The 141,535-nt window shown below is 47.9% G+C and overlaps 3 protein-coding genes across 12 annotated transcripts; 2 read left to right on the top strand and 1 right to left on the bottom strand.

Moving 5' to 3' along the window:
- The first annotated feature begins 29,581 nt into the window (after window positions 1-29,581).
- On the top strand, window positions 29,582-43,636 carry MFGE8 (milk fat globule EGF and factor V/VIII domain containing). Of its 4 annotated transcripts, XM_079127511.1 has the most exons (10): window positions 29,582-29,743; window positions 32,876-33,001; window positions 33,329-33,460; window positions 35,744-35,925; window positions 36,339-36,494; window positions 37,384-37,528; window positions 40,162-40,239; window positions 41,534-41,718; window positions 42,532-42,687; window positions 42,785-43,636. In XM_079127511.1, the coding sequence occupies exons 1-10, from the start codon at window positions 29,671-29,673 to the stop codon at window positions 42,926-42,928; spliced, it is 1,377 nt and encodes a 458-aa protein (XP_078983637.1). In that variant the 5' UTR covers window positions 29,582-29,670; the 3' UTR covers window positions 42,929-43,636. The 4 variants fall into 4 exon arrangements, with proteins under 4 accessions (XP_078983637.1, XP_078983639.1, XP_078983640.1 ...); XM_079127513.1 differs by lacking the exon at window positions 32,876-33,001; XM_079127512.1 differs by lacking the exon at window positions 40,162-40,239 and having other exon boundaries at window positions 29,584-29,743.
- Window positions 43,637-43,782: 146 nt separating this feature from the next.
- On the top strand, window positions 43,783-62,417 carry HAPLN3 (hyaluronan and proteoglycan link protein 3). 7 transcript variants are annotated; one of them, XM_079127518.1, is made up of 6 exons: window positions 43,783-47,056; window positions 53,827-53,918; window positions 55,605-55,786; window positions 56,948-57,316; window positions 60,571-60,873; window positions 61,559-62,417. In XM_079127518.1, the coding sequence occupies exons 3-6, from the start codon at window positions 55,624-55,626 to the stop codon at window positions 61,843-61,845; spliced, it is 1,122 nt and encodes a 373-aa protein (XP_078983644.1). In that variant the 5' UTR covers window positions 43,783-47,056; window positions 53,827-53,918; window positions 55,605-55,623; the 3' UTR covers window positions 61,846-62,417. The 7 variants fall into 7 exon arrangements, with proteins under 7 accessions (XP_078983644.1, XP_078983647.1, XP_078983642.1 ...); XM_079127521.1 differs by having other exon boundaries at window positions 53,799-53,918; window positions 55,613-55,786; XM_079127516.1 differs by having other exon boundaries at window positions 53,799-53,918.
- Window positions 62,418-65,832: 3,415 nt separating this feature from the next.
- On the bottom strand, window positions 65,833-132,965 carry ACAN (aggrecan). Its single transcript, XM_079127529.1, has 19 exons — window positions 132,917-132,965; window positions 102,541-102,617; window positions 99,890-100,273; window positions 98,661-98,835; window positions 97,322-97,449; window positions 95,344-95,637; window positions 93,437-93,841; window positions 92,280-92,454; window positions 91,492-91,619; window positions 89,918-90,211; window positions 87,402-87,617; window positions 81,112-85,032; window positions 80,176-80,289; window positions 72,626-72,739; window positions 69,512-69,670; window positions 68,877-68,959; window positions 68,143-68,287; window positions 67,141-67,323; window positions 65,833-66,714 (listed from the first exon to the last, which is right to left on the bottom strand). Exons 2-19 carry the CDS (start codon window positions 102,608-102,610, stop codon window positions 66,638-66,640), a joined length of 7,065 nt encoding a protein of 2,354 aa, XP_078983655.1. The 5' UTR covers window positions 102,611-102,617; window positions 132,917-132,965; the 3' UTR covers window positions 65,833-66,637.
- Between the last annotated feature and the right edge of the window lie 8,570 nt (window positions 132,966-141,535).

Genomic DNA, 141,535 nt, shown 5'->3' with positions numbered 1-141,535 from the left:
TCTTATTTTACTTAGAGTCCCATTCTTAGGGATGCACGTGGTGGTGGGATTCACTGTGTTGTTTTCACACATGGGATAACTATGTCAGATTCATTCCACTGTTTTTCCTTTGCGTATCCACCCTCCCTTCCCTTACTGTATATTTCTGAGATAGGTGGAAGAAAGAGAAAGAGAGAGGAAGGTTAGACTTGGGTCAGCAGAATTTCCCAAACTTTTTCAACCAAACAGCCCCATTTGTTTTCTTTGAAGCATTTTATGAGCCCGGAAATCTGAGACCTTTCTTTGCAAGGCAGATCTCCCATCCTCTGGGAGGGTGCTCACCCAGCTGAGTTTGTGCCACCAGAGAGCTGCCTCTGGTGCTTGTCCTTTGGGTCTCAGGAAGGGTGGTCAGTGAGGAGCTCACAAGCACCCCAGGCACTGTCCAGCCAGGCCCCCCGGGTGGGGGATGGGGTGACCTCTGAGCAGCAGCCCAGGAGTTGCAGACAGACTCAAGGTGGGGGGAAGGGAATGGGTGGATCCAGCATTTCCAGGTCACTGCAGACCACAGAAGGGGAATGTGCCAAGTCAGGCTGGGACTTGACATTCCCCACGTTTGTGAGCATTAATCTTTGCTACATACCTTTCCATTTACCAAAGAGTTTCCCACATGGCAACTCATTTCATGTTCACAGTCACGGGAGTGGGATGGGCGTCCTGGGCATCACTCCCCGCACTTTACAAAGCCTAAGAATTTACAGGACCTGACAAGGTCACATAGGGAGGGCGCGGGCCAGCGCCCTTTCCACTCTGTCTCCCAGAATCACCCTGCATCATGCGGGCAAAAGGAGTGGTGGAATCCTGACTTTTGGGGGATCCCTTTGGTTTGGAAAGTGTGCATGTGGTCTGAGGTCACATGGGCATGTTGGAAAGAGGGCAAAAAGCAGCAGGCAGACAAAGCCAGGTGTGAAATGTCCCCGGGCAGGAGAGGTGGCTCCTCATGGTGTTGCAAGGTTGGGAGGTGGGTACAGGGAGGTCAGGCTGAAGGCTGAGGAGGGGTCAAAACAGATCCACCCGCCAGGCACGTCCGGGTCTGCGTCCTGCTGGGGCCTGGCTGGGTGGAGAGGTCCAGAACTCTGCCGCCCAGCTGCGCCCCCGCCCACCACCCGCCACCGACACCCGCCACCGACACCCGCCACCCCGGCCGCCCCTTTCCTAGGTCTCCACCTCCCATTGGCCATCAGCCGCTGTCTCTTTTACTGTTGTTTACTCTCGCCTTTATTTAAGATTCTTGAACCTCCTCATTATTGTCTCACCTTATCACCCAGGATTTTACCAGGAGACACCTACCTACCTTCATTGTTTCTTTGTCTCACACCTTTTTTTCTTTTTAAAGAAAAAATGATGGTTACAAAAAAAAAATGAGGTGGACTCCTGTCATCCAGGCTTAGAAAGCTGCGATCACCAGTTACGTTCCTGAGTGGGAGGAGCAGAATTATGATTTTTGGTTTGATTTTTTTTCTGATTATGGTAAACTATGCATAACATAAAATTCACTATTTTAATCATTTTCAGACTGCATTTAGTCATTCACAATTTTGTGCAACCATCACCACTATATAGGTCTAGAACATTCCATCAGTTCACATGGAGTTCAAACCCTCCTATTGAGCAGGCACTCCTCACTCTCTCTCCCCTGGCCTTTGGCAGCCACCAGGCTTTCCTTTTTGTTTTTCCATTTGGTGCTGGGGATTGAACCCAGGGTCTCACTCATGCTAAACCTGCATTCTATCACCAAGCTCCACTTTTGCCAAGCCCCACCGACCTGTTTTCTGCCTTTGTGGATTTGCCTTGTTTGGGTATTTCATAAATGGAATACATCATGTGTTGCCTTCTCTGTCCTCTTTCACTTGACATGTTTCTTAGCATCGTTCATGTTGTAACTCCTAATACTTCATGTCTGAGGATTAGACCCAGTGCCTTGGGCACATGCTAGACAAGCACTCAACCCCTGAGCCACACCCCCAGCCCGAATTCTTGCCTTTTTATGGCTGAATAATCTTCCTTCCATTCATTGACTGGTGAATATTTGGGTTGTTTCCACTTTTTAGCTACTGTGAATAATGCTCCCAGAAGCACATTTTGGTTTGAACACCTGTTTTCAATTAATTTGGGAATATCTAGAAGTGGAATTGCTGGGTCACATTGTTAATTCTGCTATGTAACAACTGAGGGACAGTGGTTTTGGTTTTGGTCCTGGAACGTGCTAGACGGGCATTCTACCACATTACCAGCCCCTTGGTTTGATTTTTTTTTTTTTTATGCACAATTTGGATCCTAATTTTAATGTCTCTATGCCTCAGTTTTCCCAGGTAGAGTGCCGCCAAGCCATTTTTTTGAAGCAGGCAGAGGTACCAGGTCAGACTGGTGCCAGAGCCTGCCAGGCCAGGACCACAGCAGGGGTGGAGAGACCGTCTGCATCCTGTCTGCTCTTCCCTTCCCGCCTCTTGGCTCCTGAGGATGTAGACAACAGCACCTAACACACGGTGCTCAGTGCTCACCGTGTTCCAGACACGGTGCGAGTGAAGTGGTGCTCTTCCTTTTGCCCTTCCTTAAGACCACCCTCGTTGTCCATTCTAATGTTATTTCAGCTGTTCCATAAAAACGCCTAGATATGTATGGAGCGGTGATATTCTTTGACAAGTTTGGCTTCTTGTGTCCCACTCTCCCTTGGTCACTGAGGGAGGAGTCACGTGTCTGGGACCCTAGACCTGAGGAGATGGGCTGTATGTTATAGGGAATGCACCACCTGTCTGTGTGACCTGAGTCAACCCCCTTGACTGCCTGAGTTCCATTTATTTATTTATTTTATTTATTTATTTACTTATTTTGGTACTGGGATTAAGCCGGGGATGCTTAACCACTGAGCAAATCCTCAAATCTTTTTTATATTTTATTTAGAGACAGGGTTTCACTAAGTTGCTTAGGGCCTTGCTAAGTTATTGAGGTTGGCTTTGAACCCATGATCCTCCTACCTCAGCCTCCGGAACTTCTGGGATTACAGGTGTGAAAACGAGCACTTTCTCATAGGCATTAGGAAGAACTTGACGTGGGCAACAACATTTTGAAACATATCTTCCATCTTAGAAGACTCACTTCATGGTCATTAACCTCAAGCAATACTCCATCATCACACAAAGAAAGGAAATTGTCACGTGGGACTGAAATCCCAAAAAGCATCTGTGTGGACATGGAACAGTGACCACTTCAAAGAGTAGAGGTGACAACCACAAGGACCCTTTCCTCATAACCCCCTAGCAATGGCCTAACTGCAAAAATTCCTGCCCTCCCTCATGCCCCTATAACTACCTGAGGCTGTGAGCAGAAGATGGGTCTCAGTCTATGCTGGGCCCCCTCTGCAGGTTTGTCCCCAAAAAACCTGAGTTACTATTGAGCTGACTCTCCTCTCTTATTTCCTTCATTCAGTTCTCTCCTTACAGTAGGTTGTGGAAAGGGGAACATGGAACACGTACATGTACCATATATATCCATGTTCTAACCCACAGAATCTCTGGCTGTGATCTTATTTGGACAAGCATCTTTGCAGATATAATTAAGGCTCTTGAGATGAAGAGATCATCCTGGATTGCCCAGGTGGGCTATAAGTCTAAGGATAATAACAGAGGCCAAAGAGAAGACACACAGGGAGGTGGAGGAGGTCGAGGAGGAGGAAGAGGAAGAGAAGGTCCTGTGAAAATAGGAACAGAGCTTGGGGTGATGCAGCCACAAGCCTGGGACACCTGAAGCCATCAAGAGCTGGAAGGGGCAAGGAAGGAGTCTCCTCTTGAGCCTTCGGAGGGAACTTGGTCCATCCAGGTACCTTGATTTTGCCTTCTAGATTTAGAACTCTGAAAAAACAAATTGCTGTCGTTAGAAACCTCTGGGGTTGTGGCGATTTATTGAGCAGCTACTGGAAGCTAACATGGCCCCCAAAGCGGGGTTCTTCCTCAGTGTGTGCTCTGAGAGTTAGCTACCATGAAGGTGTCACAGGAAAACAGGGAGCTGAAACTCTAAACCTTAGTTCTTGTGTTCTGAAGAAGGAAAATTTAAAGTCAGACACCAAAAGCCAAGCGAGAGAACTTTATTATAAGTGAAAGTGAGGTGCTTGTAAAAGTAAAAGCAAAAAGAGGCTCAACCAGGGAGCATTCTCAAGAGAGAGTGGGCCATCTCCCAGCAGAGGGAAAAAGGAGATAGTGCTGACTTATTACTGTTTGATGCTTTTCAGGAGAACTGGAGACCACCTTCTGTAGTCTTTGCCAGTCAGGTGTTCAACTCCTCCTTCACGTGGGGTGGTGCAGTTTTTGACCTCAGTTGATCTTCTCCGGAACTGTCATGGTGGCCATTCTATTCAGGGGGGCTTCATATGCGGTCAGTTCAATGGTATCGTGACCCCAGCACTGGGGTCAGTAGCTGGTCAGAAGTCGCCTTAGAGAGTCTGCGCTACTAAAGGAATCTTCCTTCCCAGACAGATGGAGACACCAATAGCATAATTCCTAGCTTTACAACAACCTCAATGGACCCTGTCAAGAGTTAGTCCCATTAATCCATTTCTTTTGACGTATTTTCCAATTAACTCCTTTGGTTCTGTTTATTTTCTACAAATTAACTGCCATCCTTTGCTTTCTCAGCCACTTTGAGGGTAGTTTAAAGAAGACCCTGAAGTCATTTAAAGAACCCTTGTGACCCTGCCATGCATTTCATTGCTCATTGCTAGCTACTACCTAACAAAGGGACATCCCCAACCTGCTTCCCTGGGGGTGAACTGGGCCCAGAGTGTGCCGGGCCATAGACAGTTCTGGATCTTATGCTGGAACTAAGGGCTCTGGACTCTCTGCAGCTTTCCAAAGGATGTGGTCACCCAGGCTTTCATTCCCAGTGGACACTCCCTCCACAGGGAACTGGAGATTGACCCAGGATTTCAGGAGACTTCTGGACTCAGGCCAGGTCCTCTAGCTTCATGGAACATCCGGTACAGAGCCCTCCTGGGAGCTGTCCTAGCAGGAGCTGGGAATGGACGGAAGCCTCACTGTCAAGAACCAGTGGAGATATCCATCCTACATGCTTGAGACCACAGTGTACAATTCTGGCCATTGTGCTCTGGCCCCTAGACTCAGCACCTGGAAGCCATTGGATTCAGGGCCCTCACCCTTCCCAAAGGCCACCTCCTTTCCTTGCCAGCCAGGAGGCTGAGGCAGGAAATGCTGTCTCCAGCTGTGTTGTGATGTGTTGCAGGCTTCTGTTGAGGATAAGGCAGAAATTCTAGGAATTTCCAAATGAAAGGATTGGCTTGAGATAAACTGAAAGGAATGCGAGGCCCAGGACTCAGTCTAGCTGGGAAGGTGGAGCCCTCTGCTATCCAGGGTGCTTCTGGCACCAGGGATGGAATCCAGGGCCTCATACATGGTAGGCAAGTGCCCTATCACTGAACAACACTCCAGCCCCAGTCAATCTTTCTTCCCCCTTTTCTTTCTTATTTTTTCTGTACTGGGATTGAATCTAGTGGTCCTCCACCATTGAGATATATCACCAGCCATTTTTCAAATTTTATTTTGAGTCAGGGTCTCTCTAAATTGCTCAGGCTGGCCTTAAACTTGTGATCTTCCTGCCTCAGCCTTCCAGGTAGCTGGAATTACAGGAGTGTGCCACAGTGCCAGACCAGTGAGTCATTTTATAACTAGAGTTATCAACCACTGGTTCATCTTCTCTTCCAAAATTTCGGTTTTTGTAAATTGCATTCCCTGATGTGGTTGTCCATATAAAGAAAGAAAAGGAGGAAAGTAATTGCTACTCTTACATGTTCCAAAGAAGTAGCTATTATATATTATGTAGGGTTTTCTGCATGCTAGATACTAATCTAAGTCATTAAATATATCATCTTGTTTTATTTTTTATAACTACCCACTGTGATGTGCACTATTATTTTATCCCTCTTATTAAGGATGGATCCAGGATTTATGACACCTTGAACCTTATAAAATTGAGGAGTGTGTTCCTCTTTAAAAAGGTTAAATTGCAGCCAGGTGCGATGGCACACACCTGGAAGCCAGGCAATTTGAGAGGCCAAGGCAGGAGGATTGCAAGTTTGAAGCCACTCTGGGCAATTTAGAGAGAACCTGTCTCAAAACAAGATGAAAAGTTGTTTTGTTGGGAATGTAGCTCAGTAGTAGAGCCTTTGCCTAGCACCCTGGATTCAATCCCCAGTACTGAAAAAAATAAATGAATGCAATTATATACATTATAAGTACAAAATGAGGTGCAGAGCCTTTGCCAGTAATGGGTCCTGAAGCTCAAGCTTCATCTGCTTCATGACCTGGTTTGCAGCTGCAAAAAAGGAGTTTCTTGAGAGCCTAGGTTCAAAGTCACAGAGTTCATAGTCAACAGAGGGGGAGTTTATAACCAGGTCTGTCTAACCCTTCATTATCACACTACCCTTTTCTGAGAATGAGAATAACATCTATAGCATTGACAAGTACAGCCACTCTTTTAAGCACTTTATATATGGTAAATCATTTAATTCTCACAACAACCCTAGGATGTGGGCATTATTTGCATTATTCCTCACTTTTATATATGAGGACATTGAAGCACAGAGGGTTTAAGTAACTTGCCCAAGGTCACACAGCTGGAAGATGTGGAATCCTAAGGAACAGTGAGGGAAACTGGTTTGCCAAGGCATTCCGTTTGACTTTGGGGTGAACAGAACCTAGATGGTGCTCAGTCGGCCTCCTTTAGTACCGAAATGCTCTGGAAAGAAACTTAAGTCTGTGCCCAGTTTTACGCCTTCTCTAAATTCTTAACTTCTTTTTTTGGGACTGAGGACTTAGCCCTGGGGTGCTTAACCACTGAGCCACATCTGCAGCCCTTTTTATTTTTCATTTTGAGACAGGGTCTCGCTAAGTTGATTAAGACCTTGCTAAATTGCTAAGACTGGCCTTGAATTTGTAACCCTCTTGCCTCAGCCTACCAAGTCACTGAGACTACAGGTGTGCACCACCACGCCAGCTAAAATCTTAACTTCTAATATAGCCAAATCCTTGGCTGTTAGCCTGTTTGTACAGAAGTTCTGTCAAGTAATCTGGTTCACAGAATTAACATTTGAAAGAGGATAGCTGAGTGTGGCAGCATACACCTATAATTCCAGTGAATTGGGAGGCTGAGGCAGGAGGATTGCAAGTTCAAAGCCAGCCTCTGAAATTTAGCAAGATCCTGTCTCAAAACAAAAAATAAAAAAGTTGGGATTGGGTGGGGTGAAGGGGGCTAGGGATGTGACTCAGTGGTTAAGTGTCCCTGGGTTCAATCCCTAGTATAATAATAATAATAATAATAATAACAACAACAACAACAACAACAACAAATAAATAAAAGAGGACAAATTGCTGGGTGTAGAAATGCAAGCTTATAATCCCAGTGACTTGAGCGGCTGAGGATCACAAGTTTGAGGCTAGTCTCAGCAATTTAGCAAGACCCTATCTCAAAACTAAATTAAAAAATGACTTGAAATTTAAAATAGGGTCAGGGAAGCTAGGGGCATAGCTCAATGGTAGAGCACTTGCCCAGCATGCATGAGGTCTGGGGTCCATCCCTAGTACCTCTCCAAAATAAATGTATATGAGAGGAGGTGCATAGTTTGTATGCAAATAGTATACCATTCACATAAGGGACTTGAGCATTCTCAGATTTGGGTATTTGAGGGGTCCTGGAATCAATCCCTGTGGATGCTGAGGGATGACTGTACACAAAAGATTTAGCTATTGTGGTTGTTTACCTTATCGCTCCACATTACAGATGAGAAAACGGAGGCTCACTTGAACTAAGACTGTACTTTGAAAAGTCTTGCTCCTCCCCTGTTCCTTGGCTGCCCAATTTCTTCTCCTGGAGGGAATCCAAACAGGCCTTCTTTTGTTTCTTCTTCCAGAGACCCTTCATGCACACACAAGCAAGCGTGTATAAATAATGCCCTCCACCTCTTTGAATGGCGGCCTAGCCATTTTTACTAACATGCCCTCTCCCTAGAGTTAAGGGGTCCCCATGGGTTGCAGCCTTAAAGAGTGGGGGTGGGAAGTCCAGGGCTCTCTGAATGCAAAGCCCGTGCCTCACTCTCTGGGGGCAGGCTCTGGCGGGCCTCCTGGATGTGCCCATTCAGGGCCTTTCCTCAATGAGCCCTGGGCAGTTCTGATTGCCACACCTCCTGGCGCCAAGGGAGCTGGGAAAGAACCAATCAATGGCGCAGCCTGGCAGAGGGCTCGAGGACCTAGAGAGAAAAGGGTTTTGTTCTCCGCCCCCTGAAGACTGGCAGGAGTTGGCCCATAAGGCCACACTGCCTTTCTCTCTACCCTCTCTCAGAGCAAAAAGTTTTCTCTTCCTGCCAAGACCTGATGGCAGCCTGGCGGGTCCCATGGTGGCCCCCTGAGGGTCCGGCTCCCACGCCTCACCACCTTTTGATGGCCTTGCTGGAGATGGGCAGCTGTGGGGGTCCCTGCCAAGCCCGTGGGACCTGGTCTCCCTGGGAATGTGCATCTGCTCCGTTTCAGGATGCTGCTGTTGTCGCTGCCTGAGCAGGAACGCTTCGAGCCCACGCTCTGTGCCAGCCGGCCTGGTGTGGACTAGCTTGGGGGCCAGGAGCAGGGATGGCTGCCCAGCCAGGGCCAATGAGCAAGTGTCATTGGTAGTTAAATGCTTTCCCCTACAAAGAGTCCCATTTGTGGCCTCCCTGTCACACGCTCTCCTCTTCTTAAAAACAGCTCCATCTGAAAGCTCCGTGGGAGGCTCTCACAGCTTCCGGTGCTTGCCTGGGTGCTTGCCCGGGCGGGGCCCCTGTCCGCTGCCCCAGGCTTGTGGGCTGAGGGAGGTGCTGGGAGCTGCCCACTGTGACAGCGCTGGGGGGTTCTCTCCAGGGGAGCTGGTACCTCCAGCTAGACTCTACTTTTTGCCCTCAGAGCCTGTGGAAGCCTCTGTGCTTCTTCCTCCCAACTGTGAAATGGGCACAAGAAGATTTGATGAAGGCGAGGGTGCTCAGTGCGCAGGGGGAGGGACAGGCTGCAGCCAAAGTTGTATGGGAAGGAGTTTTGCTAAAAGAGCAGAAATAGAGGGACTTAGTGGGAAGTGGGGAGAGGAGAGTGGAGTCCATACTCCATCCCCTGGGAGGGGGCCCAACAACCTGGTACTGGGGAGTCATGGCTCAGGACATCACCAATGGATGGCCTGTCCTTTAGGAGATGGCCAAGGAGGGAAGTGTCCCACGTTTAGGATATGGGGCTTGTGTCATGAGAAATGAGCAGCGCGGTGCCCTTGAATGTGGCTGTTGGTCAGGGCACAGTGGGGCACACCTGTAATCCCAGATTGGGAGACTGAGGCAGGAGGATCACTTCGAGGCCAGCCTTGGGCAATTGAGCTACATCTTGTTTCAAAAAATAAGGACTGGGAATGTAGCTCAGGGGTAAAGTGCCTCTGGGTTTAGTTCCTACTACAAAACAAAAACACAAACACAAACCCAGAAAAACAAACAAACCAAAAAAATGTGGCTGCTTGTGATGGACTTGGGGAAGTAATGCAGGAAGAGATTTTGACAGATGCAGCAGGAATAAAGGATGCTTGGAGTGGGCAAGAAAGGAGTCCAGGGCAGCATTATGGAAAGTGCCCTGGGAAGTGCTGGGCAGCCAGTAGGGAACCATCCCTCCAGGAAGGCAGGTGCCCAGGGTGGATGCTAATTCTGAAGGTCAAGGGTGTTGGGAGACCCTCCAGGATTCCTCCCCCCCACTCCCACGCATGGTACTGGGGAATGAACCCAGGGGCCCTTTACCTCTCAGCTATATCCCAGTTCTTTTTATTTTATTTTAAAGCAAGGTCTCCCTGAGTTGCCCAGGCTGGCCTTGAACTTGCCATCCTCCTGCCTCAACCTCCAGAGTCACTGTGATTCTAGGCATGTGCCACTGTGCTGGGCAAAATTCTTTACTATTTCTGCATTGAATGCTCTACTAAGGAGCTATGCTCCCAAATTCTTAGTCATTTCTGAACAAAGAGACTTGCATTTTATGTAGCTGGTCCCACCACAAAAATGGCAGGGTCAGGACCCAATACTCCATGATGACTTCACGTCCTAACGTTATCTTGATCATTAGAGCATGCAAAGCCTCCAGCTTCCCTCCAGTCCCTTTCATTTTTTTTTTTTTTTTATTTGTATTTTTGGTACCAGAGATTGAACCACTGAGCCACCTCCCCAGCCCTATTTTGCACTTTTTTTTTTTTTTTTTTTTTTTTTTTTTTTTTGTGGTGCTGGGGATTGAACTATTTTGCATTTTATTTAGAGACACGGTCTCAATGAGTTGCTTAGGGCTTGGCTTTTGCTGAGGCCAGCTGTGAACTCGCCATCCTCCTGCCTCAGGCTCCGGAGCCAGTGAGATTACAAGTGTGCCACCGTGCCGGGCTCCTCCAGCCCCTTTTAATCCTTCAAGTATTTGGGGACAGAGGTTGGGGAGTGTGTCTTTGCCCCACTGAGCAGTGAAAACCCCAAGCTCTGTCTTCTCCCTGGGTCTGCCCCCAAGGAGGCAGCCCTATTTTTATGGTCTGGGCTGCTGATGACTTTCAAATCTCTCTGTATGGATCTGCTTGCTCATGGGCAGTTTATTTCCAAATTCCTGGAAGCCTCACCCGGGCTTAACTTTACATGCCCAAACACTGAACACCACAGAAGATGAACCCCTCCTGTACACCCCAGACAGTGGCAGAGGAGGAGGGCACCCTCACCCTGGGCTAAGAATGCAATTCGTGCCTTTACAGGTGGTAATTTCAGAGCTTCAGCTGTGTCTTTGTGTGGTAGCTCAGAGTAGCCTTTAAGGAGCCTGGGCTCAGCTTGGGACCCTGGCAGGTCCCAGGGTGGGACAGTGGTGTGACAAGAAGAACTAGCTTAGTATCAGAGACATATTGTAGGGTCCTTAGGGACATTTTCCTTTTCTTCTTTAAGATCAGGCAACACTCTCTCTGAGAATGGAACTTTGCCCTTTGGGAATGTGGGTGTATCTGATTTAGCAAGTGTGCACTGGGTCATTCGAAAACTGAAAACTCTTCCACAACTTGCTTTGCTTGTGAGACTTTTTTTTTTTCTCCCTGTACGTGGGGGTTGAACCAGGGGCACTCTACTACTGAGCCACATCCCCAATCCTTTTCATTTTTTATTTTGAGACAGGGTCTCACTAAGTTGCCCAGGCTGGTCTTGGACTTGCGATCCTCCTGCCTCAGCCTCCCCAGTAGTTGGGATTACAGCTGTGCACCACTGTGCCTGGCTGCTTGTGAGATTTTGAAGGGATCTGGACTTGCTATACCAAGTTTTCCCTGGCCAAAGGTCAGCACACTGTCTGGCTTTGAGACATTAGTCTAGAGTCTAGATTCTAGAGAGATAAAAAATGTAGACCTGAGAATGTGCGGAGGAAACAGATTTTGGCTCAAGGCCATGTCCCAGGTAGTTCCTTTTCTAAGGTTAGGAGACACTTAGAAAGTGAAGGTGGGAGGGGAACAAAGCTAGGAACTGGGACAACCTCCAAGGCCCAGTGAGACAGGTTTAATATCTTAGGATCAAGAGGCTGGAAGTATTAGGTGAGGGCTTAGGGGTTCTGTTGAGAACTGGAGGGTAAGATAAAGATTCAGTATAAGCTGGATGTGGTGTTACATACTTGTAATCTCAGCTACTCAGGAGACTGAGGCAGGAGGACCAAAAGTTTGAGGCCAATCTGGGCAACTTAGTGAGACCCTGTCTCAAATTAAATAAAAAGGACTGTAGCTCAGTAGTAAAGTGCCCCTGGGTTCAATCTCCAGTACCAAGGGGGCATGGGGGTGGTGGTGGTGGGAAGATTCAGTACAAACCACTAATCCACTGTTGTGAAGAAAAATCTTTTCCTCTATGCTGTTATGATTAGTCCCTAGGGATCTGAAAATTAAACTGAGAAAAGACAAATTAGCAAGAGAAAAAGAGTTTTTTCATGCATGCAACACATTCAGGAGTACTCAGTGGTAACTCAAAGAAATTGGTATATTATGTAGTTTTTATAACTATAACAAAATAACTGAGGTGGCTAACTTTATGAAGATAAAAGGTTTATTTAGCTCACAGTTTGGGAGGTTCAGAATTCAAGATTAGGTGGCCCAGGGCTCAGGTGGGGAATCAGCTGACCTTTGGTGACAGTGGCAAAATGTTGTGCATCATGATGGGAACACGTGTGTGGAAAATCACATGGACAAACAGGAAGTTAGAAAGAGGGATTGGGGTCCTGTTACAACACTACTCACTCCTACTGGCCACTTAGGTTGAGAGACAAGATGTTGAGGCAAGGAAAATGACTTTATTTGGAAAGTCCAGTTCTAGGAACAGAAAGCAGAACTTCTATACAAAGCCCTTCTTGTGTGTGTGTGTGTGTGGCGGGGGGGGGGTGGGGTACTCAAGGGTGCAAAAAGGTTTTTATAGGAAAGGGGGAAAACAGCAGGACAGGGAGGCCATGTGCTAAGTGGGGTCTTTGCTGGCTAAGCTGTCTTTTCCAGAAGTTGCAACGGACCTTGATCTCCTGGGCCAGCTCCTGCATTCTCTTTTCAGGCAGATACATTGCTCTTTTTTGAGTTTAATTCATTTGCTTCCTGACATAGAAAAAACTATTTATTATAGAACTAAAGAAAGGAGGGGGCCTCTTGGAAGGCACTGGCTGTCTGGGTTCTAAAGAAATATCACTTAGCAGGTAACATCTCAACTATTTAGGAGGCTTCTCTTTAGTACTTAGCATGCTGATGGAACATATACACAATGGAATATTACTCAGCCATAAAGAAGAATGAAATTATGGTATTTGCAGGTAAGTGGATAAAACTGGAGACTATCATTCTAACTGAAATAAACAAATCCCCCAAAACCAAAGGTTCAATGTTCTCTCTGAAATGCAGATGCTAACACACAATGGGGGTGGTGGTGGAATGGAGGCTCACAGGATTGGACAGGGGGGAGTGGGGAGAAGCGATGGGGGATGGAAATGGGAAAGACAGTAGAATGAATCAGACCCAACTTTCCTATGTTCATATATGAATTCACGACCAGGGTAACTCCACATCATGTACAACCACAATAATGGGAAGGTATACTCCATGTATGTATGATATGTCAAAATACATCCTACTGTTATGTATATCTAAAAAGGACAAATAAAAATGCTATATTAAAAAATAAAATATCCTCCAATCATATAAAAAAAAAAAGAATTGAGTATGCTGGGCAAAATGGAGGAACTTAAAGGGTCAGGCAGGTGGGGTGAAAATGCAAAAGGGGGTGGGGAGGACAATTCCAAAGGAGCCCCTGTTACAGAGCCACCATCCTCTCCCCAGTCCCTAGAACTCCCCCCCCCCACCCCCAATGAGGCTTCACCTCCCCAACTTGCCACCACCTCCTAATAGCACCACCCTGGGGACCCCACCCTTAATCACAATGCCTCTGAGGAACCATACTCAGAACACAACAGGTGGTTAGAATCTGGGGCTTAGAATTTGGGGCTTATATAATGCTATGGTTTGAATGCTTCCCCCATCCCCATTTTGGAAACTTAATCCCTAATGCAACCAAGTTGGGAGGTGGCGTGTAATGGAGGGTTTCAGGTCATCAGGACTCCACTTGCATAAATGGATTATAAATAAATGCTGATTATAAAAGGGCTGTGGATTCAAACTCTTGCTTTCTCTTCTCCTCCTGAATGTGAACTCCATTCTCTACTTCTCTCTCCCTCCCTCCCCCACCACCCCCACCACCTCCACCGCCCTCTCCCTGCCCCCACCGCCCCCACCGCCTTCAGTCTTCTGCTCTTCAGTCTTCTGTCTTCTGCCGTGGGATGATGCAACAAGATGTGGGCCCCTTGATTGGAATCCAGATCGGTAGGAAATCCATCTGTGGTTTTTTTTTTTTTTTTTTTTTTTTGCAGTGCTGGGGGATTGAACCCAAGGCAAGCTCTCTACCAACTGAGCTATCTTCCCATCCCTCCATCTCTATTCTTTACAAGGTCTCCAGTCTCAGATGTTCCATTGGAGCAGTCCAAAAGGGACTCAGACTTACACCTAACTTGGTAGAGGTGTAGAGAAGGACAGGGGAAAGAAGACTCCCCTAGGAGGAACGATAGGTTCTTTAGGAAAGACAAATGGGACTTTTAGGAGAACTAAAGAAAGTTTGTGAAACTGTTTGTCTAGACAGGCATGAATGATCTTTCATCTTCTGGACCATAAACTCCCCCAGGAGGGGATTTATGGTAGATTTACCCTTGATCTCTTTCCTTGAAGTAGACCTACTCCCAAAGCCAGTATTTATGCCATGCCTCATTTCTTAGAAGTTTCTGCTTTTAGTCAGATAAGGAAAACTGTGGGAAGTCTTCTTTCTGCCTCTGTTGAATCCTGAATGTCTTCACCTTAAAGTAATCATCATACAAACTCAGGTTCTGAGTGGCTCCCTTTCTGTTCAGCTTGGCAGTGCTGTATACATATATATATATCAAGTGTGTGTGTGTGTGTGTGTGTGTGTGTGTGTGTGTGTGTGTATTTTTTTTGTGGTACTGGAGAATGAACCCAGGAGGGCTGGGTACTGACCTACATCTCCACTCCCTCATTTCTTTAAGTTTCATTTTGATACAGGATCTCACTAAGTTGTCCAGGCTGGTCTTGAACTTGTGATCCTTCTGCTTCAAGTTCCCAAGTAGCTGGGATTTCAGGTGTGTGCCATCTAGCCTGGCTTCAATAATTTTTTTTTGTGTGTGTGTGTGTGGGAGTGGGTTACTGGGAATTGAACCCAGGAGCACTCAACACTGAACTATATCCCTGGCCCTTTTTATTTATTTATTTTGGTACCAGAGATTGAATTCAAGGGTGCCAAACCACAGAGTCACATCCCCAGCCCTTTTTGTAAGCTCAAAAGGATGGGAAGCAGACCTCAACTGTTTCAGAGAAGCCTTTATTCCTTTGCGAACTCAGATGCTGTTGGGGCCTATTTTCTGGATGGGGAAAATGGCCTTCAGTTACAGAGGGGATTTTGGTTTTATAGGGTTCGATGATGTAATCATTGGGAGCTGTGTACGTACATTTTTGACAGTCGGGGGCTAGTTGAACAGGTAAATCTTTTTTTTTTTTTTTTGAACAGGTAAATCTTTAACTTAGGAAGGTAGTTATAAAAAGGTTGAAACTCAGTGTTGTCTGTGGAGATAAAGAGTCCAGATCCCAGGGATGAGTTCTCAAATCTTGCCCATTGGTATTTGCTGTGTTTCCTTTTAGGACTAATTAGCCATGGAGGAGGGTCATGGTTTAGGGCCCAGCATACAGTATCCACCCCTTCCCCCCAGGGTCCATTGTTCCTTGGCTAGTTTCCCTTCCCTCCTCCTGAGCCGTACCTCTCTCTATTTTTCTTTGGGGGCTATGTTTGCAGGGATGTTATTTTCCATAACCCTTCGCTTTTTATTTATTTATTTTTAAAATTTTGAGACAGGGTCTCATTAGTTTGCTTACAGTCTCATTAAGTTACTGAGGCTGACTTCAAAATTGTGATCCTCCTGCCTCAGCCTCCTGAGTCCCTGGGATTACCATGCCCAGCCCCTTTTTATTTTTTATTTTGAGACAGGGTCATGCTAAATTGTCCAGGCTGGTCTTAAACTTGCAATCCTCCTGCCTTGGCTGCCTGAGTAAATGGAATTATAGGCATGCACCAAAGCTCCTGTCTTCAGTAAACATTTTTGAATGAATGAACAAATGAATGAACACAGTAGGAGTTAGGTAGGGACAGTATTGTTTGATGGCCAAGGATGTGGCACAGGCATTTGAGCTACAGATGAAATTCAAATTCCCCTTTCTGGTGAGGAAACTGCCCCAGCTGAGCTGGGCTCCACCGGGCTCAGTGGCATAATTGAAAGCTGACAGAGGCTGGTTGGACTGACCCATTCACCTGGCAACTCTGCTTTCCTGACATCTGCTAGGATCCAGGAATTGATTCCTAAGAGGATTCAAAGCCAGAGCTACGGAGCAATAGGTTTGGAGCAAGAAGTCAGAGATTTTAAGTCTGGTCTTCAGTTCGTTGACAGAGTTGACTTTTTCTTGGACAAAATGCAAAAATGAGTGTTTGACAAGTTCTGCTGGGGCTGGGGGCTTGGAAAGGAAGCAGTGGGTTAGAGAAAGGCACAGCACCCAAAAGGTCCAGGATCTCTGTATGGCGAGGTTCCTATACCCTCAAAGCAGGACCCTTCCAGCTGGGGGATGAAGAGTGGCTGGGTTTTGAGTGGGTGGGGATTAGCCAGACAAGCCCTCCTGGCCCTGAGTTCACTGCCCACCCCTAAACCTACCCAACCTGGGGCTCTGGCTCTAGCCCTCCCTCGTTTTGATTTCAAAGAGAGGACTTGATGTTCTTTCGGAAATGGCCTTCTCTGGACTCAGGCATGAGATGGGTTGTCCAGATGTCCAGCTGGCCCAGTTAGAAAGGCTTTGAGCAGAGCCCTGTAAAAATAGATCTTTCTAAGGCATTTCTTCCATGTCTGTCTACTCTGCAGACCAAATATGCAACCCAGGCATGGGTGTGTTCCTTTTTACAGCGGATGCAGGTCTTTAAAATCACTCTGGGTCACTGGATGTGGCTGATCAATGTCTGGGAATTTTTTTTTTTTTTTTTTTTTTTTCAGTGGTACTGGGGATTGAACCCAGGGGCCCTCTATCACTGAGCTACATCCCCAGCCCTTTTTATTTTTTGAGACCTGGTCTTGCTAAGTTGCTGAGGCTGACCTTGATTTTGTGTTCCTCTTGCCTTAGCCTCCTGAGTCGCTGAGATTACAGGCATGTGCCACCATGCCCAGCTGAGAGGAAATGCAGTAATTTTGAAAGAATAACATAAATGTGCCTTACCAGCAGCTTGGCAAAGTCATCAGGGTGATACATGAAGTTGGAACTCAAATCTAGTCCCAGGCTTGAAATCTTGGAGTAACAGATCCACTGGGTGAGAAGACCTCAGGACACCTCTCAACCGTGAGGGAAGCCTGGGTTGAGGGCTGGTTCCAGGTGTCAGGGTGGCGGGCATTCAGAGAAGGGGAAATTAGCTCAGACAGGAGGGAGTAAGCCAGAGAAATGCAGTGGAGGACAGTAGTCAACAGAGTCCTCAACCAAAGTATGGAAAATCACATAAAGGAACCTCAGAAACGAACCAGCCCATTTGGTTTCAGCACGAAAACACTTTTACATTTTTAAACTGAATGCATTTTTATTCCCTGGTACTGGCCTCCGGCCCTTGGCCTCTGGCTTAGAAACAAAAGGGGGTTGTTTGGTCCCTGGGCTGGGATGTTTGCTCATAGATTATGCTGTGTGCCCAGAGCCTCTGATTTGAGAAAGGGGGTGTGCATTTGGAGGGTGTGAGTGAACTCCTCTTCATCTCTTCAAAGCAACAGAATCAGGCAGTGTGGACGAATATGCATAAACCCGCATGGGTGATGGTGTAGACTTCTGGGGACACCTGTCCTTGGGGGTCCCTTTCACACACTGTCCTCCTGACACAGGCCCTTTGCTTAAATCCCTCAGTTGCAGGGAGCTCACCCGCTACCCAACAACCCAAGTCCACTCCTCTTGGTTCCATTCATTTGTAAGTGCTCTCGTATCCTGAGTAGATCTGTTTTCTCCTTCCTTTTCCTTTTCCTTTTCCTTTTTTTCCCTTTCCTTCCCTTCCCCTCTTTTCCCTCCTTCCTTTCCTCCTCCCCTCCCCCTCCCTCTCCCTCTGCTTATCTCCTCCTCTCCCTCTTCCTAACTTCTCCCTCTGCCTCTCCCTCTTTTTCTCTTTTTCTTGTACTGGGAATCGAACCCAGGGGTGCTCTACCACTGAACTACATCCCAGCCCTTTTAATTTGTTTTATTTTGAGACAGGATCTTGCTAAATTGCTGACTTACTGCTCCTCAGCCTCCTCAGTTGCTGGTTAAAGGTGTGCACTTCGGAACCTGGCCTATATATGTTTTCTTATCATGTCCACACTCAGATTCTGGATCTGCCCAAGAAAGACTGTCATTTCATTTATTCCACAAATATTCGAGGGGTGCTTACTTTGTACTGGGCACTGTACTCAGTCCTGGAGTAGAGGAGATCATCTGCTATGGGTGACATAAAGGGATAACAGGCAATTTATTTCATCCATCTAGTTGCTCAGACTTGAACCTGGGTAGCATCCTGGATTCCTTTCTTGCCTAACCCCACATATCCTAGACACAAGTGTGCCTTGTGGATTAAACTGCCAAAATACATATAATAGTCATCCTTTTTTTTTCTAACTCTGTTCCTTTCCCCCAAGCCCAAGTAATCATCATCCGTGTCCTGGACCATCTCAGTGCCTCCTTGCTGGCCTCTGGATTTCTCTCCTGTCTTTCTAGATCCCATTCTTCACATAGTAGAATCGTCTTGGGTGCTGGGGTCATGGCTCAGTGGTAGAGCACTTGCCTAGCACAGGTGAGGTACTGGGTTCAATCCTCAGCACCACATAAAAATAAAAGGTATTGTGTCTACAACTAAAAAAAATCAATTTTTAGAAACACTGACATTCTTTTTCTTAAAGTCCTTCAATAGAATTATTTATTTGTTTTTGTGATACTGGGGTTTGAACCCAGGGGTGCTGTACCACTGAGTTATATCCTTAATCCTTTGGTTATTTTTTATTTTGAGATGGGGCTTTAAGTTACTGACTGTTATGCCAAATTGCTGAGGTTACCCTTGAACTTCTGATCCTCCTGCCTCAGCCTCCCAAATTGCTGGAATTACAGGCATGCACCACCATGCCTGGTTTATGTTTTTTTTTTTTTTTTTGTACTGGGAATTGAACCCAGGGGCACTTAACTACTGAACCACATCCCTAGTCCTTTTTATTTTTTATTTTGAGAGAGGGTCTTGCTAACTTGCTTTAGTTCTCATTAAGTTACTGAAGCTAGTCTTGAACTTGTTGACCCTCTTGCTTTAGCTTCCTGAGTTGCTGGGATTACAGGTGTGCACCATCATGCCTGGCTTAAAAAAAAAAAAAAAAAAAATTTTTTTTTTTTAGTTGTAGATGGACACAATACCCTTATTTCATTTATGTATGTATGTATTTATTTATTTTTATGCAGCGCTGAGGATCAAACCCAGTGCCTCACATGTGCTAGGCAAGCACTCTACCACTGAGCTACATATAACTCCAGCTCCTTGAATTTTTTAATTTAATTTAATTTTATTTTTTTTGGTGCTGGGGATTGAACCCAGGGCCTTGCAAGGCAAGCACTCTACCAACTGAGCTATCTCTCCAGCCCCTTGAATTTTTTAATGTAAGCTTTTTATAAAGTGCAACATGTATTCTAAACATTACACAAATCCTAAGTGTACACCTTGATGAGTTTTCTTCTCACAAAGCAAATGCATCCTATGGCTAGCTAGCCCTCCAGATTAAGAAACAACATTTCTGGCTCTGCCTCTCCCACCACCTCTTGTGCCTCTACCAGTGACTAGCCCTCAGCCAAGGGTAACCTCTATGCTGACTTACAAGCCATTGGCAAGTCTTGCCTTTATCCATAGAAATATAGAACATGTACTATTTTGTGTGTGACCTCTTTTGTTAAAGATTTGGTTATAGTAAATGATAGAGTGTCTGTCTGTCTGTCTGTCTATCTATCTAGATATCAGTTCTGGGGATTGAACTCAGAGGTGCTATATCAGTGAGCTACATCCAAAACCCTTTTTATTTATTTTTTAAAATTTTGAGGTGGGGTCTCACTAAGCTGCCCAGGTTGTCCTTGAACTTGCAATCCTCCTGCTTTGGCCTCCTGAGTTGCTGGCATTATAGGTGTGCACCACTGTGCCTGGCCACCCTATTTAGACCTGTCTCCCTTTTATTCTTTTTGTTCTATTGTACATCCTGTTGCCTTGTTCTTTTGTTTTTAAATTTTTTTAGATGTTGATGGACCTTTATTTTGTTCATTTATTTATATGTGGTGCTGAGAATCGAACCCAGTGCCTCACATGATAGGTAAGCGCTCTACCACTGAGCCACACCCCAGCCCCTGTTGCCTTGTTTTTGTAGCACTTACTAAATCTGAAATGATCTTCTTTTCTGGTATATAGAAGACCTCATCAGCCCTGTGGATGGATGCTCCTTGGTGCCTGGGATGATAACTGGTTCCAAGAATGTTGCTGCTGGCATGAAATAATAGTAAAATTATCTTTTTTTTTTTTTTTAATTAGGTTTTTTTTTTTTTAAATTTTGATCTCGATTAAAAAAAAAACGCATGTAGAATTTACTTTCTAAACCATTTTAAGTATGCAGTATGGTAGTGTTAAGTGTATTTACAATGTTGTGAAATAGATCTCCAAATTTTTTTCATTTCATAGAACCAAAACTCTGCCTATTCAGTGACTTCCCCTTCCCCCTCCTCTAAGCTTCTGGAAATTGCCAAGGAGATGCCATCCGCTGGACTTCTATGAATTAGATATCTCATATAAGCAAAATCATGGAACCAAATAGTAATCCTTGCCCCCTACAAATACTGGGGATGGAACCCAGGGCCTTCTACCTGCTAACAAGTGCTGTACCGCTGAGCCACTTCACCAGCCTCTGGTATTTGTTCTTTTGTGATCCAGTTCTCTTTAGCTTTTTAATTCTACACAGAGGTGTTGCTGCACAGGGTGCTGTTATGAGGCTTCAGACAGGCCAGTTCACATTCTCTCACATGCAAACTCCCACATCCTTTTCACTTTTTATAGCTAAAGGCATGGTCTGTCAAGTTTGCTCAGTGCTCCCCCGTGGGGCGTTTTGGACTGTTATCAAATTTTCAAAACCAGAAATAGTGGTGCTGTTCATACCTTAATATATTACTTTTCATTTGGGTAATTTTCTTTCAGTGAATTTGCCCAAAGCAAGTACCAGGTCAGGTTTTGTAGGTCTTGTTATAATTAGGTTGTGATCAGGAAGATGGAACCAGCCTGTGCCTCACCAATTAGGTTTCCTCAATGCCCCATTGATCAGCATTTTATCAATTTCATCTTTTTTTTTTTTTTTTTTTTTTTTAAGGTTTCTGGAAAGCAGAATGTTCCCTGATGCTGTGGGGTTCTATCTAAGCAAAAATCAGGCACACCTACTTTTCCTGTCATTTATATAAAGAAAAATCTGAAAGGTTTTAAGGGACTATATGTTTAACATGATCACAGTGTGGTACTGTTATTAGAAAATCGAACCAAATCTTGTGATTCTGTGATACTCTGTATAAGAAAAGTGTTCAGGCCAAGGAGATGCCATCCACTGGACTGTACAAAGGTAAGATTACACACAAAAATCCCCTCCCTCTACAGCCCTCCTTTCCCTATTACAATTCCCTGTTAGATGCTGGTCCCAAGGCCAGGTTTTTCTCTCCTCAATGAGTCTATCTAGTGGGTTCTCATACTTTTTGCTTAGTAGCTTCATTTGGGGAATTTAAAAGAGATACTGATGCATGCATGTACAAATATGTAACAACAAATTCCACTATAGGTATTATCATAATGCATGAATAAAAAATTTAAAAATGCAACAACAGAAAGATACTCATGCTCAGTCTCCACTCCAGGATTCTGATATAATTGCCCTGGGGGTGAGGCCTGGGCATCTGTATTTTAAAACAATCTTTCCAAGTGTCTCTGTGTCTAGTCACAGTGCACTCTACAGTTTGTGCTCCAGAAATATCTGTTGAATGATTCAATGATTGAATGTGACAAAATCAGGTGACTGTGTAGTTGTGTGAGGTGATGCAGAAAGCTGGTGAGGGTGATTAGGAACTTCTGCTCTGCCAGAGTAAGTGGGATGAATTGGCGAGGGTGCTGTGCTCAAAGCTCTGTCTGCCATCCCAGATGGATCTTTGAAGAATTGTATTTATTTTTTATAAGTTCACATAAAGTTTGTCCTTGAAAAAAATAAACAGTTCAGTGGTTTTTGGTATATACATAGTGTTGTACAATCATTACCACTATCTAATTTCAAGTTGGACATGGGGGTTGTTTGCCTGTAATCCCAGCAGCTTGGGAGGCTAAGGCAGAAGGATCACAAGTTCAAGGCCAGCCTGGGCAAATTTGTGAATCCCTGTCTCAAAATAAAAAAATAGAAAGGGCTGAGGTATAGCTCAGTGGTAGAGTGACCCTGGGTTCAATCCCCAGTACCGCAAAAAAAAAAAAAAAAAAAAAAGTTCAAAACATCTTCACCCCCCAAAAAGCCCTGCATCCTTGAATACGATTCCTCACCCTCCCCTCTAGCTCCTGGCACCCACACATTCACCTTTCACCTGTACAGATTTGTCGATTCTAGACATTTTGGAATGTCTAAGTGGAACAATATGCCAGGTAGCCTTTGGGTCTGGCATTTTTCACAGTAAAGTCATTTTCTTTTCTTTTTTGTGGTGGTGGGGATTGAACCCAGGGATGCTGTACCACTAGTTACATAGTTACAGTCCCAGTTTTTTTTTTTTTTTAACGTAAACATTGTGTTTTTATTAGACGAATTGCAACACAACTATATTAGAGGAAGATATAAGAGAATATCAGTATGAATGGGAGAGAGAAGGTATAAAGAAAGGTCAAGCCTGTGCTGTGAAACCCCCCAGTCCATTTTATTTTTTTATTTTGAGACAGGATTTTGCTAAATTGCCCCAGTTGGCCCCAAACTCAAGATCCTCCTGCCCCAGTTTTCTGAGTTGCTGAGATTATAGGCATGTGCCACCACCCCCGGTTAGTATAATGTTTCCAAGGTTTACCCATTGTAGTATGTATCAGTACTTCACTCCTATTTAGGGCTAAATAATATACCATTATATGGGGTTTATCACTTTGCCCATTCGTCAGTTGGTAGACATTTGGGTTGCTTCTACCTTTTGATTATTTATTTATTTATTTCTCTTTTGATTATTTATTTTGAGTAATGCTGTTATGAACTTTCATGTATAAGTTTTTGTACGAACATGCTTTTATTTCTCTTGGTTATATATGTAGGAGTGAAATTGCTGGGTCATATGGTAACTATATGTTTAATTTTTTGAGGAACTGCCAAATTGTTTTCCACAGTGGCTGCCCCAAATTACATTTCTATCTATGAGGGTTCTAATATCTCCACATCCTCACTACACTTGTTTTCTGTCTTGTTGACTATAGTCATCCTAGTGGGTGTGTGAAGTGATATCTCATGCGGTTTTGATTTCCATTATCCTGATGACTAATGATGTTGACTCTTGTTTTTTTCTTTCAGTGCTGGGAATTGAACCCAGGGCCTCATGCATACCAGGCAAGTGCTCTACTACTGAGCCACATCCCCAGTTGTTTTTATTTTTTATTTTGAGACAGGGTCTGACTAAGTTACCCAGGCTGGCCTCAAATTTATAATCTTCCTGCCTTAGCTATTGGGATTACAGGCATGCACCACCACACCCCGGTTCCTTCATACAGTTTTTAAATTGAGATTTCTTTTTGCTGTGAGTTCTTTATATTTTCTAGATATTAGATTCATATCAGATGTGTGATTTGCAAATATTTTCTCACATTTCTGATTGTCTTTTCACTTTTCATTTTTTTTTTTTTTAAGTGGTGCTGGGGATTGAATCCAGGGCCTCACACACCGGGCAAGTATGCTACCACTGAGCTACATCCCCAATCCCTTTTTTTTAAAAATTGTATTTTGAAAAAAATACTGGATAAAAAAAAATTTTTTTTAAGTTGTATTTTGAGTCAGTCTCACTAAGTTACCCAGGCTGGCCTTGAACTTACATCCTTCTGCCTCAGCCTTTATAGGTAGTTGGCTTTATAGGTGCGCACCACCACACCCAGTGTCTTTTCACTTCTTTGATAGTGTTCTTTGAAGTATAAAAGTTAATTTTTAAAAAAATTATTGTTGTTGTTTTTGGTGCTAGGAATTGAATCCAGGGCTTTGTGCACACTAAACATGTGCTCTGTCACTGAGCTACACCCCCAGAACCCTCTGAAAGTTATTTATTTTGATGAATTTAATTTTTTTCCCCTTTTGGTTGCTTGTGCTTACAATTTCATATTTAAGAAACCATTGCCTAGTCCAGGTCAAGAAGGTCAAGAAGATTAATGCCTGTTTTTTCCTAAGAGTTTTATGGTTTTAGCTCTTACATTTAGATCTTTGATCCATTTTGAGTTAATTCACACATAAACCCTGAGTTAAGGGTCCAGCTTCATTCTTTTGCCTATTAACAATCCAATAGCTCCAGCACCATCTTTTGAAAAGACTGTTCTTTCCCTACTGAGCCTCATCCTCTTTTATGTTTTATTTTGCGATAGGGTCTTGCTAAATTGCTTAGGGCCTTGGTAAATTGCTCAGGGCCTTGGTAAATTGCTCTTTGATGGCTTTGAACTTGGAATCCTCCTGTCTTATAGCCTTCTGAGCTGCTGGGATTACAGGTGTGTGCCACCATGCTCAGCTCCAGTCATTTTTTAATTTTAATTTTTTATTTTGAGACAGGGTCTCACTAAGTTGCTGAGACTGGTCTTGAACTTGTGATCCTCCTGCCTTAGCCTCCAGAGTCTGGGATTACAGGTGTGCACTACCATGCCTGATTAAATTTATTACCAATTTTGTGTGTGTGTGTGGTACTGAAGCCAGAATAGGGGACAGGCAGTTAGTGTAGAAATAGGGAATTGGGTCAAATCGAGGAAATGGAGGCCAGGAAAGCCATCTGCCTCTGGAAGTTGGAAACTGACCCTGGGAGAATGGAATGTCAAGGATCTCCGGAGCCCATTGATTACCAAATTTACCTGCCCTTATCAAGGACTGCAGGCAAGGAGCTGCTAATTAATGCCCCCTGGGCCCTTACCTGGCTGAATCACTTTGCCCCCCCCCCCCCCACACACCCATTTGCTTCTCACTTTATGCATCTCACCTGCAAAACCAGTCCTAGTCACAAAGGCAGGAAAGAGAGATGAGGGGGGAAAGAACTGGAGAACAAAAGAGACCTTAACCTATACAAGATGTAGGGCGCAGTCACTTTTTGGGATTCTAGGGAGAAGTCTGTATTATTACTACTTTTAAAGAAAACCTGCTTAATATGCTTGCTTTGGCATGCTTCTCTAGTGTTCACACTTCAACATTAGAGGCAGCAGAACTCATCACTAGTAAACAGCCATATCAGTACTAGGGATTAAATCCAGGGGTACTTTTCCTCTCAGTTACATTCCCAGCCCTTTTCATTTTTTATTTTGAAACAGAGTCTCTCTAAGTTACTGAGGCTGGCCTTGAACTTGTGATCCTCCTGCCTCAGCCTATCCAAGTCACTGGGATTATAGGTGTATGTTACTGCTCCCAGCCTCAGTTGTATTTCTTATACTAGAAATAAATTCTGAAATGTAATTAATTCCAGGCATGGTTGTGCTCATATGAAATCCTAGCTACAGGGATGGCTGAGGTAGGAGGATCACAAGTTCAAGGCCAGCCTGGGCAACTCAGAGAGTCCCTGTGTCAAAATAAAATGAAAAAGGCTGGAGATAGAGTTCAGAGGTAGAGTGCTTGCCTAGCAAGTGTGAGGCCCTGGGTTGGATCCCCAGGGCCACAAAAACAAAGACAAACAACAACACAAAACAGTTGAGGCTGGTGTTCCCTGGTTGGTGCTGGATGCCTTCTGTATCGCCACTTGTATCACAATGGCTTGGGTCTGTACAGTACCACGGCCTCTAGGGAGATGTGGATCCTCTGTACCACTTCAGTGCCAGGGTTTGCCCCCAGACAGCTTCAGGACTGTGGAAGAACAGAGCCTTTGGGGACTCTTCCTGGGAAGCTTTGCTGATCTGCGGCAGCATGACAGTGTTCCCTGTTCCCATCTGTCTGTCAGCCTGGTTGTCACTTCATTTTACTGTGGTAGCAGGAACTCAGCTCCAAATTCTGCATGGAAAAAGCACCTGGATTGTAGGCTTTCAATGACTTCAAGACAACCAGGGGCACCTGTTCTTGAGCCTACTGGACCTCTAGGCAGGAAGTTCCTGCTCATTGGATGTACCACATACAGCCCTTGAGGACTCTTCCTCCAGTGGACATGGGCGGCGTCTCCTGGAAGCCAATTGATTCCAGAGCACAAGGATTGGAAATTTGCCCCAAGGCGGAGGAAGGAGAGGACAATGTATACTCCCCTGCTTTGAATGTGTCAATGGCCATGGACAGCGTGGACAAGGTCCCAGTGGTGAAGGCTAAAGCTACCCATGTCATCATGAATTCTTTGATCACAAAACAGATCTGGAAAACATTGAGTTTTTGAGCATCAAGCGAGGGCTGAGAGATGCTGTCTACACACTCACAAAGGCCTTATGTGCCAAAAAGACCAAAGGGTGTCAAATAGCAAAAGCATCCACAAACTGAAGTTGCAGAGTAGAGGGATGATAAAAGAAAAGCCCTGTGCATCAGCCCAGTTCATGCCAAGGAGCAGGCCCATCCCTTCCTGGCACTGACCTGCTTCTTCCACAGCTTTACCTAGCCCAAATCCTGGCACTTGGATTCTGGAAGTAGGAATCAGGATAGAAACTTGTTAAATGGAACTTCTTTGACAAAAATCCCTCCAGAAGTCTGATTCAGGAGATTTTCCCACTTAGACCAATGAGAGAGCCCAGAAGCCCTCTCCAAAGGCATGGATCTATGCTCAGGCCACAAATGACTGAATATCCAGCAACCTTCATGCAACCTAGGATGAATGTCCCAGTTGTAGAAGGAGAGAAACAACCATCACAGACTCATAATCTCAAACTTAGTGATGTGAATGTGCTCACACTGACTTCTGGAACTTTCTGTTCCAAGGACTTTGAATAGAGTTTCTTATGCCCCACTACCCTTTTAGCTTGGTTCTAACAAAGAAATGGATAGTTTTTTTTTTTTGCGTGTGTGTGTGTGTGTGTGTGTGTGTGTGTGTATTTAAATTTAATTTTTGATAGTAGTGGGGATTGAACCCAGGGCCTTGTGCATCCTAAACACACACTCCTGTAATAGATTTTTTTAATAGCTGAAACAATAAATTTTATTTGTATTATTAGAATAAGCAAGGATACTTATTTAATAAATAGTTGTTTATTAAAACAAAAAATGGCTAATAATTATAATAGATTTTGAGAAATGATAAAATGTAATATTTATCCTTAATGCATGGAAGAAACATTTTTTTTTTTTTTTTTCTGGTTCTGGGGATTGAACCCAGGACTGCTCTACCACTGAATTACAACCCTAGTCCTTTTTTTTTTTTTTTTTTTTTTTTTTAGTTTTAAATTTTGAGATAGGGTGTCCCTAAATTGCCCAGGCTGGCCTTGAACTTGCAACCCTCCTACCTCAGCCGCTTGAGTCACTGGGATTACAGGCATGGGACTCCCTGCCCCACTTAGGATAAACTATTTTGCACTGCTTTAAAGTCAGACTGAATAATCTGAGCAGTGATGTTTGGGGGAATCTCCTACCTATTTTTGTTCAATTTACCCTAAAGAAGAATTTCAGTCATTGCCTTAGAAAGGAAATAATGTTTGTACTCTTCCAAAATCTAAGTGTTTTGATTGATTTTTTTTTTTTTTTTGCCACCATCAATGCAAGCATTGGCAAACCATGGTGTAGAGGTGCCCACTGACTAGCTGAGATGATATTGGTCTACTTGACTGCTGATGTGCCCCAGTCTTATTAAGTAGGAGGACCTAAGACCTGTTTGAGATCTGGGTACAGTTAAAAGCCAGATTTGGCAGGGACCCCACTTTCTAGGCTGAAGCTGGCATTTCCTTGCTTTTTGGTATATCTTGTTATATCACTTTGTCCTGTAGTCAGCTCATGATGCCTCCTTGGGCCAGTGCTGGCGGATGCTTCTCTTTCTTTCAGTACTAGAAATGGAACATAGAGTCTCACAGAGGGCCTCACTTATGCTAGGCAGTGAGTTACATCCCTAGTCCATTTTATTTTATTTTAAAACAGGATCTCACTAAGTTGCTGAGACTGACTTTAAACTAGGGATCCTCCTATGTCTTTCTTTTCTTTTTTTTCCAGTGCTGGGGATTGAACCCAGGGCTGCACTGCATGCTGGGCAAGTGCTCTACCACTGAGCTACAGCCTCATCCCTGTACTGATGATCCTCCTGACTCAGCCTCTTGAGTAGCTGGAATTATAGGTGTGCACTACTGAGCTTGGGCTGCATGTGAATTCTTTAGGGTTTCCTATATAGAATATCATGTTATCTGTGAATAGAGGTAAAGACCAGTTTCACCTCCTTATTTCCAATCAAGAAGTATTTTCTGGTTCTTGCTTAGTTGTCCTGAGTCAAACCTCCTGTTAAACATTAGCTGGGAATGTAGCTCAGTTGGTAGAGTTCTTGCCTCACAAGCATAAGGCTCTGGGTTCAACCCCTAGTACTACAAAACAAAACAAATGAACAAACAGAAAGCAGTGAGGACAGCAGACATCCTCCCTTGTTCCTGATCTTAGAGGAAACATTGTCTGTTGCCATTGCATATGATATTTGCTGTGAGTGTTTCAGAGGCATATTCTTTTATCAGATTGAGAAAGTTCCCTTTCATTTCTGTGTTGAGTGTTCTATCATGAAGGTTGTGGAATATTATCAAATTTTTTTTGGTGACTGAGTTGATCACACTTTTCCCCCCTTTCAGAATGGTGTTAAGAAAAGCTCCTGCCAGTGGGCTTATGCCAACCTAAGTCTCAAAACACTTAGTAAGGGAGGTGTGTGAGTCCCCTCCCGCTGTTTTGCTAGTCTGAAATAAATTATTACTAAAATATTGTTTTTTTTTTTTTTTTTCAAACAGGTGGTATTTGCACATGATAAAAAAGAATCAGTAAAAAGTTAATGTGACAGGCAAGTTTCCTTCAGTCTGGTTTCGCTTCTTAGGCTCATTTCCTTCATTGTTGTCTATGGCTGCTTTCCTGGGACAAGGGCAGAGGTGAACAGTTGCTATGGAGACCTTATGGCCCACAAATTCTAAAATATTTTCTATTTGGAATCTTTACAGAAAAAGTTTGCTGATTCCTTTTTTGGTCTTTTTACTATTTCAAATGATGCTGCCATGATATCTTAGTATATATATCACTTGCACTTGTGAATTTCTGTGGAATGGATACCTATAAGTTTATTATTATTATTAAGTTTGTTAGTTTTTATTGTGTCGGCACTTGTCATTTTGATAGGTATTACCAAACAGAAGTTGAACCAAGTTTTACTCTCAGTGTACACTTGGGTCAGTTGCCCCACAGTCAATGTACACGGTACTCAGTGTAGTCTTAATTCATTATTCTGATTATGAATAAATTTTAGCATCTCTTCTTAACTCTTAAAAACTCTTTTATTTTCATTTTAATTCCTCCTGAGTTTTTTCCTGTCTACTGCACTCAGGACAGGGGACCTGATCGCTCCCACCAACTGGCATGCTGGGTGTGGGCCCGGCGGGAGGCGGGTGACCCAGACCCCCTAGGACTCTCCTCCTTCTCTCCCTGGCTGTGGAGCCCCGCCCCGAGTCCGCCCCGGGCCGGCTAGGGCGGAGCACGTGGGCCTGTGGGAGGTGCCAAGCTGCCTGATTTATTCCGGTCCCAGAGGAGAAGGAGCGAGAAGTCGCAGGTCTAGACAGCCCAGCTCGTCCTTCGGCGCTCGCGCCCAGGCACCATGCAGGACCTCCGTGTGCTGGCCGCGCTGTGCGGTGTGCTGCTCTGCGCCTCCGGCCTCTTCGCCGCTTCGGGTGAGTGGCCCGCGCCGCCCTCTTGCGCTCGCCCCTCCTCTCCGCGCCTCTCGGAAGTTCTCCGCGGCGCCCTCCCTCCGCCTCCCTGTTGACAAACTTGGGCGAAGCGCCGGGGACCCGCGCAGGGAGGCTTCGCCGACTGCGCGCTGGCCGGGGAGGTGGGGAGCGCTCGGCCTCCCTGCTCTCTCAGTGCTGGAATTTTTGGGCAGTGATTGAGGCGTATGAAGCGCGCTGGGTGGGGACGCGGGACACCGGGTGACAGCCCTACCGCCCTCAGGGATGCGGCATTCACATAACAAAAGAATCCGCTGTGTCGGGCCTCTCTTTTTCCGTCTCTAAAATGAGGCCATTGACCTGCGCCTGACTTCCGAATCCTTCCACCGCTTTTGTATTGATGCGTTTTCTCCAGTCAACTTTCCCCAGCAACTCCCTCTCAAGCCCACCTGGCCGGACAGTTCTTTGAACTTTTGCGCCCCCGCTTGTCCGGGTCTGGTCAGATAAGGGAAGGGCTGAGGAGTGGATGCGGTCGCCTGGGCTCCAGGTGGGTCGGGAAGGGGCCCCCAGCGACTGGGGAGGGACTTGGAAAAGGGCTGCCTCCTGGTGGGGAGTCTCCAGACTCCCTCCCTCCGGTGGCCTTGGCCGGGTGCTGTATCTTCCATGGTCTTCCTCCCCCGCTCGGAGGCCCCCGGTGGACAGCAGGGCCTCCTGCACGCGGCTCCTGGAGATGCCTCATATCTTAGCAGTGGGGTCGCTGGGAAAGTGGTGCCCACTCCGGGTGAGGGTAAGGGCTTTTCCGGTAGCTTCTACATCATTTTTTCATAGAAACGGGATTGACTACAGCCGAGGGTGGTCACAGCTGGGTTCCGGCTCTGCCGTCCTGTAATAGGTGGGGACCCCCCCCCCCCACCAAGCTGAACTGGTCCTCCCAGCCACCTGGCAAGATGCGTGGGTCTTCAAAGTCCCTTTCCACCTCCTCTCTGGTCCCCCATGAAGTGTGTCACGAGCAGGTGGTCCCGTGGAAGTCTATTAAAGAGCAGCATCCCGAAATTCCAGGCTGCTTTGTAGGGGGCGATCTGCCTTTTCCCGGCATTGGGAGGGGACGCACCCCCTCTACTTCATGCAGGTGACCCGGCCCCAGGCAGTCTAATGTCTGGCTTCGTAGAGGACACCGTCCCACCCCTCACCCCTATAGCACTGTTTAACCCCTCCCCTCCAGCAGTATAGCGGGAGGGTTCCCTGGCGAGGAAGGAAAGAAGTCATGTTGGGTTGGGGGAGCCCAGGTCCTGGCCATTCCAAGCCTCAGGAGCCTCTGTGTGAGGCGTGCCTGTGGCCTGCCAGGTCAGAGGAGGGGATTAACCTACTATTTAAAGCTAATGACTAATAGCTCTTTGGGAGCCGCCTTAAGCTCCCCAGGCCCCTGTGAGGTGGAGCGCTGAGGCTGTGCTCATTAATGGCGTTGCCTGCGGAGCTGGGCAAGCTTGAGCTCCCTGGAGCTTTGGGTTTTCAGAAAGACCCTTTATCCTGGGATGAGTGACTGTGGGGCCCAGGAGGTTTCTCCTATCTTACCCCAAATGGCAGGTTTGGGTGTGGGGTCTTGAGAAGCTCCTCTGGGATGCTAACCTCTTTAGAGGATCCTGATTAGGGCCAGCTAACCCTGATGGAGGGCTGCAGTTCACTGGTTGGCACCACCAACCTCAGCCAAGTGACTGAGGACATACTAGAGTAAGGTGGGCTTCCAAGGGGATCAAAAGCCCTTCTTTCAATGGATTCCTTTCTGGGTGTGGGGATAGGAGGAGGATGTGAGCACTGCCCTATAGACCACAAACCCAGGTGCCTATCTCAGCTCCAGCCCCAGCCGCCTGTTGCCTCCTCTTCCTCCTTCTTCCTCCCCTCCCCTTCTTCTCCCTCCCCCTTCTCCTCCTCCTCTTCCCCTTCTCTCTTCTCTTCTTCCTCCTCACCTCCTCCTCCCCCTGTTTTCCATCTGAGCAGATAATGCACATCTGTCACCCAGGGCCCCATCCAGAAGCTTTAGTGGCCTCTCCAGTCTTCCCCTTACCTCTAAAACCCTTGTTCCACAGTGTCTCTCAAATCCACCCTTGCTTCTCACTCCTTTGTCTTGACTTCCTTCTTCATCATTCATCCAGAGGGATCTGTCTGCAGCCACCAAACCCTCCCATGAGGGGTGGGGGACTGTCAGGTCTCTGCAGGTGGGATTTTTCAACCTTCTTCCAAGGATTTGAACTGGCTTCCCTGCTCCCACCTCATACTTGAGAGAGTGTGTGTTCTTGTTGGACAATGCTGGGAATGCTGAAGGAAAGTTAGAAGCTACTAATTGGCAGGACGCAAAATCTAAACTTGCCATCTTCCCGCCCCCCTTCTTTTCTTGGTGGTACTGGGCTTGAAACTCAGGGCCTACCACATGCTAGGCAAGTGCCAGTACCACTGAGCTACTTCCCTTGTCCTTTTATTTTTTTAAATTCCTTTATTTAATTAATTTATTTATATGTGGTGCTGAGAATCGAACCCAGTGCCTCACATGTGCTAGGCAAGCACTCTACCACTGAGCCACAACCCCAACCCCTCCCTTGCCCTTTTTATTTGATTTTTAGACAGGGTCTTACTAAGTTGCCATGGCTGGCCTTGAACTTTTTATCTTCTTACCTCAGTGTACTGGGTAGCTGACATTACAGGTGTGTGCCACTGTGCCTTCCTAAACTTATCATTCTTAAGATCTTTCCCAGTCTGGCCCAAACTACCCTTTCAGCGACATCTTACTATTCTCCAACATAGCATGCCCTCAGTTTTTCTGCTCTTCTAGAATGTTCTTTCCTCATTTCTCAGCCTGAGTACCTCTCATTCTGTCTTTTAGACCTAGCTCAAGTGTTCCCTCATCTGTAAAATGTCTATCTCCCTGGTAGAAATCACTCCTGGTAGAAATCTCCTGGTGGCCCTTGTGCAGGTTTCTGCTAGTTTATGTCACTTGTTTATTATCTGTCCACTGGCCTTCCTCTTCCCACTGGCTTCTCAAGGCCTGGGCTGCACCTGGCTTCCCTGTCTCAGGGACCTCACATATTCATGGTAGTTGGCCCTCCAAACATTTATGGAATGATTAAGTAGGAGCTGCCATTGCAGGTGACTTCTGTGACTCCAGCCAGTGCCTGAATGGTGGGACATGCTTGATGGGCCAGGACAGCGCCCCCTTCTACTGCCTCTGCCCTGAGGGCTTCACAGGCCTCATTTGCAACGAGACTGAGAAAGGTACCTGCCTGCATGGGCCTGCTTCTCCACCCCATCCCTAGCTCTTCCCCAAATAGGCAGGGGTCCCCAGTGCCTCTGCCATGCCAGCCAGGGTTGCCCTGGAAACTCCCAGGCCTGGAGGAAAGCTGGATGCTTACCTTATTTGGACCCTCCTTGGTTCCAGGCTGACTAAGGCTCCATCAGGCAGATTTGGGGAAAGGAGAGGGAAGTGATGGTAGACTGAATTTGGGCAAAGTATCCTTTTTGGGCTTGGCCTTTCTACTGCTTTTTGTCTGTCTCCAACTCCTCACTGATCACCTGCCCATCTTATCTATTCCTTGTCTCCAGGTCCCTGTTCCCCAAACCCCTGCTTACACAACGCTGAGTGCCAGGTGATTGATGATGCGCACCGAGGAGATGTCTTCACCCAGTACATCTGCGAGTGCCCTCAGGGCTACGTGGGTGTCCACTGTGAAACCAGTAAGTTCTCTGGTGCCTGCTTCTGAGGCAGACCCTGAGCTACTGTCCTGTGCCACAGGCTATAAACTGGCCTCATTCTCTGTGGCAAGGCTGCCTTCAGGGAGACTGAGGGAGGGAGAGCATCTCAGTTAGGCCAAAGGGATAAAGGGACCTGCTGTTCTTCCCCAGGCTTCTTTCTGTTCTCCTGGGACTGCCAGTCAGGCCTGACTTTGCTGCAGGGGTTTCAGAGACCCCAGAGGTCATAGGAGTGCTGTTTCCTGAGTCACCATGAACCAGACATACAGTGTTAGAGTTAAGTCTTTGGATTTTTCTACCAATAAGGAAAACAAACATATTCCTAAATTTTAGGGGCCCAGGAGCTTAGGAAATCAAGCTTGGCCCAAGTTTGACCTGAGGCTTCCTCATAGAGGTAGGGGAGGAAGGGGAGGCTTGGGCCATCCCCTCATGGTTTGGTGGCCAGAGGCCTGGCATGTGCAGAGGGACTGACCCAGCTTGACCTACTCCGTTATCCACATGGCCACAGAATGGCCTGGGTGGGTGCCCAGCCAGCATTGCTGGCAGCAGCTTCCTTGCTTAGTGGGAGTCCCTCCCTCCCTGGGCCCCAACCACACTAGGACTCTTTTTTTGCCCTCTGTGGGGTGGGTGGGTCCATTTTTGGGTCCATGTTTAGGTAGAGTGAGGGTCCCAGGTTCCAGCAGGTCATTTGCTAAGCATCTTGGACTGGGGCAGAACAGTGTCTTGTCCCCCTCAAGTGGACATTGGGGTGGGCTCTGAGGCTTGCTGACCTACAGAAGGAATGGGGCTGGGACCCTGGGAAAGAGCAGGCAAAGTGCCAAGATGCCCTTCACTTCAGAGGAGGCCGGGCTGAGGGCCTGTGCCCTGGACTGTGCACTGAGGCCAGGTGTGTTTGAGGTCCTGGATGGAAGGATGTGTGTGGCAGACAGAGCCCTGGGTGGGACCAGGTGGGCCACTAATTACTGTGCTGGGAACCGAGGTAACCATGGGTGTGCCTGAGTCGGAATTACCCACCTAGCCTTTCAGCTTCTCAGCCAGGAGCTGGATATGATAGCACCTGGTGTTGAAGGTGGGAGGTGACCACACAGGCAGGGGACCCTCCCTAGAGGGACTTTGCAGCCCCTCCTTGTTTGTTGTGTGGTCACTTTCCTTGGATCCCACACAGAGATCTCACATTTGGGTCCTTAGGGTGTGAGGATCACCCTGGAGGCATACCTGGGATCATGTCTCTGTTCAGCCACTGGCAGGCCCTGGATCTTGGGCATCTGGCCACACTTTGCACTTCACTTTCCTTGTGAATGTGATAGTACCAGGCTTAGCATGAGCCTGGGATGTTGGATTAAGAGATCACACTGGGTGCAGTGGTACGTGGCTGTAATCCCAGTGACTTGGGAGGCTGAGGCAGGAGGATCATAAGTTCAAGGCCAGCCTCAGCAACTTAACAAGGTCCTGTCTTAAAATAAAAAATGAAAAGGGTTGGGGGTGTAGCTCAGTGGTAGAACACCTCTTGGTTCAATCTCTAGTATGAGTGGTGGGCAGAATAGATTTGTCCTGGGTCCTTTGCTTGACAGCTGGAAAGCACTGTACATCTGTGGGATTGAGAGACCCAGACTGGTGGGGTGATGGGGGTGTGTGAATGTAGTTGTTGGTAGCTGTCCGGGTCCCTGGTATCATGTTGCTGGGGTAACAGTGAAGGTGATGGGCCATGGACAGGAATATGTTCACAGATGTCTGGATGGCTGAGGACTCACAGGGGGAAGGTATAAATGGTAACAGGGAAAACAGAATGGCATTTGTGCCCCACCCACAGAACTCCTGCCAGTGGGATTCTAGAAAACTCCAGGCAGATCTGCTCATGGTTTTGTGTGTGGTATGTGTATTGTTCACTACTGTTTGAGGTACCCCTTCTCCCAAAACCACCCTGCTGGGGAAGCCAGGGACTGAGCTGGGCATCAGAATAGTTGCTTCCCAATTCCCTGTAAAACAAGACCCACTGCAGCCTGGAGGGAGAGCACACCTGCCCATGGTGGCAGTCCTGGCCCGGCCTCTCTTCCTCACTGCACCTCCCAGACACCTTTCCTCAGTACCTGCCCTTGGCACTCTGCCCCCATTGTCCCTTTGTGGGCTGTGCTCTGAGTGAGGGTCTGAGCAGAGGCCACACTGGATCTGCAGCAGAGGGCACACTGTCTTACTTTCTTGTCCTCTGGTCCCAGCTGGGGCCTAGAACCTGCTGGGGTGGTCCTCTGACTCTCCTGTCCCTTCCTGCAGGCTGTGCCAAGCCTCTGGGCATGGAGGAGGGTGCCATCGCCGACTTCCAGATCTCTGCCTCTTCTGTGCATTTGGGCTTCATGGGTTTGCAGCGCTGGGCCCCAGAGCTGGCCCGCCTGCACCGCACGGGCATTGTCAACGCCTGGACAGCTAGCAACTATGACAGGAAGCCCTGGATCCAGGTATGGAAAAGACATTGACCCAGGCAGGGTGATGAGAAGTGATGTGGATCGGTATGTATTTGAGGGGCTCATTCCTGGGGTCTAGGCAACAGGTGACAGGTTTCCATTGGTGAACTGTGTGTAACTGTAGGGAAACCTTGGGTCCTAGAGTAGCTGGGTGGAATAAGTGGGGAGCGGACCCCGGCTGTGGAGGAGCTGTTGCTCTGCTCTACATGAGGCTTCTGGGGGCCTCCTGTGCTTTCCCCAGCCCTGGTCTAGAGGGCCAGAGGAACAAACCCCCAACAAGGGCTACTGCTCAGCTGCCCCCCTTGGGTTGTCCGTCACTGCATGGGGGATAAAGGACTGGGCCAGCCTAGATCCCAGGTAGAAAGATCTGGGAGATGAGGGTACTGTCCTTCTTGCCCTGGGTGCAGGTGAACCTGCTTCGGAAGATGCGGGTGACAGGTGTGGTGACGCAGGGTGCCAGCCGTGCGGGTAGCGCTGAGTACCTGAAGACCTTCAAGGTAGCCCACAGCCTTGATGGACGCAAGTTCCAGTTCATCCAGGATGAAGAGGCATCTGGAGACAAGGTGGGCCTGCTGGGGCCCTAAAGAAGGGTTAAGGTCAGCACCTGCTAGGGTTCTAGCCCAGGTTGAGGGCCCTAGTGAGATAAGAGTACCCTGGGTGATTGGCCAGATTGGCCATGTGGTGAGTCTTGATTTTTAGAAACTGTGAAAGTCAGCCAGGCTTGGTAGCACATGCTTGTAATCCCAGTGTCTTGGGGGTCTGACGCAGGAGGATCAAGAGTTCAAAGCCAGCCTCAGTAACTTAGACCAGCAAGACCCTGTCTGAATAAAATATTAAAAAGGGGCTGGGGATGTGGCTCAGTGGTTGAGTGCTCCTGGGTTCAATCCCCATGCCCCACCCCTATGCCCTGAAAAAGAAATTAAGTCAGATGTGTCAATGTTTTATGGTTACAAGTAATAGTTTACTTTTTAGATGAGAATGGAGAGGCTCAAAGTAGTGCAGTGATTTGTGGGTGGTAGTGGTGGTAGAGGTGGGTTTTATTCTGAACCTTCAAAGGTATCATGTATAACTGTGTAGGTTGTATACTGCTCAAGGAGGTTATTACTAAGTGGGTACCATTCAGAATACTTACATTGCATGTTTGTATACTGTCTACAGAAAATTGTCTTAGTAAAGTGTCTTGAGAAAGGAGTATCTTTTCCTAATATGCACAGAGGCACTCTGCCAGTAACCCTGAGTAAAAGATGGAGGTTTATGCTTGGGTCCCATGATGGCCCAGGAGGGCTGGTGTAAGAGTGAGAATCTGTTTGAGGGCTCTGGGGTGGTCAAAGGAAGGGCTGCTCTCTGAGCCCCTGCCTGCTCTCCCAACCCTCTGGTCTGCCTACCAGGCCTAAGACAAGGGCGTGGCAGTCCAGGAAGAGGGGCTGCCCGCACTGATCCCTTCCCTCCTAGGTGTTTGTGGGAAATGTGGACAACAGTGGCCTGAAGATCAACCTGTTCAGCTCCCCTCTGGAGACACAGTATGTGAGGCTGTTTCCAGTGTCCTGCCGCCGGGGCTGCACCCTGCGCTTTGAGCTCCTTGGCTGTGAGTTGAATGGTGAGTGCTGGGGACTGTGGTCAGTCTTGGAGATGGCCTTCCCTGTCCCCTCTTTTCTTGAGCTGGGTAATGGCAGCAGCACGGCCCAGGGACCTGGATTCACACAGGACAAAGGTCAGAGGCATCACCATTCTTGCCCAGGTTTTAATTGTTGGCCAAACTGTCCCTCTGGGCATTCTACTTACTGCATAAAAAAAAAAAAAATCACCTCGGTTTTCAAAGTAGTTTCATTTATTCTGATTGTTGCCTTGAGCTTCTGGAATATGTAGCATTAGTTCTGTTTGCAGATGTCACCTCTAGAGAATGTCTGGTTTATTCATTTTAAGTGCCTCCAATAGTGGCTGGATCATAGGTGCCTAAAGAATATTTGCTAAGTGAGTGAATGAATGAGGGAAGTGAGACCCAGACAAATGATTTATCAAGTACACGGTTGGGAGGTAAAAAGCTGGGTATAGATCCCCGAGCTCCTGACCCCACCCATCCAGTGCTTTTCCTGCAAATCTCCTGTAGTCTGCATTCAAGGGAAACACGGGGGCTTCCAGGATCATAGGGCATGCTTTCTGCTGCCCTGTCCAGAGAGATTCCTAGATGGAGAGATAGGGGGACCAGAAAGGAACAGGTTTCTCCTGAGCCAGGAGAAACTGCCCATTGGAGAGGTCTGGTCCGTGGCTTGGGCTGATAGGTACCATCTGAGCCCAGCTGTCAGCTTCCTTGAGGTCTTTGCAGCCACAGTGCCACCTTCTGGTCACCAGTGGAACTGTAAGGGCTCACTAGGTGGAGTCCTAGATCTGAGAGGTGTCTCTTTTGCGTTATGTAGGACCTGCCCTTGTGTGGCCTGCATCCTCTCTGTGGCACCTCTTCCCGTTATCTCATTTTAGATACCACCTAGTATTGCTCAGAGCTGAGTTCTGTGTCTTGCTGGGTTTCTTTTTTTGTGTGGTACTCGGGGTGGAACCTAGGATCTTGTGTGGTGCTAGGCAAGCTCTCTACTACGCTTTCAGCCCTTTTTAATTTTTATTTTGAGACAGAGGGTCTCTAAGTTGCTGAGGCTGGCCTTCAACTTGTGATCCTCTTGCCTCAGCCTCCTTTGCTGACAGGATTGTAGGTGTGTGCCACTGCACCTGGCTAGCACTTGTCTTTTTTAAAGGTGAACTGAAGTGGTGTGACCCTCTCCCAGGGTCACTGATTTTTGAACCATCTCATTGAAGTGGGTAAAAGACTGCCTTCTCTAAAAGGTAACTGGTAAAGGCTGGAGCCAGGTCTGTGTGCCTCTCCTTGGGGCCCCTCACCCCTTGCAGTCTTAATTTGAAGATTTGATTCTTAAGACTGCCTGTGTGATGCATCAAAGGTGACTTCCCCTCGAGGCCAGGAGAGGGCAGGCCTCACACATGAGGAGGCAAAGTTGCCCTGACCTTCCCCCAAGGTCTGGCTCGACTTTTTTCTCTTCAGGCATTCCTTTTGGTTAGAGAGAGTACTGGTGTGCGTGTGCACATGTACACGTGTGTGTGAGTATGTGTGCTTGTGTGTGCATATTGCAGGTGGGGCTGAACTCTGTGTGTTCCCCAGGAACCTACAAGGGGACTAGTGCCCTGCACTGGGATTCGTCTTTGCAGGCAAGCACCATATCCCTGGTGAACTATTTAACTCAAAACATTTCTTAAGCTCCTCCTAAATACCTGACTAGGAAACAGTACGAGTGAGACTCTTGACCTCTTGGAACTTGCATTCTTGTGAGAGAGACAGATTGTAGACAAGGAACAAATAAAAGAAGGATCAGATAACAGAAAATTCTGAAGGAAAAGGTGGAGGGTGATGGGATGAAGGTGATGGGAGCAGGCAGCACAGTGTCTGCTGTGGGAAATGGCTCTTGAGGGGAAGCTTGAATGATAGAAAGGCAGCCATTGTGAAGCCATTGGAAGGCACATTGCAGGCATGAGATTGACAAGTGCAAAGGCCCTGGGGTTACTGAAGGATAGAAGGCCTGTGGGACTGGCGCATAGCTAGAGCATGAGGAGTGGCTTGGTGGGCAATCTGCTTCATGGGCTCGCAGTATCAGTGTCCCCTAGGAGCATCCTACAAATGCAGACTTCAGCCCTGCTGTAGACCTGCTGGTACAGAATCTTTATCTTAACAAGATCCCCAGGTGACCTGTGAGAAGTACTACTTTATTTATTTATTTATTTTTTGGTACTGGGGATTGAACCCAGGGGTACTCAACCACTGAGCCATATCCCCAGCCCTTTTTCAAATTTTTACTTTTGAGATAGGGTCTCACTTAGTTGCTTAGGGCTTTGCTAAGTTGCGGAGGCTGGCTTTGAACTTGTGATCCTCCTGCCTCAGCCTCCCAAGCCACTGGGGTTACAGGTGTGTGCCACTGTGCCTAGTGAGAAGTACTACTTTAGCACTGCATTTTATAGTTGAGGACATCGAGGCCCAGAATGGGGAGGAGACTTACCAGGGTCACATAGTGAATGATGGCCCTTGCTCTGGTACCCCTCCCATCTACATTTTTCCTAGAAGGCTTGGTTTGCCTATCTAGGGAGGCCCAGAGGGAGATGAACTAGAGACTGGTGCAGATTTGGTGCAGATTTGGTGTCCTCTGCAAAACTACCCCAGGCTGTAACTTTCCCCAGGATCCTCTGTTTTGGACACAAGGGATGAGCCAGCTGCCAATCCAGGAGCACCTGCTACACTGCCCTCATCAGGCAATGGTACGATGGACAGGCCTCCTCAGGGCATCTGGGAGGCATCCAGGGACAGTGAGAGTAAGCATGTCCCAGATGAAGCCTGGGTGTCCACACCTGCTACCCCCACCTCCCAACTGTGGAGTGGGGACCCTTCCATGTGTGACACACCCATCATTTATCTCACACATCATTTATCTCTTGCCCATCCCCAACTCTTCTGGCCTGGTGCAGGTGCAGGTGCAGATGTGAATGCAAAATATTCCAGCATATTCCTTGGTGTTTGGGGTGGGCCGGGGTGCAGCACAGGCCACCTTCTCAGGCCAGCCCTCCCAGGCCTGTGTGACAGCACCCCAGAAGCATTTGAGCATGCAAAAGCCCTGTGGTAGAAATTAAATGAGGCGCTGCTGGAGAAGGTACAGGAATATCCCCAGGACCAGGAGTTCTCCGACTTCTCTACTTTCCAACCGCTAAGAGGGCAGGACTGTTGTCCTGCTCATCATTCATGGAGCTGCCACCAGCCAGGCCTTCAGGGGTCTGGGTTGTGGGGGCAAGGTGGAGATGTCACAGTTGGTGTGGTAGCAAGGAGTCTGTATGTGACTTGGGCACGATGTTTAATGTTTCTCAGCCTCGATTTTCTCATCTATAGAATGGGGTTGCTAATGTCTACTTCCTTCAGGTTTTTCTGTGGCTGGAGTAAGTGAAGGACAGAAGGAAGCACTGGGTAGATGGGATTCTTGGAGGAGGTGTCTCCCTAGTCAGGTTTGGAAGAAGGGTGGGAGGTTATTGAGCTGGGGCTGCCAAAGGAGAAGAACAACGGCCTGGGGGAGGTCTTGAGTGTTGTTGGGGGCGGGAGCGGAGACCACCAGGCTGAAGTGAGAAGAGGGTTGGGCAAGTGGAGCAGTTGTCCCTTAAAGGCAGATGGAGCTTTTTTTCTGTTGTCAGGATACCAAGGCTGGTGTCATAGAGCATGCCCATGGTCCTAGGTGCTCAGGAGGCCGAGGCAGGAGGACCACTGGAGCCAGGGGTTCAAGATCAGCCTGAGCAACATAGTGAGATCCTGTTTCAAAAAAAGAAAAAAAAAAAGGGGGGCTGGGGATATAGCTTAGCTGGTAGAGTGCTTGCCTTGCAAGCACAAGGCCCTGGGTTCAAACCCCAGCACCGCAAAAAAAAAAAAAAAAAAAAAAAAAAGGGGGGTGGGGGGAGAATGCCAGGGGCACATCAGGGTCCAAGGTTCTTCCCCCTTCATTGCCTGTGCTCATGCCCCAGGGAACTGCGGATCCCAGATCTGGGTGACAGCCCCTTCCCCACTTGCTGGCAGGATGCTCCGAGCCTCTGGGTCTGAAGGACAACGTTATCCCCGACAAGCAGATCACAGCCTCCAGCAGCTTCAAGACCTGGGGCCTGCGTGCCTTTGGCTGGTACCCCTTCTACGGGCGGCTGGACAAGCAGGGCAAGTTCAACGCTTGGACCGCCCAGAGCAACGATGCTTCCGAGTGGCTGCAGGTGGGTCCAGCCCCTCTTGGGCTGCAGGCTGGGGTCCGGTGGGATCAGGTGGGGCTGCCAGATCTGTGACCTCTGCCCAACCTGGACTTGTGCTCTCCAAGAGACTTTCTGAAAAGACTTGTCTTTGTTTTTCCCACACGCCCCACCTTCTCTTGTTCCTGCTTCCATGATGGCCCCCAGGTGGAGAGAGGATGCATGTGTGTGGGATAGAGATACACCATTGGCTGTCACAGGTTTGCCAGGACTCAGCCTGTGGACAGACAACAGCAGGGCAGGATGGAAGAGGGACACCCAACCCAGTGTCCTGGGACCTCTTCACATGCACACAGAACAGATGTCCTCTGACTTACGTAACTAGGACATATTGAATCGTGGACAACCAGAGCTTGTTTTAGAAATGGGGAAACTGAGTCCTGGCAGGATAAGGCCCTGCTGGGGTTCTGCTGGTTGGCAGAGAGTTGGCTTTGCAACCTTGATCTTGGGACTATCTGTCCAGGGGCAGGTTCCTCACAGTGGTGAGGGATGGGGCAGGTGCCTGTCTCTGGGTCTAAGGAGCTGGCCAGGAGTTGGATTCCATGAGGGGCTGCCTGTCTTGGCAGGGGTTGGCATAGAGTCAGCTAAGGCCCAGCTTTTTTGTAGTGAAGTGCTTAGCCCTGTGGGTAGTATCATATGTGCCCATTGTATAGATATAGAAGCTGAGGCTCAGCCAAGTGAAGTAGTTTTCCCAAAACAAATTATGCCCTAGTGAACCTGCCTCCTTCCACCTTCCTAGAATGGTGCAAACCAAGAAAATGTGGGTGGTTTCTCCTGTAGGTTGACCTGGGTTCCCAGAAACAAGTGACAGGCGTCATCACCCAGGGGGCTCGTGACTTTGGCCACATCCAGTATGTAGCAGCCTACAAGGTGGCTTACAGTAACGACGGTGTGAACTGGACCGAGTACAAGGAACACGGGGCTGTGGACAGCAAGGTGGGTGTCTGTCCAGTGACCCTCCCCTTGCCATTCCCCAGTGCCAGTGGGAGGGAGGTTGACTTTGGGGTACTCCTGATTCCCCCTCTGCCTCCAGATCTTTCCGGGCAACTTGGATAACAACTCCCACAAGAAGAATGTGTTTGAGACGCCTTTCTTTGCCCGCTATGTTCGCATCCTGCCTGTGGCCTGGCACAACCGCATCACCCTGCGCCTGGAGCTGCTGGGCTGTGAGCGGTAGGCCCGACCGAAGTAGTGACCGGAAGGGCCATGGAGGCTGCTGGGCCACCTGCCCCTCCCAGGTGCTCCTGCCTCCTGTGGGCCTGGGCATCTTCAGCACTCCTTCCTGATTGTAGTGGGGCTGGGGGCAGGGAGGGCAATGGGGCTCCAGAGGAGGTGCCAACAGACAGTCGCCCTCCCTCCCTCCCTGTCCTCACCCTCACCATCCAGCTTCCACAGTCCCTGGCGCCCAGCCCTCCTGCCATCTCATTTTCTCAGGCACCGTGGAGTTGGGTAGGTCTGGGATGGACAGGGAGGGGCAGGGTCAGGAGTGTGGGTTACCTACACCTCTCCAGAGTCCCCAGCTGCAGGCTCTGGGTCGACTCTGCCAGGGTCGTCTTGAACTCCTTTCTGCACACCACACTCCCATGTCCCCAGAGGAAGAAGCCGTGAGGCACAGCTTGGAAGTCACAGGCTGTTGCCCCAGGCCTGCCACTGCACCCACCCGGAGATACCTCCCCCCTTATCTCCTTGGAGATCCCTCTTGACCTTTGTCCTGAAACCCTAGGAAGACAGAAGTGTGTGTGTGGTGGGTCTGTAGAAAGATGGGGGAGCCAGCTGGGTGAGGAGGTGGGCAGGCTGGCTGGGTGCGCATGGGGGCCTCTGTGCTGGCTCTTCACCCCTGAGCACACAGGCAGCTTCCAAAATATATTTGTATTCTCCACTGGAATTCTTGTTGTGCTTCATCATTGTCCTGTCGAAATGGGACTTGACTGGCCTTGGCTCCCACCACTGCCTGGTCTCTCCCAGCCCAGCATTCTTGGGTCACCTGCCTGACTACAAATAGCTTAGCAGCAGGAGGAGAGAGTGCGCAGGGCTCCTGGGGGAGGTCAGGCTTCCAGTCCTTGAAGCCTAACTCACCTCTTCCCTTCCCCCACTCCATCCCCATCTGGCCCTGGGGCTGAAGCCCCTGCTTGGTGAGGGGCCATGGAGTCCTGGCACAGAGGCATCTCCACGAATGCTCTGCTCCCTTCCACGCCAGGAAGATGTGCCAGGCCCGGCTGCTGATTTCCCCCTTTGGCGAGTTTGATTTTTTTCTGTAATTAGAGCACTGGGCTGGAGAAACTCCTAGAAACCCATGAACCTGGGCCACTCTAGAGCTGTAGGAGGCCTCTGGTGGGGGCAGTGTGGAAGGGGAGGAGGGGGCTGGGCTCTGCCAGATGGGCATGTGGCCTCCCAGCGGAGCACCCTGTTCCTGGGAGGCCATTGGTATGTGCACTCTAGGGCTGGGAGGAAAGGGGTCCTCTCTGCCCTCCATGCAGGGGCCATCAGAAAGTGACCAGTGAGGAGCAGTTCAGGCTAGAGCCCTGGTGATCTGGGAAGGGGACAGCAGATAGCAGTAGGACTGACTAGCTGGGAAAGGGGTGAATGAAACCACCCTACTCTTTGTTTTTTTTTTTGGGTGGTGCTAGGGATTGAACCCATGCCTCCTCTCACATGCTGGGCAGGTGCTCTATCAGAGCCCCACCTCCAACCCAGCTCACCCTAGTTTTTAAGATGACCAAACTTTGGACCTCTGGGTAGCAGGAGGCTGGCCACGTGGCTACCAAAGAAAGGGTTTTGCTGGAACCACATCAGGGACACTGGTCCGGAAGTGGCTTCTTCCTGAGAACTGTATTTTGCTAGCACTGCTGAGTAAAAGGGCCTGGAGGCAGTCTTCCTATGAACTGGTGATGCAGGGTGCTCACCCCAGGGGTATCTCTGTCCACTCCTGTTTCCAGTTCTCTGTGGAGCTGTATGGATTGGGTTTGGAGTCAAATCTTTCTGGGGGTTGCTGGTCTCTGGACATGTTCCTGGGAGCATTCCTGCACCCAGTCAGTCCCTGTTCTGGCCTCCTCTGGGGACCAGCCACAGTAGGAGAAACATATTCCCCATCACATCTGCTGGGGGTGGGTCTGCCTTCTGGTAACTAACACAGCTTGAACTCTGCCAGATCCAGGAGTCCTTGCAGAGGGGACACTAAGCTTTACTCTTATCTGTCAACTGGCCCATGTTTACCATATTGAGGATTTTCTGTGGGTCAGTCTTCCTGTTTGGTGGACAGTGGTCACAGGTCCCCACCTGGCCCAGGAGACTTGAATTGACTCTGACTGGAATTGCCTAAGCCACCTCTTAGTTCCTTCCTCTCATCTTTGTAGCCTTGAATGTGTTGGCTGCAGCTTTCTGAAAGTCACTAGACAGAAGTCCCCTCATTTGGGTGTCTTTCTCTGAGCAGTTTCATTCACTTTTAGGGTTTTTTTTTTTTCTTTCTTTCTTTCTTTTCTTTTTTCTTTTTTTTTTTTTTTGTACCAGAAATTGAATTCAGGGGCACGTAACCACTGAATCACATCCCCAACCCAATTTTTGTATTTTATTTAGAGTTGATTTCACTGAGTTGCTTAGTGCCTTGCTTTTGCTGAGGCTGGCTTTGAACTCATGATCCTCCTGCCTCAGCCTCCTGAACTGCTGGGGGATTACAGGTGTGGGCCGCCGCGCCCAGCTCACTTTTAGAGCTTTTGCTATGCCTCCATGAATTCACGTTTTCAGACTGGGGATGTAGCTCAGTGGTGGAACACTTGCCTAGCATGCATGAGACCCTGGCATGGGGGAAAAATAATCACTATTTTCTTCCTGATTGCAGTGCTGCAGTGTTATTTTACCTGCTGGCCACCCCACCCCTAGCTGGCATGTTAAACTCGCCTTACTGTAACAAAACTGACCCTTTTGCTGTCCACACCTCTCCCTACATCTGTGGCTGTTGATGCTGGGACATGTTGCCCCTATTTCTCCCAGGGGTCTAGGTTCTTAGTTTAAATGTGGAGGTGGTGGGAGGTGATTAGAAGATAAAAAGTCACCTTGGGCCATGTGCTCAACCCAGTTCATCTGTAAAATGGAAACACTAAAAACAACTTCATGGCCTGTGGGGACTAAAAGACCAAATGCTCAGAAGCACCAATGCCAAGTCTGTCCCATCAGAAGACTGAAAACTTTGGCCATCATTATCAGAGAGGCTTTTGGGAGTTTCCTAATTCATACTTGTGTCCTGTTTATTTTCCCTCCAGTCCATCCTGCATAGTGATCAGACCTCTCTTCCCTGCAGAGGATCCTTCCTGGGCTCCCTTTGATAAACCTGGTGCTCACTTTCAGTGCTGTTTACTCTCTAGCCCACCGTTGTTTTTGTGCTCTGGTTTGCACCTGCCTGTGTGTGGTAGACATACAAAGGCATGGGCTCTCTGGAGGTGTGTTTAGGAAGAGTGGGCTCTGTGATCCTCCCAACTGAAACTAAAGGACAGCCTTCAGTTTCTCTGCTGAGGAAACAAGGCCTGCCAAGCCAGGGCCCCCATTGGACAGGACAGGAAAGAAAACACCCTGTCCAAACAGAGGCATCCTGAGAGGGGCTGCCTGATAGCTGTTCCAACAGATGCCAAAATTCCTAAGGGAGGTCCCCTCCTCTGTTGAGACCAGTCAGAAGCCTGGTGGCCCTCTCTGCAGGCAGTACCCCATCCTGTCTCTCCAGCCCCCCTCCCCTGGGTCACTCATTCAAGCCCCACCTACTAGGGGCACCAACTACCTTGTGCCTGACTCTGACAACCTGGAAGGCCACCATGGTCAAACTTAGGGGCAGGAGGATGTCAGAATCCCTTTCTATGGGGAGTAGGTACAGAACTCTAGTTCCTCCCTCTTCCAAAGGGGGAGGCAGCCCCATCGCCCACCCACAGAGTGCTAGAGAGGCTTGCCCTGCTTAGTCCTGTTTTTGGTAAACTAGGGTGTTCTAATGGGATCCGCCTCCCCCTTCCACCTCCTCCTCATCTCGTCCCCCATGATGTGATAGCCTGCACTCCACAACAACGCAGCAGCTTCTGTTCGGGGTGGTCTCTGCACGTCTGGAGACAAGCACGCATCTGCAACAACTCCTCCCTTGGGGCCCACCCAGCCTTGGGAGGGAAAGGAGGGTGTGTTCCTTTAAGGGGCTGGCCCGGCAGGAGCACGGAGGTTTGTCGGCTGCCGCTTCCTTTCAGGCCATTCAAGGTCCCTAAATCCGTCTGTTGCTTGGGACTGAGACCGCCAGCGGCCCGGAGCGCTCGGGCCGTCGAAGAGCGGGCAGGGGACGGTACGTGACTCAGAAGTCGCTGGGTCCTTAGGGGTCCTTTGCGGGCAGGTACCACCCTTCCCACTTTGACTCTCCTGCGGGACCCCACGCTCTCAGGCAGGGTCTGGGAAAGGAAGCTGGGTACTTTGGGGGGCCCGGTCTGAACTGGACTGTGATCGCCCGAGGGGGCGCCATGGGCGCAAGTGGGGTGCGAACAGCCAGGGCGCGCAAGCGGCCTTGCACGGGACCCTCGTGCGCACCAGGAGGAGGAAAGCCGGAGCCAACTCCATGGTCTCTGAGACCCCGACCCGGTTCCGGTCCCTTCTGATCTCGTTCTGTCAGGTCCTGCTGCATTCAGCACGGTGCACCGCACGCCAGGCTCTGCCCTGAGCATCTGTCGGATGCTGCGGGGGCCGCGGGAACTCGGTAGGGCTGGGGATAACCTGCGAGGTGAACAGGCGGACTACGGCCTCGCAGTGTCGGCCGCCCGCGCTAGCCACCTCGGGAAAAACGTATGGATACCTGTGGGTTACAGGACAGCGACACCAGAGGAGGCAGGGAGGGTGGAAGGCAGAGCCCTGGGTGGGAGATCGCTTCGCTCAGGGAGGAATTTTGACCAGGAAGGAAAGAGCGCGGGACATTTGAACCCTTCCCTGCCACCAGCTTGCTGGGTGGCCTCTGGCAGCCTGTGACCCCGCCGACCCTCAGGAGTGCCTCTGCTTTCTGAAGCAGGGGCCGGCGGTTGCGAGGCTCCCCAGCCCCTCCCGCTTCCCTGAACCAGCGAGAGGGCCAGGAATACTGGTGCGAATACCTGGTACTGTAGTCTCCGAGCTGCCGGTTCAAAGGCTCTCCTAAAGCCTTGTCTTCGCTGGACCCCTGAAGTCAAATTCCTCGTGTGCAGCGGGGTGGATGAAGAATTGGGGCGCAATGCTGCCCTCTACTGGTACATGGGGGGCTTGTATTCTTGGGTGGCCCAGTGAGGGTGTGAATCTGGTGGGGAGGTGACACTCTTCCCCTCCCAATCAGGGCTCAGTTTATTGCTCTAATGTGTAGGGGCTTTAGGTAAGCGTAGCCTGGGAGAAGCAAGTCCAAGATATTTGCCATAAATAAAACTTGGACTTGTCCCCAGTTTCCCCAGATGCAAAGAGAAGGCAGTAGTGACGGCTTTTCTTTTAGACATGAGAGGAGAAGGATCCACTGAGATAATGTGAGTTTTCACTTTGGACACTTATGGTAACAACAGTAATACTAGCTAATATTGTTGGAGTGCTTGCCCCCAACAGGTAGTATTCTATGCTCTGTAAACTAGGTCTTCCTTAATTTTTAATATTATTATTTTGCAGTACTGGGGATTGAACCAGTACACGTGCATGCTGTGCAAGTGCTTTACCACTGAACTAAATCCCCAGTATCCCTCTCTGTCTTTTTAAAAGTTTAAGACAAGGTCTCCCTTAGTTGCTCAGGTTGGCCTCCAACTTGAGATCCTCTTGCCTAGGGCTCCAGAGTAGCTCCTTTCTTCCCTGGCATAATAGGGGTCATGAAAATACCAACCAGAAAACATTTTTTTTGTTTTGGACATTGTGGTGTGTGCCTGTAATCCCAGTACTTGGGTCTGTGAGGCTGGGAAGGGTGCCTTGGGACTCATGCTTTGCAGCTCCAGAGAGCAAAGGTTGTGGAAAACCCCAAGTGCTCTGTGTTCTGCCTTAATGCTTGTTTCTGAACTGTGTTTACCTCTTCCTTGATTGTAAGAATGATGGGAGTACAATATGGATATAACATGGACTTGCATTGCTTCAGTAGTGACTTCTACCAGAAGGTGAATGTTTGGAGATTGCTGACCATTAAAGAGCAATTCAATATATGAATTCCTTACAATAAAGGCTGACAGTTCTGCAGAAAGTGCCTTTCTTTCTTTCTTTCTTTTTTTTTTTTTTGGTATTAGGGATTGAATCCGGAGGCACTTAGCCACTGAGCCACATTCCCAGCCCTTTTTGTTTTGAAACAGGGCTTCTCTGAGTTGCTTAGGGCCTCCCTAAGTTGCTGAGGCTGGCGTTGAACTTGCCATCCTCCTTCCTCAACCTTCTGAGTTGCTGGGATTATAGGTGTGCACCATCATGCCCAGCTAGAAAGTACCTTTCTTGAGAGCTGGTTTGGAAGTTTTAGCAGGGGAGTGCAGCTGCTTATGTACCATTGATGAATGATCCTTCTCTATCATGGAAGGCTGTCCTCTTTGACCAAGTGGGCAGCTTCAGAAGGGACACACGTGGAGTAGTGAGGGAGGAAGGGGACACCCTGCCAGCCAGCTAGATCAGCCGAACCAATCCTGGCGATCACTGGGGTGACAGATGTAGCAGTCAGAAAATACATCCAGAAAATACCTTTCTTTTTCTTTTTCTTTTTCTTTTTTCTTTTTTTTTTTTTTTTTTTTGCAGTGCTGGGGATTGAAACCAGGGCCTTGTGCTTGCGAGGCAAGCATTCTACCAACTGAGCTATATCCCCAGCCCCCAGAAAATACCTCTCTTTAGTATACATTCAGCTGTCCCCTGCCATCCAAATTTGCTAATCACTGTCCAAGATTCAAGAACCAAATAGATCTGGACGACGTGGCATCTCTTCCAACCTGAATTCCCCAAAATCTCAATCTCCCAAATTGTTGCTACTTCAACTCAAGGATGCAATTAGAGGGCTGGGGATATAGCTCAGTTGGTAGAGTACTTGCCTCACAAACACAAGCCCTGGGTTCAATCCCCAGTACCACAAAAAAAAAAAAAAAAAAAAAAAAAAAAAAAAAAAAAAATGCAGTTAGGGCTGGGGTGTTGCTCAATGGTAGAGCACTTGTCTACCATGGGTGAGGTCTTGGGTTTGATCTCCAGTACTGCAGAAAATCAGAGAGAGAAAGAGAGAGAGCATAATTTTGGTGAGAGGAATACCTGTGTGAGTAGTTTAGTTGCTTATCAGAACTTAACACCATACTTCTTCCTTTTTTTTTTTTTTAATAAAATTAGAAATCTGATAAGCAATTGCCAAGATGTATCCCTAAGTTTAAAAAAAAAAAAAAATCCAACAACCAGATTGAAGATGACTCCATGTTGGGTCACACTTTTGTTTTAATATTTTCACAGTGCTGGGGATGGAACCCAGGGCCTCCCACATGCTAGGCAAGTGCGTTACCACTGAGTTACACCCGCAGCCCTGGGTCAGACTTAATTTTGGCAAATCTGGTTTCTATTGGAATCAAATGCCTCCAAGGACCTACATCTTGAAGAAGGCAGCACTCACTTCAGGGGCGAAGGCTGCAAAGGGCTGGTAGAGCAGCACCCGTGTGCATATCAAATGGTGCTCTGTTTTTTTTTTTTTTTTAATTCTGAGCTTGCTCTTGGTTTGGTTAGCGCTCTGATGACAAAAGTGCATATGTTCTGAGTAGTCTGCACTGACTTTATTTTTTGTCTAGCATTTTTAAATGCATGATTTTGCAAAAATGCAAAAATTTTTTTCAGGTGTACAACTATTACTTTGTGGCAGAAACACCTCATTTGTTCATCCTCAGGAAGCTCCTTCTCCCTGGGGATGAACTGCTAAAACAGGTTGGAAGCATTGCAGGCAGGAGCAGGAGGCTTTCTGTTTGGGAGGCTCTTGGTGCCTCTGGGTGGACCCTGGGATATCCAGCTCAAGACCCACAATCCTCTCAGTCATTAGTTCCCCAAGAGAAGGCTCAAAGAGGGAAAGGAAACTGACTTTAAGGAGGGTCTGCCCTGTGCCAGGCCCTGGGCTATGTATTCCTCACAATTACCTCCCTAAATTTGGCCTAATAATTCCAGGCTGTGAAGCTGGTATAGGTTCAAATCCCAACTCTACCACTTTCTAGATGGATGACTTTTGGCTTAATCTCTCTCATCAGACTTAATTTTTCTGTGTTTTGGTTTTCCCATCTGTAAAATGGGGATAGTAATAGGCCTCAGCTCTAGGGGTTGTGATGGGATCCAGTGATGTAGTAAGTGCTCATTTAAGTTGACTGTACTTTTTCTTTTTTGTAGTATTGGGGATTAAACTCAAGGCCTCACTAATGCTAGGCAAGTGCTCTATCACTGAGCTACATTCCCAGCCTGGCTGATCATGCTTTTCTGCTGATGCTAACAATGCTGTAAGGTATATTTGTTTGGCCAACAGGGGCTAGACTGTATTCCCTAGAAGCCTCAAAATGTGCTAGTTTATTACAACAGCATTTGCTCAGGGGACATTAGATGGAGGTGGTCCAGGCTGATGGCAGCCCTGCTCGTCAATCTGTGGTTCCCATCTCAGAGTCTTCTAAGTTTTTCTGCTGTGCTGACCAGCAAGAGTTATCCCCAGTAGACGTAACTGCATGACCTGGACCTAGTGCATGTTATTTCTACTGACTGCCATTGGCCAGAAGTGAGTCACCTGGCTCTTGTTATGATTTGGATATGAGGTGTCTCCCCTAAAGCTCCTGTGTGAGTGCAGAAATATTCAGAGGTGAAATGATTAGGTTGTGAGAGCTGTAACTTACCAGTCCATCCTACTTTGAATGCACTGATTGGGCGGTAACGGTGGGCAGGTGAGTTGTGACTGGAGGAGCTGGGTTCCTGGGGGTGTGCCCTGGGAGGGTACATCTTCCCTGAAGCCCCTTTGCCTCTCTCTCTCTGCTTCCTGGCCACCATGAGTGTTCTTCTGTCCTTCTGCCAGGATATTCTGCCTCAGTATGGTCCTGGTGCAATGGACTCAGCTAATTATGGACTTAACCTCTGAAACCATGGGCCCAAATAAACTTTCCCTCCTTTAAGTTGTTGTTGTCAGGTATCTTGGTCACACAATGCAAAAGTAACTAACACAGCCCTCTTAGCTACAAGGAAGTCTGGAGATACAGTCTTTGACTGAGTGGTCATGCACCTCTCTATAATTCTGTTACCATAGAGGAAACCCGAACATACTGATAAGAAATATGCCAGGGTAAGTTTTATGATCTCCACGTCACAACTGGGGAAGCCTGTTTAGAATCACATAGCTAATAAGTACAGTCAACTCTCTGTGAGTTCTGCAGGTACACAGTCAACCAATGACTAATGGAAAATGTTAGGAAAAAATTTTATCTGTATTGAATATATACAGACTTTTTTTTTTTTGGTTGCTATTCTCTAAACAATTCAGTAAACAACTACTTGCACAGGATTTACATTGTAGTAGAAAAATCATCTAGAGGTGATTTGACGTACAGGGATGTGTGTAGGTTCTATGCAAATACTATGCCATATTATGTAAGGGACTTCAGCACCTGTGGATTTTGGTATCCTCAGAGGTTCAGGAACCAATCCCCTGCCATTACCAAGGGACAAGTGAAGTGGAGGTGGGTTTTGACCCCAGATCTTCTAATTCACAAACTCCATCCCAGGTTGCCTGATTGTGGTTATGCTGCCCAGGGGCTTTCTGGAATTCAGTAGGGTAATTCCCCCCATTTTTTTTTTGGTACTGGGGATTGAACCCAGGGGTGCTTAACCATTGAGCCACATCTTCAGTCCTTTTTAATATTTTATTTAGACAGGGTCTCCCTGAGTTATTCAGGGCCTTGTTCAGTTGCTGAGGCTGGATTTGAACTCATGATCCTTCTGCCTCAGCCTCCTGAGCCACTGGGATCACAGGTATGCATCACTGTGCCCAGCTAGGGCAATTCCTCTTGTACAAGAGATAAGCCCTCAGAGGGAACAGTGTTTCCACTGCAGGGCACAGCACAGATGGTAAATCTGGGCCTCATTTCTGCAAAAATGTCTAAGAGAATGGCATGATCTATTTCTCAACTTCCTCCACATCCACACCTCTCCAGCGACTGCTCCTAACTGTTTTGAAAGCAAGAGTGTTTCCTCTAAGTCTGATCATCTTCATAGACTAACGCTTTGCTTTGCTTTTCTCTTCCTTTCTTCTCCCTTTCCTCCTTCGTTCCCTCCCTTTTCTCTCTTTCTTTTTAAGGTTCCCTCCCCTTCTGGTTCCTGTGCACGGGCATTCACAAGACCACATACTTGCAATCATAACCAGATGGCAATGGTATGTTCTGCTTTTTCTATTTTGAATGACACCCTCAGCGTTCTTCCATGTTGCTATGGGGTAATCATAGTTATATTTGCAAATGCCTCCTGGCACTCTGGTCTTGCTGTCCCACAGTCCACCTTCTACTTGCCTCCAGCAGGATGTTTCTATGATGTAAGTCTGATTCTGTGATTTCTCTGCTTAAAGCCATCTTGGCCCCTCAGGACATTAGGGCATATAGGTACAGACCCTGTTGACCTTTTTGCATCCTCACCCCCATCTCAGTTAGGGTTTTGTTAGAAAGTGAAATTCACTCCAGATGGTGCTGATAAAGAGACTTTAATGAAGGCAGAGATCAAATAAGGACAAGCAGCAGTAGGCCCTATGGAGGAGCCACTGGAGCAGGGAGGGAGCAGGGAAGAAATGCTTCTCTCTCTTCCCTCTGCCCATCTCCTATGAGTGTCTCCCATTGGCTGAATCCAGCTGGAGGCCAGAAGCCAGTGGACCCAGGTTGAATGATTCACAAGGGTCAATGCATGGCACAGAAGGGCAGACAGTGGACCTGGAGTGCATCTGGGGACAAATGGAGATTCCCTAACATCTCCCACTCCCCTTGTGCTGTCCCTAGCCTCTGCACCTTTGCAGTGGCTGTGTCCCTGCAAGGAAAACCAGTCTTTTTCCACCATGAAAATTCCTGCATCTTTAATCTAGTTTCAGTTCTTCTTTTCAGTGTCCCCATTTTTGTCCTCACCCCACAGCATCGTGACGGTCTGTGCATGACTGCTTACCTTCTCCGTGGACTGAGCTCCTCCAGTCTTTTAATTGTTGAGAGCGCTCATTAAAGGCAAGGGTGAGTTGAAGAAGCACTAGCCTTGTGTGCAAACTTTAAGTGGGGGAGGGGTGGGGGTGGTTTGGCAAAAAAAATCTTTGCCATCAATCAAGACAGGATTTTTTTTTTTTTTTTTTTGGGTACTGAGAATTGAACTCAGGGGCACTCAACCACTGAGCCACCTCCCCAGTCCTATTTTGTATTTTATTTAGAGACAGGGTTTCACTGAGTTTATAAGCACCTCCCTGTTGCTGAAGCTGGCTTTGAACTTGCCATCCTCCTGCCTCAGGCTCCTGAGCTGCTGGAATTACAGGCATGTGCCACCACGCCCAGCTAAGGCAGGATATATATATATATATTTTTTTTTTTAAATTTATTTTTAAATGTAAACAAATGGGATACATGTTGTTTCTGTTTGTACATGGAGTAACAGCATACCATTTGCATAATCATACATTTACATAGGGTAATGATGTTTGATTCATTCTGTTATTTTTTCCTCCCCGCCAACTCTCCCACCCCTCTTTTCCCTCTATACAGCCCCTCCTTCCTCCATTCTTGCCCACCCCACCCCCCATTATGTGTCATCTTCCGCTTATCAGCGAGATCATTCATCCTTTGTTTTTTTGAGATTGGCTTATCTCACTTAGCATGATGTTCTCCAATTTCATCCATTTGTAAGGCAGGATATTTTAATGCAATATATATATATATGCATCTATATATATTTTTAAAAATATTTTTTATTTGTTGATGGACCTTTATTTCATTTATTTATTTATATGTGGTGCTGAGAATTGAACTCAGTGCCTCACACATGCTAGGCAAGCACTCTTCCACTAAGCCGTGACCCCAGCCCTTAATGCAATATTTTTAAAAAAATCAAATCAACAAATTACAGCTCATGGACCAACTGCCTATTTTATTTGAGTATCCACCCAAACAGGAATAATGCTCTACATGGTGTTTAAAAAAATTCTTTTTGACCTTGACTTAGAGTAAGAAATAAATTTCTTACTTACCTTGTAGCCCTCCCCCAGACCCTCATACTTTGGACTGAAACAAAAGTTTCTTAATGCAGTATTATTTTCACTAAACAGAAATATACCTTGCTAATTTCTATTCTAGTCTAGTCTCTTCAGTTTCATTAATGCTACTTAGGCCAGGTGTAGTGGTGCATGCCTGTAATCCCGGTGATTCAGGAGGCTGAGGCAGGAGGATCATAAGTTCAAGGCCAGCTTGGGCAATTTAGCAAGACCCCATCTCAAACTAAAATATATAAAGGACTGAGGATGCAGCTCTGTGGTAAAGTGCCTCTGGGTTCAATTCCCAGTACCAAATAAAAAGAAAATAATAATAAAAATAAAATGCTGCTCATGACCTCTCCAATTCCAACCTGTGATTTGAGAAATGTTGATGGTGTCATATCATCTGGCTTAATTTTTTCCCACGGTCTTTTTGTTGCCTACTACTTTCTTCTGAGGGTTTATTTGTTTGCTTATTGCCCTTCTTGCCTGCGAGGTGCAGCCCTCTGAGAGCAGGAATTCCTCTAGCTTTTCTGAGCACCGTGCCTGGCACTGGAAGATGCTTCATAATGAAGTATAGAGAAGTGATTGAGTGGGTGCTAAACAGAGGGGTCCCAGACCCCCTGCAGTAGGGCTTCGCTAATCAGCTTCTTTTCTTCCTTCTTCTCCCACTTTGCCCCAGGGCCCCAGCCTGGCCCAGGATGCCCCGGAGCAGCTGCTGCTGTGGGTGCTGTACCACAATGGGCCAGCGGGTCCTGGTCCTGCTGTTCCTGCTGCCTTGTGTTTCTGGAATGCCCTTCTATAATGGCTTCTACTATTCCAACAGCCCCAATGGCAGGAACCCAGGCAATGGCTATGGCGAAGGTGGGTGACCTCCTGGGCCCGATCCTGGTTCCTGCTGGGATATGCAGGTTCCAGGCTGGGATGGGGGACAGGGTATGACACAGTAGCTTCTTCCCCATCTTGGCTTTTGGGGTGGACCAGCCTTGCTTCTAAGACAAGAGGAAGAGATGGTTTAGTTGCTGTTTGTAGTCCCCTTAGACATGGGGCCACATTCAGGGATGATCACTGCTTGTTCTACACTTTCCCCAAAGTCCTTCCAGTTCTTCAAGAGGTGACCGAAATGGGACCTCTCCTGGGGTCCCCAGTAAAAAGAGGGCTTGGAGTCATATAGATGGGAGTTTGAATCTTAATGCTTCTTACTGGCTGTCTTTGGGCAGGAACATTTTTATTTTTATTTTTGGTACTGGGGATTGAACCCAAGGGTGCTTAACCACTGAGCAACATCCCCAGCCCCCTTGCCCTTTTTATATTATTTTGAGACAGGGTCTCACTAAATTGCCCAAGCTGGTCTTGAACTTGTGATCTTCCTGCCTCAACCTTCCAAATAGCTGGGATTATAGGTGTGCATCTGGCTCATCATTTAGCTCTTAATGTATAACAAACTACCCCAAAAACTTAGTGGCTTAATCAAGAGCCATTTATTCAGCTATTTGTGGGTCAGCGTTTGAGAGTGGGCTCCTTTTTTTCTGCCCTTGTACTTGAGACTTGCAGATGTACCTGCAGTGGGCTGGTAGGCCATTGGGGGCTAGTTGGTTTAGGATGGCTCCAGCCTGGGAGACTTGCTTCTGCTCCATGTGGTCTCTCATGATTCAGTAGGCAAGCCTCAGCCTGATGCTCATGATGGCTGGTGAGGACCCAAGAGAAACCAGAAGAGGCCAGGTCTCCTCGAATGGAGGCTCAGAGCAGCCATTGTGGGACAGCATTCCTGCCACGTCCATTTGGCTAAATCCAGTGGCAAGGGCAGTACAGATTCAAGGGGCGGGGGAATAGATGTCACCTCTTGATGGAAGGAGATGCTCAGGCACATTGCAAGGTGGGTGGATAGAGATGGGGGAGCAGGGTGGCCATCTTTGTACTGCATAACAACTGACCCTGAAGGGAGTGGGATGAGGGTGTGGGTGGCCCTTGTAGGGATGCAGATGTCTGCAGCTGTCCTCAACTGTCCCCCATCTTTCTCCGTAGGCCTTTTCAATGGTGTGAAGTTGGTAGTAGAGACGCCTGAGGAGACCCTGTTCACCCACCGAGGGGCTACTGTGACCCTGCCCTGCCACTACCACTATGAGCCAGCGCTGGCCACCCCAAGGCCAGTGCGCATCAAATGGTGGAAGCTGTCAGAGAATGGGGCCCCAGAGCAGGATGTGCTGGTGGCTATAGGGAAGAGGCACCGCTCCTTTGGGGACTACCAAGGCCGCGTGCACCTGCGGCAGGACAAGGAGCGTGAGGTCTCACTGGAGCTCTGGGACCTGCGATTGGAAGATTATGGGCGCTACCGCTGTGAGGTCATTGATGGGCTGGAGGATGAGAGTGGCCTGGTGGAACTGGAGCTGCGGGGTGAGGCCCTGACTGGGACTGGGTGATGCTGGGACCTGAGGGAGGGGGAGAGGTCCCTGAGAGAGCATCCAGATCTTTGTGCTTTGCGTAGAAAATTATGTCCTCATGAGGAAGCTGCTATTATAACCACCCTCATCTTACAGATGAGGAAACACGGAGAGGCCATGTAACTTACCTGAGGTTGCACAGCTCATAAATGGCAAAGCTGGCATTTGGACCCCTGCAGCAGCCTCCGGCATCCACTGCCTTCTATTCCCTCTCACTCACCTCCCATTCAGAGAGAGGGCAGTGGGAGCTGGTACTGTAGCTCATTAGAGCCACGGCTCAGATTTGAGAGGGTTAACAGGCAATGAAAACGAACGTGGCAGCCCTGGCGTGCAATGAGAGGGAGTGCCCAGGGCTGGGGCACACTGCTGACCCTGTCCCCTCCAGAGGGGGTCACTCTGCTCAGGCCCAGGCAATGATGCCAAGGCAGAATGCAGATTTCCTAATTTGACAAGAGAGAGTTTATCTTTATATGAAAGGGCTGTGTTTTGATGTAGAAATCTCCATTTTAATTTTTTTTTTTTTTTTTGTAGTAGCATTTGAACCAAGGGGCACTTAACCACCGAGCCACATCTCCAGCCCATTTAATATTTTTTATTTTGAGACAAGGTCTCACCAAGTTGCTTAAGGCCTTGCCAAGTTGCTGAGACTGGCTTTGTACTTGGGATCCTCCTGCCTCAGGCTCTGGAGCTGCTGGATTACAGGCGTGTGCCTCTGTGCTGGAGTCCTATTTTAATTTTTAATTAATTATTTTTTTAATATTTATTTTCTGTAGTACTAGGGATTGAACTCAAGGTTGCTCTACCATTCAGTCTCAGCACCAGCACTTTTTATTTTTTATTTTGAGACAGGGTCTCCCTAAATCGTCCAGGCTGGCCTTAAATTTATGATCCTCCAGCCTTAGCCTCCCAAGTCAATGGGATTATAGGTGTGTGCCACTGTGCCCCACAAACATTTCCTATTTTTAGAAAAGACCCAGGACTGTTTAAACTAGTCAAGACCCTGCAAGCCAGATTTTGTTTGTGGGCCCCAGTTTGAGATCTAAGTTGCTTTCACCTCCTCTGTCTCTGGGATGGGGCTGTGAGTCCTGGTGTCCGTCTGCCATGTTAGGGAGGCACCTGGGGTGGAGGAAGATTCTCGGACTCCATCCCGGCCCATCTCTGCTGTGGTGCTTGGGGATGCCTCAGCCCCTGAGAGCTCTGGGCTGCTTAGGTATAAATGGGGACAACAGTAGTTCCTGCATTTCCTGCCTCAGAGGCCAGGAGGATAAATGTGTACCCTGGAAACCTGGCTTTGCCTTTGTAGCACTCCACCTCTGAAGTCCCTGTGGCTTAGGTGGTGGCTGAGAGGGGCTACATTGCTCATTTTGAAATTGGATATGGTGGAGGGAAGGCAGAGAGCCTGCAAGATTCATTTGTCTGGTTTGGCAGGAGCAGCCTACAGAGACAGGAAACCCTGATCCAGGGCTGGGAATTTGAGATGGGACCAGGCATACACAAATTCCCTGTGAACATACAGGAAGGTTGAAGAGGTGATTGTCGGGCCCATGATCTTTTCTCTCTTTCTCTGGCTCTTTTTTTGGTGGTACTAGGAATTGAACCCAGGGGTACTGTACCACTGAACTCTAACCCACCTCCCTTTCTTCCCCCAATCTCCCTTTATAAAAAAATTTTTGAGACAGGTATTTTTGCTAGGTTGTCAAGGCTGGTCTCAAGCTTGCCATCCTCCTGCCTCAGCCTCCTGATTTGCTGGAATTACGGGTGTGCACCACCATGCCCAGCTCCCTTGGGCTTCTCTGCCCCTCAGACTGGCTTTACCCAAGTGCTTGGATTCTTGCCTCAGTGAGACTGGAGGTCTGGTGCTTGGGATATTCCCAGGTCCTCGGCCACAGGAAGGAGTTCCTAGGGCTCAGGGCCCTGCTCATAATAATGTAAGCCCACAGGGTCTCCTTCTCAACCCTTAGAGTCACTCCTACTTTTTTTTTTTTTTTAAAGTCTTATCCAACTTGCTAGGAACTAAGTTTCCTATGTTTAAAAAACATATTATAGTAAAATTTCAAACACGCATGACAACATTTGAGGGGAACTTGTGACACCATTGTACCCTGAATACCAGGAGAGAGGACCCACGCCCCAAGACTTTCCTGACCGCAAGCTCCTTTATTTAAGGGCCTTCACTGCCTTCTTCCCACAGCTTCTAGGGCCTCTCCTTCCTCTAAATCTGTCACATATGGAAACTTTCTTATATTTTCCTATGAAACTTCCATATTAATGACATATACAGTCAGCCCTCTGCAACGGTGAGTCCTCCATCTGCGAATTCAACCAACTCATAGCTCAAAAATCATTTGGAAAAAAAAAAAGTTCCAGAAAGTTCCAAAAGAGCTAAACTAGAATTTGCTGCATGCCAAGTACTATGCTGAATCCATGAGAATGAAGTGATGTGTAGGCTTTGTATTAAGGCATCATAAGTAATCTAGAGATGATTTAAAGTATACAGGAAGATATATGTGGGTTCTATGCAAATACTCTGCTTTTTTTTTTCAGTACTGGGAATTGAACTCAGGGGCACTCAACTTCTGAGTCCCAGTCCCAGCCCCTTTAATTATTTTTATTTTTGAGACAGGGTCTTGCTAAGTTGCCTAGCCTGGCCTTGAACTTGGATTTGATCTTCCTGCCTTAGCCTCTGGAGTACCCATGATTATAGGAATGCACCACCATGCCTGGCAATACTGTGCCATTTTATATAGGGGATTTGAACATCCTTGGATTTGGGTATTTGAGGGGGTTCCTGGAACCGATCCCTCTGGACCCTGAGGGAAGTTTGTGTGATCAGGTTTTAGCTATTGGGAGGGAGTTGGGGGCCAAACTCAGCTTCTGGAGCACAAAGCTGGTGCCCATCTTCTGTACACGATAGCATCTCCTCACTGAGGTTCTCTCAATAACCCCATATAAAAGAGGGAATATTCTTATTTTAAAGTTGGAGATGTTAGGCTGGTTAATTACCTTAATAAGCCAATGCATGTTTTCTGAATGCTATTGTGTGCCTGCTCAGTTCCAGGAGGTAAAGCAGGTATAGGCTCTGCCTGGATGTGGGCAGTGGACAGGGAATGAAGGTTTGCAGAGCTTTCTGAGGGACAGCATAGGGGTGTGTGTGTGTGACAGGATTGTGCAGCCCACTCCTCCAAGCTCCTTCTCCTCCCTCTCCAGGTGTGGTCTTTCCCTACCAGCCCCCCAAAGGGCGCTACCAGCTCAACTTCCCTGAGGCCCAGCAGGCCTGTGAGGAGCAGGATGCAGCCGTGGCCTCCTTTGAACAGCTCTTCCGGGCCTGGGAAGAAGGCCTGGACTGGTGCAACGCAGGCTGGCTGCAGGATGCCACCGTGCAGTACCCCATCACGCTGCCCCGGCAGCCCTGCGGGGGCCTGGGTCTGGCACCTGGTGTGCGCAGCTATGGTCCACGCCACCACCGCCTGCACCACTATGATGTTTTCTGCTTCGCTGCTGCCCTCAAGGGTGAGTGGAATGATCGAGCACAGGCCTGCAGGTTCGATGGCCACCTGGGACCTGCAGGGAACCCCTGGACCCTTCTGCCCACCCTGCTGGCACTTCCACCTAGAGGTCTAGAGCCCCAGCAGGTCTGGAAGCAATATGGTGGGATTTTGAGTGCTTTGATGCTTCTGCTTCTTGCTGAACATTTGTTTATTTATTCATCAAGCATTTTCTAGTGCTGGGGCCTAGACGATTCTCTGGGGCATCAAAGGCAAAGGAAGCATATCTGTCCTCATAAAATGGCCCATCTTATTAGAAGATAAGTGAAAATTGGAAGTGGTTCAGTGCTGTATCCTAAGCACTTAGAGTAGTGCCTCACACGTAGCAGGTGCTCAATAAATATTGGGTGAGAGACCCTGGTCCAGTCCAGGAGGGGTGCCCATCCAGGGCACAATCAGGGAAGGGTGGCAGGGGAGTACAGACGTAACTAGAGGGACCCAGCCCTATAGTAAATGGAGTGGAACTCTGAGACAGGTGCTTAGGTGTGGGAAGTTATACCCCCCAAATAATCACTGCAAATGTCCACAACATGGTGGTCCCCTGGGCTTGGACAGTTAGCAGGTTATTGGGACTGGCCTTGCTATAGGCCCTGCTGTCCTTACTGGCCATTGCCTCAACTGCCCAGCACTCATGCCCCACTGTCCCCCAGGGCGGGTGTACTACCTGGAGCACCCTGAGAAGCTGACGCTGAAGGAGGCCAGGGAGGCCTGCCAGGAAGATGGTGCCCAGATTGCCAAGGTGGGCCAACTCTTTGCTGCCTGGAAGTTCCGTGGCCTGGACCGCTGCGATGCTGGCTGGCTGGCAGATGGCAGCGTCCGCTACCCTGTGGCTCACCCCCGTCCCAACTGCGGGCCCCCAGAGCCTGGAGTCCGGAGCTTTGGCTTCCCAGACCCTCAGAGCCGCTTGTATGGTGTCTACTGCTACCGTTCACGCTAGGATCCCGGCAGCCAGCTTGTACCCAATCCTGCCTCCTTCCCCAGGGGCTGTGTATTTATTGAGCGGTTTGTTTCTCCTAGTGGGTTGAGGCCATTTTAGTATTGTTTTTATACTTCTCAACTTAAAAAAAATTTAAAGTATCATTATTTTTTTAAAATCCAACAGCATCCAACTACCAGCTGCCTTGGACACCCCGAGCCTCTCCCCGTCTGGGACATTTGAGGTTTGTGGGCTTTTAGAGGGCTCTCTGCTATCACTGTGTCCAGCCCGTGCCCTTCCTCAGAGGAGGATGATGTCCAGAGTGGGCAGTGACCTGGCCAGAGTGCAACAAGGGGTCAAGGCATGGTGGCTGCAGATCTCCCTCTGCCTCAATTTCGGGGAGGAAGAGGACCTGGGAGGGGGTGCTTATCATTTTTGGAGTGGGTTCCTAGGTTTCTTGATGAGATCTGAGGGAAGGGAGAAGTTCTCCCCTTCTCATCTCCAGTCTGTTTCCTTCTCACATTTCCCTGTTTGGAGAACTGCCTTCAGGTGTGTGTAGCTTTTTTGAACAATAAATGGTGCTGTGACCCCTTCCTTCATCCCCAACCTGCCTCTGTGCCTGGCTCTCTGTCTCATCTAGTCTCAGGGCTGAGTTCCCAGCTTGGTGGATGTGGTAGGTTCAGTTCTGTCCCATGTTTCACAGGTGGCTGGGTCAGTGCACCTGAGGTGGGCAGAAAACCCTGTGTGCTGCCCCAAGGCATGCCTTGCCTCTGGTGCTGGTCTAGCCGCTGGCACCCTGGCTTGCGTCCCCACCATCCCCAGCCCCTGGTGGTATGTGTGTGTGTGTGTGTGTGTGTGTGTGTGTGTGTGGCCCCTGCAGGAAAGAGGAAGGTGTCCTCTGTGTCCTCTAGAGGGCCTCAGAGGCCAGGCTCTCAAGCCTGATCCTCTGCCCCTCATGCCTCAGGAAGCCTGGCACAGGCATGCCCTGCCACTCACCACTCAGTTATTCAATTGACTTTTCAACAGCCCAGTACGTCTCAAAGTGTGGCCAGTGGCAGCAGCAGCACTTAGAGTTTGTTAGAAATGCAAATTCCTGGGCCTTACCTCAGACCTACTGAGTTAGAAACTCTGGGGAGGGGCCCGGCCTCCTTGGTATCACAAACCCTCCAGGGGATTCTGAAAGCCACTAGCTAGATGGTTGTTCCACCAATTACAGATAGTCTCTGACTTAAGATATTTGACTTATTATTATATTTTTGGCACTGGAGGTTGAACTCAGGGGTGCTGTAATACTAACCTACATCCTCAGTCCTTATTTTTTATTTTGAGACAGGGTCTTTTTAAGTTGCCCAGGTTGGCCTTGAACTTATGATCCTTCTATCTCAGCCCCCAAATTGCTAGGATTGTAGGTGCATGCTACTGTGCCCAACTGACTTGTGATTTTTTTGGGGGGGTGGGTTATTTGGGATTGAACTCAGGGGTATTTGACAACTGAGCCACACCTCCAGCCATATTTTGTATTTTATTTAGGGACAGAGTTCCAATGAGTTGCTTAGCACCTTGCTTTTGCTGAGGCTGGTTTTGAACTCCTGATCCTCTTACCTCAGCATCCTGAGCCACTGGGATTACAGATGTGCACCATTGTGATTTTTTGAACTTACAATGTTGTATTTGTCAACTTCACCTTACTATAACAAAATACCAGAGATAAATAACTTGCGAAGAGAAAAGGTCTATTTTGGCTCATGTCTTTGGAGGTTCTAGTTTAAGATTGAGTGACCAGTTCTGGACTTCTGGTAAGGTAGCACATCAGGACAGGTGTGTATGGCAGAGAAACAGGCTCACCTCATCATCCAGGAAGCAAAGAAAAAAGACTAAGAGGGTGGTGTTCCACAATACCCATTCAAGGACCTGTCCCCACTGACTGAAGGACCTCCCAGAAGGACTCACCTCCTAAATGTCCACCAGCACCTCTCAATAACACCACCCTGGGAACACATGGCCCTTTGGGGACTGTTCAACATCCAAACTATAGCAGATGGCATGAAAGCAATAAACATTCAGCAGAAACCCTACTCTGAATTTTTTTTTTTTTTTTTGTGTGTGTGTATGGTACTAGGGATTGAACCCAGGGGTGTTTTATCCCTGAGTTACATCCCCAGCCCTTTTTATTTCTTATTTTGAGACAAAATTAAAAAGTCTCGTGAAGTTGCTGAGGGTCTTGCAAAGTTGCTGGTGACATCCTTGAACTTGCGATCTTCCTACCTCAGCCTCCCAAGTCCTGGGATTATAGGCGTTCATCACAGTGCCTGGCTCCTATTTTGAATTTTTAACTTTGATCTTTCCCTGGGCTAGTAAAATGTGGCCCAATCCTCTCTCACAATGCTGGACAGTGGCAATAAGCCAAAGCTCCCAGTCACGCAATCATAAGGAGACATAATAGATATTCTAGTGTACTGTGTTGCTAAGCTCTAATGTTTGGTAGGGTATATACATTAAGATGTGTTTCTTTTATCATTTTCTTTTTTTTAATGGAACTAGGGATCACACACAGGGCCTTGTGCAAGCTAAGTACTCTACCACTGAGCTATGTCATATATATATATATATGTATATATATATATATAAAATTTTTATATTTTATATATATATATATACATATATATATATATAATTTTTTTTTTGCGGTGCTGCAGATTTGAACCCAGGGTCTTGTGCTTGCAAGGCAAGCACTCTACCAACTGAGCTATCTCCCCAGCCCCTAAATATATTTTTGACTTAGGACATTTTCAATTTATGATGGGGTTTATGGGACTATAACCTCATAAGAAGCACCCATAGTCAGTTAATTTATTCATTAGTTACATAATTATTGAGTCCCTACTATTTGACCAGGTCTACGCTCTTTGCACACTCATTCTTTCCAGAGCTAGAAGTAACCTGGAAACATGGTCACCAGCAAAGTATGCACGTACCCGCACCTGAAAAGATGCTGGCACACAAACTCACGTGGGCATGCACTAAGACAAGGCCTCAAGGGCACATGGAAGAGGGAGATGTCATGAGGGGGCACCAGGAGGACACTCAGGGTCTGGCTTGCACACTCCAGCTCTACTCTCAGGTACCATGAACAGTTAAAATTGTTCTTACTGGTATATTTTTCCCCCAGTTTTGGAGAATTGAACCTAGGGGTGCTCTACCACCAAGCTACATCCCAACACTTTTAATTTTTTTTTTTTTTTTTTTTTTTTTCTGCTGGAGATGCATGCTAGGCAAGCGCTCTACCACTGAGGTGCATCCCCAGTTCCTTTTAATTTTATTTTAAGGTAGGGTCTCGCTAAGTTGCTGAGGCTGACCTTGAACTTGTGATCCTCCTGCCTCAGCTTCCTGTGTGGCTGCGATTACAGATGTGCACCTCGACACCCAGTGTTTCACTGGTCTCTTACAGCCCACTTTTTTTGTTAGCAGTTAGGTGACCGGTTTGCCCCCAAAATGTGTAAGCAGGATTCATTGTTCCTAGATTGTCTGCCATTTTTTTTCCCTTCGCTCTTTTAAACCCTGAGTTTTCCCGGTTTTTGGAGTTAGTTTACTAACAGTGTGATAGCAAAGAACCAAACTATGCAAGGTGACCAGATGTCTCTCTTGTTCCTCGGCAGAGCCCACTTGCACATCCACACACAGTGCCACCACTGATACATTATGTATATGACAGGCGCCCCCAGGTACACTCCATATTCATATACACACATGTGCAGAATCCATCAAACACATTGCCACTCTCATAAAAATAAAGCACACCAGGCTGACTGTCCCAGGCTCTGAACAGACAAGAGTCACACAATGTGGGGTCATTTGATCAAAACATGTCCCCATTGGCACTATTCCTCAGAGCCTTTGGCAGGCCTTAGATTGCAGCTGCCTTCTCCTTAAATCGAAAAAAGGGAAAAGAAAAGAAGTAGATCTCTTCCAATGTCTTTATTATTATAATTATCATAATCTTTAGTTTTCAAAAATATAAATAGGTGCACGGAACCCTGGTGCCTGCACGGTCCCGGGGGTGGGGTGGGGGTGAGGGGGTGGGTGGCACTCCCTCCGGAAGGAAGTGCCCCCACCCAGCCCTGCCGAGAGGTTGACACCTGCTAGGGTGGCAGACCCAAGTAAGAGGACACTGAGAGAGGGACCCTTGGAGGGAGGGCGACCCCCATGCTGTGAAGATCCCTCTGCTGGCTCTCTCCTGCCTGCTGACCCCTGGCCAGCTGGACCCCCGCTCCCCAGGCTTCTACCCCACACAGATGGTGCAGCCCTCCTGGCTCCTTTTGTCCAATACATTCAGCTGCGGTCCGGTCTGAGTCCTTCAGGCCTCTGCCCTCCACCTCTTTCCGACCCCTCCTCCCTCCTCCCTAGCTCTCCCTGGAGGTGAAATAACCAAAGATTGTACTGCTCTTGGGTAAAGTCAGGAAACAAAAAATAATCTTCTTTATTTAACTTAACCCCTTCCCTTCTCCCCCTGTCCCTGCTCTGGTCCCTGGAAAGGCACGATGGGAGACTGAAGAAATGTCTCTAAACTGAGTCCGTGGGTTACAATAAGTCTGCTTTGCTTTGGCATTTGGGGGACAAATTGGATGAGGTTTTGGTGATTTGGGGATGGGGTGGGGGTGGGTGCATACACAATGTGGGATTCGTTTTTTTTTTTTCCTTTAATGGGATTCCTTGTATGACAAAAAGTGACAAGAGAACACCATCTGGATGGGATGCACTGTCTGCCTGCCAGGCTCCTGGGCTCAGCATCCTGGGCGCGTCCTAGAAGCTCCCCTCAGTGGGCTGTGCTGGGGTTGCTCCTCCTTGGGGGCCGTGAGCTCCGTCTCTGTAGTCTGCGCTTGTAGGTGGTGGCTGGGGTGAAAGGAAGATGGGAAATATCGGTGAGCGGGGAAGAAGTGGGGTTAGGCTGAGGCGTCCCCACTCTGCCTCCTCTCCTCTGGTGCCCCTCACTGCAAAACCGTGGGCTTAGGATGTCAGCCTTCAGCTAAGGGCATGCAGGCTGCTGTTGAAAAGGAAAGCAGGTCACCAGTTTTCTGTTTCCTCCTCTCCATGAATGTGAGCCCTCTCTGGGATAGGCTCCTGGCCTTTCCTGAGGCAGGGGTCTGTGATCTGTGACTGAGCAGCCCCATGACCTCACCACCCTTGCTCAGTCTCAAGGATGATACAGGATCCCCAGGAGACAGCAATCCCCTGCTGTCCCCTCCTGGGGATAAGGAGAAGGCAGTGCTGGCAGAATCCAGCTCCAGTCCTTCTTAGTGGTGGGAAGGTGATGCTCACGGTCTGTGCAGGTGATCCGAGGCTCCTCCCAATGCCCGCTAGGCTGGCACCGGATGGTGGGCACATGGCGCTGGACAAAGCCCTCTGTGCACTGGTATCGCACCAGGGAATTGATTTCATATCGGTCCTTCTTCTGTCCAAAGGTCCTGGCATGCTCCACCACAGGGGGGTCACCGCAGGCCACTGAGGGGCAAAACACCCTTTAGAAAGGGGTCTCTTGGGGCCTTCTGTGACCTGTGGTCTATGACAAGCTCAGGGCCCAAGGCACTGTGGGGAGGACACTGAGCTCCACCTGGTGGTGGGCCTTGTCTGCGGGGAAAGGGGCATTTTTACCTAGTGCCAAGAATTGGGAGACTTCTGGTTCTTAAACCTGGGTTTTTCAGTGGAAAAGAGCAACAGGAGGGGAGTACAAAGAGGACTGTAAGGCCATGAAAAAGAAATGGAGAAAGACAGGGAAAGAGGGGTAGAGCCAGGCAGACCACCTGGGACTTCTTTATGAAAACATCCAATTCCAGGGAAAGAGGGACCCTGAGGATGGCTGTGGACACAAGGCCATGAGCAGGAGCTGGTAGGTAAGTACATCATACCAGCACTTCAAGGTCCTGAGGGATTAGGGCCTGACAACTCTGTTTCTGTGACAGATGGACTTAGGAACCCCAAAGAGAGGGAAACTCCCAACCCAGATGCCATCACCAGTGACTTTCTACAACTGATATCCAAAGTATATCAAACTGATACACTACAGTAAGTGTGGAGTGACCTTCACACTCTCCTGTCCCTGTGAATGGTCCCTAGGAGCCAGCTTGCCCTTGCCATTGGCTCTGAGATGATGGTGCTGGAAGGGGCCTCCCAAGTCAGTTTCCATCTGCTTTTAGAGAATGTCCCCACAAAACACCAGTAGCTGGAGGATAGGGATACACCCGGGTCACATAGCAAGAGCCTCCCTTAGTGCAGAAAGTCTTGATCCTCTCTGCTCTGAACCCCCTCTTGGGCCCTGCTCACCTGTGCCCTTTTTACATGTGAAGGGCAGGTGGTAATTGCAGGGGACATCATTCCACTCGCCCTTCTCATGCCATATCATCACCACACAGTCCTCTCCAGTGGCAAAGAAGTTGTCAGGCTGGTTGGGACGCCATTTCTCAAATTGCTGCAGGCAGAGGTGGGGAAGAGGTGAGGAGAAGGCTGGAGCCTCATGGCTTGGCCTGTCCCTACTTTCTTCTCTTTCATTCCAACTTCTGGCTTGTCACATTGGTGAAGGCTGCTGGGAGTCTGGTCAGGGTTGTTGGAGGTGCCATGGAACCCATGGGCCCTCTGGGGAACTGGGCACACATCTGGGGTCTGTTCCTTGCCAGAAGCTCAGAACTCCCATGAATGGAGCCCTGAGAGGAATCCACCTGTCACATCTGCAGCACTGACAGCTGCGCCCCCTCCCCCACCATACCGTTAATTTGGCATCTGTCTTGCTTTCCATCTCTGTGGGCAAGGAGTCTCTGAAGTGTTCACGTGGCCTCTCATGGTAGTTTGCTGTCATTCATTCCTTTCTCTCTGACTCCCTGCCTGGCTTCATGCCTTCTTTCACTGTTTCTCTCTGGGCTTGGTCCCCAGAGAGAAACGAGGCATAATCCCTGCCCTCAAGGGCTCCTGCAGCTGCTCAGTAAGTGTTTGTACCTGATTCAAATAATCTCTGGGGGTCTTTATCCTACCCCTCCCCTCTGGGCCACCAGCTGTGAACTCACCAAGGGGTGTCCATCTGACCAACGGAAGTCTCCTTCGATGGTCCTGTCATTCAGGCCGACCCACTGGTAGTCTTGAGCATTTTCTGGAGAGGGAAGTTGGGTTTGGACCTGGCATTGGACACCCTGGAGATGTCTGAAAATTGGAGCTCAGGGGATGGAGTGAGGAAGGAGGCAGGTGGGCTCCAGGGTGTGTACCACCTGCTTCTAAGGTCCTCACGAGGGTCTCAGCGCATGCAAGTTTGGGGTGCCCGTTGGACTACCTCCCCAAGCTAACATGGAAGGATGACAGCCGCAGAGTGAGTCTGAGACCGACTCTGGTGAAGTACTCTCTGGGGAGCAATCAGAGCTGCTGACTCCAAAGGTTTCTGTCTGCTCCAAGGGAACTAGAGCTACAATAATGCCTTCCCTCCCTCCTAGCTCTGCCACGCTACAGCCTCACTGGGTCCATTCTGCTAATTTATTTATTTATTTTTTCCTTTCTTTTGTTTGTGGTGCTGGATGGAACCCAGGGCCTAGTGCATGCTAGGTAAGTGCTGTCCCACTAAGCCACGCCCCCAGTCCCCAACTCTGCTAATTTCTGACAAGTGAGACCCTTTGCCCACGTGACTACTTTCCTCAGCCCCTGCCACACTCACTGTTGACAAAGTCCTGCTCCTCAGGGGTGACAATGCTGCTCAGGTGTGCTTGATGCTCTCGACACCGTCTCTCAGCATCCACCCAGGTCTCACGGTCAGGGAAGTGGCGGTAACAGTGTCCTTGGAACTTGGTCCAGCCCTCCTCGCATACCTCCTGGTCTGCAACACAGGTCAGGGGTTTGAAGTGGGGTTCAAGACCCGTTGGGGATGTGGTTGCTTCCAGTTTTATGGCATGGGTTCCTAGATTCACCCCTCCCTGAGCTCTCAAGGGAAGGAACAGGCCCAGCTGGGAACATGCTCCTGTGGAGCCAGTGAGTCCTGGCTCCCCCAGTGGCCTCTGACTAAGTCTCTGGAAAATGTTAGCGCCAGGGACTTTTCTTTCCCTGATGTAGTGCCACTCCCTGCCCAAACTTTCCACCTGCAGGTGCATGCTCTGGAGGGCAGACAGAGCTCAGTGGACCAGTTCAAAAAGGTGGCAGGTTTTGAGATTTAAGGCAAAACATGGTTGTGAGAGGCTTTGGGAAGAGGGACTGTGGGAAGCAGTTGGAGGCTTCAGAGCGGGCAGGCCTGGGCACAGTCTCCTTCCCACAGAACCTTGGTGAGGAAAGGAGCAGAAATAAGTCTGTTTTGGTTTTGAAGAAGACTCAGAATTCTCAGGCCTTCTATCAGAGATGCCTCCGGCTGAGCACTCTATCTGCCTCTGAGACAGCCAGCCAGGGGTCCAGTGATCCAGGGCTTTTGTTTTATTTTATATTTTTGTGGCTGATGGGAAGAGGAGAGTAACGTCTAAATTTGTAATGAGTTCTCTGTTCTGGAGAAGGGGCTGTTCTGGAGGCCTTGGAGCAGGCTAGAGGGCAGAGGCAGGGATACATGGGAGCCAGCTCCCTCAGGATGGAAGTGGCGATTCTGAGTGTCAGCTCCTAACTCTGCCTTCATGATGTGGCACTGGTAGTTTTAAATTGGCCCTGGTGGGAGTATTTGCCCCAAGAACTGGCAGATGCTACCCATCAGGGCTCCTCCTTCCTCTGTGAGAGCCAGTTGTCAAATGTCTGATGGTGCAGCACTGGACAGAGGGAATTCCAAGTCCCTCTCACCTTTCATCCCATGGGGCCTCCCATGTGAAGGGCTCCTCCTAGGTGGAGGACTGCCGGCCCAGGTGGAGGATCCTGGGGCCGTGAACGCTTCAGGATGTAGGCAGCCTCCCATTGGATGCCACCAATCTGGCCGTGCCAGAAGGGAGGATCGGCGGTTGAGGGGAAGGAGTCTTAGCATGCAGGGTGGATGATTGACAAGGGAGGAGGACATGACTTGGGAAGAGTGAAAACAGGAGAGGGGAGGCCAGTAGTCTGAGAAGAAAGAGGTGAAGTAGCAGGAGGAACTGTCAGCAGGCCTTGTCCCCTGCTACCAATGCCCTGCCAGGGGATGAAGCAAAGGTCTGGAAAGCACTGGAGAGGTCTCAGAAGTAGCTCAGCACCATAAGGACAGAGATTCCACCACAGGCTGACTTGTGGGGTCAGTTCTTGGGCCACCTCAGTGCCTGTGGGTTGACCTGGGCAGGCAAAGCTGGAGTGTGCTTGCATGGGGTCATGCAGGATGGAGGCTTTGGGGAGCACAGACAGAATTCCAGGGTGACTGGGAGAGGCTGCAAGGTCAGAGTGGAGGTGTGAGGCACTGTGAGGTGGTGAGGACTGAGGGCTGGCGTGGGAGAAGAGATGCAGCCTTGCCTCACAGGGTACCCAGGCCCAGGGCCCCTCTGAGAGGCTCTGGAACAAAATCTCCATTCCATCAGAGTTCAGAGCCCTGTGACAATCCTGCCTTGATTCCTGAAGAACCTCTCCTTCCCACGCTGGAACCCCAGAGCTGTTGTCCGTGTGGACGTTCCAGACTCTTCTCTCTGGCAAAAGTTTTTGGTATCCTGGGGAGAAAATTCTGTAGCTCTCCACTCCCACCCAACTGATGTTGCATGAGAGGATGGTATTCAGGCCTTTTCTTCTAGAAGCCTTAAGTTCTTCAACTAGCCTGTAACATTGTCATTGTCTTCAAGAAACATGCAAATCTCGACTACCACCCAACTGCTTATGCCCAGGAGTTTCAACTGCTTTCTGGAAGTTTCTGGTATTCACCTTGAGAGTGCTTTGAAAAGAGCTTTGAGCTCCTGCACACTTCCAGGTGTGCATGAATCATTGCTACCCACACCTGAAGCCTTATCTCCTCTCTGATTCAGGAAGCCCATGCAATCCAGGGGACTGGGAGGAGAGTAGGAAGGTCCACAGGTGAGAGAGCTGGGGCTCAGCCTGGCCCTGGGAGGGTTCCTGGTACACAGGTGCAGAAACATAGGAGTTGGCAAGACCCAGGAAAGGAAACTCAGCCCCTGTGCCTTGCAGTGAGACTGTTATTTCTGGCCAGTCCTTTGACCTTGAACCAGGAAGGAAGAAAGGAAGCATGACCAACATGGCAGCTGACATGATGTGATGAAGAGAAGGCAACATGCAGCAGTCCCCATTCATGCATGACTTGAGCATGCTGGTGACACAGGAGCTCTCAGGCAGACCAATCATATAGCTTTCATCCAGGAGAAGAGCAAGGAACTTGGCTAGCATGGCACCATGGCTCCCAGTGCCATGGAAGAGCCACAAAAGTCCCACAGACAATAAAGCAGACACTGCCCATGACCAGGCTGGGAAGATTTGAGGCTGTCATTGGAGTGAGACACAATTGCTCCCACCCACAGTTTCCTTCAAGACAAGTGCACAGAATCAGCTTTATCCTCTTAGTCTGTTGCATTCACCAAGCTTGGTGGTGGCATCAGCAAGTCTGCAAGCCCCGGAGAAAGTTAGTGGTGTAAAGATTCCCAGAGCCCCACCTTCCAAAGTGCAGGCTACCTAGCCTACAGTCTCTCCTGTGGTCAGATCAGGCAGTGCTCCAGAAGAGGGTTTTCAAGGGGAAGAGCAAGAGAAAGAGTAAGAATCAGTGGGAGAAGCAGACTTCTGGTGGCTGTCCAGATGGATATGAGGCCCCAGTCAGGGCCTAGAGTCTGTGATTAGAAGGGGAGGGTGAGGAAGGAGGAGGAGGTGTAGCTGTTAGTAACATTAGCTGAAGCAGAGACGGCCGTACCGATCTCACACAGGTCCCCTCCGTAGCTGGGAAGGCATAAGCATGTGAAAGAGTCGATGGCATCCACGCAGGTGGCTCCATTCAGACAAGGGCTTGAGAGGCACTCATCAATGTCTGCAAGAAATCAAGGGCCACCATTAGGACTCCTGCCCACAATTCCAGCCTCACAAGCACTGTGGCCTCCTTATGGGTGGCCAGCCCTGCTGCTGTCCAGAGCCTGGGAAGGGGATTGGCTGGTTTTCCTGAGAACCATTGCTGCTGCTGCTGCTGCCGCCATCTTGGAATGCTGAACCAAAGATTCTGATGAGGTTTTTCTCGGATGTGTGTGATTCTTGATTGACAAGCTTGGAGCCCTGAAGCCAGGTTTCCCAGCGGGTTGAAGAGATCTGGTACTTCTGAAGCCAAACGCGTTATGTTTCTCCAAGATGTCTTCTTTTGTGCATGTTTCAGGAAGCCATGGAGTCTGAACTATGAACATAGTGGTGGGCAAGGGCACTGGAAGTCAGGTTCTTGAAGCTTGGCTAGAACTCTTTCTTTTCCTGGGATATTCACATGAAACTCACTAGGCTTCTTGGGTTGCAAACACCTTTTGTGTCTTCAGTAAATAAGATTTGTAAAAATGAAGCTGGCATCTTTTTCTTGGGAGAGGGACTAAAACCCTGCCCAATATTTCCCCATGTAATCTTCCAGTTTAAGGCCACAGAAGGTGGATATCTCCAGTGAGTACAATTTCTGGAAAGGCTTCATCCTGTGAGTGGGAGGCAAGCATTTTGAAGCTGGCCATGCGCTCAGTGAGTGGCTGCTTACCAACCACTCAATCCTGGGAAACAGGCAGGTGTCCATTAAGTTCTTCTTCTCAACTCAGCTCTTCTTCCTTCTGTTCTTCTTGTCTAAAGATTTTTATTTTCTGTTCAAACATCTTTGTAGAAATTCAGTTGGTAAGTCATTGGCCTTTGCCTCAACCTTTCCTTGATTTACCATAGTGAGTACTGAATCTTCTTTTCTGGTCTTTCTGAGAAAACAGAAGACCTGGGGGAATTCTTCTGCTCTCTGTACTCCAAAGCTCCTGCTGTTATTTCTCCTGGGCTCCCTGACTTGGGACAAGATGATGATATTATGCAGCTCCTCTTGTCAGGATATCAGTAAAATTCTGCAATAAGTGGGCTCCATTGGCTTATGGGGCACCTTGCCAAGCCTTGGTATGTGCAGCTGTGTTTATGCAATCTCCAGGATCCAATGGCATGTTTATGGGTGGTATCCATGTGAGCAGCTAAGCCCTGGGCTGGGAATAGGACCTCTAAATCTTCAATATGTTCCAGGACTTAGTTCTCACCTCCATTAAGAGCAAACCAGACCTTAAAGTCAATCCTCTGACATGACAGCAAAAGCATCTTCCTCTGGATCTTCAAGTTTGTGCATTGTGGACATCTTCTTGGCCAAAGTTGGGTTTGTGCAATGGGTAACCTGAAAATCTCTGGTACTCAAGTGTCTTGCTCATCCCATGAAGTGCCTTATCTTTGTTTCTCAAGTATCTATCTTGTCCCACAAAGTCCTGAACTTCATTTCAAGGAGTGCAAACCATGGATTAGAAACCAACAGTTCCAAGTTTGGAACTGTTCTGAGCAAACTCAAAATGCATGGAGGAACTGATTGAAATCCCAGCATGCACTTGGATTCCCAGCATGCACCAGGATTCCCAGCAGCAGCAGTAGCAGCAATAGGTCAGGTCAGTCAGCAGGGTGAAGCTGGGGTGGCTCTCCTGCTTCAGGAAAGCTGTATTCTCTTTTGTCCATTAGCATCATTATGGGAGGTGGGCAGCACTGGGAATGAAGCAAATGTAGGCGCTAAAGCAGTTGTATAGAGCAGGGGACGGGGTGGCCTCTGGGGAGAAAAGCCAGACATCAACCCTGAGGTTTCTGGTCAACCACTGAAGAAAGGGTGGCAAAGGTGGGAGACCCAGAAGCAGATCAGGCCAGACAGATTCCAGCTGTCCCAGAGGCTTGGAGATTGTACCTTGTACCTTGCCCACCCCCAGGCTATGTGAGCTCCAGGGCAGTGTTGTTCTCCCTGAATTTGGCCAGGACACCAAATCTGAGAAGGTTACAAGGATAGAGGGAACCAATTTCTGGGATCAGAAGTTTTTTTTCTTTTCTTTTCTTTTTTTTTGTAGGAGGGACAGAAGGGTCACAACTCTGAAGACCAGAGAGCCTGTGGGAGCTACTGGGGCAGTTTAGAGAGGCTGAGTCTGCATCTTCAGCAGGAAGAGGGCTGGTATCCTGTGTGGAGCTTTCTTATTAATCACTCAGTCCTGTGCACCTCATCTCCTCTTTATTTGGCTGCAAGAGCCACTCTGAACCTGACTGTCCACCTCTTTCTGTGAAGGGCTGTTAGAGCATCTCTCAGCTTCTGGAACTGACAGAGGAATAGGGCTGGGTACCGTTGTGAATTCAGATTGCGGATGTTCTACACAAGGTGATAGGAAGTGGAGAGAGGGAAGGGCTTTGGGCAGTAGAAGACATCATAAAGGAAGAGTGGAAAGGGGGAGAGGACCAAGATCTGCAAACAAGCTTCTCTGAGCCAGATGCTCTAACATACACATGTTATCCTCCAATGACCCAGTGGGTGTAGACATCATGATGCCATTTATAGGTAAGGAAACAAGTGAAGGGACTTGCTTATGCTGGCAAATAGGGGTGACAGATCCAAAGAGATGGGGGAGAGAGTAAGAAAATGAGACTGGATGGTGGAGGGAGAGAGACACTGTGGTCCTGGACTCTTGGTAACTTGTTACCATTTCCTCCAGAGCCACCAAAGGTTCACTCCTCATCACTGAGCAGGGAGTCTGGATACTGTCAGGACTCTCCGACTCCTCTTACCACTATTATAAGCAAAAGTGATGATTCGTACCTCAACGAAGCCTTCCAGTGGTACCTCTAACATAGGAAAGAATTGAAAGCTCCCTTGTGACGTCTAAAGTAGTGGAGATACTTGGAAATAATCACTTTGGTGTCTGAATTGGAGACCTCAGGCCTCTACCTTGAGTACGTCTTGTCCAGCTGGATCAGAGCCTAGATCAGAGCCTAGGACCTCCAAGTGAGCTGGAGTTTATTTGGCTCATAGAAAATGCTGAATAAAGAGTGACGAGTGATTTTAGCAAGTGATACTTGACTAAATGGTTTGCTATTCATAAAGACTACAATATGAATGGTACTCTTCAAGTTATTCAGTGTACAACCTGTTCAGCTTATCTTTCTAAGACAAGAATGGACTTTTTTTTTTTTTTTTCTCCAGGACATAATTTCCCAGGATAAGGATTGGTGGTGGGGATTCCCTCAAGAAGCATAGAGAAAATTTCTTAACTCAGTAGATGCTCTGCACCCTGCAAAAACCTAGGACCAACCAGGATGAACAGACTTGACTTCTCGTTTATACTGACTTTCTTGTTGGGGCTCTTACACAACTGAGGGAAGAATTATAAGAGTATTTTTATTAGTCCCAATTTGATTTTAAAATAAAAACAATTAAATTAAAACAAAATCATTAAATTAAAAATCATAAAATAGCATACTATTATTAAACTGAAATCTTCTATATTCTAAAGGTTGGTTTTGAGTACAGTTTTAATATCCTGCTCAAATTCAATTAGTTGCCTGTTAAAAGCTGACCATGGACTTTTTGGTTGAGTCAAGTCAAGAAGGTATACTTCTAACTTTTTACTTTTCACTTATATCCCTGTATTTTTCACTTTCTATGAAAGTACTACTTTCCCAGGGATAAAGGTTTCACTGAAATTCAAATGTATTCCCTAGAGGAAGAGATAGTGCCAGAACATAAATTAGAACTCCAAACCAAAAAAGTGAACAATGCCAGTAAAATAGAAAAGAGGCTGATTAAGTTTTAAGTTTATAAAAAAAATTTAAGTTTATATCCTTTTAATCCAGAAGTTAAGAGAAGCCCATCCTACCCCAGCAAGACTGAAAATCAGATTTGAGATTTGATTAGAACAGTGCTTTTTCAATCTTGGTTGTACATTATAAATCAATGGGGTAGTTAAAACCAATCTTTTTTTTTTTTTTTTTTTTGGGGGGGTGGGTACTAGGGATTGAACTCAGGGGCACTCAACCACTGAGCCACATCCCCGGCCCTATTTTGTATTTTATTTAGAGACAGGGTCTCACTGAGTTGCTTAGCACCTCGCTGTTGCTGAGGCTGGCTTTGAATTTGTGATCCTCCTATCTCAGCCACTGGGATTATAGTTGTGTGCCACCATGCCCCGCTAATCTTTTTTATTTTTTAATGCAAAGTTTTTAAATTTTTAAAAAACTGCTAGTGCTAGAGGTTCTTTCCAGACCAACTGAATCAGAAAATTGTAGGGAGGAGCCCAAGTATGATGCTTTTTAAAAGCACTCCATTGATTTTTAAGCAGCAGCTGGGAAACCTAAGTTAATCCTCATAGGTACTTCAGTAAGTCGGGGAAGATGCTGATTTTTAAGTGGGTAAGAATAGAATAGTCCTACTTTTGATTGCTAAGGAATCTGAGCATTCATTAAATAGATGTTTATTTTGAAGTCAAAAGCACTGATTAAAAATGTATTAATAACTTGTTTATGGAATAATGACTAAACAAGATGACAGAGATTCCCAATTATTTCTTTTCTTTTTCTTTTTTGTATTGGGGATTGAACCCAGGAGCACTTAACCACTGAGTTACATCTCCAGCCCTTTTTATTTTGAGACAGATTCTTGCTAAGTTGCTGAATTTGACCTGGAACTTACAATCCTCTTGCCTCGATGCCTTCTGAATTGCTGGGATTACAGCTGTGTACTACCACACCTGGCTCAAATGTTTTTTATAGGACTAAATATAGCCTCTCATTCCATTGCTAGGTAAACATCTCCCTTGAATATTAAATATTACCATAGAATTCCACAAAATACTGCATTTGGTACCTGTGGCCTTTAGAGGCCATGGTGTCTTTAATAGCCTTTGATTCCTGATTCTAGGGAAAGATGGTAGGTAGTTCATCCATGTATACTGGACACCTTCTATAATCCCATGAGCTACATTGAACAGGAGTAACTGGGGATCCCTACAACCTGCTCTTTAGGGATGCTAAGTTTTTTCTAACTAGTGTCGTGAGAGATGATGTAGGGGAACCAATTTTTATTCATTGCCTCTTGGCCGATGTTATACTCAGATGACCCTTACTGCAGTGTTCTCAGCCCTGGCTGCACATTTAAGTCATCTGGAATTTAAAAGCCCAAATGCCACAGGCCACAGGACCATTTCAATTAGAATTCCTGGGTCTGGGTCCTAGGTATTATATATATATATATAATATATATATTTGAAGCTGAGAACCACTATCATTGATCCCTGTTGTCAAATGAGGAAAGCAGAGGCTTGGCTCTGGGTGTTGAGCAGACTGACACTGATTCCATAGCCCCTTTTTATTCTGGCTCCCCTGAAATCTCCCTTCAGCTTTTTGTGACCAGTAACTTGTTGTTATTATTGTTTGTTTTTTTGATACTGGGGATTGAATCCTGGGGCACTTTACCACTGAGCTACATTCCCAGCCCTACTTTTAAAAAAATTTGTTTTGGGACAGGGTCTCCCTAAGTTGCTTGGGACCTTGCTAAATTGCTGAGGCTGGCCTTGAACTTGAGATCCTCCTGCATTCAGCCTCCAGAGATGCTGGGATTACAAGCATGCACCTTTATGCCCAGCAACCTGTTACTATGTTTAAGATGGAGTTTCTGATTTAGCCCAGTGTGTTAAACAAGTGAATTGAGACTTTGATTCTTGATTCAACTCGCTTAGTGGAATCAGGCAAATGAATTAACCTCGTAGAGTTCCAGTTTCAAATAGGAATAATTACCAACCTGCTCACAGAGCTGTTGGGGAAGAAATCTTGGGAAGGCCCTGAGGAAATATGCAAGATCAAAGAAAGGTTGCCCTTACAACAGAGTAGTTAAGTTCTACTGTCATCTGCTTTTACTAACTTCAGGGCTGCTAAGGACATGCCTTGTTTGACTTCTGATACTAGTGTCACATGTTTTGCCTCAAGTATCATGTTGGGAAGGAGCTGCAAGAATGTTGGCACATGCCTGTGACCCTAGCTACTTGGGAGGCTGAGGCAGGAGGATTGCAACCTGGAGGCCAGCCTCAGCAACTTTGTGAAGTCCTGTCTCAAAATAGAAAATAAAAAGGGCTGGGGATGTAGCTTAATGGTGGAGTGTACCTGGGTTCAATCCCCAGTACCACACACACACACACACACACACATATGCACACACAAAAGAAAAGAGTCACCCATGGGGTGGAGAGGTTTGGCTACAGTCTGTAAACACAGCAAAAATATTGTCCCCTGGGCAGTAAGGAGGGTTCGCTTGCTCTTGCCTTGGCCAGAATGTCCTCAGGTTCCACCCTGACATGTGGCAAGAGATTGACTCCAGTGAGGGAAAGAACAGATGATATCTGACCTAATGCTTATGTATATTTACTATAGAATTGCCAGGTCTACAGTACATTATATGAGTATATAATATATAGTGATGTGTTAATTTTCACATACAGTAATACATACAGACTCAGAGCCTTTGTGTATGAAGTAAAGGCTATTGGATGCTGAGTGCCTGGCAGTCCTTGCCTGGCAAATCTGGAAGTGGTTGTTTTCTTTTCCCTGGAATTCATTTCTCCAATTTTGTGCATGTCCTAGGAATGAAGCCCTTTTATGAAAAACCTGACTTGGGAGAGAAGCTGGGAACAAGGACACTGGGCCATGGAAAGAGCTAACCCAAGCCTAGGAGCTTGATGGTAACTGGGAACCTCTTCCATGTTGAAGAGATGAAATGTCATCATGGCCTTAGGCCTTGGACGTGTCCACAGAATGACAGGTGGATTCTGACCACCTCCAATCAGAGGATCCCCAGGCTCTTTACCCGTTCCACAGGCTGCTTGACCACGGCAAAGCACAAAAAGAGCTTCCGGGGTGATGGGTGCCCATGGGAAACACACTGCTGGGTGTGACAGCACTGTATTGCTTCCTTCAGGACAGGAAGGGGACCCAGATGCCACCTGGACCCATACACTGAGGGAGCTGCAGAGGCTTTCTTGGTGGAGCTCACCCCACCCGATACAAAACAGCCCCCTTCAGAGACAGAGGGACGTGTCCGGCGATACCAGCACTCGCCCCAAGTCCGAAATTTCTTTGAAGTCTCTTTTTTATATTCAAAATCCAAGCACATTTTGAATTCTACTCATAAAATAGCCATTGACCTGATACAAAAGAAGCTGCTTGTCGCCTAATTATTTAACTTGACTTTTTTTTCTCCTAAACCTCCTAAACTAGTGGCTCTGGGAAGCTGTGTCGTGTTTATCCTGAGGCCGCCCACGACACTCCTGCTGTTGCAGACCTCCCCTTCTCAGTCTGCGAAGCCTGAGCCACAGGTGGCCTGGGTCACCTCCTGCCTACCGCTCCTCCTGGGGATGGAGGAGTCAATCCATCCAGTGTCCCCACCCGCATCCCCATGGCCCACGAGGTTCTTACCTATATCACAGTGCTCGCCAGTGTGGCCAGGGGGGCAAAGACATATGATACGTCCCTCTGTCTCCTGGCAGGTTCCAACGCCACAGGGCTCCTCTGCACAGGACCTGGCAGGGGCTTCAACCCCCAGGGAAGAGGCTGAGTATCAAGAACACAGCCGTCTGGGGGCCGGTGCAGTCTCTAAGACTTTTCAGTTGGGTCCTGAGATCCCTAAGCTCCATGAGGGTAGCTTCGGGTCAGCTTGTTTCTGGCTACTTGGTCCCCAGCATCTGGGACCTTGCTTAGCACAGTAGGAGGCACAAGGACTCCCAAACAAAAAGCAAAGGAAAAGCAGCTACTGGGCCAGGTCCCCGGTTCCTGGTGGAGATGAGGCAGTCACAATCGTACAGGGGAGTGCCTTCCTGGGATAGGGTGAGGACTGAGGGTCTAAAGTCTGGACATGTCCAAAATGGCACTTCGTAGTTCCCTAAATTATGCAGGTTTTAGTCTGGCACAAAACACATAATCAGACATAAGATGTCATCAGCAGATTCACTCTCTCCTCTCACACTCACCCGGGGCCATGATGCATGAATAGAATTTCCAAGACTTTCTAAATAATCATTCTTTTCTTCCTGTGCCAAGTACACATAACTGAATTCACACATAAATGTTCATGAGACATAACTCCACTGTTAGGGTAATGGTCGCTAATCTTTGTAAAGGTGTACTGTGTGCAAAATATAATGCTTTATATTTATATTGTGTTTAGTTTTCTTGGTACTAGCCTTATTTTATAGAGGAAGGCTCAGAGAAGTTAAGACTCTTGCCTGAGGCTGTGTAGCTAATTTGTGGTGGAACTGTGCTTGGAAACTTAAAGCTCCAGCATCTTTCTACACCACAGCTGTCTGCAGTCTGAACTGCCCAGACACATTTAAAGGACAAAAAACTGAACAATACCTGAAATGGTAGACTCGGCTTCACCTGATCCCTCCGGAGAAGCTGGGATGGAAGCATCTGTTGGTGAGGTGGCTGTTCCAGCTGTTTGGGTCTCTTCTCCCGAGTATAAGGGACTTGAGGACTCAATTTCTAGATGTGCCTCTGCAGGGCGTTGGGTCTGCTGGTTCCATTCAGATTCTGGGATGCTGGTGCTAATGACAATATCCAGCCCTGAGGTATGACCAGACAGGTCTCCACTGATTTCAGTCCTGTTTCCAGAAGCCACAGAAGTGGCTGAAGGCATGCCGAATGCCTCTGTGCCTACATTATAGGTGGTGGTTGACTCTCCAGTCACTTCAGGGGCAGCAGACCCCTCCCTGGAGCCTTCCTGAAAAGTCCAAGGTCTGCCGCTCACCCCTAGGCCCGAGGCTCTCTCGAGGTCAGCTTCGTGCAAAGCAGAGGTGGTTTCCTGCAGAGTGGAGGACCCAGACACCTCTCCACTGGCCTCTCCACTGACTTCCGGGGCAGTAGATGTCCCCACTTCAGTCTCAGGATAGGCAGACAATTCGCTGCTGGCTTCTGGGACTGATGATGCTTCTGCTCCAGAACTGGGGAACGTTGGCATAGCCCCACTAATGTCCCCAGAGGCAGAGGCTTCCCCACTGGCCTCAAAAAGTCGGGGTGTGTATGTCACAGGGGATCTTTGGCCGAGTTCCTGGGAAACAACAGTTGGTTCAGTTATACCCTCCACGAACTCTGAAGTGATTAAAGTAACTTCTGGAAGTCCTGAGGCCTCTCCTCTAGTGCTTGTGTCTGCAGAGGATTCTCCACTTATATCAGTGATGCTGGAAAAGTCCCCACTAAAATATGGAGTACTTGATGGCTCTCCACTGGGTTCTACTAGCCCAGATTGCAGTCCACTTAGGTCCAAAGATCCAGAATGATCTCCAGACATGTCTGGTGCTCCAGAATGGGCACCACTGAGTTCCAAAATGCCTGAAGGCCCTTCTCCAGCTTCTTGGGCTGTTGGAGCCTGGGTTACAGATTCCACCAAAGTTCTGTCTATGAGAGAGACAGTCGGGAAACCTGATGGAAGTCCACTGCCATCATATGCTCCCGAGGGCAGGTTGCTCCCAATCTCAGCTCCAGAAGATTCTCCACTGATCTCAGTTACTCCACTTGGTAGGCCACTGAGTTCTGGAGTCTGGGATGTAAACCCACTAGAATCGATTATTCCAGAAGACTGTCCACTGACATCCACTACCCCAGATGTGCCTGACAGATCTGTCTCCCCGGAAGGGAGACCACTGAGTTCCACTGATCCTAAGCCTTCTTCTTCTTTAAATGTAGTAGGGGTCACTTCAACCAAACTGGTGTCCACAAATGTAATGCCAGAAGATTCCCCACTGCCACTCATGGCACCAGAAACCAGGTCTGGAATTCTGGGTGTTATCCCTGATGACTGCCCACTGAGATCAGGAACCCCGGATGTTTCTCCACTCTGGTCAGTTATGCCAAATGGTGGGATGCTGCCAAAAAGAACTCCAGATACTTCTCCACTGACATCTGGTTGTCCAGAGGACAGTCCGCTAAGCTCAGTTACTCCAGATGTTTCCCCACTGATGTAAGGAAACCCTGACGGCTGCCCACTGACCTCAGAAATGCCAGATGTTTCCCCACTGATGTCAGGAAACCCAGATGACTGTCCACTAACACCAAAGAATCCAGATGTTTCCCCACTGATGTCAGAAGACCCAGATGTCTGGCCACTAAGTTCAATTCCTGAAGGGAGTCCACTAGCACCCCCGCTAATGTCCAATTCACTGAAGGGCAGCCCAGATGTTTCTCCTGCACCACTAATGCCAATGGTTCCCCTCCCTTCCAGTTCACTTGCAGTGGAGGCTGTGACCACTTCTACCAATGTAGTGTCCACTAGGGATACAGTTGGAAACCCAGATGGAAGTCCACTAAACTCAGGCAGGCCAGAGGATGGGCCACTTCCAAGGTCCACTCCAGAATACTCACCACTAAATCCAGAGGGAAGACCACTTGCTTCTGGAGCTTGTCCACTTCCTACAGTTCCAGAAGGCAGCTTGTCAAAGTCCATGGTTCCAGAAGCAGACCCCACTAAGTCTTCTGTTCCAGAAGGTAAACTTTCTGAGGTTGCTTCAGCTCCAGAAGCTGAAGTCTCTAGACCTTCCCTTCCAGAAGGAAGTCCACTGAGGTCTTCTCCTACTCCAGAAGCAGAAATTTCTACACCTTCTCTTCCAGAAGGAAGTTCACTGAGGTCATCTCCTACTCCAGAAACAGAGGTCTCTACTTCCTCTCTTCCAGAAGGAAGTCCACTGAGGTCTTCTCCTACTCCAGAAACAGAGGTCTCTAGATCTTCCTTTCCAGAAGGAAGTCCGCCACTAAGATCATCCTCTATACCAGAGGCAGAAGTGTCTAGACTTTCTCTTCCAGTAGGAAGCCCACTGACATCCTCTATTCCAGAGGCAGAAGTCTCTAAAACTTCTTCTCCAGAAGGAAGCCCACTGATGTCCTCTACTCCAGAGGCAGAGGTCTCTATACTTTCTCTTCCAGAAGGAAGCCCACTGATATCCCCTACTCCAGAGGCAGAGGTCTCTAGACCTTCTCCTCCAGAAGAAAACCTACTGACATCTCCTTCTCCAGAGGCAGAAGTCTCCAGACCTTTCCCTCCAGAAGGAAGTCCACTGATGTCCTCTACTCCAGAGGCAGAGGTCTCTAGATCTTCTTTTTCAATAGGAATTCCACTGAGGTCCTCTATTCCAGAGGTAGAAGTTTCTAGACCTTCTTTTTCAGTAGGAAGCCCACTGAGGTCCTCTACTCCAGAGGCAGAAGTTTCTAGACCTTCTCTTTCAGTAGGAAGTACACCAACCTCTACTCCAGAGGCAGAAGTCTCTAGACCTTCTCCTCCTGAGGGAAGTCCACTGATGTCCTCTGCTCCAGAGGCAGAAGTCTCTAGACCTTCTCCTTCTGAGGGAAGTCCACTGATGTCCTCTGCTCCAGAGGCAGAAGTCTCTAGACCTTCTCCTTCTGAGGGAAGTCCACTGATGTCCTCTGCTCCAGAGGCAGAAGTCTCTAGACCTTCTTTTTCAGTAGGAATCCTACTGAGGTCCTCCACTCCAGTTGTAGAAGTCTCTAGACCTTCACTTCCAGTAGGAAGCCCACTGAGATCCTCTACTCCAGAGGTAGAAGTCTCCAGACCTTCACTTCCAGTAGGAAGCCCACTGAGGTCCTCCACTCCAGAGGTAGAAGTCTCTAGACCTTCTCTTCCAGTGGGAATCCCACTAAGGTCCTCCACTCCAGAGGTAGAAGTCTCTAGACCTTCACTTCCAGTAGGAAGCCCACTTAGGTCCTCCACTCCAGAGGTAGAAGTCTCTAGACCTTCTCTTCCTGAAGGAAGTCCACTGAGATCCCCTACTCCAGAGGCAGACGTCTCTAGAACTTCCCCTCCGGAAGGAAGCCTGCTGAGGTCCCCTATTCCAGAGGCAGAGCCCTCTAAGTCCTCACCTCCAGAGGGTAGCCCAACCTTAGGAGTGGTAGGCCACTCAATTCTATCTTCATCTCCTGAGGCCAGTCCACTTCCCACAGGCAGGCCTGAGTCCACTGTGGAGGTGACACCACTGGAATCAAGATCTCCAGAGGGTAGTCCACTTGCACTGACCCCCGAGGGCTGCCCACTGGAGTCAAGGCGTCCTGAAGCTTCTCCACTGCCTGTGAAGTCACCACTGATGTCAGGGGCTCCAGATACCTCTCCAGAGCCTGGCAGCTCCATTCCACTTGGCACAACTTGGGAAGGTGTGTAGGTCTCCTCTGAGGTGGAAGGCTCTTCTGGGACAGAGGGCACTGCAGTTGTGGAAGGGCCTTCTGTGCCTTCCTCTGTTGCCAAACTAGGGGGAGGCCATGTGGGAGGGATCCCTGGAGGAAAGGAAGAAGCAAGGTGAGGTATGAGCTTAGTAACTCTGAAACTGAACTCTATTCCTCTATTCCTGGAGTTCAGAGATGTGTTCAGGTACTTTCTAGTAGAATTGCTTAAGTGTCTTGGGAATATGCGGAGAAAGTGAAGACTAAGGAAGGGAAGGAAGCAGGGAGAAGCAGGGCACTAGGAAGCTCACGCACTATCCTCAGGGACACAGGCTATTCAGGCTGTGTTTTATGGGACCCTAGGGGCCACTATCTACACAAACCATTGGGTGTGAGGGCCACCACCGAAGACAACCAAGGTCGCCCTTCAAGTACTTCCACTTTATCATCTCATGTGAGTGTGTTCCCTGGATCTGCAGCACCAGCATCCTTTGGGGGCTTGATAGAGAATCAAATTCCCAGATCCCAGCCCAGCCTGGCTGATAGAGACTCTGGGGTGGGGCCTGGCTTGTCGTGTCCACAAGCCCTCCTGGTGAAGGTGAAGTTTGCTACAGTATGAGGATCCCTGATCTCAAGGCCTCCCTCCAAAGCTGGTAGGGTCATGGGGTGCTATTTGTAAACATGCATTCCTTTTTTCAATTCTGAGAGCCCCATTACAGAGGATTTGGAAAACAGAGAAGAAAAAACCCTCACCATTCTAAATAATCATAGTTAACATTCTTTCTTTTTTGTCTTGTTTCTTTGTCATTTAAAAACAACCTAACTGAATTTTGGGCCTTACACATGCTTTTGGGGAAAGATGCATCTGGGGCTGGGCTTTCTGGGCAGGCTCACAGTTTCCTCTTGCTCAGAGGAGAACTTTGGAGGGTATGCGAAGGGAAGTATAGCAGCTTACTAGACGATTATGGGTGGGACCCAGAAAAAATTCTATCTTGATATTTCTCTGTCTGTCTGTCTGTCTGTCTCTCTCTCTCTCTCTCTCTCTCTATATATATATATATATGCATATATATATGCATATATATGTATATATGTGGGTATACCCCCCACATAATATGTATATGTATGTATATGTATGTGCATATCTCAAAACACACTTGCATGACCATTTACAGTCATAATCTAGCATTTCTCTTTTAAATGCATTTAGATGACATTTTAAAAGCAAGTCAGTTGAAAGAAAAATTCGTGGTGTGAACAATAGTACAGACAGTTCCAGATATGGCTGAAATCAGCAAAGTGATCAGGAACTGAAGTTGAACTTGTCTACAAGGCTGCTGGAGCACTTTCTCATGGATAACTTCCTATGAAGAGTTGCCAGAGTCACACCCTTGTGCCCAAGAAGACCTGGCTATTCTTGTCCTGGGGGGCAAGAAATGGCCACAGCAGGTGTGGGCTTTGGGTGAGGTCTCAGGGCCAGAATCCCACATACTCTACAGTTGCATTCTATCTTTTGGCATGGAGGGAAGGGACTTCGCATTTGTGGCCTCCAGAGGAGCACCTGGCACTGCCAAGTTGCTGTGAAGTCATGAGGAGAATGAGTGGCTGGATGAACTATGGGGAAGCTCTGATTGTCTTTTCTTCAGATGCACTTGCCCCTGTGGAGCTGACTGCACTAGGCACACATGGCTGTGTACAACTTTAATCCTGTTTTCCTATGCTGTGAACTACTAGAGGCTAACAATGTTCCATGAAAATAAAGTAATAAAGTCTCCGTGATGAGGTTCATTTGGGACACCCCGCATACAACCACTTCTTCTCTGAGAATGACAGTGCATGTTAGCTTATCAAAGGCTCTGAGAAGGTCGGCAGTGAGGAAAGTTAGTCTTTCTGTAAGCCAGGATTTCTCAAACCTTGGTGAACACAAAAACACTCTGACAAGGTTTTGGGACTGTTACTTTCATCCCATTAAGTTCATCTGATTTTGGAGTTTAGGAAGTCTTGGCTGGGGAGGCCTGATCCAGAGGAGTGACATGGAAGGAGGAGAAAGGTGAGGAGAGAGGTCACAATCAGACCCACGGTAATTACCCTTTTTCCTTATTTTGAATCCTCTATTGGAAATCCTTCTAAAGGATCTAAAGATGGAAAAGGTTAGGGTAGGAGTGTTCATGTAGGAGGATAGAGTGACTGAGGGTCTTCTGATGGGCCCAGTGCTGGGCATTGGGGATGTGTGCAGGAGAAATAAAGGTAAGAGAACAGTGAACGTGTGGGGGGTGTTTCATGCACAAGGCTCTGTTGTTACTCTGGGGCAGGTCCTAGAGGCGAGCTGAGGTGACCAAAGTTGCTCCAGCAGTACACCCAGTCAGAGTCAGAGCTGGGGAAACAGAATCCAGGTCCCAGGGGGAAGGAACCACCCCCCCACACACAATCCAGGCAGATAGGAATGTGTGACTTCAGATGTGCCCCAAGTCCACCACACTGACCTGGCAGTGGGGATGTGCCCACTGGGGTGTAGGCTGGTTCCCATTCTGTCTGATTTTCTGGCTCAGTGGTAAAGTCTGGGACTGCAGTTGTCTCTTCCCCCTCAGGTACAGCAGCCACACCAGGTCCCACTTGGGTAGCGATCCATTCTTCCACATCAATGGGTGCTGTGGGGGTGCCAACTTCCTCTTCTCCTGGAGAGGTTGCCACTGATGCACCTGAAGGGAATGTGGTGGTGAGGGTCCCCTGCTTGCCAATGAACCCATCCTAAGCCCCTGAGAGGATTTAGGGGACCCTGAGGTGGATTAGGCTGGTGTGAGAGCCTTACTGACCTCCCCGCCTGTGGTTCTGCAAGCTGGCTCCTGCCTTCTCAGCTAATAAGAGCCAGGTGCATCGCCGTCAGTGGTTCAGGGCAGAGTGGAATAGATTTGACTCCATTTTTACAAATGAGGCTCAGAGTTATATTTCTTGCCCAGGATCAGGACTTAGAAGTGGCAGATAGAATCCTTGAATTCAAACATCTGATGCCAGACTCCACTGCCAATCTTGGGGAGACAGATTATGTCCCAAGTGTGTCAGGACCAAGAATAGGAAGCAGACACTGAAATTTCATGCAGCCATCCTGGCATTTGGAGGGACGAAGGAAAGATTCATCAACTGCAACTCTTATGGTTTGGGGGAAACCAGCAGATTGCAGAGGTTCGGGAAGGAAAATGAACTCCTGTGCCGGAGAATATAAAAGGCCAAGTCCACTGAGGGTCAGGGGTGGGTGGGAGGTGGGTTTATGCCTGGGAATACTGGAAAACGAACTGGCTTGGCTTCAGTTACCCACAGTAAAGACAGGTCCTGGAGCAAGAGTCTCATCAGTTCCTCTGGGAGGGGACTGGTGTTCTCGAAGCTGACTCCGTGGGGCTGTTATCATTTGGGTATAGAATGTCACCCTCAGGCTCATCTGTTGAAGACTTGGTCCCCATTACAACAACATTCAGAGCTGAGGCTTTTGGAAGTGATTGGACTGTGAGGACTCTGACTTCATCAGTGGATCAACCCACTGATAAGTTCAAAATTGGACTATTGGGAGGTGGCACCTAGCTGGAGGCCAGAGGACACTGGGAGTATGCCCTGGAAAGGCATATGTTGCCCCTGGCCCCTTCCCTGCTTTCTGTTTCCCAGTGGCCATGAGGTGAGCAGGTTCGCTCCACCGCGCCCTTCTGTCATGATGTTCTTTCTGCTTCACCACGGGCCCAGAACAATGGAGCCAGCTGATCATGGTCTGAAACTGTGAGCCAAAATAAATCTTCCCTCCTTCAAGTTGGTTTTCTCAGATACTTTGTCACAGCAAAGGAAAGCTGACTAACACAGAAAATTTCAGTGGGTTTAGGCCTTAGTTGCTTGGCCCCACTTCTGCGGCTTGTGGTGAGGTGGAAACAACTAGGCAAAGAGGGTGTGGTGGAGCAAAGCTGCTTCCCTCATGATAGCCGGGAAGGGTCTGGGTTCCCAAGATACCCTTCAAAGTCACATCTCCAGTGGCCTACTTCCTCCAACGAAGCCCCACTTTCTAATATTTCCACTACCTCTCAATAGTGCCATCACCTGGAGACTAAGCCTTTAACACAGAGTTCTTTGGGAGACATCCAAACTATGAAAGATGCTGAAATTTGAATAGGATTTTAAAAGGTGACCCTGGAAGTGTGTGGAACTTGGGGCCTTTGTTTTTTTTTCCCCTTAATTTTATTTGGAAATTATTATAGATCCACAGGAAGTTGCAAAGACACTCAACTTGCATAATACGGAAAATATGACCCAAGGTCTTCAATAATCTACATCTGGTCAGTGCACCCAGACCCTACCTTAATGCTATGAGAAGTCATCCAATTAGAGCCCAGCAATGCCTTGGCCACACCCTAGCCATGTCCACTGTTCCTCCATGATATAATTTTATGGAAATCTAATTGTTGATGATGGATATAGCATGAATTAATTAGAAATGTGAATTACTGGTGCTTAATAAAGAATACTAGAATTATTTGATTAAACTCATCACAAAAATATTTACGAGGAGAGAATTTGACAAGGGTGTACAAATTAAAAAATATATATATATGTATATTTGTAGGTGCATTACATGCACTAGCCCAGTTCATATGTAACTCTCTTTGAAGTGGAAACTGTTTTTATCACCATTTATAGATGAAGCAGAGGAAAAGAGAGATTAAGTTATTTGTCCAGGGTCACATAGCTATTAAGTAGCAGAACCATAATTGAAATTCAGGTCTGTCTTACTTTAGAGTCAAAAGTTCTTTATCCACTTCTCTCTGCCTCTGGGGAAATTTAGAAGAATGACCTTGCCTTGGGGTCAAAGCCTAAAGTCACGCTAACTTCAGAGTTGTTCCTACCCCAACAGGATATTTCCCTCCTTGCTCTGATGATGGGTGGCTTTGATGGAGAGGGGTCAGGAGGACCAGCCTAGTCACCCGGAGGCAGAATGGGACGCTGGAGAAGAGGTAAGGGCTCATACCTTGGAAGCAGAAAGCGTGGTGCCGGGACAGCGGATCTGGGAGGCCGGTCTGGTTGGGATAGAGGTAGACGGTTCTTACACCTGGCTTGTCCCCGCCGCAGGCGGGCCGAGGGGTGACGATGGGGTAGCGGAGGCTGCCGTCTGCCAGCCAGCCGGCGTAGCACTTGTCCAGTCCTCGGCTCCAGGCAGCGTAGAGCTGGCCGGTGGAGGCGAGTGTGGCGTTGCGCGACTCGCAGTACTCCAGGGCCTCCTGGAAGGTGAACTGCTCCAGGCGCGTCGCGAAGAATACCTCCCCTGGGGGCGAAGCAGGCGGCGTGTGACCCTCCAGGCCCACCGCCAGCTCCCCATTACCCTGATCCTGCTTGGAGGATCAACACCCGCCACAGATCACACCCCTTAGATCTCGTGGGACACCAAGAAATAGGGTGACCAGCTGCTCTGGTTTGAGACCGACAGGACTGGGGTTTCCTGGGACTCCATGAGATTTCCATGGGAAGATAGAGCTGGGTGGAGTAGGTCACTCCACCGGGAAGTGGCTTCCATTCCTTACCTCCTTTCTGGAATCTCCAGTCACATCAGGCACCCTCTCCCCCAGCTAAGGGAAGCTGCTTGCTAGGTACTGAGCAATGGGATTCCTGTGAACCGGCCCATAGCTTTTTCAGGCAGGGTTGGGTCCCAGCATCCAGTAGGGCACCTAGGCACCTAATCTAGTTTAGGAGGATCTACTCAGCCCCTACCTGTGCCATGTGCTTTTCATACACGTTTTATTTAATACTCAAAAAAGCCTCTTGTGTGGGTAAAAACCAGCCCCATTTTATAGACAAGAAAACTAAGACCTAGGGAGATTAAGTGATTTTCCCAGGGTCCTGGATCAAGTGAGTGGTAATGCTGAAAATTTTCCGGAACATCAACATTTCTACAATTGGAACCAGTGGACTAGTACTCTGGTGATGTTCATTGAGATTAAATATAAAAAAAATAAAGCAAAATAAAGGTCTGTGGTTGAATAAGCTTGGCAATGCTGGGTTAGACAGGGTTAAAGAGGTTTTCCACTGCAAGACTTCTCCGAGCCTTTGTTTTGTTCATGGGCATTGAGACTCTCTAAGAGGCCAAAGGGATATATAACATTTATTTATCTCATATTATTATTTGTGAGCACCCAGGGGTGTTCTGCTTCTGAGCTACATCCCCAACCGTTTTTGTTTTATCTTGAGACAGGGTCTGGCTAAGTTCCCCCACGCTGGCCTCAAACTTGCCAGCCTTCTTCTTCAGCCTCCCAAGTAGTAAGGATCATAGGTAGGGGGTACTATAGCCTGCATGACATTTATTTATAATAAATTGATTTATTTATTCATATAAATCATTGTTTTTTAAAGGAATGAGTGCTCCTCTGCAGTGCTGGGGGAACCACATGAACCATGGAGGAGGGAAAGAGGGACTTGCATTGAGAGGGGCTGGGTGCGCCATCTTGAACAGGATCCTTTCTATCTGGAAGCCTGAAAGGGCCTCCTCTTTGTGCCTCTCCCTGAGTCCCTGCCCATCTAGGGCCCAGAATGTGAGAATATAGCCTGTACCCTCGAGCTTGTCCACGTAGCAGTAAACATCATAGGTTTCTGATGAAGGGCGCACACCGTAGCTCCTGACCCCAGGGCTGCTGTCCTTGTCGCCCACACACGGAGTCCGTGGGCTCACAATGGGGTATCTGCAAAGGATGGTGGGAGAGGAGGATGAGAGCCTGTTCTAGGGGTTGGGGTTCAGGACCCACTCTGATGTAGGCAGGGCATATCTTGGGGTGTCTCATGGGTTGAAACCAGGAGCCACCTCTCATGTAGCAAGTTTGCTGAGCAGCTGGGAGAAGGGTATGGGAGTCCCTGGAAGATCTCTGGTTTTAGAAGAGAAGCTGCTACACTGAGGGCACTGAGTCAAGCTGGAGGGGACTGGGTCAGGGGCTTGAGGAGGGAGGCCTCTAGAACAGGGTGTGTCTGTGTCTCTTGACACAGGTGGATGTCCCCTGCCTGGCAATTCAGGCCGAAATCCCACTTGGTGAGATTGTGGATGTGATGGTGGCTGCAGTGTCTCTCTGCCTCTCCCATGGGTGTGGACACCAGTAGAATGTCCTTTCTGTTCATGGACCTGATTCCATGAACAGGAACTTACCATCACCTACTGTCTTTGTTTATCCTTCCAGAATATGCCTAGGGAGTAGCTATGGAGTCACTAAGTAATTAGTCCTGAAGGTGCGGAGGGTGCCCACTGGGCGGGGTGTCCTGCAGGCTGTGACTCCTCAGGCTAGACCTCTAGGCTGCTAGCCCGGGAGAGGGGTGTGTCCGTACGGGGGGCTCCGCCCCCTCCCGCCCTTCACCTGACGGTCTGGTCCTGCAGCCAGCCGGCGTCACATTGTTCGTAGCCCGCCTCATAGGCGGCCTGGAGCTGCTCAGGGGAGGCCATGACGGCCCCAGTGCGCAGGCAAGCCTGCTGCGCCTCCTCAAAGGTCAGTGAGTATCGGGTAGATCCGGGGCGGTAGTGGAACACGACCCCTGGGTGGTGAAGGAGAGGAGAGAAGAGAGTAGTCAGGCTCAGCTGCTCGGACCCAGTTCCTCCATTCTGATGTGTTGGATTGATCTGGCAATTCCTGCTGAAATCCCATTGGAATCCCATTGATGGTGGATGGCAGAGTCCACCTGCTGTCCCCTGGGTAGAGACACCACCAGAAGGGCCTTCCTTTATGGACTTGAGTTTGGGGAATAGCTGGGCTCTGCTATGTGACATCCCAATTCTTCAAACATTTAGTAAGTGCATCGAGGACCATCAGCCTGGCACAGGACTGAAAGCATTTTCTGGAATGGGCTAGGTAGTAACTATTTCAGGCATCGTGGGCCATATGGTTTCTGTTACTCAATTAAGCTATAATTGGCCTAGTTAGCCATCAACAGCCTGTTGACAAATGGCTATGGCTTTGTTCCAATCATACTTTACTTGTGAATGTTGAAATTTGAGTTTTATATAATTTCCAATCATCACAAAATACTCTTATTCTTTTGACTCCCACCACCTCAACTATTTAGGGAGTAAAAGCTATTCTTCGTTCATGGGGCTTATAAGAGCAGCAGGATTTGGTTTGCTGACCAGTTTGTGGATCCTTGTCATGGAAGGGAGGACAAGGCCAGAAGGGGCCTCAGGGTCACCCAGCACAGGGTTTTCAAGTGGGCCTCTTCTGTAAAGGTGCCTGATGGGCAGGGAGGAGCCCTAGTGCTCCCCTCTACTTTCCTTAGAGCCACGAGGCACTTTTGTCTGTTTTACATATAACCCTGGTTTACACATATGACTTCATTTGAAGTAAATGATTCGTGGCAAAGAGTGGACATGACTGGGCTGCTCTAGCCTCTTTGTTTAAGAGGTCAGGAGAGAAGAGCCTGAGAAGAGAGGCTGTCCCAGTTCCCAGGTTAAGTTGGGGTGGATCCCCAGGCCATGTTCCCTCTCTTTGCCCTTAAGCCTCCCCCAGGACAGGTGGGTACTCACCCCCTGGCAAACGGGGCTGCCCAGGGACCGCGGCTTCACCAGGAGCAACAGTCACCTGCACCACCAAATCCTCGCTGGTGAAGGCTGTGACAGAGCCCAGCCCAGGTGTGGACTCCTCAGGAAAGCCCCAGGGCCTGGTGGCCTCTCCAGTCCTGTTCTCAGCCTCGGGGAAGGCAGTGGCTCCCACATCAGGGGCAAATGTGAAAGGTTCCTCGGGCTCCAGGACAGTGGGGGAGATGTCCAGGATGGGCTTTACAGTGAGGATCACGTTGCCTCGGGCTTCTCCCTCCGTGATGTTTTGGGGCAGGGGCAGTTCCACTTCAGGCCAGGTCACTGTCCGGACAGTGATGTCTTCCTCACCACCCACTCCGAAGAAATTTTCTGGGATGTCCACAAAGTCTTCACCTGGGGCAGGGGGTAAAGATGAGCTTTAACCGCTCAGCCTGGCTTGAGGGGATGAGAGAAGAGCTTTGCTCCAACTCCTTCCCTCCTGGGAAGGAGAGTACCTGCAGGGTGCCAGGCATCTTGTACAGCCCATGGCAGGTCCTCAGCTCTCTGACTACAGTCATCCCTTGGTATCCATGGGAATTACTTCCAGAGCCTCCCACATGTACCCAAACCTGCAGATGCTCAAGTCCTTTATATAAAATGCATACTGTTTGTATACATCCTCTGCACATCCTCCGTACACTTCAAATCTAGATTATTTATAATCCCTAATACAAAGTAAATGCTATGTAAGTAATTGTTATACTGTATTATTTAGGGAATAATGACAAGAAAAATATCTGTACATGTTCAGGATGCAATTTTCCCAGGGTTTTTCAGTGCGAGGTTGGATACCCAGGGATACTTGAAAGGTATTGAGCTGCCAGCTTACTTTTCATAAAACCAGTTCCCACCAGGACATCCCTGCGGTTCATCTGCAGTTGCCATTTTTCCCATCTGTGAGCACCCCCTGAGTGTCCACTGGGACACTGTAAGTCAGTTGTGATTTGAAAATATAAAAATCTTGCAGAAGGCATAGTTCAGGAAATTGATGAGGGTGGTGCTGGAGAACTGCCTGACTTGGCGCGGACAAATAAGGGGTTTTCAGAAAGAAGCCAGCTGGTTAATACAGAGAAAATTCACAGTACTTCCAACGAGTGGATGGACTGTCATAAAGATAAAAAAGGCTTCTGGGGGAAATATGAATTATTTTTGCAAAACTAACCCTCTTTCTGTAAGATCAGGCTATGGAAGTGAAATATGAACTGAGTTGTCACAATTCTGTTGTAAAATCGATGCAATTCCTCATCCATATTATTCATTTCTTTTCTCCAAGAATTAGCAATTGATTATAATTACAACCTAAAGTGTGCTTGATGTAAAACAAAAACTTATTTAAAAATTTAATTGATTTTTCAAAATGATGTCCCCTTGTCCAATGTTTCCCTACTCTTTTAGTAACACCTTGGCCCTCCTTTTAAGGGCAGATAAAAGCACTCTCCTTGTGGGATTATGGCCCCATTACAGGCCCCCATCATCTTTCATGCTTTACCACCATCTCCCCATTAAACAGATGAGGCAACTGAGGCTCAGAGAGAGGCTCAGGGCCTTTCCCAGGGTTGCACAGTAGTAGTTGGTAGAGCTGTGATTCAAACCTAAAAAAGCTTAGACTCTAATGCACATATTACCCCTGTTCTGTGCAGATCTGATGAGACGGGACTGGAGACACTGCAGCCTCTAGCGTCTCCACATTCAGAACCAGTGAAAAAAGGGATAAAGGTGGTAAAAGCTTGGGGTTCAAGTACCCAGGGGTGTTTTTAAGCGGGAAAACCCAACCCTTACTCTCCAAGATCTTCTCTTCCTCTGGAACCCATTTTCGGTGGTGCAAGTTCCCTTCCCACCCCTAGTCCCAACCCCACCTGTGTAGCAGATGGCGTCGTATCGGGATGAGGGGTCGGGGTAGCCGGTCTGATTGGCGTGTAGGTAGACGGTCCTCACGCCCAGGAGATTGCCACCGCAGTTGGGTCGGGCCTTGGAGATAGGGTAGCGCACGCTGCGGTCGGCCAACCAGCCGGCGCTGCACATGTCCATGCCACCCTGCCAGGCCAGGTAGAGCTGGCCGGTGGTGGCTAGCCGGGCGCCCAGCCGCTTGCACTCGTTGGCTGCCTCCTGGAAGGTGAACTTCTCTGGAGACGTTGCATAAAAGACCTCACCTGTGAAGGACACAGCAAGCTGAGTAGGGGTCTTCCTCCCACCTCCCCTGACGCGTGTCCTCTGAGAGATTTGGGTCTTTCCTGGAGGTTAGTACTCTGAATCAATTTGGTCTCTAACTTCCCCAAACCCTGGACCCACACGTCCATATCTCAGATCTTGCCCTTCATTTCCCATCTTTTTCTGGGATTTTGGGCAGGATGATGTCAATTTCCTAAAACAAGATGTAGAAAGAAGGAGTCAAAAACACAAGGGGGTGGAGCAAAGGGTGGGATAACCGGGAAATCCAGGAGGAAAATCTTTCATCTTTGCCCCACCATTTGCTATACAACTTTTCACCACTAGGGGAGCTGTCCTACGAGCTCAGGTACTGCCCACTCAGCTAATCCTCCAAAGTGTCTTTTTTTTTTTTTTTTTCTTTCTCCCCTATGCGGGACAATGGGGATTTGAACTCCGACCCTTGCGCATGCTAGGCAAGCACCCAACGAGATGAGCTAAATCGTCAGCACTCAGCTAATCCTTAAAAAATAAAAAATTCAAATTCTTTGGGAGAAAAAGTCATTAGACTTTGACTTCTTAGAATAATGCTTTCCCACTTGGGGTCTCTAGGTTGTGAAGAGGCCATCATGGCACAAATTGGGGACTGCAAACTTAAAGATATTTCCCCAAACTTAACAAGGTTGTACTGGAGATCTGGGGCAGGGCTGTGGACACCCACTCACCAGGACCATTCTGGTTGCTTTTCCACAGTGACAGTTCTGATTGGCAGTTCTCTTTGTCTTTGGTTAGACAAACATGGGAGCACAAATACTCATTACCTAATAGATTGATTTGCCTATTGGGGTGAGATTGAGGAATAGGGGCCATGGTCTGTTGTCAGCTTTTCTCTACAGCTTGAAGGAACAGTGAGCTTGGGGGCTGTGGTATTTGTGTGTATGTATCTGTGCAGAGGTGGCAGAGTCTGGAATGTCCAAAGGGGTAAATAGGTACAGATGGGAGAAGGGGTGTTATCTATATGTTGGTGTGACTCTTGTGACCAAAATTAATGCCCTTTACAAAACAAAGAATCCAGGTTCCTCCCCACAATTAACCCACTATGAAAGCTTGGAATAGGGCCAGTGACTGGCAATAGGGAAGTGGAGAGAAGGCAGCCATGGGGTCAGATCTCTTGGAAACTAGGTGTCTGCTGGGCTTACCCTTGGGGGCTCCCTTATGAGGGTGATAAGGTTGAGCTATCTTTTTTTTTTTTTTTTTTTTTTTTTAAAGTGTGCTGGTTATGGAATCAGGGCCACATGCTAAGTAGGCAATCTACTACTGAGCTACATCCCAGCCCTGGGTTGGGTTTTGAAGATACAGCAGTCCTTAGGATGGGGATGGGCTGACCAGAGCAACTGGGTAGGAGGGGCAGCGCCAGATGAGCCTTCTTGTAGCAAGGGTTTTGGTGCCCACCGGTGACTCTGGACAGTTTATAGACATTTAGGGCCACTGAGATCTTCTCTAAAGTGAACATGGAGTGATCCAGATCAGTAGGTCCCTCCTATTCTCTCTTCAGGGCAGAGAAAGATTGGATCAGGCCCTGAGCTAGTACCAGGCCCATAGCAGGTCTGTGTGGCCCTGGGGGGAGGGTGTCAGTCAGTGGGGTGACAGGGCTGGGTAGCTTCCTCCTGGTGGGTGAGATAGACTCACCCTCCATCTCCTCGGCGAAGCAGTACACATCGTAGGTCTCATTGGTGTCTCGGATGCCATAGGTTCTCACACCTGGAAACTCATCCTTGTCTCCATAGCAGCCTTCCCGGGGGGTGTGAATGGGGTACCTGCCAGGAACCCAAAGTGAGGAGTGTCACTTGAGACAGTGGGCAGTCCAAGGCCTGGACTCTTGTACCTCCTCCCTCATAGGACAAAACAGCAATATAATATTGCATTTGACTGTGTTTACTCTGAATATGTGTACAGTTTTATAGTAATTAAAGGAATGATTAAAGGAAGTCCCTTTTATTGAATATTTATTGGTACAAACATTCACTTTTTGGTGCCCACAAACTTTCTGTAAAAGGTCAGAGAGTAAATATCTTAGGTTTTGCAGGTCTTAGGGTCTCTGCAATGACTACTTAACTACTATAGAGCACACACAGAGGCAGACAATAAAAAACCAACTGAGCATGGCTGTGTCCCAATAAAACTTTATTTACAGAAGCAAGGGGTGAGTTGGATTTGGCCTGCGGGCCATAGTTGGCTCCTGCTCTATATCATTTGAGTCTCACATCAACCTAATGAGGCAGGTGCTATACAGACTCTTTCACACTTGAAGACACTGAGGCCCAGAGATGCTAAACAATTTGTCCAAGATCACATTGCTCTCAAGTGCCAGTCAGCAAGGTATAGCAAGGTACAGCAAGTCTAGCAAGGTATAGGCTCTTACGCTATGCTAGACTGTAATCTCAGTTTGTTTGTTTATTTTTGTTAGTGGTTTTTGTGTCCTAAGATATCTTTACCCACCCAAGATTGCAAAACTACTTCCCAAGGCTTCCTTCTTAATGCTTTGTGTTTCTGACTTTTAGAATTGAAGCTATCATCCACCTGGTGTGGAATAGTCCATCCTGTCTCCACAGGCATCTCACTGCCTTGAAATCCTCTGAGGGCAGAGAGCTGTCTGCACACTCTGCCACCCAACCCCCAGGCTGCATTCAAAAGATGTACCAAGAAGCTTCATTTATGCATGTCTTGCCTTACTAAAAAACAAAAAGGATATAAGGTGGCTTATAAAAATATATAAAACCAAAGTTAATAAAAAAAAACAAACAAAAAAAAAAAAAACAATGCAGAAACCTTGGTTAAAGGAAAAACAGACCGGGAGAATGATAACACAGGGCAAGCCAAGGTGGGACTGTGGCCTCTGACATAGGCTGGATGCAGTGTCATGTGGGCATAACTCAGGTCCACCCCAGCACAAGCCCTGCTGTGTTGTGGCCTCTGACCCCTGGCCCCCGGTCCTGACGGCCCCTCGGTTGGGGAGCTTTGAGCTCACCTCACGGTCTGGTCAGCCAGCCAGCCAGCGTCACACTGGTGGAAGCCGTCCTCGTAGGCAGCCTGCAGCTGCTCAGGTGTGGCGATGATGGCACTGTTCTGCAGGCAGGCCCGCTGCGCCCTATCGAAGTCCAGGGTGTATCGTGTGGAGATGGCTCTGTAGTGGAACACGATGCCTGCCACACACGTGGTGGGAGAGCTGTCAGGAGCAGTCTCTGATCATTGAGGCCCTCCCAGAGTTATGAACACGATCAAAGGGACCGTAGGAAGGATCTGGTCCAGGTTGACTCATGGATCCCCTCTCCACATTTTTGTGTGGTTCTGATCCTGCTGGAACTCCAGCAGTAACAGGGAAATCACTGCCTCATAAGGCACCCCTCTTTTTCTTTTCTCTCTCTCTCTCTTTTTTTTTTTTGCACAGAGGATTGAAGCCAGGGGTTCTTTGCCACTGAGCTTCATCCGTAGTGCCACCCCACCTCCTTTTTAAAATTTTGAGACAGGGTCTCACTAAGTTGCTAAGGCTGGTCTTGAACTTGTGATCCTCCTGCCTCAGCCTCTGGAGTTGCTGGGATTACAGGCTTGTACCCCTGGGCCTGGCATTTCCTTTTGAATACTTATGATGATACTGATAATCAGAAAGTTCTTTGAACTAAACTAAAATCTGCCTCCTTATAATTTTTTCTTGTCACTCCAGGACCCTACATTATTTTGGGGGAAAGAGACACTTAGGGCCCCATGCGCCTTCAGCCTGGGGATATCCTAGTGGGAACTCTGTGAGAGAAAGGGGGCCAAGGAGACTCTTCAGCCCTTTCTTTGGTTTCTAGAACTGATAATAAAGGGGTGGGAGGAGAAGGGAAAAGAAACCTGGGTGAAGTGTCAGGCGACTGCTCTGATTCATTTCCAGGGTAACTTTAAACAAGTCACTTAGTCTTGGTTTGCTTATCTGCAAAATGGGCACAGTCAACAAGGCTTACAGGATCATATGATGCTGTGAAGCACAAGTGTCATTTACCTGTGACTGTGGCTAGGAAGTACTTAATCCCCACCCCTGAAGTCCCAGAATCATTAGATCCATGTTACAGAGGAAGCAACCGAGGTTTAGCAACCTGTCTGAGGCAAACAGGGGTGTGAAAGAGCTGGATTTGAAACAGCCTGCCTGAGTCCACACTGGTGAGGTCACCATTCTGGTTCTTTCTGCCTGTGAAGTGGCATCCCTGTGAGGGTCCTCACCTTTCACCACAACCTCCAGGGTGGCCTCACTGTCCTCGATGCCATGTATCACCTCACAGCGATAGATCCCGGAGTCATTGGAGCGCAGGTTCTGGATCTCCAAGGAGGCGTCGCTGGGGATGGCTGGGTAATTGGGCAGTGAGACCTTGTCTTGGTAGGCACTGTTGACCCGCACATGCCCTTCGGTGGCCACCAGCAGTACCACCTCCTTTTCCTTGGAAACACGGCTCCACTTGATTCTTGGGGCCAGGGGAGCAGTGGAGGGGGCGGTGGTCACAGGATGCATGGGGTCGATGAAATAGCAGGGGATGGTGAGGGAGGTCCCCAGGAGGACCCTCAGTGGGGACGGTTGGGGGATGCTCACACTCAGGGAGTTGTCATGCTCTGTGTGGGAGAGGCAAAGGGATAGAAGACAGACCTGTTAGTGCCTGGGGAGGACCACCCAGTCCTGGAAATACATTCTTCTGAGACCAGAATTCAGTCAGTGTGTTTGTGTCTACGATGGGATGTCCTGTCATATGGAAATTCCCAGAAAGCTTTGTGATACCCTCTCTAGAGCAGCATTTTCAAGACCCTTGGTTTTTGCACCTCAGGACAAAATCTATAGAACCAGAAAAGGGTTCCAGAGGACAGCAGGGACACGGCACAGCCAAAATAGCCTCCCTGCTTCTCAAACTGAGTTACCCCAGGGGTCACCAAACCATAGCATAAAAAAGAACCCATCTTCTTGGAGTGACTATGTGACTTGAAGATTTTGGAAAAATTTGCAAAAATTATTATGGGATGTAAAAGAATTCTACAGAGCTTTTAAAGCTCAGATGCAAAACTTCAAAGCTGTGTCCCATTTGGGGATGTCTGACTTGGGCTCTAGTTGACCTCAAAGAGGGACAAGTTACTCTCTTCTGCTCTTCAGATGTTGGGCTGGGGACTGGGTGGAGAAGCACTGGAGATCAGACATTTTAGTCTGCCCAGAGTCAGATGGAGGGTTTGGGGATGGGGTAGAACTAGACCCCATGAAATTCAGAGAGATGTTGATAGGGAAGTTACAGTGTTTACCAAATCCTGCTCGAGGGAAAAGATCTGGTTGGAATGGGAGAGAAATAGCTTTTCAAAAAATAACACCTTTCATGCTAGGTCCTAAATTTATGGAGCCCTTTCAGTAGAGCCTACAGGTTGAAATAAAAACGTTTCAGATATTTGTGGGTGGTAGATACATAGCAGGGCAAGAACAGGGGAGCCAGGAATGTTTGGAGTCTGGCCCTAGCCTTTTGAAGTCTGAACAGTCACCACCAGTCCCTTCCACAAACACCTCCATCTTAACACCCGGCTCTGGCACCATGGGCTACAGCTTGGTTTTCACAGTGGTGGTCCTTAGGGGACAGCTGAAGGCCTCGCAGAGCCCAGCTCCACAGTTGTTACAGTTCTCAACCAGTACTAGTGGGTTGCTTTGCCAGTGTGGACATACCAATCCCAGGTGATGGCCAGGGACTAGGTATTTGTGGGTACCAGAGCAACAGGAAAATGGAGGTCCATATGCTATACGTCTCCATGTGCAAAAGTTAAGAATCAGACTAACAGATTACTAAGTAAACTATGTTGTATCTTCCTATTTGACCATGGTAACTTTCAAAACGAACAGATTCCAGATTCAAATTTAGAATTCTTGGATCGGGCTGTAGCGGCTCTGGTGGGAGGAGGAGGAGCCAGGTACCCTTTTATTTATCCCATAAACTCTGCATTGTGGGGAGTCCCTGCACATGCTGGGTTTATCTCAGACCCTCCATCCCAACTCTGTTGATACCCCATGTAAACAACCACTGCTTAACTTTTCCCTCAGGTCCAGGGGTGCTCATGCTGGGGTTGTGTCTCCCCAAAGGGGGATAGACACACACAGACCCTGAAAGTGGCTTGGGCCCTCTTGGGTAGAGAGTTGTAAGCATCCTCCTCTCCAGAGTGTGGTTAACTCCCACTGGCTGTGCACACTCCCCTTCCTCTGGAGAGGTTTGAGGCAAGAGGAGAGCTCTAAAGTGTGTGGTCCAGGGACCTCTTACTGGGTCTAAGGGAGATTCAATCTACTTTGGGGTCAAGCTGATTCTAAGGTCAGTGAGGTTGTTTTGTTCACTTTGTAAAGACCACGATTGTCAGAAATTGTCCCTAGCACCTGTGGCACACATGAGATCAGGCTGGGGGCTTTGCCAAGAAGGGCCAAGACCCTTCTTACTCCCTGAGGACTCCTCTCTGCTTCTCAGGCATTTCCTCCTTTTCAATGCTCCTGGGGCTCCTCCCCTGGCAACCTTTCCTCATTTGGTTTCTCTAAGTCCTGCCCCTACCCCAAGCTCAGTGCACAGTTCTAGGTGGGATCTGGGGAAAAGGATGCTGGGAAGGAGGCTCTGCTGGGAGCTCTCCCCATCTGCTGTCCTTGCTAGAAGGCAACCAGAAGCTGGGTGAGCTGAGAGAAGCTCCTGGTCGTCTGTACACATACGTGGGTGCTCGCCTGCTGTGATTAGACTTGCATAGATAGGGAAGGGGCAGGGCCGGGTAAGGGGGAATTGTGTCCCTGGGACTAGCAGCACCATGTTCAGTAACCAGTACTCAGAACCCAATACTCAGCACCTACGGAGGAAATGAGACAAGCATGACAATGTCCTCACCTGAAACTTCTTCTGAGACGGCTGCAGTGATGACCCTCAGAGTCATAAAAATCAAGAGTAAAGTGGTCATAGTTCACCTGGAAGAGGGCAGGCAGAGGCGTTATTTGGACAGTTAATGTATGTGAGGTGGAGGAGGGTCACGTGATCTATCGCGCAAGGTGCTAAACTTCACACCCAGGGATCTGAAATCACATTCAGGCAAGGAGGCTGCAGGTGGTGTGTCAGGCATTCTGTGAGAATCTTTTCTTCACAAAACTTTTACAGATTTTTAAAATTAGAGCTAAGCCTAACCTCCCATGTTCTAGTCAGCAAAGACTCATTCCAGGGACTTCCTTTGATGGTTAATGTTATGAATCAACTTGATTGGGCCCCAGAGTGCCCAGGCATTTTGTCAAACATTGTTCAGGATATGTCTGTGAGGGCATTTCTGGGTGAGGTTAGCATTTTAATCTGTAGAGTGAGTAAAAGCAATGACCTTCCCCAGAGTGGGTGGGCCTCACCCAATCAATGAAGGCTTGAATAGAGCCAAAGACTGACACTCCCCTGAATAAGAGGGAATTCGTCTTTCCCATCATTTATGAGCTTGGTTGTTGTCTTTTTCTCTCCTTAGGGACTTGAATTGAAACATTGGTCTTCCCGGGTCTTGAGTCAAAAGGCTTTCAAACCTCATATACCCATTAGCTCTCTTGTCTCCACCTTACCAAGTTTCCTTGCAGATCTCGGAGGCCTGCCAACCTCCATAATTGTGCAGATAGTTCCTAATAATTCATCAATCAATCAATCAATCTCCTCTCTCTCTCTCTCTCTCTCTCTCTCCACACACATGCACACAAAGAATCTTCTGCTGCATAATGACATTTCAGTCAACATTGAACCATATACACAATGGTGGCCCCATAAAATTACATTGGAGATGAAAAACTCCTAGTGCCCAGTGACGCTGTAGCCAGTGTAAAGTCATGGCATAGCATGTCACTCACTTGTTGGTGATGATGCTAGTGTCAACTGATCTACTGTGCTGCCAGTTGTATAAAAGTATGGCTATACCATTATGCATGGTAGATAATGCTTGCTAATGCTAATAAATGACTGCTACTGGTTTTTATTTCCTAGAAAATACTTTCAATTATATTTTATTTTGGCACGTGTTTCTACATATGAAAATCATGTTTACTGCAAAACAATATGCTGTGGTACACCAGCAGCAGCCTCATGCATCAGGTGTACATGTCCCTTCATTGCATCAAGAGGCCAAGTGCAGTGATTGACCTAGACCATGTAGGTTGTGTTAGTACACTGTATGATGATTGCACAATGACAAAATCGCCCAACAACAGAGTTCTTGTTAAAAGACTCCTCTCTTTCTCTTTTTCTCTCATTTGTTTCTGTGGAGAACCCTAATACAATCCTCTAGGCCCAGAGAAGTGATGAGTCACCCAGTGTCCTTAATGGAAACTGAGTCTGCCACTAACTTAAATCCAGGGATCCAACCAGGTGTGGTGGCACATGCCTGTAATCTCAGTGACTTGGGGGGCTGAGGCAGGAGGATTGCAAATTCAAGGCCAACCTCAGCAACTTAACAAGACCCTGTCTCAAAATAAAAAATAAAAAGGGCTGGGGATGTGGCTCAGTGATACGGCACCCTGAGTCCAATTCCCAGTACAAAACAACAACAAAAATCTAGGCATCCTACATGTTTTAGAATGGACTGTGCACCAAGATTTCAGGCAAGACTTGTGTGGTCCATATTGGGGAAAGAAAGCTTTTGAGTAGACTGTGGGAAGAACAGATTCATAATTTAGGAGACAAATGGGAATCTAGGATTCCTGTAGCCCTCCTGCTGGCCCAAACACAACTTCATGTGAATTAGAAAGACAAGCCTTCCTCTTTGTCATGTGTTGGGCAACTGTTATGACAGGTATTCAGATCAGTGACAGTCGCCGTGTCAAGGGCATCCCCTGCACAATTGGGACTGTGACTCTAGTCTGCCAGCACAGGTAGACCCTGAGAAGACCCAACTGAATATACCAGCCATCAGCCAGGGCAGTGTCTCTCGTCTTGGCTGCACGTGGGAACCACTACGCACACCTGAGGCCTGCCCTCCACCACCTGTGAATGAGGATGTTCCCCAGGTTGTCCTGTTGGATGGACCTGTCCTGGCACCTTCCCTGCACTCTGCTCTGGGCCATGAGTATTTTCTTTTAGGAAGCATTTTCTTCACGGGGAAAGGAAACCCTGGAGTGGATGGAGGACCTGCAACTCAGGAAAAGAAGGGAGCTTGCAGAGGCTGAGAGCCACACTCCGCCGAGGTATCCCCAACCTCCACTCTGTTGGCCCAGCAGGTGTCGCTCTTGGCTCAGTCCCCACTGGATGGGACAAGATGGATTTGGAGATGAGAGGAGCATCCTGTGGGTCACTGGGGGGTGGGGTAGTCATTGGTGTCCTGCCTAGGGAGAGGGACCTTGAGGACCCAGAATTCTGGGTGACCCTTTCCTGCCTTTTTGGTGTGTGACATCCTTCTACTATCTGTCCTCCTCTCATGCCACATAGGTTGGTCTCCTGAGAAATAAGAGCTCTCTGTGTAGGTGCTGCTGGGGGTATAGAGATATACATGTGAGGCACATGGCCCTCAGACCACAGGAAGTCTAGAAAATTCCCAAGCTCTGGGAAGTAGTCCCTTGCCTCTTCTTAAGGATTTTTCTACTTAGAGGCTGCCTTTAGAAACCATCTCTGGGCTGGGCACTGTGGCACACGCCTGTAATCCCAGCGGCTTGGGAGACAGGAGGATCATGAGTTCAAAGCCAGCCTTAGCAATGGTGGCAAGGCACTAAGCAACTCAGTGAGACCCTTTCTCTAAATAAAATACAAAATAGAGCTGGGGATGTGGCTCAGTGGTTGAGTGCCCCCGAATTCAATCCCTGGTACTAAAACAACAACAACAACGATGACAACAACAACAACAACAACAACAAACCATCTCTGGGGCTCCAGGCCTGGCCCTAAAGAGGCTGCTGGGTTGTGGGGCTCTCTTCAAGCCTGGTGTGACTGACTTTGGCCGAGAAACGGTTCCCTGGAGGGCTGAGGAGGGTCAGAGAGCAAGGTGTCCTCTCCAGTCTGGGGAGGGGGTCTAGACTCCAGGCTCCCCTCTTCCCAGAGCCTCAGGGATTTATGTTCAGACACAAGGCCCGCCTGTTCTTAGCTCAGAACACAGCTCACTGGGAAGTTTTGTGTATGTTTTCGGAGTTGTGTTTCTTCCCTCCCTCTCTGAACAAGCCGGACATTGTCTGGGGATGCAGTGGTTCTCTGTGGGGCTTGGGTCCGCTCTGTTTTGCTCCCTGGCCTAGACCAGGAAATGGGAAGGAATGAAAAGGGGAGTGGGGGGAGGGCTAGGGTAGCCATGGAGTAGGCAAGAGAAACTAATTTTATTTCTTCTTATTTTTTTTAAGACAAATTTTGGGATAGAAATATTGTAATAAATATGCTCTTGTGTTTGTGTTTTCTCAGCTGTAAAGAAAATAGGGAGAAATTCCATTCTGTCTGGGTTCCAAGTGTCTCTGGGACTCACTGAGTCTTTTATGTGAGGAGACTGACTTTGCCAGCGCAAGCCTGGCGGCCAGGAGCCCTTTCTCCATGGGAAGCAAAGGGAGGCAGTGGTGAGGAGCTTTAGGTAATGAGGGGCTGTAGGTGATGGGGGCTGTAGGTGGTGAGGGGTGTGGGTGGTGAGGGTGTAGATGGTGAGGGGTGTAGGTGGTGAGGGGTGTAGGTGGTGAGGGGTGTAGGTGGTGAGGGTCTCTAGGTGGTGAGGGGTGTAGGTGATGAGGGGTGTAGGTGGTGAGGGGTGTGGGTGGTGAGGGTGTAGATGGTGAGGGGTGTAGGTGGTGAGGGGTGTAGGTGGTGAGGGGTGTAGGTGGTGAGGGTCTCTAGGTGGTGAGGGGTGTAAGGTGGTGAGGGATGTAGGTGGCGAGGGGTGTAGGTGATGAGGGCTGCAGGTGATGAGGGGTGTAGGTGGTGAGGGTGTAGATAGTGAGGGGTGTAGGTGATGGGGGTTGTAGATGGTGAGGGGTGTAGGTGGTGAGGGTGTAGATGGTGAGGGGTGTAGGTGGCGAGGGGTGTAGGTGATGGGGATTGTAGATGGTGAGGGGTGTAGGTGATGAGGGTTGGTGATGAGGACTGTGGTGAAGAGCTGTAGGTGGTAAGGGTCTCTAGGTGGTGAGAGTCTCTAGGTGGTGAGGGCTGTAGGTGATGGGGGGCTGTTGGTGAGGAGTTGGAGGTGGTGAGGGGTTATCTGGCCCCTGGAGGAGGAAGAAAGGGAGGGCCTGAGATAGAGAGTAAGGAGAAACACAGGGTGCAAGGCGTGGCTGCGGGCTGAGGGCTAGGCGAGATCCCTGTGAGTCTGCCTGTCTGATCCTGAAGGAGCTGGCTTCCTCAGGGGAGAATTACAAGGAGACTTGGCTGGGGAAAGCAAACATGCTTGTGCTTTTCAGCTGAGCTGAGGCTGTGCATTTGTGTGCATATGTGTGTGATCGTGTGTGTGTGTGTGTGTGTGTGCGCGCGCGCGCGCGCCATAGTTGGAGACAGGAAAACCCCAGGCCTCCATGTCAGCTGAACTCCATGCCCTGATTGTCGACCTGGCCACAGCTTTGGCCTTGATTCCATCAGATCATAGGAGTGCACGGGCAGCTCATAACTCGCCTTGAATTCCTCTTCCAGCAATATGTACGGTGGAGGCCCTTAGTTCTGGCTCCCAGGCCTGGCGGGTCACCTATTGCTTAACACCACAGGACCCACCCCACACCTGTTTCACAGATGCAGTGAAATAATGTGCCATTCTGTTCTCCTGCCTCAGGGCAGCCACTGTGTCTTTAGCACTGTACCCACACGAGCCTGGCACTCAGCAGGCACCTCCACGTTGTCACTCTCCTCCCACCTCCCACTCTGTCAGGCCTAAGTGAGCCTCTCAGAGTCTGGAGATTGGAAGACAGTTTAGCGGTTATAGAGAGGTTTCCTGTCCCGGGATGAGAGTTGGACCAGATGACTTTCCATAAAGAATAAAACTGCTTTCATTTCAAAAACAACATCACCATCTTCCCAAACATTTGGAAAATAGGGGAAGGTAGAAAAAAGAATCACTATAATCCTCCATCCTAATCCAATCAATACTGGTGTTTTGAGTTTTTCTTCTGGTCTTTTTCCTTAGGCATTTACTGGGTTATTTGTTCTTTGTAACGTTATATTTTGGCCTCCTATTTGCCTTTTCCACAGAACATAGTGGACCAAATGACTTTTTTTGGTTCCTTCAGAATGTATGATTATAGGGCTTTACAATCACAGCTTCCCTGCTAGGAATCCTGCCCAGGTGGCCTGGGCAGGTGGTCTTTAGCCTCTTTCTGATTGGCAGGTGTTCATTCCCTAACAAGGTGGCCCATTTCATCACTGGGCAGCTCTAAGTCTGCTCTGGATCTTCCAAGATGGGGTGGAAGTGGTCCACCCCCATTGTAACTTCTCCCATGGGTTCCAACATCAGAGGCCATACAAAACACATCACCTCCTCTTTCACAGGGCCCATGACAGATCTCCAGGGCTCCCACCTGATGTTCTCCCATGGAGACATTTCTGGTATTTCCAATCAGCCCTTCCTTCTGTGGCTTCTAGGTCTTTCTTTCCTTCCTGGAGCCACAGAAAGATTTTTATTACACCTTAGTGAACATCATTTCCAATTCCTTCATTTTACAGATGGAAACTGAGGCTCATGGAGGTCACATGTTTTGCTCAAGGCCACATTGTAGGTTGGAGGTAGAGGCAGAACCAAAGCCCAGTTCTAAGGACCTGTCCTTCATAATTTCCAGCTAGTTTTAGAAGGCAGTGACTGTTTGACTTGTTCCCCTTGGTCTCCCTTGCACCCAGAGAAAGGCAAGCAGAAAATATCTGCTGAATTAATGCATAAATACGTGGGGGCCTGGGCATCTCCGTTAGCCCTATGCCTTGGAATGGGGAGAGGTGGGACTCATGTGTTGAGTAGCCACGTGTTGCATGCGAGGTAGATTCCCACTTTATAGTCAGTAAATCTTAGCTAAGGACACACTGCTTGCTTGTGATGTGCATGGCTGTATTGATTCCCCAAATCTGGCATGTGATTTTTGGAAGGTCATGGTCTATGTGCAGCCCAGAGGAGAAAAATTCAGGGTCTTCCCTTGCCAGGGTTCTTGGGAGAATCTGCGCTGTGCTACAGTCAATTTGTACCAGCTCACCAGGGCCAACTTGAAGCATCTCTTTTCAACTCCACATTCAGCAATATTATACTAGTCACTTGCAGTTGCTCATGAGGGGAGCATTTACACCATGGTAATGAGCAAACACTCATTTTCTTTCCCTTTTTGAGAGTGGATTTGCCACTGCCGACTGAAAGTAATTCAGTAAATATAGAAAAAGTCTGGGGAAGGGTAATGGGTCCTTCTCTTTTTCCACCTAATGAAGCTTCTTATTCCACTGATAGCATGGCCCCACATATGTCCCTGGGCCCACTGAAGCTAGCTCTGAAATCAAGGATACTTTTACAGCCCTAAGGCAGAGCTGGCCATGTTCATCTCCATGTTGTGTGCCCAGCCAGCGCCTGCTACAGTGTGGGCTTGGCAAACATTTCTGGGTAGTGGATTGCATCATGCTGTCTGGCTTCCCTGGCCCGGAGGCTCCTGTCTCCTGCATGAAGCCTCCTGGATTGGGCCTTGCTTCTAGGTTCTGCCTCCTAGCTCTACCTGCTTTAGCATCTGATTTTCTCTTTTTGTTTTTCTTTTGACAGTTTTGCCTCACCACATAGATTAAGATTAAGAACCCCTTGAGGGTGAAGAATCAAGATTTAAATTAAAAAAAATCTCTATATGTTAAACTCATTCAGTACCAGGAACAACAATATGGTATGTGATACCTCCTTTTTGGATAAGCTAGAGGACAGTGGAATTTAGTAGTCTAGTGAATCAGTAAGATTTGCCAGGGATGGAATGGCTCTGTGTCCCTGACTCAAGTTCTGCAGGAGAGAACTGAAAGGACTAAGGACCAAATAATACTACCACCCCCACTACCCCGGCCAGACACCAGCCTCCAGCTCATCACTTATTTGCAAGTGAATCTCCCAACAACCTTCGTCTCACACATGGACAAGACCCACCCTGACACCTTTGCACACAAGTGGTGACATGTTGAGATTGAGGTTTGCTCTTGAGATTGGGGTTTCAAATGCAGCACCAGAAAAGGGCAGGGACCCCCCACCAAGGCACAGCTGGCCAGAGTGGTCTCAATTGCAGCCACTCATTTTATGCACATTCTAAATGACATGGTGATTATCAAGGAAAGGGGGTATGGGGAAGCTGCTTCTAGTTCTGGCTCCATCCTAACTCACTCCAGAACACATGGAGGGCCCCAGTTTATCAGCAAATTGGAAGCATCATGCAAGCTTCACAGTACGTTTTGTGGATGCTAATACTCTTTCCAGTTCCTCCTCTTTTTCCTCTCCCCACTTCCTCATTCTCTCTCCTTCCTTCCCTGTTTGTCTCTTTCTCCCTTTTTGTCCATAGCTTAGATTTCCTCCTTTCAAATGTTTTTACTCTTTCATCACTCAACCACCTTAAACCAAATTCCACAAATATTTCCTGGCTTTGCAGGTAATTCAGTGGGTCTTCTGAAAAGGTCATTGGCAGTAGGGTGGGGGACCTTGCAGATAAACACTTCAAGGCTGCAGTTTTGCCTAGGATTGGTTTTGGGAAGCTCTGTGCTAAGGCAGAGGGGCCCAACGCAGGGGGAGGAAGGTTTCCCTGGGAGCTGCCTTGTGGATGGAGGCAAACCTGAACCCTGGGATAGCACATCTGGATGAAGTGTAGGGTGTGCTAACCGTGTCCCTGACTAAACTGGCTATATGACCGTAAGCCTCATATTTTCCATCTTGAAAGTGGGGGAGGATGGGGAGAATTGGTCTTAGAATTCTCTGAGATTTCGAATGTCAGCTCCATGCAGTGCAGGTGGTGAGAATTGACCCTTTTGACATCTGGGGACAGGATGAGTCTTGTCTCACCCCTCACAGCTTCCTTCATGGCTAGGGACTGGCTCACTCTTGCTTGTTCTGCTCCAATAGCCAGGGCTACACCAACTTGAAAAGATGACCCTGTGCCCTCTATATGCTGAGGGTGGGGGTGGGAGGTGGGGGTGCAGGGAGGGAGCCATAGGGTCATGCCCAAATCTAAGGAGTGCAGGGAGGCCCTGCAGGGAGGGTGAGGCTCAGGTGTGGAGCTGGGAGAAAAGTAAATAAGACATGGAAGAGTGACACCAGGCCCAGCTGGCCCACCTGCAGGCCATACGTTCACCTGGCCACTGGAGCCCTCCACTAACGTGGGGTTGGGCTCGCCGCCAGCAGTGCCCCGTTCAGGGCCTGGGCTCCCGGAGCTCTCCCCCACTCCCTTTGCTCACACACTTCATTGCTTCCAGAACACACCACACCTGACCTAATCTGACCCTCTTTGAGACTCAGTACAAATGCTACCTGCTGGACTCTCAGATGCCCTGTCCTGAAATATCTCCTTTCTCCCATGTTCTTTGTCATTTCTTGCTTTTAGAACCAATTTACTAACAGAAACATCCTGGCTCATGGTTTCTTAAAAAGGCCAACACTTACAGGGTGGTGCTGGTGGTGTGGTGGTGATGAGGGTGAGCGAGTAGGAACAGCTGGGCTGGGGACAGGGCCATGTGGTGGAAAGAGACAGGTTTTGCAGTCAGACAGGTCTTGTTCAATCACAGCGCTGTTACTTACATGTGAGCTATAACCTTGGCCCAATTATTTAACCTCCAGGAGGCTCAATTTCCTTACCTCTAAAGTGCTGATAAGACGGGATCAATCACATAGCACAGGACTGCTGTAGGAATTAACTGAGAGATGCCTTCAGGAAATGCCATCTCTTTTCCCAAGTCTTTTCCACTAGTTCCTTCCTCCTTAAGGAGAAAACACCTGCATTGTGTATACCCATCACTGTGCTTTATCAAGTATAATATAGGTCCACCTACTGTGGGCACTGAGACCAGAGCCTCTGCACATAGTAGGCACTCCACATATGCTAATGTGATAAGAAGTCACACCCAAATACAGTTTGTGCCTCTCTTTAACTTAAATGGTTAAGTTAAACGATTGACCATTTGATCTGCAATGATATCAAACAATGAGAATGCCCCTCCAACTTGGCCAGCCTGGTACCACTTCCTGCATCCACCCCAAGGCTGGGTTTAGGATGTAGATTCAAATAAAATTGTGAAATTAATCAACTCATAAATATTAATGTTCCTCTCCATCCTAGGTAACTGCATAGAAAACATAATAGAAAATAATAAGCTGCGATCATGTGTAATAAAATATAAATAATCTACAAATTAATTCAGCAGAAATTCTCATATAGAAAATTTTAAAAAATTTCAAATGGCATAGTATTGGATCTGAATAAATAGAAGATATACTGGTCATATCCCAATAGTCTGTCCTGCTGCATACTTTGTATTTTTGTGAACTTTCAATAAATGATACTACTTCTTCGGCTTGATATTTAAAAAAAAAAAAAAAAAACTAAAATAAAGTTGCAGACTCTAATGGAAGAGCCTAATGCTGTCACCACCATGCAAGTGACAGGCTTGTCTCAGAGCTTCTCTGTAGTCACTGAGGACAGTCATCCCCTCTCTACCTTTAGGCAACCAGTGAATATACTACAGCCAAAATCAGCTTAAATAGTGGCTTCATGAACAGTCTTAAGGATCACCTTTATGAAGGGCCTTCTGTGTCAGAAACTGTGTTCTGAACTGTCTGAAGGCCATTTCTCATCCTGAAAACAAGCTTGCAAAAATAGGTATTGCTACCCTCTCTTTACAGACAGTGAGACAGCTGCTTAGAGGGGTTAAGTAACTTGCCCAGAGTCACACAAATAGTAAGTGACTGAGTTTGATCTGGAGTCCAGAACGCATGACTACAAGTTCCATGGTTTTCCTCAACATTTCCAGGTCCTCTACTTTCATTAGTTTTACTCATTCATTCCATTATTCCATCACCAAACATTTCAATCAAGGAGATGGGGATGTTCATATTTTAGATTTGGAGGAATTTAGAAGTAAATATAGCCCAAACTAGTTTATAGGAGAGGGAAAATCAATACCTATTCCAAGTCTGCCTGGAGTTTCAGCTGAGTTGGGGGCATCTTGCTGCTGCTGAATGCAGCAGTCTGGAGGAGGTGGCTCCCATGCTGGAGTCCTGATACTTCTGTCACTAGGGAGGGGCCCTGCCAGGCTCTGAGTCTTGGTTTTCCCTGCACCCACAGAGGTCCACTGGTGCTCTCCCCAGTGTCCATCTGGCAAGTCATTCAAGAACTCTGCAAAAAGGAGGCCACTACACAGACCTATTGCTGCCTGGCAGGGCTGCAGACAGGTCTTGCTAATGTCTTCCCAGGGGCTTCAGGGTGCGTTTGAACAGAACTCTAATCAAGACACTCCTGGTTAAATGGCCCAAGTCTCAGTGGTACCTGCCAAGGCACGAACATGATGTGATCAGGAGGATCTGGACTTCTATCAGCCAGCTCACCGGAAAAGTCAGGGGAACTCTTCCAGGGGCTTCTGGCTCTTTCTAATGTCCCACCCTGCCACGTAAGAGCCCTGGCCTTGGGCAGCTCCTGGACTTCCTGAGCTGTTGATCACAGAAGGCAGGAGAAAGGAGCCAAGGGAATAAAGCCACTTTTGAACTTCAGCTTTCAGAAATCTGCCCCAGGAGCTGTTACAGCCAGTGCCAGCCTGTGGCCAACCTCACCGTCCTGGCCAGGGGCCAGGAGGATATGTGCCCACCAACAAAACCAGAGATGGCCTTGGTTTGCCAAAGGTCTATGTGGACTTGTAGGTGGAGGTGGGTGGTGGATGTCATGTGGGGAACTGGAAGGAGCAGACCCTGGTTCTGGATGTGCAACATGGGAGATACTTTTCTCCCTCTTCTAGCCTCTCTGCTTTGATTCTGCTCACCCTATGGATATATGTCCCTGCTGGTGATATCTCTTTGACTTGGATCTGTTGTGACAAGAGGTACACTGTTCTTCATTTGCTCTCTAGGGTCCACTATGAACCCAGGATTGATGTAATTTCTTGAAATGGCTTCTTGTCAGGTTTCCTAGGAGACAACATAGTGTGATAGAAGAGGGGTACCTTAAGAACATAACTTGAATTCATATCTTTCACTCAAAACTTGTTATTTGGGTGACCCTGGGACAATTTCTTGTTCTCTCTGGCCAGACTGTCCATGAGTGAGGACTCTGGCAATGGCTGATTTCCAGATAGGATGAGAGGCAGGAAATGGTGACTCCCTATGGCACCTTATTCTGAACTTTTTCTTGTTCCCTTTAAATCACCCAGTGGGGTCTCTATGACCCTGGGTAGTCTGCTCCTGTTGGGTGGGATGGCAGGTGGGCTGGGGAGGAAGGGAACTTATATCACAAGAGGTCTTGAGTGAGCCAGGTTAGACGGGTGGCAGGAGCACAGGGGAGCTTGGCCCAGGAACTTCATGGACGAGGCAGGTATTCCTGGAGTGAAGTCTGGCTCCTTCCCACAGCCCTCGTGATCTATCTGCTCTTGCCTGGACCACATGTCACCTCCACTCCCCAGGCCCTAACTGCAAATACATCCTAGCTGTGCCTTAAACATGTCCTTTAGTACTCTCTCTTCCTTCTTCCCGTGCACACTTCCCTGTCCACCCAAGCTGACCACTTTTCATCATTCCAGCCTCCGTTCAAACATCCCTTCCCTGTCCACCCTGCTCCCTCCTCTTGTCTCTCGTGTCCTTCCCTCCTGTCAGGTACACTTGGTTTTTGGTTCTAGGGATTGAACTCAGAGGCGTTTTTACCATTGAGCTCCATTCCCAGCTCTTTATTTTTTATTTTGAGACAGAGTCTTGCTAAGTTGCCCAGGCTGGCCTCAAATTTGCCATCCTCCTGCCTCAGACTTCCTGATGGCTTGGATTACAGGTGTGCACCATTGCACCTGGCCTATATCATGTACTCTTATAGCTCATTTATGGCATTACTATTATTTGAAATTACTGTCCTTCCTGCCTGTTTGCTTATGTTTGTTTCCCTGGTAGAATATGTTCCACAAGGGTGAGGATTTTTGTCTGTTTTGCTCACTGCCATATTCCCAGTGCCTAGAACAGTGCTTGGCACATAGTAGGTACTCCATGAATACTTGTTGAGTGAATGAGTAGATGGCTGTTCTAGATCAGTTTGGGAATGGGAGGAGTGTTAAGCTTAAGACTGATCTCAATGGTCTGTGTCACCTGATTTCAAAATGGTCCTACTCTCTCAGCTCTGGAGAGCATCAGAAGCCCCAGGAGGGGGGGCTAACTCTAGGTGGGGCTGGCAGGGGTAGACGGGGACATACCTATGGTCCATGGGAATGTCCATTCTCTGTCCTCTCCTGCTTTCCCCATTCTTCCCACCCTCCCCACTCTGAGTTGCAAATTCCCAGGAATTCTAATTTAAAGTGGAGAAGTGTGTCATGATTAATGGATCCTGGGTCCCTCACCCAGGGACATTCATCTCTGCTGTGTCCTTTCTGTGGAAAACACCCTCATAGGTAGGACCTGCCTCTTCCTGTGCTCAATCTTCAGCTCCAGCCCAGGGAACTTGGAAGTTTTGCTCTGCATAAATTTCAGACTTTGTGTAAATATTAGACCTAGGTCTTTGGAAAGGAGTATCCTTCAGTCCAAACTTTCCACTGGGCACAGGCACCTTTCCTGGGTCAGGGATCATGGGCCAAGAGCTGAGTTCCCTCTACTCCACACTGACTGCCAACCTGGCAGGACAGGGAGGTCCTTCCTGTAGGAGCTTGGGGATGGGCTAGGAGACCAGTGTGACTCCTTGGTGGCCTTCCTGACTGGGAATTGAGCCCAGGTTTTAAAAATGATCCTTGGGGGGCTGGGGCTATAGTTCAGTGGAAGAGTGCTTGCCTAGCACATGTGAGGCACTGCATTTGATCCTTAGCACCACATAAAAATCAATGAAATAAAGGTATGCTGTCCACCTACAACTACAAAAAAAAAAAAAAAAAAAAAAAAAAAAAGAAAAAAGAAAAAAGAAAAAAAATTTTCTTTAAGGGATTCTGGAAGCTGCGGGTCCTGGTAGAAATACCTGCTTGCAGGAAATGGCCAACAGGTGTGTGGGCTAAATTGAACTCCTAGGAAAAGCAGAGGCCAGGGGCTTGGGTAGCAGCAGAAAGAAAAGAAGGGACAATCAGCCTGACTCCTTAACTTTTGTGACAGATGCTCAAGTTCTTGGAGGTTAGTCCTAAGATTCATCAAGGGATGGGTTATTTGGTGTCAAATCTCATTCTTTTGAACTTAATTTGTATTCCCCAGTTCCAGGGACTGGTAAGGGCCTCATAGGAAATATCCACTTAGTTCCTTTTGGGTCAAATTTTTCTTTGAGACCCAACTGGAGACCTGGACACAATTCTTAGGAAATGTTGCCCACACTCACAGGGTTTTGTGTATCATTCAGGGTATTCACAAAACTGACCTTCTGTGCAGTCAAGTATTAACCTTGTCCAGAGGGGTGGGCCCTGGCCACAAGCTCCCAGGAGGTGAACTCTATACTCCTGAAATATCCTGCCTGATAAAATTGTTTACCTGGGGGCCTTGGGCCATACCTGACACTCTATACTAACAGTGTGATTTATGGTGGTGGTCTTGGGTCACAAGGTATCAATTTGAAAGGGCTGCAGAGTAAGATGAGTCATGTGGTGGTCAACCATGTCTTCACAACCAATCTGAAATAAAAACTCTGAACTGGATGCTCTGTGAACTTCCTAGGTTAGTGATACTGTGTCCCACACATTGTTTCTGGAGAAGTAAGTGCTGCCCACAGGACTCCATTGGGCGAGAACAACTGGAAGCTTCTGCCTGGGCTCTCCTGGAGCCTTCCCCACACTCCTCTTCTTTTTGCTGACTGATGTCTCTATCTTTTTGCTTTGATCAACTCTAACTGTGAGGATAGCAGCTTTGCTGAGTTCTGTGAGTCCCTCCAGTAAATCAGTGAACCAGAAAGTGGACTTGGGGTCCTCCCAAAATGGCACCTTCCCAGCTCTGTCAGCCAGCATGTGCTGCCCAGGATGGATCAGTACTGACTGAGTGGACAAGACCTCTGCATCTCATGGCCACCCTCCAGTGATGCTGGTTTTTTGGTAGAGCATTCTTTCTGGCTCTCATGGGGCAGGAACAATTACCTTGTATCCAGAAAAGTCCCAAGCACTTCTTGGCCATCCTCTCTCCTTCTTTCCTCTGTAGAATGCCCACCATGCAGAAGCCTCTGTCATGGGTGCTAAAGGGGCTCTACAACTGTGCCAGTTGTGGATCTAGCCCAGGGAAGGGTTGAGTTGTGAGAATAAATCCTACAATACCAAGAAAGCCTCTCAGTGAGAGGCTGAGATTTGGTCCCAGGAATTGAGGGAATGCATGATTCAGAGATCTGGAGAATAGATGGCATTTAATCTGAGCCTTGACAAGTGCAGTGTGGACAAGTAGAAATAGGGAAAGTACTTTCTAAGAGGGAAGAATTGCTTACACAGAGGTGTGGACAAAGGAGTTACTTATGTTACTTAAGTATATAAGTAAGATCAAATAAAGTTAGAAATGCTGTTGGGGCAGGTCCCAAAGTTTCTCCATGAGTGGGCTGATGAGTTTGGCTTCATTTTCCAAGTAATGGGGAGGCACTTAGGGCATTAGGGAATGACCTTGTCCAAGATATATGTCAGAAGGAGATTGCAGCCTTCACTATCTTTGCTGGCTGTCCACCCAACTCACATGAAGTCCTTTATGATGTCCCCATAATGATCGAGTTCATCCTTTGGGATCACAGCACACATTGCCCTGAGCCATTGTGTGCCTCTGTGGGGAGTCTGTGTTCATGAGGGAATGTGCACTGGATCTTACCCATCCTTAGTCATCCCTCCTCTATGAGGACCTATCCCAATTACTTCCTCTAAGGATTGCCTTGTATTAGTCATCAAGAATACAAACAATAATAAATGCTGGAGAGGATGTAACAGAAAAGGAACACTTTTACACTGTTGATGAGATTGTAGATTAGTACAACCACTATGGAAATCAGTACAAAGTTTCCTCAAAAAAACCAGGAATGGAATCACCATATGACCCAGTTATACTATTCCTATTTCAGAACTGAGGGGACAGAGGATCAAATCTCATAGCCAGTGAGTGGCAGACCCAGATTGGTCTGATTCCCAAAGTTACTGAACACACTAACCAGTTCCGGGCTGCCGGTGTATGTGCAAGGAATGGCATTAGGTGCTGAAGACGCCATCCCTTGGAGGTTTGTTCTAGTCATTGAAGGGCCCTTGACAATCTGTGACCCCAGCTTTATTTAAGTCATGGATTAAAGGGCTGGGCATGTAGCTCAGTGGTAGAGTGCTTGCCTAGCATCCTGGATTTGGTTCCAAGCATCTCTCAAAATTATGAATTAACGGACATTTTTGTTGGGTGCCTGCTACTGAAGGTTTCTTGGATTGGGTTCAGTTTCAAAGTTTGATGCAAAGGATGAAAGTAACTTGAGCTGTAGAATAAAGCCTAAAACCCTAAGAGAGGCAGAGAATTACTCTTTGAGTCCCTTACAGACGGCCCCCCACCCCACCCCACACACCTGCACTTGTCCTGGAACAGTTAGAAGTAAACCCTGAGCAGTTGCCCCTTCCCAATGTTTCCTCCATTTCCAGCTATCTCCAGCCTGTCCCCAGTTTCTCTGCCAGCCTTTTCTGGCTGTGTGACTGTCCCCTGTGAAGCTGTCAGGATTATAGTGCCCAGTAGCCTCTCAGCAGGTTACCTGAGCTGCTGCTTTCAGAAGATGCCTTCAAGGGACTCAGGCCAGTGCTGCCTCCCACTTCCTCCCAGTCAGGGATCCTCACTCACATTGACCTCACATGAAATCTACCTTCCCTGATTTTAAAAAGAGAGTGATCATTTTCCCCCCTGAAGTGGTGGTCAAATACACATAACATAAAATTTACCACCTTAATCATTTTTAAGTGTACAGTTTAATGGCCTTACACTGCTGAGTCTCCGTCACCACCATCCATCTCCAGAACTCTTTTCATCTTGCAAAACTGGAATTTTGTATCCCTTAAACAATCACCCCAGCTCACCCCTCCCAGCTCCTGGCAACCACCCTTCTTCTTTCTGTCTCCATGAATTTGACTAGTATTTCTCTCTGAGCAGGGAAATCAATAGCACTCTCCAACACAGTAGCTAGATATCTCCATGTGTGATTCCAACTGGACAGTGTCCAGGTTTTTTTTTTTTTTTTTTTTCTGGAGTGCTTTATATATTCAAGGAAGCCCTCACATGCACGGAGCTCTCCCAGGGGCCAAGTTGCTGTTAGCATCCTCCTCTGCAAGGGATGTTTTGCATGCTCCACAGACAAGCTGTGTCTTCCTGGGGATTGGTTTTAAAGTCCTCGAGAAACCAAGTATGATAGAAATTTCCCTTGAAAACCTCCTAGGAAAGTGCTGTGTTGGAGGCCCCCATGCTATCTCCCAATGAGTCCAACACAGCCATCTTCCTTCCATTACTGTATTGGACTATTATTTCTTTTTTCTTTTTTTTTAAATTTATTTTTATTGTAAACGAATGGGATACATGTTGTTTCTGTTTGTACATGGAGTAACAGCATACCATTTGCATATTCATACATTTACATAATGATGTTTGATTCATTCTGTTATTTTTTCCTCCCCCCCTCCCACCTCTCTTTTCCCTCTATACAGTCCCTCCTTCCTCCATTCTTGCCCCCCTCCCACCCCCCATTACATGTCATCATCTGCTTATCAGTGAGATCATTCGTCTTTTGGATTTTTGAGATTGACTTATCTCACTTAACATGATATTCTCCAATTTCATCCATTTGCCTGCAAATGCCATAATTTTATTATTCTTTATGGCTGAGTAATATTCCATTGTATATATATACCACAGTTTTTTTTATCCATTCATCAATTGAAGAGCATCTAGGTTGGTTCCATAGTCTGGCTATTGTGAATTGAGCCGCTATGAACATTGATGTGGCTGTATCTCTGTAGTGTGCTGCTTTTAAGTCCTTTGGGTCCAAGTAGCAGATGAATTAGCTGGGTGGTTTTGAGGGCCACACATTGTCTAAAAAATACATGTCATCAAACACCAGGCATATGCTTGGTGCCTCAAGATGCTCACACTATGAGAAGAACCAGGGAGCTGGGGCACCTCTGAGTAGCAGATTTGGGAGTCTTGTCTCTGGCTTACAGGAGACACGTGCCCAACAGGAGGAGCACCTGCACAGTTTCTCATTAAAACATTCTGTCTCCATAATACCACACTGCACAGTAGCTGAGCCTCAGACACATTTGAACTTGGTGGTAGCTGCTGTGTTGATTTTTCTTGATGGAAAAATTCAGTCAGAGCTGCATTATCAGCAGCAGGACTGGGACAAAGAGCTAGTTCTCTCTGCATCACACCGATGAGGTGTTTTCACTGCAGAGGGAAAAACTTATTCTTCCTTTTGTATTCTTCACTCTGTCCTATAAAGAGCCTGACACATAGAATATTCAAGTAGGGAAAATTGTACTGACTCCAAAACATGTTCATGCTATGTCATTTAAGCATCAGAAGCAAACTGCAAAATCAGATGTAGAATGCAATTCTATTTTATTTGTGTATATATCTATTCATGGAAAAGAAAAATAGAAATTTAACTATCTTTGGGTGGTAAATTTAGAGTCAATTTTAATTTTTCCATCTGAGTGTTTGTATTTCCTGAACTTTCTACCATGTCCTTTATTATTTTTTTTAAAGGAAAAACATTTCTAAAAATAAAGATTTTGATTTTATATCCTTTAAAAAAATCGACATTCAAGACAATCACAGGAGAAAATATATTCCAGCCCCAGCAGGTTATCTGGAGAACTCGGGTTTAGGTGTCAAAGACATTGAACTCCCCAATGACTGAGGTGGCAGCCAGAGGTGGGGGGTGGTGTCCAGGGAGAAAGAGGGTCTCAGTAGGGGAGGGAGCAAGCTCTCTATGTGTTGAAACTCTTGGGAATTTGCTGGGAAAAGAAATTGCTTGTCACAGAGTTTAACTGATTCTGGGCTCAGGATCTTTTCAGTTCATAGCACTGTCTCCTGATAATGACCTTGATCCTGAGCTAAAGAATGCACCTGAGTGTAAGAATAAACAGGGTTTTCTGTGCACACCTGACTGGTGGACCAGAGAGCCAAGACCTCCTTGCTTCTTCCTCTTTTTTTTTTTTTTTTTTTTTTTCCCATCATATAGAACTGGGGTGAAGATGAGGAAATTCACCTGTCTCTGAGCATAGTGCATGGAATAGACAGGAACCACAAACCTGGGAATCAGTTGGTCATGAGTTCATATCCTGGCTCTACCATTTACCAGCTATACTTCAGCTTCGTCATCTATCAACTGGGAATAGTTGGATCTACTTCTAGAATTCTCCCAACCTCAGTGAGTGAGGAGTATGCACTTGGGGAGCTCAGCTCAGATCATACAGGGGTGTTTCCATCCCTCCTTATTTAGTCTCTCATTGGCATTAAGGCACCCATGGATGGGGAGTATGTCAGTGGTTTAATCTGTCTCTTTGGATGGAACTTCCTTTCAATCTCTTGGATGAAGCACAGGCCTGAAACACAGTAGCAACTCAGTAAAGATATGTTGAATTGTGTCTTCTTCAAAAAGGTACATGGAAGTCCATATCAGTCACTATGAACATGAATCTATTTGAAATAGGGTCTTTGCATATGTAATCAAGAGGTCCTTGGGATGAACCCTTAATCCAATGTTACCAATGTCCTTTTCTATTTTTAATTTTTTGGTGCTGGGGATTGAATCCAGGAGTGCCTTACCACTGAGTTACATCCGCAGTCCTTTTTATTTTTTATTTTGAGATAGGACCTTGCTAAGTTGTCCGAGCTGGACTCAAACTTGTGATCCTCCTGCCTCAGTCTCCCTAAGTCACTAGGATTACAGGTGTGCACTACCTGGCTCTGATGTCCTTTGAAGAGGGGAAGACAGCCATGAGAAAACAGGGGAGAACCCAAGTGACACAGAGACAGAGTCTGGAGTGATGTAGCTGGGAGCCAGGGAGCACCGAGGACTGACGGCTACCACCAGAAACTGGGAAGGGGATGGGAAGGATTCTCCCTACAGGATCAGAAGGAGCATGACCCAGCTGACAACTTGATTTTGAACTTCTAGCTCCTAGAACTGTGGGACAATCAATTTCTGATGTTTTAAGCCATTTAGTTTGTAGTCCTTTCCACAGCTACCCTAGGAAATGAACGTATTAAAGAAGGAGATGCCCCAATCTCACTTGGTAGCCAACCTCTCAGGATCACTTAAATTTCTCTGGAAAGTTTCTCTCTTTCTTTCTTTCTTTCTTTCTTTCTTTCTTTCTTTCTTTCTTTCTTTCTTTCTTTCTTTCTTTCTTTCTTTCTTTCTTTCTTTCTTTCTTTCTTTCTTTCTTTCTTTCTTTCTATCTTTCCTTCTTTCTTTCTTTGTTCCAGTGTTAGAGATCAAACCTAGGACCTCACATGTACTAGGCAAGTGCTCTACCACTGAGTTACATCCCCAGCCCAAGTTATTTATTACATTTAATCTGAATCTCTCTGCTGCCTTTCTTTTCTCAGTGGAGACAACTTTGATCCCTTGGGATTGTTCTTGATGATCTTTCTAGAGCTTTCTCATCCACTCTTCTATGGGAACCCACATCTGTGTGACTTTCTTGGTCTCACTCCCTGACCTTCAGGCTATCATAGGAACTTGGCTTCCCTGCTCTTCCCTAATGCTTCCACACTAGGTCCTAATCTAGATTCTACCTTTTATTAAAGAAAACTCCAGAAGTGAAAGTGTCCTCAAGGTAGTCCTTCTGGGCTCAATGCCTCTTTTGTTCTGTAACTGGCTCAGAATCAATAAAGGTTCCTGGGGGACATTTAGGATTCTCCATTTCCCAGTTCTGGGAGAAGATGATGGTGGGCAGAGGGGAAGATCTGCAGAGCCAGAGGCAGTTCCCAGTTCTGCACCAGCCCCTCACTCCCCATAAGACTCTTGATAACACAACACAACTGGCTAGCAGAGGGAAATTCTTAGCAACCCATTCTTTGTAGTGCAACATCTGTAGTGCAGTCCCAAGAGAATTGTTGAAGGAGTGGGTATAATCAGGGCAGAATGGTAAAGTTGCAAAGGTTATGCGCTGCATAATTTCAGGGGTCACTATTCACATGACTGTGATGGAACAGAATCCCGGGAGTTATGCAATGTGGAGGCTCTGGGTAAACAAGGCCTGCTGCAGTTTCCAGGCCTATCAGGAGCCAGACCTGGATTTCTTCATCTGTTCTGTCCTCAGTTAGTTTCAAAGGGGTGGAGAACCCCCTTTTTCTTGCTGTCCTGAGGTCCCTTCCTTCCTAAGATGGTAAGACTATATTAAGAGCATAAGTGGGCCAGAAAGCAGCTGAGGATTTACTCTTTGAACCCAAGGAAGCAGTTACAGCTAGACATGTTCATTTGAGAAAATGTTAGGTTCTGCAATACCAGGAATCAGACTGGGGCTATTCATGATTAATAACACTGCTGTTTTGGGAACAGTTGCCCTGTGTGAAGTACATTATCTCATTTCATCCTGCAACAAACCTATAGGGTGAGTGTCATATACCCAACTCACAGATCAGGAAACTGAGGTAGAGCAGTACTAATCAACTCTGTTGCACTCCTGGATAAGAAGCCAAACTGAACCCGGAATCTACTCCTGAAAGACAATGGCTTCAAGAATTCTTTTGTGAACTTCTCTCAGGGAGAGAGCTGGGAATAAAAATGAAGAGTCTCCATTACAGTTGAAAAAATACAAGATGGACCTGGGAGGACCCATGGGGGGCGGAGCCTAAGGAAGGATGCAGATGAGACTAGGGGTGCAATGTCACCCCTTATGGGCAGTGAGAAGAACTGCCTTTTGAGGTCTATGACATCATGAAGATTCTGAGTTACACGCAGCCAGGGAAACCATGTCTTATTCTCCATTCTATTCTTAGCCTGCTTCCTATCACAGTGCAGAAGGTGCTGGGACCCTGCAGTCCAGAAGATGGGAAGGCCATTAGATGAGAGATGGTGCATGCTGGGTAACCAGTGATAGAATTTGTTAGGGGATAACAGCCTAAAAATAAAAACCGATTCCTGAAAGCAGCTGCTGCTCCCGTGATGTTGGAGTCATTTACTGCAAAGGGAAGCGGGGAAGACTGCTAAGGGATTGGCATGTGGAGGCGGCCTTCCCTTCCTCAGCTCCATCCTGGCGCTCCCCACTGTGGGAAGAACATGGACTGGCCCGCAGGGTGGCCATTCTGACTGTGCAGATTCCCTGAGCCATGGCCAGGGTGGGACATATTCTTCTCTGGGTCTTGGTTTTCTCATCTATGTCAAGAACAGAGTTTACCATATCACTGGTTTTGAAGAAACATAAAACTAGGTTGTTCTGATAGAATGGTACAGGGTCTCTTTCCACCCACCTCTGTGGCCCCCTTTCCCTATCTGTACTCTGTGGGACACAGTTTGAAAAGCAAAGGACTGAAGTTATTTGTCTGACCAACAAATGACTGGGGCTGGGATGGGGGCAGACAGCTACCAAAGGAACCAACCAGAAATTTCCAGTTAGTGATGAGCTGTGAAAAATTCAGTAAGAGGTGACCAGAGGGAGTTTGCCTTCTTTAAATGGGCGGTCAGAAAAAGGCTTCCTGGAGCAAGGGATATTTGAACCTGAATGACCAGAATGAGTCATGTACAGCCAAGTGGGGAGAACATTCAGACAGGGAAAAGGGGCAAAGATCCTGAGGTTGGAAGGAAGCAGAAGGGGAGTGAAAGGAGGGGAGATGGAGTCACAGGAGCTGATGGGATAGGTAGGCACACCAGCTCCTGTGGGCCAAGGAGGGGGAGTGGCTTGACTGTAAGAATGACAGGGTCATCTCTGAGGTCCTCTGAGAGTTTCTGCAATCTCCCAGGTGCTGAGGAGGAATATGCAAATAACCTTGATGGATTGCTGCCTGCATCTAAGGGTGAATTGTTCCACACAGTACTTGTACCATTTTCCAACCACTCAACATTGCCAGAGGCTTATCTGGTGGATACAAGAAAGAGTCCTGATGACCTGGGGACCCACTGAGATGGCAGGTGGAGCTCCCAAGAGGAGGACAGATGTGAGGCCCGGAGGGTTCTGGGAAGCTGAAGCTCTAACCCAGGGCTACAAAAACCCACCCATCCCCATCCCAGCCTGTCTCTCAGGAACGGGTATTCAGCTATCCAAGTAATCAGGCCCTCGGTGATTGGAGGACCTTCTGCTAAAACATCAACAAAATAAATCACAGCGGAAGCTGGTGTGGGGTAGTTAGGAAACAAGTGGGAACCAGAACCAGGCTGCTCCAGGAGGAACTGATGGCCTGAGGAAGGAGCAAAGACCCTGGCTGGGTCTTATGGGCCTGGGGGTGGGGATGAAGCCCATGGATAGAGTGTTGAGGACAGGAGACAAAGACAAGTGCTAGACAGGCACCTGCTCAACTCCAGGGGCCACCCCTCACCCTCCCCAGAGACTTTCTGGAGACTGGTGTCCCCTGAGGCCACCCAAGGAGCAAGTGGAGCATGCAGGGTTGGGTCTTCGACTCACATGCAATAAGAGGGGCGGCCAGGCTTGGATGGAAACTGTCCTGTGGCAGGACCCTGCTGAGGGGGTGGGTCCTCACCCTAGCATAATACACGGGAAGCTCCACCTCTTTGAATCCAGGGGGAAAAAAAGGAAAAAGGAACCAAAATGAGTATCCCACACGGCCGAGCTTTAAATAGAAGGTTGCTGGTGTGAAAAGAGGTTGGGCACAGCCACCCCGAGGGTAGCGAAGGCTTGCTGGGTCACTGCATTTGAGATGGAGGATTTTAAGCCCCCCTGGTGGATCTCTCCCTTCTCTGGGGTTGCCCCTTGAGTCCTGGTGCAGCTGCCTCATTCCTGCCACAGGATCAGACCTGGCTGCTTGCCTAGATCAGCATATCTCTAGACTGAGTCCCTCAATCTGCTATAGAAAAAAAGAGCTCCCTGGTCACATTCTGTGTGAGAAACTTGGTGGAGATTTCCAGCCAATCAGCATATGGAAAGGACTCATTTGATTTTGTCTAACTCTGCATTTCCTTGGGGGATGAGACCCTTTATGTGTGCAATGCCTATTGCTGTTCTTGGAAGGTATTTTCTGTAGAAGTCACTTTGAGGAACCCTGGCCTAAATCTTAGGACAAATATACTTTAATCCAAGGTCAAGAACAGCTATGTTATGGAAGCAGGGGCCCTATCTCAGGCATGAGATAGGAGAGAGGGAAGCAAATCTTGACTGTCTCACTCTACTAACTGGAGGCAAAGGCTGTAGTCCTGTCTGCAGGGAGTAGGGGGAAAGTGACCCCAAGACACAGGACTGGAGGGAATGGCTTAGAACCCAGAAGGAATTGTTTTGGGCTTTAAACTGGGGGTCCAAAATCAGATCACCTTGGAATTAACAGGGGGTGATTTTGAAAAACACGATTCCCCACACCGATCCCCTATCCCACTGATGCAGACTCTCTTGGGAGCACTTTGGGATCCAGGCACCTAGCAGAACCTCAGATATTGCTAATTCTAGGACTGAAATCTACTTCCTGGTCACCAGGTCACCATTTCTTATAATATCCCTTATGTTCCTGAGGCATCCTAAGATCCAGCTGTTCCCTGGAGCCATCTGGATGTGCAGGTAGAAGTGAGAGGCTGTGGGGGTAGGGTAGGGAGGAAGTAAGTGGGGGAAGGTCAGAATTTTGCTGGGGAAAATTCCCCTACAGATGAGCAGGGTGACACCTGGGACAAGGAAGTCAGGTTCTCGAAGGGAGATGAGAGGCTGGGATTCCCCTTGCTTGGACACTTCTCTTATGAAAGACTTTCTTCTCCAAAGTGGCCCTGGAACTAGTGAGGACATAGAGGGCAGAGCCAGAAGGTGGCCCAAGGGTGGACAATGGGTGCCTCAGGACTGAATATGTCCATGGTTGGGTTCTGATCGGATGGCACCATGTTTCTGTGATCTGCCACCTCCTCTTACTGGTTTGCATGTGGCCTGCAGTAAGAGGGAGGGGCCCCAGAAACCAGAGTTGAAGCCACAGCTCAGCCCGCCTCCAAGCACCCTTTTCTCTCTGGGATGCCCTCTCTCTAGATGCATAATGGAGAAGGCACTGTGTGATCCTGAGTCCCTTTCTGTTCTAATGTTTTATGATTCTATAAAATGGAGGCCTAGGAAAGCTTGGTGACATACCAAAATGTAGACAGATGCTCAGGGATCCTGGTGACCTACTACACTCCACCCCTTTGGCTAGTGGCTTTCAGTGAGGGCTTAGTTTATTGTAACTCCATTTCACAGATGTGAAAATGGAGGTATTCAGTAATGTGTCTGCAGTGAGATATTTCTGTGTTCCTGATCTATTTAATCCTCTTTTTAGTAGTAACTGGACTTTTTGCAGTTCTGTATTCCCCCTTCCTTCCACCTCCCACTCCCCACAAGGACCAAGCTTTGGGGCTATCACACAATTGCTGTATTTTCAGTGCCCTCTAGAGGGCGCCTCTGCTCAGAGCGGTATCAAGATCCAGGACTTGGTGGAAACCACAGGTCTGGTTTCTTTGGGTCTGTGACCCAGCAAAGGATTGCCCAAGAGGGTATTGTCAGTCCTTTCCTTGTCAAGAACGGAAAAGAATTTAGAGTGCAATGGTCTGTTCGTTCGTTCGTTCATTCATTCATTCATTCATTCATTCATTCATTCATTCATTCAAACTATTCTGTTGTGTGTGCCTGCCATTGGGTTAGGTACAGCACACAGAAGATACAAAAGGTCTTTGCTTTGGTTTCCAGACACCCCCACCAGGAACCATCATGGATAGTAGGTTTACAATTGATCTTGATCTGGAAGAGTGGGCCTCAGTGTCTCCATTTGGCAAATACTGAAGGAGAGGCTCAGAGAGGTAAAGCAATTTCCTGACTGGCATGCAGACACCCAGTGCTCGGTTCCCATGACTCCAGCTCCAGTGCACACACTGGATACATCCAGCTTCTCACTCCTTGCTGGGAGCTGTGTGTAGGGGAGGTGCTGACAGAGCCCACTCCCCTCCCCCCCAAGTAGAAGGCATCACTATGGCAACCCTGCCCCAAACAGCAACCTTCTTTGACTTCGAGATCACATGTCCCCACTTGCTGATGCTGTAATTTTCCATAGCAGGACCTTGCAAAGCTCAAAGATAATAATAACAGCTGCTTTTTAAAATTGTCTGTCTACTTTGTGCCAGGTTCACTATTTGCTTTATCTTTAACTCCCACAACTTCCCCACAAGTCCATTTCACAGATGCAGAAACAAGTTCAGAGAGGATAAGTGCATTGCCCAAGGGCACACAGCCAGGATTTTAGCCTAGATCTAAACTGCCAGAGCCCAAGTTCTTTCTACTTTATCTCTGTGGCCCTGCCTTCTTTCCCCCTTTCCATTTGTTGCCTGTTCTTTACTTCCTGTCAAATCATTCCTTTTTCTTTCCCATCCCCAGTCTTCCTGCACACAGTTGGGTGTGGCCTGACTTGATGACAGAAGGAAGTTCTGGAGCAGTTTCTCAGTTTGGCACTGCTGACATTTGGGGTTGAATGATTCTCTGCTGCGTGTGTATGTGTGTGCACGTGCGCGTGTGCTTTGTGTTTTGTGTTACAAAACATTGTAAGATGCTTAGTAGCATTCCTGGCTTTTCTCCATGGCAAGGAGTAGCATCCTTCTCTTCTTTGGTGATAACAAAAAAAAAAAAAAAAAAAAAAAAAATGTCTCCGGACATGGCCTAATGAGAGCAAAAGTACTCTCAGTTAAAAACCACTGCTTTGTAGAAATAAGAGATCGAGGTCAAGTTGATAACAGCTCTCCCGCTTTAGACTTCCAGGAGGCAGGGGGCAAGAAGAGAGGATTGATTTATTCACAGCTGTGTTATCCATACTTAATATAGTGCTGAGCACACAGCAAGTACTATGACAGAAGGATAGATGGAAGGATGGATGGGTGGTTGGGCTCTGTGGACTTGGCATGTTCTGGGACTGAAGGTCTGGGTTCCTCCTGTACAGATCCTCACTAATTTGCTCTGGCCTGGGGTATAGCCCTTCCCCTCTCTGGAGCCCGGGTTCCTTTTGTGATCTCTTAAGTGAGGGTCATCACAGGCCCCAAAGACCCTGGGCATCTGTGGTCTGGGGACAGCCAGAGACAAGGGGGCTGAAGAAGGACTGTCCCCAGGTCAGATAGTGCAAACCTGCCTACTCCTGTCTTTCTCTTTCGTCTTCTCACCCCTCGAGTCAAATCCATTCTAGAGACAGGCAAACCTTACCCACAATATTGACCCTACTCAGGAGACATGGCTCCTTTTTTTGGGTGGATGTCTTAAAAGGAAAAACATGTAACCTCAAAGGTAACCAAATATCCAAATCGTGATGCCCAGCATCACACACCCCAAATCCACCTATTCATGAGTTTAACAAAAAGCTTCTTTAGGATACACTGTAAGGCTATTGAGAGGGAGTGAAGTCGCCTCTCATACGCCCCAGCCAGCCCGCAGGGCCCGCCCTCTCTCACACACACACACACACACACACACACACACACACACACACACACACATAGCTGCTTACAAGGAGGCTCTGAATTTTTAAAAGTAAACTCAACCATTTCCGTTCTTGCCCTGGATTCAACTTTTGAAAAAAGGAACCGTTTACCGGTTTCCTACCAATTCCCCTCTCTCTGGTCCTCCTCCTGCCTGTACTCCAGCTCCTGCATTCCGTCTCCAGCCCTACCCTGCCTGCCCTAGAGTCCCTCATCTGCAGACATCTTCTCTAACCTGTCCGGGGGTCCAGACCCCTTCACAGGGGTGGGGTGTCCTGTTGGGATCTGGGGGATGGGAGCAGCCATCCCCAAAGGAAATAGCCCCCTTTGCCCTAGGGTACAGGGCTTCCGTGTGGAAGGAGACAGCAGTGCTGCTCCCATCTGGACCCAGAGCATGGGTCAGGGACCGCAGAAGAGGAACACTCCTGTCTCCAACAAGCGCTTCCTCTTTCAGGTGCCTTCCTCAGGACAGACATCGCCCTGTCCTCTCCCCTGTTCCATTGGTAAGCAGGGCTGTCCCCCACACCCTGCTTCCTTTCTGACTCTGGGTCTTTTTTCTTGAACCTGTCTAAGGCCCCCACTTCAGCCTCCACCTCTAGCTGCCTTTGCTCCTGGACACCTAGGGTTCAGGGCAGGCATTGGTTAGCTGCAGCAGGCCAGGAGGATGAGGCAGGGATTTCTCAGAGAAAGAAACATCTTTGCCACTGATGTCTTTCAAAGTTTCTCAACCACATCTTAGAGTAAGAAACATTATACAAACATCAAATTTGTATATATTTGCATATATACATGCACACGATGAATACTTGTACTCTCATAGAGAGCTGCAGAATATTTAACAGAAATAAAAATTTTCGGAAACAATACTTACCCTTAACTACATGGGAGGCACTGTAAGATTATTCTTTCTCATTCCATTAAAGCCCCCACTAAATTGGTGTCACAGTCTGCAGTTGGACAAATCCTGTGCTAGTTGTTCCTACAGACAGACTAAAAGTGACACTCCAAGCAGACCCCTATGGGTCTCTTTTGGCTCAGTTGAGGTCCCCTAGTGCCCATCAGAAGTGTCTTGGGGGATCTTTTTCTAGAAGGCATTTAAAATGAACTCATGCTAAAAGTTGGGACATGCAGTCTCTAAGACAGAAGAGTCAGAACTTGGAACCATCCTGACTTTACGGCTTATAACCTCAAGGGGGCCGCGGAGCTGGCAGAGAAGAGGAATTGGGGGCATGGACAAGGTGCCCACATTATGTCTTTTCATCTTCACAAAAATCCACTTCTGGAGTTTTTACCCCTTTTGAGAAAAAAGGAAACAGCCTCAAGGAGGCTCAGGAATCTCATCAAAGTCATGTAGCTGGTAAGTGGCTGTGCTGGGATTCAAACCCAGGTCTGTCTTGCAAGTCCCACACATGGTTCTTCCCCACCATCTCAGATGGGAGCTCTCTCTTGAAGCTTCGCTCTAGCTGGGGAGTGAGTACACAAGGATGGAGAATACATCACCTTGTCCCACAGGGGTCAGGGGTAGCCTGGGATAGGAGTGTGTGCATGGGATGGTAAGCTGGGCAGGATGTGTGCCTGTGGGTGAGGGGGCTTCCAAACATTAAGAATCCCAATGCAAGTATAATTAATTAAATATGATTTTCCATGGAAAAATTTAGGAAAGGCAAATTACTTAATATTAAAATTAATTATAATAGCCTTGAGTGGTTACTGAGTGCTTGCTTTGTGGTGGACACTTTGCTAAGCCCTTTGCTTGAGTCATCTCAGCCACTGTTTACTCTGTACCCACCATGAGCTAGTACTGAGCACAGAGCCTGGTATCTGGTGACTCTCAGAAGACGTTATGGAATGAATGGACATGACATCCTGGCATTAGGAACCACACACAAACATTCCTAAATTAACCGTAACGTGAGGAATTCCAGCATCTCTGAAAGATATCTTCTTCCATTGGGCCAGTCCTTCATCTAAAACATTTTAAACTAGGGAGATCTTTTGCATATATACATGCACACGATGAATACTTTATATTTTTTTCTTATAGGTTATCGTATAGGTTTTTCTTATAGAAAACACCCCGCACTTCACCACTCACTCCTACCCCTATCAAGCCTTGGTCATTGCTTCCCCATTGCCCTCCGGATTTGAGGCAATTTCTTCCTGGGTTCAGTGATTGACAGGTGAGCACTCTGCATCTGTCTTCACACTGTCTGCTGAACTGCCTTGCCTAGGGCACATGGGGCACTCTCACTGCTCCTTGTCCATGGTTACCCAGAAGGCAAGGAAGAGAGATGAGGATTAGCATTTAGACTTCTGGACTCTCAAATCAGGAGGAGGGACTGGCTATGGTCTCAGAAAACTTATTTTGTGCTCCTGTCTCTTTTCCTCTGTCACAGTGTGACCTTTGGAAAGTCATTGCACCTTTCTGGGTTCCTTTCCCTTATCATGAGACGAGGTGGGTGTGTTTCCAAGGTCCAGAGTTCTCCCAAACTGTCAGACATCTTCCCACTGCAACACCCAGCACCCAGAAACAGCACATTAACCCAATTTAGCTTTGCGATTCCCTTTTTCCTCCTGGAAGCCACCCCCACAGAACTGGAATTTACACATCAATCAAAATGCAGGGACCTGAGCTGCTTAATGGTGAAATCCTAGTGGAATCCCTCCTGTCAGAAGCCAGCTCCTGATTGGAGAGATGATGATGGAAAAGTTTGGGTTGGATCCTGTCTCCCACCGGGAGATATCCCTCCACCCCCACAGCTTGTACTGGCCTAGAACATGGGTTCAACCCACATATTGACAACCTCCTACTCAACCCTAGTACTGGAAAGGGCTCCTGCTTCACTATTGTTGACTTTATTTGCAGAGTAACCCAGAGATGAAAAAGCTGTCCCTGGTCCCTTCTTAGTGAACAGATGCAAGTTCAGAGCACTGTTTTCCTCTCCCTTACAGAGAGTAGCCCTGTTCCAGATTCTGCCAATCTCTTCCCAACCTCTTCTTCACCTCTCACTTCTTCACTTCTTCACTGTGGTCCCTGCAGTAAGCTAAGTGGTTAAGAAATGAAGCCTATGGGTTCTCTCGACCTCTGTTCTGGCACCTCTACACACCTAACATGCTGCCGACATCATTTAGTGGATTCCCTGGCCACCAGACCAAGGAGGCCTCCGCCTTCCCAGCTGACAGAGCGCAGGCCAAGGCTCAGGATATGCACCGCTCCAACAGCTCCAAAGAGGCACAGCAGGCATTTGAACCCATGTCTTCTTGACTCTAAAGCTGCTACTCTGTTAACTACACATCAGTATATCCTTTCAGATTCTAGGACTTGAAAACGCAAGGGGAGTTGGCAGCAAAGTCTCCCTTGTTCGTTACTTAATCCCGGACACTAGGAGACAGGCGCCCCTTCTCATGTGTTTCTTAGCCCCATTCACTGTGAGTGGGCAAGAGCGAGAAAGTTTGCTCAACTCTACTGCGGATGCAGTTGGTGATGTCGGGAGCCTCCGGTACACACACATTCAGTGGGGAGACCGAGGCAGCGCAGCCTCAGCGCAGAGGCGCGCAACCTCAGCATCGCTCCCGGACGCACAGAGAGAACCTTTCTCTGGAGGGAAGGAGACAGTTACCTTGAAGAGTTGGACTTCCTCCTCCAAGAACTTCAGTCTTGTACACCTGGAGAGGCAGCCGGGGACTCCTGAGGCCAGGAGGCCTGGGTCTCGCTGCGCAGCTGAGGAGACACTCGGCACGGGCGCTTGCGCACCCCTCCTCCTGCTGGCGTGCTGTCCGCAGGTCCCCTCGGGCGGTGGCCGCAGCGGCAGCGGCTGGGTTGCGGAGTCCGGGCTGATCGGGAGAAGGGACACACAGAAAGGCGCCCGGAGCCCCTTAGCACCCGCGTCAGATGCAGGCAGGCGAGGGTACGGAGAGAGAGAGAAAGAGACCTTGAGCAGTGCGGTGCGCGTCCTCAGCTCTGCGAGCCCCCTCTAGAACCGCGGGGAGGTAGGTGGGCGGGCGGGCAGGCGGGCATGGCGCGCGGTGACACATACATAGGGGCGGGCGGGGGAGGGGAGGGCACTCCAGGGGTGAGGGGCGGGAGGGGGAGAGCGCAAAGGGAAGCCCCACCCCCGGGGGGCCGAGGGGCGGCCACCAGGGGAGGGGAAGGCAGAGGCGTCTGGAGCGCGCTGGACCCCGGCTCCAGACTGGCGCGCTGCTGTGGAAGCCGCTCGGCGCGCAGGGCGCGAGAGGAGCGCTGCCCGCGGTGGCGCGGACCCGGCATCTCCGAGGCCCGCGGGAGGAAGACGGCGCGGGAAGCGCTGGAGGGCCGCGTCTGCATTGCGGTCGGCAGCTCCGCAGTCGGAGGGGCCCCGGAAAGCTGCACCCGCAGAGCCGCACCGAGCGTCCGGGTGCGGTGGCTAGAGCTGCCGACTGGGTTTCCCCAGCAGAACGCGGTCGGGGAGGGCGCCGGCCCCTGCTCTCGGGCTGCAATTTAAAAGACCCTTTACAGAGGAACTGGCTGAAAGTTTTGGGACTGGGGCATACGGGTATGGCAGGAGAGGGCTGAGAGAGGAGGTAAGGAAGCAGCAGGAAGGTGTACCAGGGCAAAACGCTGAGTGAGTCTTTTAAATCCAGGAGAGACCAAGGACATCTCAAATGAAAAGCAGGAATTCCTCTGTATTGCTTTAACTCCAGCACCTCTACAGCACGCTTTAGTAATTTTGTTTCTGGGAAAAAGAATAAAAGTACTAACAGTTTTGAATACCTTCCATGAGTCAACCTAATTAATATATTAATTTCTCTAAAGAGCCAGTAAAGTAAACATTAAACTCTCGGCCCCTTTCCCCGAGAAGATGTGAAAACTGAGGCTTAGGAAGTGGTGGAGTTACCTGCTCAAGGTAGGGGTCTGAATTCAAGGTCATGCTCTCTCTGCTACACAAGCTGCTGTTAAAGCTGCAGCAACATTTTTGGGTGCTCTAAACTGGCTGGTGGCCTTCATGGTCCTTATGGAGGCATTGATGTGCTTCCCAGTAAGATTTGGTGGCCTCAGTCAATGTGGTGAAAGCCTCATGCCCCTCACTGGGCAAGGACTGAAGCACAAAGTGGGCTCTTGGTGTAGGCTGCACACCTACACCAAGATTACAGAACAGATAAATCAAGCTCTTTCTTGATTGCTAGGGATGGAGTGCCTCAGGATAACTATGCTAGAATTGTGTGGGTATCCTTCTAACCATCTCTGTTTGGGAAAGGACTGCCTAGCCCAGGTTGTCCTCTGGGAGCCCCTTTTCTCTCCCCTGTTCAGAGCACTGAGGTTCCTGGGCAAAGAACTGTTCATACTCCACCCTCCTGCCTCTTGGAGCTGTTGCTAAGGTGCTCCATCAGTTAGCTGTTCTTGACTCTCCCTTTTCCACCTGAGTCTGTCTGAGTCAGTTCTCTACATTAACAGAGCATTTAAAGCACAAGAGCACTGGGTGTGATGGTGCCTGTAATTTCTGTGATTTGGGAGGCTTAGGCAGGAGGATAGCAAGTTTGAGGCCAGCCTTGGCAATTTAGTGACCCTGTCTCAAAAAGGGGGGGGGCAGTAGAACATGCTTAGGTTCAAAGCATATTTTTTTAGGGAAAAGAAAAGAAAAGGAAGGAAGAAAGAAAAGGCATAGCACACAGCCGTCTTCTCTTTCAGACAAATGGGATGAAATCTTACTAATTACTGGCCTCAATGAAATGTCCCTTCAAGAAAAACCAATCCTTAAAATTCCAACTAGAAGAGGCATGAGTTCTCATGCCAGTATTTGCCTAATGCTTCAGGTGAGAACAGACTATTCTTGTCTGCAAAATGTCACACATCCCAATACATGTAGGGGAGATGAAGGGCAATTCAAGTCAGGGACAAATATTAATTAGGTAATTCATCTTTGTAATGAAGGGACCAAATGTTTATTGATCATCTAGTCTTATAATGAAGCTAAGAAATATATTGGGCACTTATTACACACAAGGTGCTGCTTGGTACAGCAGCCTCACCGGTGGGTATGATTCCCATTTATACTCTAGGAAACCAAGACTCCAAGGCCACCAAGATAGTGAAGGGGATTTGAGTGCAGGTTGGCATGATTCCACACTGCCTACCCTGAAAGGATAAACTCAGGATGATGATAAAGGATTTTGATACTTTAAAGACTGTGTTCTGAGAATTAAAGGACATTAGTGTCGGAAAGTTCTTGGTGGCATGAAGATGCTTCCCCTGTCCAGTTCAGGAGTCCTGTTCCTTGAGTAGTATGTCTGATGTTGCTGGCAGTCCCTCCTCTGCTAGAATACTTCTCAGTTCCCAAGTGTCTTCCCACGTGCTGTTGCTGTGGGTTCTAACCTGTGTCTACAAAGTGTGGTCTACAGACCAGCGTGTGGGCTGGGAGCTTGCTAGAAATGGAGAATCTCAGGCTCACCCAGACCTGCTAACTCAGAATCTGCATTTTACATCTGCTGAAGCAAGAGAGGCATTGTGATGATGTTATTTAGCAGGTTCTACCCAGGCAATCATAAAAGCACAGAAGAGAAACTGAGAGCTAGGAAGGGCTCTCGGAATATTTGGTAGATGGCCCTTCCCAGAGGATGCCAGTGCCCTCCACCAGGTTCACCTCAGGCAGAGCATCACCCGTTGCATGGACATACCCTGGGCTTGATCTTCTGAGGGCATGCCCCATTTTCACATGGTTCGAGTACTTAGGTGGCTCTCAGTTGTTGTGGAAGCTCCTACTCCTTTCCCATACTGTGGATTCAGCAATGAATAAAACAGGCCCATTTCCACCCACTGTCCATGGGTCCTTGTCCTCCTGCCATGGGACTGACGTTCTAGTATTTAAGATCATCGATTCTTTTGCTCTCATCCTCACCATCTTCTTCTTTTGGATGAGTCATCTTCACTCCTTTCTACTGTTTCTCATCTGTCTCCAGCAATAGACCTCCAACCACCCCTATTAATCTTCTTTAAGCAGACATAAATTATCTGTGTCCCATGCATAGAGTGATTCAGAACTGAGTACAGTCCAAGAGAGAGCTTGGACTATTGGTGTGCTCAGCCCAAGAGAGAGCTTGCCTCCTTTGTCTGAGTCCTTTGCTTTTGTGATTGCAGCCTACATTCATGTGCTTTTCTGACAGCCTCATCAAGATCATTCTGAGCCTGCAACCAACTGAGACCTTCTTTTCACCTCTACTGCTATGACCTCCTCTGGCTTGACCTAATACAATGAGTGGGGCTTCCTAATCTAAGACTGGGACTTCATCTTCTATTTAAAATTACCCTAATAAATTCAGTTCACCACTCCAGATCATCTATCTTGAGGTTCTGATTCTGTCATTCTGTCTCTGTGTTCAGGTTGAAACAGGACTGAGCCTGGGGCTGAACTCTAGGGCCAGACACTAGAGGCAGCCATCCAAGGATGGCATGGTTCCATATTCTAGTTATTATGGCTGCGTAACAAACCACCCCTCAACTTAGTGGCTTGAAACAACTATAGTCATTTAATATCTCCCATGGTTTCTGTGGGTCAGGAATTTGAGAGATGCTCAGCCAGGCAGTTATGGCTTGGAGTCAGATGTCAGTGTAGCTGTGCTGTCAGCTGAAGGCTTGGCTAGGGCTTGAGGGCCACATCTAAGGTGGCTCACCCATGTGCTTGGCATGATGTGCTGGCTGGGGGCCATGGCCTCCATAATTCTGCATAGGGGCCTCCCAGTTGAGCTGCTTGAGTGTCCTTATGACATGGCATCTGGTTTCCACCACGCTGAGTGTTATGGAAGTAGGGAAGAAGCTGCAGTGCTTCTCTCTCTAGATCTGAATGTCATGCACCAACCCTTGCACTGTATTCTAAGGTCACAAGGGGCCAGCCCTGGGTTAGTGTAGAAGGGGACATATAGGGTGTAAATAGTGGAGGATGGGAATCCCTGGGGCATCTTGGTGGCTGTCTTCTACAGTCCATCAGACTGACTCTTAGAGAATAGGCAATCTCCCAGCACATCTAACTGTATCACCACGGAGTACTTGTTTCTCTCCCTGACAGGGGGACATTATATAAGTACCTTGTTAAGTCTGAGTAAAAGGCATTTACAGAATTCCTTCAAAATATTTGTCTCATACTCCTGATTGAGTAAGTGGCTTGGTTCTGCTGTCTGGAGGAACACAATTTGTCTCAATGTCTACAGGACAGCCAGTCTCCAGTTAGTCCAACAGTTACTGACTCTTCTTTGTCTCCCTTTACAGTGGGAGGCTCCCGGTCCTTCAACTGTTTCCCAAGGAAGTTTTCTTCTGAATTTCTTGATCTCTGGAAATGCTTGTTTATGGAAGTCCACCCAAAATGCCATTCCCAGCCCTACAATTCCTTTACAAGCCCCCATGGGGCTTGGGGTGCAGGGGAGCCAGGACAACTCTTCCTTCTCACCATTTGGACATTCAGCTCCTACTGGTGTGGCCAAAGATGGTTGCTTTTCAGAGCTGTGCCACACCTATTGAAACTTGTGGATAATTAAAAGCATCAGACTGTTTTTATGTTGGCCACCATGAAAGGGTTGCCTGACTGTCTCTAGCCATAAAATAGTTAAGGAATTGGAAGGGGGATTCCCTATATGTGCAATAGCCTTGGATATGAATTCCAGTCTGGCTTGGGAACCCTGGGCAAGTTTCTTAGCCTCTCTGGATCTTGGGCTTTTTTGTTTTGTTTAGCTTTGGTACCAGGGACTGAACCCAGGGACACTTAGCTATTGACCCTTTTTATATTTCATTTAGAGACAGGGTTTTGCTAAGTTGCTTAGGGCCTTGCTAAATTGCTGAGGCTGTTTTGAGCTTGCAATCCTCCAGCCTTAGCCTCCAGAGCTGTTGGGATTACAGGCGTGTGGTACCATGCCTAGCTGGATCTTGGTTTTTATACTTATAAATGGAGCTATCTCATGGAATTGTGAGTATTAAAACAAGACATGAAATGTGTCTAGCAAATGGTCTGGCTTGAGGTGCAAGGGTGGTAAATTTTCTTCCCTCCTCTACCCCTTGAATTTTGGTGTCTCTGAACTAATTTCCTCCTTTATAAATGGCAGGATTCTCTGAGTTAGCACATTCTCTTCTGTGTGCTGCTTTCTGGATTTGTAAAAGAAACTAAAAATACCCACCTCATCCGAGTGTGGGAATGATAAATACTATATGTTATGTGTGTACAGAACGTTGCAAACCTTTCTGGAAGCAATGTAGAACAGCCTTCCTATGGCAGAACTGAGTCAGGGAGTGGAGCCCACTGAGAACTAGTGGACTATATTTGAAAAGTGCCATTTTATTACTGTAACACTGTTCAAGTGACAAACTAAGAGAGAAATGTTCTAATAATAAAGAGCAGACTGTAAGTTAATGAAACACTTGCAAGCCCCACAGGTCTGTGTGGAATAATGATGTACAGTGACAGGAAAGTGCTGTGTCACTTAACACATCGAAGTGCTCATTTAAGAAAACTCTCATTTCTTGAAGCTTCAGTTAAAAAAATATTGTGTTCCTGAATTTGGAGCAGATTCCTATTTTCAGTAAAGCCCTGCCATTTATAAAGGAGGAAATTATGTATGGCAAGCGTTTTATTCGTTGCTTACTAGGGTACTTTACAGTTAGCGAGTGAGCTGAGTATGGCGTTCCTCTCTTGGGTTGTAAGAGTGTCACCATGACCACCATCACCATCATCCGAAATAACATTTTCCAAGCAGATCTGGGATGGGAGGATTTAGGTTTTGCAGTTCTGGAATCGTGTACCTTCCTAAGCTCCTGGGAGCCTGCTCACCTTCCTTCCCCCTCCCTGGATCCTAAAGGGTTGTTTCCCACACCCCAGACCTAAGCTGGCTGTTCTCTGTTCTTTCCTTTATCCCAGCCACTAGAATCTTTTGGGACAGGGTGGTCCACTCTTATCACATTGAGTTTGATACATTTCTTTTCTTTCACAAATAAACATTGACCTATTCTGACAAATTTGTCCCAGACTTTCACTCGCCGTAATACAGATACAGAATGCATGCTTATAAAATGGGCAAAAATGGTATCTCCCCTACACTGGCTAGAAATGAAATGGAAGAGGTACAGGAAGCACTTTCCTGGCTTAAAAATGATTTGCTGAGACCCGGAAGCAGCTTTTCCTCGCAAAACTTGGCACTTAGTTGATCTTACAGTGCCAGGGAATAGTTTTCTTGACATTTTAGTTGTTTTTTGCTTATTACTGTGTTTGTTTTTTTGGTGTTTATTTCTGTAATGGGAGAAAATGCAGGATATGTAAAGAAAAAAAGGAGTATTTAACTGGAATATCCTTTATTCTTAGGGTATTCACTTGGTAGCACTGACCTTCATACTTTAAAGAAACTTAGTAGCAGCCATTTACTGAGCACCTACTATGCACCAGGTGCTGAGGTAGACACTGTAACCAATATTCCTTGATACTGTAATAAATACTATAATAAATACTATATGAAATGTGTGTGGAGAATGTTGTTTCTTGGAAGAAATATGGTCTTATACTCTACAACATCCTAAATGACTTTTTTACATACAGAAATACCATTATAGTCATAACCCAGGTCAAGGCGTAGAACATTTCCCTCCTTAGAAGGTCCCTTGGGCCCCTGCTAATCAGCACCTCACTCAGGGAGACCACCATTCAGGGCTAACTGGTTGATCTTCATTGTCTATTTTAGAAGTTGGTGTCACCCGCTTGCATGTACCCCTTTGTGTCTGCCTTTTCTCAATCACACTGGACACAAACTGGAGAGTGACACTCTCTCCAGAGGGACAGCTATTACCCAGCACCTGCCACTGTTGCCACTCAGGATCTCAGGCTTGTTGTTGAACACTTCTTTTCTGTAGAATGAGTGATCATTGTGGATGTTTTCCTTGGGAAACCAATATCTGCCTTTTTGGGTCAAGTCAGATGATGACTAATCACAAAAATTTCAACATGGCTCACATTAATGCATTAAAGGATAAGCAGACCCCAGGCTGGTGGGGTAATACTGTGGTATGGCAGTGATAAAAGACAGAAGGGACAGGCTGGCCTCAAACTTCTGATCCTGAATGACTGGGAGACTCAGAGTCTATGTGGCAGGGAGATTGGGAAGGGTGGAGGCTCAGGGAGTAAAGACACATGAGTTCCATGACAAGTTGGGTTGTCAGGTGGAAGGACATCCAGGGGGTTGGGCAGTCAACAGGCAGAGGTATATGGGTCTGGAACTCAAGGAAATAAATGATCAGCATAAATAAGAGCAGCATTAAATTCTATTCAACAAATGCTAAAATATATTTTCACTGCCTATTATTATTAAGAGAGAAAGTAGAAGAGGTAGAAAGGTAGAGAAAGAGAAACTGTCAGTCAAAAGTTTAAGGACAGTAGGGGAAATGGAGACAGACCCAAAACTTAGGGAGAGAATGGCAGAGACACACACCCAAGAAAAACTGATGCCACAAGAAGGTTCAAGAGAAAGATGAAACATAGGCCTTGTCAGAGGATGGATCTTCATTGGACTTGGAGCAAGAACTGCTAACTGCATGACAACAGTCACTTGTGACTATTAGGACTTTGTGGCACAGGGATCTTTTTGAGCTGTTGCATTTTTGCAGCTAGAGATATTGATGAAGCTAGAGCTTCTTGGCCTTTATCCCCAGGCCCAAAGAAATGAGATTAAACGACCATGATCTTAGGGATTGTGTGTACCTTAAATCTCACATCAAGGCTAAGTCCACCCCTCCAGAAGTCACTTCAGCCTTTCTGAGCATCCCTGTCTTAATAAGGGATCTGAATTTCTGGGCTACAGGTTGGTGTCAGAACCATGTTCACCTTTGAAGGATGAAAACAGGGAGAAGAGCCATGCCATTCATTGGGCTGGTGGGAGGTCACAATACTGCTTCCCATTTATTTATTTATTTATTTATCCAACCCAGTGGTGATTAACCACTGAGCAACATCCCCATCCTTTTTTAATATTTTATTTAGAGACAGGGTTTTCCTGAGTTGCTTAGGTCCTCACTGAGTTGCTGAGGCTGGCTTTGAACTTATAATCCTCCTGCCTCAGCCTCCCCAGCCTCTGGGATTACAGGCGTGTGCCACTGTGCCCAACTCTGCTTCTCTTTCTTACCTCTTATTTTCCACAATTGAAAGAAGGGCATCAGTTAGTCCCTATGTAGTGCCGACAGAATGAAACCCTCAGGCAGGTCCTAAGTCTTGTGCGTATTGATGAAATAGACATCCAGCTAT

The sequence above is a fragment of the Sciurus vulgaris genome (assembly GCF_902686455.1).
Source record: "Sciurus vulgaris genome assembly, chromosome: 2".
Classification (NCBI taxonomy): Eukaryota; Metazoa; Chordata; class Mammalia; order Rodentia; family Sciuridae; genus Sciurus; species Sciurus vulgaris.
Note: the sequence above shows the minus strand (reverse complement) of the source record. Positions and strands in the feature narration are given on the sequence as shown.

Bases quoted from the DNA above. Each gene is read 5' to 3' on its own strand.
- HAPLN3 (XM_079127520.1), top strand. From the start codon at position 55,624: ATGCCCCGGAGCAGCTGCTGCTGTGGGTGCTGTACCACAATGGGCCAG. The intron at 57,317-60,570 runs GTGAGGCCCTGA...CTCCCTCTCCAG, and splicing joins GGTGGAACTGGAGCTGCGGG to GTGTGGTCTTTCCCTACCAG. The intron at 60,874-61,558 runs GTGAGTGGAATG...ACTGTCCCCCAG, and splicing joins CTTCGCTGCTGCCCTCAAGG to GGCGGGTGTACTACCTGGAG.
- MFGE8 (XM_079127511.1), top strand. From the start codon at position 29,671: ATGCAGGACCTCCGTGTGCTGGCCGCGCTGTGCGGTGTGCTGCTCTGC. The intron at 40,240-41,533 runs GTACGATGGACA...ACTTGCTGGCAG, and splicing joins ACTGCCCTCATCAGGCAATG to GATGCTCCGAGCCTCTGGGT. The intron at 41,719-42,531 runs GTGGGTCCAGCC...TTTCTCCTGTAG, and splicing joins ATGCTTCCGAGTGGCTGCAG to GTTGACCTGGGTTCCCAGAA.
- ACAN (XM_079127529.1), bottom strand. From the start codon at position 102,610: ATGACCACTTTACTCTTGATTTTTATGACTCTGAGGGTCATCACTGCA. The intron at 68,960-69,511 runs GTGAGTGTGGCA...TTCCCTCTCCAG, and splicing joins GGAGCAGGACTTTGTCAACA to AAAATGCTCAAGACTACCAG. The intron at 67,324-68,142 runs GTGAGCAGGGCC...TTTGCCCCTCAG, and splicing joins CACATGTAAAAAGGGCACAG to TGGCCTGCGGTGACCCCCCT.